Source organism: Guyanagaster necrorhizus (genome assembly GCF_019112545.1).
Source record: "Guyanagaster necrorhizus MCA 3950 unplaced genomic scaffold BT62scaffold_10, whole genome shotgun sequence".
Taxonomy (NCBI): Eukaryota; Fungi; Basidiomycota; class Agaricomycetes; order Agaricales; family Physalacriaceae; genus Guyanagaster; species Guyanagaster necrorhizus.
This window is the reverse complement of record NW_025064889.1, coordinates 1,270,944-1,406,792: the sequence shown is the minus strand read 5'-3', so window position 1 is coordinate 1,406,792 and position 135,849 is coordinate 1,270,944. Positions and strand designations below refer to the sequence as shown.

At 45.0% G+C, this 135,849-nt stretch overlaps 31 protein-coding genes and 1 non-coding gene across 32 annotated transcripts in view; 17 read left to right on the top strand and 15 right to left on the bottom strand.

The window, feature by feature from the left end:
• The window catches only part of BT62DRAFT_1005045 (uncharacterized protein), a gene marked incomplete at both ends in the record, with an annotated part of 802 nt that extends 194 nt beyond the window's left edge, over positions 1-608 (bottom strand). Inside the window, 2 exons of the mRNA XM_043177100.1 lie at positions 105-185; positions 227-608. Coding sequence (XP_043040929.1) covers positions 105-185; positions 227-608 — 463 coding nt within the window. The remainder of the gene's footprint in view (positions 1-104; positions 186-226) is intronic.
• Positions 609-779: 171 nt separating this feature from the next.
• On the bottom strand, positions 780-938 carry BT62DRAFT_892499 (uncharacterized protein; the record flags this gene model as incomplete). The annotated part of the gene is made up of 1 exon (XM_043183108.1): positions 780-938. The coding sequence occupies one exon, from the start codon at positions 936-938 to the stop codon at positions 780-782; it is 159 nt and encodes a 52-aa protein (XP_043040928.1).
• Positions 939-1,731: 793 nt separating this feature from the next.
• BT62DRAFT_81769 (uncharacterized protein) lies at positions 1,732-4,173 on the bottom strand. The gene is made up of 20 exons (XM_043182347.1): positions 4,031-4,173; positions 3,760-3,886; positions 3,643-3,702; positions 3,404-3,502; positions 3,335-3,344; positions 3,255-3,272; positions 3,182-3,207; positions 3,107-3,132; positions 3,020-3,057; positions 2,934-2,958; positions 2,869-2,880; positions 2,795-2,810; positions 2,702-2,741; positions 2,540-2,649; positions 2,433-2,492; positions 2,348-2,375; positions 2,235-2,292; positions 2,161-2,185; positions 1,997-2,111; positions 1,732-1,937 (listed from the first exon to the last, which is right to left on the bottom strand). The coding sequence occupies exons 2-20, from the start codon at positions 3,822-3,824 to the stop codon at positions 1,893-1,895; spliced, it is 876 nt and encodes a 291-aa protein (XP_043040927.1). The 5' UTR covers positions 3,825-3,886; positions 4,031-4,173; the 3' UTR covers positions 1,732-1,892.
• Positions 4,174-5,720: 1,547 nt separating this feature from the next.
• On the bottom strand, positions 5,721-6,384 carry BT62DRAFT_1075479 (uncharacterized protein; the record flags this gene model as incomplete). Its single annotated transcript, XM_043179117.1, has 4 exons — positions 5,721-6,023; positions 6,067-6,126; positions 6,192-6,321; positions 6,374-6,384. 4 exons carry the CDS (start codon positions 6,382-6,384, stop codon positions 5,721-5,723), a joined length of 504 nt encoding a protein of 167 aa, XP_043040926.1.
• A 221-nt stretch (positions 6,385-6,605) lies between these two features.
• BT62DRAFT_892277 (acyl-CoA oxidase) lies at positions 6,606-8,567 on the bottom strand (the record flags this gene model as incomplete). Its single annotated transcript, XM_043183102.1, has 6 exons — positions 6,606-7,030; positions 7,093-7,167; positions 7,216-7,270; positions 7,333-7,840; positions 7,895-8,164; positions 8,221-8,567. 6 exons carry the CDS (start codon positions 8,565-8,567, stop codon positions 6,606-6,608), a joined length of 1,680 nt encoding a protein of 559 aa, XP_043040925.1.
• A 4,624-nt stretch (positions 8,568-13,191) lies between these two features.
• Positions 13,192-15,141, top strand: BT62DRAFT_892271 (acyl-CoA oxidase; the record flags this gene model as incomplete). Its single annotated transcript, XM_043183101.1, has 6 exons — positions 13,192-13,538; positions 13,593-13,862; positions 13,917-14,424; positions 14,480-14,534; positions 14,583-14,657; positions 14,717-15,141. 6 exons carry the CDS (start codon positions 13,192-13,194, stop codon positions 15,139-15,141), a joined length of 1,680 nt encoding a protein of 559 aa, XP_043040924.1.
• Positions 15,142-19,150: 4,009 nt separating this feature from the next.
• Positions 19,151-20,941, top strand: BT62DRAFT_892854 (uncharacterized protein; the record flags this gene model as incomplete). Its single annotated transcript, XM_043183123.1, has 4 exons — positions 19,151-19,355; positions 19,411-19,769; positions 19,881-20,783; positions 20,846-20,941. The coding sequence occupies 4 exons, from the start codon at positions 19,151-19,153 to the stop codon at positions 20,939-20,941; spliced, it is 1,563 nt and encodes a 520-aa protein (XP_043040923.1).
• A 215-nt stretch (positions 20,942-21,156) lies between these two features.
• Positions 21,157-22,206, top strand: BT62DRAFT_81468 (uncharacterized protein). The gene is made up of 4 exons (XM_043182346.1): positions 21,157-21,252; positions 21,305-21,594; positions 21,645-21,687; positions 21,745-22,206. Exons 2-4 carry the CDS (start codon positions 21,352-21,354, stop codon positions 22,014-22,016), a joined length of 558 nt encoding a protein of 185 aa, XP_043040922.1. The 5' UTR covers positions 21,157-21,252; positions 21,305-21,351; the 3' UTR covers positions 22,017-22,206.
• Positions 22,207-23,867: 1,661 nt separating this feature from the next.
• On the bottom strand, positions 23,868-25,676 carry BT62DRAFT_892467 (MFS general substrate transporter; the record flags this gene model as incomplete). The annotated part of the gene is made up of 8 exons (XM_043183106.1): positions 23,868-24,099; positions 24,150-24,261; positions 24,314-24,456; positions 24,518-24,597; positions 24,648-24,692; positions 24,746-24,982; positions 25,036-25,431; positions 25,482-25,676. 8 exons carry the CDS (start codon positions 25,674-25,676, stop codon positions 23,868-23,870), a joined length of 1,440 nt encoding a protein of 479 aa, XP_043040921.1.
• A 379-nt stretch (positions 25,677-26,055) lies between these two features.
• On the top strand, positions 26,056-27,169 carry BT62DRAFT_967407 (adenosine deaminase; the record flags this gene model as incomplete). Its single annotated transcript, XM_043188862.1, has 1 exon — positions 26,056-27,169. The coding sequence occupies exon 1, from the start codon at positions 26,081-26,083 to the stop codon at positions 27,167-27,169; it is 1,089 nt and encodes a 362-aa protein (XP_043040920.1). The 5' UTR covers positions 26,056-26,080.
• A 285-nt stretch (positions 27,170-27,454) lies between these two features.
• On the top strand, positions 27,455-28,470 carry BT62DRAFT_931255 (NAD(P)-binding protein). The gene is made up of 3 exons (XM_043186091.1): positions 27,455-27,916; positions 27,971-28,161; positions 28,214-28,470. The coding sequence occupies exons 1-3, from the start codon at positions 27,514-27,516 to the stop codon at positions 28,451-28,453; spliced, it is 834 nt and encodes a 277-aa protein (XP_043040919.1). The 5' UTR covers positions 27,455-27,513; the 3' UTR covers positions 28,454-28,470.
• Positions 28,471-29,930: 1,460 nt separating this feature from the next.
• Positions 29,931-31,552, top strand: BT62DRAFT_81277 (uncharacterized protein). Its single transcript, XM_043182345.1, has 5 exons — positions 29,931-30,147; positions 30,204-30,419; positions 30,488-30,651; positions 30,717-30,916; positions 30,974-31,552. Coding segments are annotated over exons 2-5 (750 nt in total). The 5' UTR covers positions 29,931-30,147; positions 30,204-30,417; the 3' UTR covers positions 31,358-31,552.
• A 2,943-nt stretch (positions 31,553-34,495) lies between these two features.
• BT62DRAFT_892878 (putative transporter of the NRAMP family) lies at positions 34,496-36,031 on the bottom strand (the record flags this gene model as incomplete). The annotated part of the gene is made up of 3 exons (XM_043183126.1): positions 34,496-35,737; positions 35,790-35,886; positions 35,934-36,031. The coding sequence occupies 3 exons, from the start codon at positions 36,029-36,031 to the stop codon at positions 34,496-34,498; spliced, it is 1,437 nt and encodes a 478-aa protein (XP_043040917.1).
• Positions 36,032-38,528: 2,497 nt separating this feature from the next.
• Positions 38,529-39,717, top strand: BT62DRAFT_919302 (uncharacterized protein; the record flags this gene model as incomplete). The annotated part of the gene is made up of 4 exons (XM_043184149.1): positions 38,529-38,632; positions 38,675-38,994; positions 39,289-39,339; positions 39,638-39,717. 4 exons carry the CDS (start codon positions 38,529-38,531, stop codon positions 39,715-39,717), a joined length of 555 nt encoding a protein of 184 aa, XP_043040916.1.
• Positions 39,718-40,025: 308 nt separating this feature from the next.
• On the bottom strand, positions 40,026-40,996 carry BT62DRAFT_919301 (uncharacterized protein; the record flags this gene model as incomplete). The annotated part of the gene is made up of 5 exons (XM_043184148.1): positions 40,026-40,448; positions 40,498-40,694; positions 40,746-40,808; positions 40,863-40,941; positions 40,994-40,996. 5 exons carry the CDS (start codon positions 40,994-40,996, stop codon positions 40,026-40,028), a joined length of 765 nt encoding a protein of 254 aa, XP_043040915.1.
• Positions 40,997-80,367: 39,371 nt separating this feature from the next.
• On the bottom strand, positions 80,368-81,376 carry BT62DRAFT_81234 (uncharacterized protein). Its single transcript, XM_043182344.1, has 4 exons — positions 81,358-81,376; positions 81,210-81,307; positions 81,111-81,164; positions 80,368-81,056 (listed from the first exon to the last, which is right to left on the bottom strand). Exons 2-4 carry the CDS (start codon positions 81,210-81,212, stop codon positions 80,562-80,564), a joined length of 552 nt encoding a protein of 183 aa, XP_043040914.1. The 5' UTR covers positions 81,213-81,307; positions 81,358-81,376; the 3' UTR covers positions 80,368-80,561.
• Positions 81,377-82,470: 1,094 nt separating this feature from the next.
• Positions 82,471-84,288, bottom strand: BT62DRAFT_1019503 (PLP-dependent transferase; the record flags this gene model as incomplete). The annotated part of the gene is made up of 8 exons (XM_043178253.1): positions 82,471-82,711; positions 82,763-82,921; positions 82,972-83,159; positions 83,207-83,301; positions 83,360-83,418; positions 83,467-83,813; positions 83,868-84,116; positions 84,165-84,288. The coding sequence occupies 8 exons, from the start codon at positions 84,286-84,288 to the stop codon at positions 82,634-82,636; spliced, it is 1,299 nt and encodes a 432-aa protein (XP_043040913.1). The 3' UTR covers positions 82,471-82,633.
• A 4,332-nt stretch (positions 84,289-88,620) lies between these two features.
• On the top strand, positions 88,621-89,865 carry BT62DRAFT_80998 (uncharacterized protein). Its single transcript, XM_043182343.1, has 3 exons — positions 88,621-88,802; positions 88,854-89,720; positions 89,776-89,865. The coding sequence occupies exons 1-2, from the start codon at positions 88,705-88,707 to the stop codon at positions 89,707-89,709; spliced, it is 954 nt and encodes a 317-aa protein (XP_043040912.1). The 5' UTR covers positions 88,621-88,704; the 3' UTR covers positions 89,710-89,720; positions 89,776-89,865.
• A 397-nt stretch (positions 89,866-90,262) lies between these two features.
• Positions 90,263-91,014, top strand: BT62DRAFT_893212 (uncharacterized protein; the record flags this gene model as incomplete). Its single annotated transcript, XM_043183137.1, has 2 exons — positions 90,263-90,406; positions 90,454-91,014. 2 exons carry the CDS (start codon positions 90,263-90,265, stop codon positions 91,012-91,014), a joined length of 705 nt encoding a protein of 234 aa, XP_043040911.1.
• A 376-nt stretch (positions 91,015-91,390) lies between these two features.
• On the bottom strand, positions 91,391-92,339 carry BT62DRAFT_931250 (uncharacterized protein; the record flags this gene model as incomplete). The annotated part of the gene is made up of 4 exons (XM_043186090.1): positions 91,391-91,879; positions 92,033-92,047; positions 92,102-92,116; positions 92,168-92,339. Coding segments are annotated over 4 exons (633 nt in total), but the record flags the coding sequence as incomplete, so codon positions are not given.
• Positions 92,340-93,943: 1,604 nt separating this feature from the next.
• Positions 93,944-95,903, top strand: BT62DRAFT_967393 (uncharacterized protein). Its single transcript, XM_043188861.1, has 5 exons — positions 93,944-94,038; positions 94,090-94,368; positions 94,419-94,479; positions 94,526-95,354; positions 95,407-95,903. The coding sequence occupies exons 1-5, from the start codon at positions 93,960-93,962 to the stop codon at positions 95,542-95,544; spliced, it is 1,386 nt and encodes a 461-aa protein (XP_043040909.1). The 5' UTR covers positions 93,944-93,959; the 3' UTR covers positions 95,545-95,903.
• A 120-nt stretch (positions 95,904-96,023) lies between these two features.
• BT62DRAFT_t66 lies at positions 96,024-96,125 on the top strand. The gene has a single exon. It is a non-coding gene; the product is annotated as a tRNA-Met (tRNA).
• A 1,154-nt stretch (positions 96,126-97,279) lies between these two features.
• Positions 97,280-98,938, top strand: BT62DRAFT_980389 (glycoside hydrolase; the record flags this gene model as incomplete). The annotated part of the gene is made up of 12 exons (XM_043189507.1): positions 97,280-97,375; positions 97,403-97,414; positions 97,473-97,527; positions 97,585-97,696; positions 97,748-97,809; positions 97,831-98,048; positions 98,098-98,126; positions 98,190-98,341; positions 98,417-98,516; positions 98,571-98,679; positions 98,732-98,778; positions 98,836-98,938. The coding sequence occupies 12 exons, from the start codon at positions 97,280-97,282 to the stop codon at positions 98,936-98,938; spliced, it is 1,095 nt and encodes a 364-aa protein (XP_043040908.1).
• Positions 98,939-99,290: 352 nt separating this feature from the next.
• Positions 99,291-100,275, bottom strand: BT62DRAFT_1075461 (uncharacterized protein; the record flags this gene model as incomplete). The annotated part of the gene is made up of 6 exons (XM_043179116.1): positions 99,291-99,439; positions 99,495-99,603; positions 99,659-100,004; positions 100,063-100,110; positions 100,161-100,200; positions 100,260-100,275. The coding sequence occupies 6 exons, from the start codon at positions 100,273-100,275 to the stop codon at positions 99,387-99,389; spliced, it is 612 nt and encodes a 203-aa protein (XP_043040907.1). The 3' UTR covers positions 99,291-99,386.
• Positions 100,276-100,441: 166 nt separating this feature from the next.
• On the top strand, positions 100,442-100,941 carry BT62DRAFT_892794 (NADH dehydrogenase 1 alpha subcomplex subunit 6; the record flags this gene model as incomplete). Its single annotated transcript, XM_043183119.1, has 3 exons — positions 100,442-100,549; positions 100,599-100,845; positions 100,895-100,941. 3 exons carry the CDS (start codon positions 100,442-100,444, stop codon positions 100,939-100,941), a joined length of 402 nt encoding a protein of 133 aa, XP_043040906.1.
• Positions 100,942-101,868: 927 nt separating this feature from the next.
• On the top strand, positions 101,869-102,816 carry BT62DRAFT_1005016 (uncharacterized protein; the record flags this gene model as incomplete). Its single annotated transcript, XM_043177099.1, has 7 exons — positions 101,869-101,916; positions 101,963-102,001; positions 102,062-102,145; positions 102,208-102,357; positions 102,403-102,456; positions 102,501-102,668; positions 102,709-102,816. 7 exons carry the CDS (start codon positions 101,869-101,871, stop codon positions 102,814-102,816), a joined length of 651 nt encoding a protein of 216 aa, XP_043040905.1.
• Positions 102,817-103,773: 957 nt separating this feature from the next.
• Positions 103,774-104,909, bottom strand: BT62DRAFT_1075459 (uncharacterized protein; the record flags this gene model as incomplete). Its single annotated transcript, XM_043179115.1, has 4 exons — positions 104,788-104,909; positions 104,482-104,724; positions 104,364-104,430; positions 103,774-104,253 (listed from the first exon to the last, which is right to left on the bottom strand). Exons 1-4 carry the CDS (start codon positions 104,808-104,810, stop codon positions 103,774-103,776), a joined length of 813 nt encoding a protein of 270 aa, XP_043040904.1. The 5' UTR covers positions 104,811-104,909.
• Positions 104,910-106,831: 1,922 nt separating this feature from the next.
• Positions 106,832-107,867, bottom strand: BT62DRAFT_948479 (uncharacterized protein; the record flags this gene model as incomplete). The annotated part of the gene is made up of 5 exons (XM_043188073.1): positions 106,832-107,300; positions 107,350-107,389; positions 107,440-107,496; positions 107,679-107,741; positions 107,794-107,867. The coding sequence occupies 5 exons, from the start codon at positions 107,865-107,867 to the stop codon at positions 106,974-106,976; spliced, it is 561 nt and encodes a 186-aa protein (XP_043040903.1). The 3' UTR covers positions 106,832-106,973.
• A 139-nt stretch (positions 107,868-108,006) lies between these two features.
• Positions 108,007-110,790, top strand: BT62DRAFT_948476 (uncharacterized protein). The gene is made up of 3 exons (XM_043188072.1): positions 108,007-108,055; positions 108,108-108,282; positions 108,335-110,790. The coding sequence occupies exons 2-3, from the start codon at positions 108,119-108,121 to the stop codon at positions 110,472-110,474; spliced, it is 2,304 nt and encodes a 767-aa protein (XP_043040902.1). The 5' UTR covers positions 108,007-108,055; positions 108,108-108,118; the 3' UTR covers positions 110,475-110,790.
• Positions 110,791-112,402: 1,612 nt separating this feature from the next.
• Positions 112,403-114,530, top strand: BT62DRAFT_980386 (cytochrome P450; the record flags this gene model as incomplete). Its single annotated transcript, XM_043189506.1, has 10 exons — positions 112,403-112,516; positions 112,569-112,706; positions 112,761-112,818; positions 112,874-112,926; positions 113,147-113,229; positions 113,285-113,646; positions 113,768-113,931; positions 113,978-114,106; positions 114,155-114,344; positions 114,376-114,530. 10 exons carry the CDS (start codon positions 112,403-112,405, stop codon positions 114,528-114,530), a joined length of 1,446 nt encoding a protein of 481 aa, XP_043040901.1.
• A 460-nt stretch (positions 114,531-114,990) lies between these two features.
• Positions 114,991-115,879, top strand: BT62DRAFT_948474 (uncharacterized protein). Its single transcript, XM_043188071.1, has 4 exons — positions 114,991-115,146; positions 115,197-115,208; positions 115,258-115,645; positions 115,704-115,879. The coding sequence occupies exons 1-3, from the start codon at positions 115,022-115,024 to the stop codon at positions 115,643-115,645; spliced, it is 525 nt and encodes a 174-aa protein (XP_043040900.1). The 5' UTR covers positions 114,991-115,021; the 3' UTR covers positions 115,704-115,879.
• Positions 115,880-116,113: 234 nt separating this feature from the next.
• Positions 116,114-116,430, bottom strand: BT62DRAFT_1005010 (uncharacterized protein; the record flags this gene model as incomplete). Its single annotated transcript, XM_043177098.1, has 2 exons — positions 116,114-116,199; positions 116,256-116,430. The coding sequence occupies 2 exons, from the start codon at positions 116,428-116,430 to the stop codon at positions 116,114-116,116; spliced, it is 261 nt and encodes an 86-aa protein (XP_043040899.1).
• Positions 116,431-135,849: the final 19,419 nt, after the last annotated feature.

Genomic DNA, 135,849 nt, shown 5'->3' with positions numbered 1-135,849 from the left:
ACAAGTTCATCTGGTAAGAGCCTCGAGCTCATCAGAGAAAAGTTCTTGTAGAATTCAATATGAGTACCACTAGGACGTAGATCAATTTGGTAAAAGAGTCGCACCTATTGCCTCTTCGGTCTCAAATCCCAATCCGATATGCTTAAGTGTCGCACCGGAACTGTGGAGATACGGCGACAAGGCCACTATTCCATCCTTGAACTTATGCGAGAGGCATCCAAGCAACAGGGTTCGCAGATATGTGCGATCATTGACACGGGCCAATTGTACAGGGCACTCCTCTCCGCTGAGCGATAACTAGTCAGGCTAGAGCAGTCTTCAATCGAGATGGTCTGTGGTGTTTCTGGGGGTGAAGGTGGGGAGTCATCGATAACCAAAGTCTCTGCAAATACATCTGCCATGTATTGCATCCCGCAATGGAAACAGTTGTCGGTGGGCATGTCACAGAAATGGACATCATAATCAACACTTTTAAGTTTGGAAAAGTATGATAAGATATATGGGAAGTCGTCGAAGGTAGAGCAGATAATGTTATAGAGCATCAGGTTTGTGATACGAGAAGTGAAGCTGGGTGAGCCGATGATGTAGCGAATCGAAGTTGTGGACATGGATAGAAGATGAAGAACTGTTACATTCGTGAAGCGGTTGAGGTACTGAGCGAGTGACTGAAACCGTAGAATGGGTTCAAGATTCCTATCATCCGTACTCCACTGATAGTAATTTCGCGTACGTGTTTGAATAGTGTGCGAAAAGAGCTGTTGAGGAGTTCGACATGCCTTTCATATGACCGTGACATCACTGCGTTCGAAAAGATGGAATCTACTTGCTGGAATCCAGGCTCTGCAGACTAGACTGCATTCTTTGAGAGCCTTACGGTCATCGTGCAGAAAATCGATGAACCTATCGCACAACTCGGGAGGAAATCGTGGGCCTTTCATCTCAAAGTGAGTACTCTGAGAGATGCCAGTTTGCTCCGCATTGCGGCAACGACTTCACCTTGTTAATTTCATTCCACAGATCGCTATTCTAGGCACGCAAGTCTTCATTTTCCTTCTCCAGATTCTGAATCCTGATCTTGATGTCTTCGATTTCATTCGACTACATCTGTTGTTGTTGCCACGCCAAGCCATTCATTGTAACTTGAGGTGCCGGCGCTTGCAACTTCAAGTACGGGTTTCGCCTGTCACGAATCAGATTTATGGCAACAATGATAGAAGACACACTACCGTATGTTCTTCCTGACATCGTCCGCAGGTTGCGAGGTATACGCAGAGTACGTGTAAGAACTTGAGAAAGCGCTGGTAAATACAACCTCAACCAATCATCACGACACGGAGAATGCCGTTTTCGAGAAATCCCACGAATAATTTAAGAACGACACTGGATGTACACCGCGGCCTGTCGAAAGAGAAGGGGGAAGGAAGGGAAGTGTTGTTACTCAGATAAATTTCCCGGAGAAGGAAACAAACCAGAATATGTAATTCCCAGAGCACTAACGCCTGTACTAACTATGCGCAGCAAGAATACATTATGCTACGGGCTTTTCCTCAGGACCGAGAATTCTGCCTAGGGACCAGCAAAAACAATCTGATAAGGTACGAAGATCCGCAGAGATCATTGAGATCGAGGTAGAAATTACAGCGAGAGTTCGGACTTGTCTATTTGACGTCTCGAATTATTGCAAGGATCCCACCTTTACTTCAAACCGAGACGAGGATTATCTGATGCAAGCTGCAACGGTTTGAAGTCGAGTACGTTTGCTTTCGTAGGAGATCAAGCGGCTAAGCTCCAGGAAAACGCGAGTCCATCGTTCAAGTAGCACTTCATAACAAAAACGTCCTCTCGATATACCTTGATGTAAACTTACAGTCTATGAAATCTTCAGGACATAGTCACCGTGCCAAGCTCGCATCCTCCGACCCGGCCTGACGGCTGCTCTATTCCATCTGTTCAGTTACACCTTCATTAAAAGGGAAAAGGAAAGAGTAACCCGAACCTGGTCTCCCGTGCTATCACCGAAATTCTTATTGAACCTGAGAGCAGTCAAGAGAGTCTCGCCGTCCGACGAGTTCTCAGTAGGTAGTGCTCGGAGCTCCTTGCGCGCGTTGAGCCTATTCATGCACGTGGATAAGGTCTGGGTTGATTATGAACGTTACTTACATAGCCAGGAGGGAATTTATGTATACTTTTTCGGATTCAGTTACGGCTCATGTAGGGAAAAGACAAAGACTTACGTTTTGGCAGAATGAAGTTGAACCCAAGAAAGACAAGGGAATCCGGTATTGTAAGAAACTATGCGCAGGGGTTATACTTGAAGCCGATGGCAAGGAACGAGGAACGCTCATACCGTAATGAGTGTGATCAACGAGCATGTGCTAGTTATTCCGTTCGTCAGCTTGTGCATTCGGATACATAAGACCGAAATGAACTACCTTGTAGCAAGTCCCGAAATCAAAACGAGCCGCATCAAGACCAACAGCGTCGTGGTCATGCTGACGAGTTAGAGCAACGAGATCCCAAACAACCAAGCAAGACTCACCTGGAATAGTGAGGCACAGCAGCTTTGCTTACTTGAAGATAGTAACACATCACAGCGGATATGATAAAATCAACTGCGGTTGTTGCAGAAAAGGCCGCGACGATAGTTCTCTGTTCGCATTTTTTATAATCGGCCTACGATGCGTCCGACGAATATACATACCGAAATGGATGAGATATCCGAAAACCCTGTTATCACGAATCTGTCTAGTTGTGTCTAGATTGGAAGCCTGTAGGAGAGCGGGTTGATCCTTACACGTCGTAGCAGACAACTAGCAAGCCATATGAGCGACACGATCACCGGTAACGAGCAAAGGCGAACACACGCACATATTCCTGCGGCTTCAAATTCGGATGTTAACTGCAAGCGACAGGAGAACGGAGAAAGAAGTTACCATATCCCCCCAACACAACAAGCACCTAAGAAGGTGAGAACCCTGTCAAATGAGACAAGCATGAAGCTGACACCGGACAGACATACCACAAACAAAGGTACAACCGGATGGAAGTGACGTCCCACTAGGCTATGATGAGCCAACGAAGAAATTAGTGGAGGACGCTGACGCACATTTGCATAACCGTACGGCATATATACTACGCACAAAGTTAAGTTTCGGGTTTAGGATGTGGGGTGGATACGTACGTTTGCACACCTAGTACAGTCAAAGTCTGGGTTCCATCATCAGTGGCGGAAGATTAAATAAAAGTACACTTGCATCAAACAACAACTGCAGCTACAGTGGCTGGTTAGGAATCGAGTTACTGGTTTCAAGCTCGAAAAGTCGGGAAGATTCACCTTGAAGCTCCTGTAAAGATAGAGGAACTAGGCACGTGTTTTCATTCAAAAAGAGGGGGTCACGCGTACCAGACGACCTTGTTGAGAACCTCAAAATTGCCAAAATTTTCCACCAGGTAAAAATATAACGCGTGCGTACTGAGCGCGACGTGCAGCGCGTCGAGGATCCTGGGTTTAATTATAAGTCGTCAAAAAATTATCTGCATCCGAGTCCGGAACGCGGTACCAAAGTAACGCCACCTGTATACGTGAACATTTGCCTCAATGATGACTACGCAGAGCGACTTACGGAGTACCTGTACACCCACCAGTCCTTTCTGAATCTTTGGTAGTACAATGCGGTTTGCAGGATGGTGATCCCAAAAAGACTGGCGAGATCGTTGTTGTTAGATCTTTTCGGACTGCAGTTTAACAGAGAAACTCACATTGCAGCCACCATAGCTCCGATATACACCGCTCCGAGTGTTTTCCCTAGTGCAAGCGACGCCATGGCCGGCGCGGAAAGAGAGACCCGTAATCGTTCAAGGACGTGGAGTAACCCTTATATAAGGTCTATTTCCGGCGAGAAGCTTCCGTTTGATGATGCCTGTACCTATCTGAGAGATGATATGAAAAAAGAGAATAATAATTCAGCTCTCTATGGCAGGTTGTGCGCTGGGAATGGAACAACGGCTTACAAGTCAGAAGACAACGTACCGTCGATCTCTCGGAATATTCCAGGTGTCGGAGGGGGTTTTGAACGGCTATACCGATGCACACTTGAGGTTAAATGCAGCGAAAGGTTCCGATGCAAGTCTCCATGCTTTACCAACCCACGGCCATGAGTCACCCCAGCTGTATCACTTAATACTATACTGAAGCATTGATAAGCTTGGTGGGAATGAAGCCGATGATCTTACCTTTTTCGGTGCTTTAAATATGATCTTCGAGTCGGAAATAGAGCGAAGTCGAATACTGATTGTTCTTCCGCCTACTCGAGGAGGGGGGGGCCTACTGTAGACTGCCTGTTTTTTATGCATCAAAAGTTGCATTGGGGTTTTCATGCAAAAACGTATTCGTCTGCATCGGCGAACCAATTTCAACGAGGCGACCGCTCTTGTGTTACATAGGGGATAGCACCACGAAGCGGCACGACGAACCATTGTTAGAGGCGTCATATTTGTTTTCCGTCATCTCATAGAAACGGACACCAGGAACACAGAGCTGAGACGTTGGGATCATCACGGAAGATGACAGACTTGCATCGTCGTCTATTAGCGGAGTCGTAAAGCTCAGTTCTTGCAAATGAAGGATCAATTTCATGACGGTGTTTAAGACAGAATGATGATGATTGCATAGGCTTTTGGAGGGGCTTTTGACCGTTGTTCCTCCACCGCAGTGGATCGATATATGGTTTTAGGATCAAAAATACATAGCAACTGAGTTTGTACTGACCATACATTGCCGCCGTTCTATAGATACCTACGCGTCATCAAGAGGTGCTAACGCTATTGATCAGGCAGCGACGTTGGGTGGCGGCTGCCGCAGGAAAGATAGCGGCAAGCGGGTTCTTGCACACTACATGCTGAGCGAGGGCCCTCCTTACACAAGCAGAGAAAATGTGTAAAGAGCTTCCGGGTTATATGCGAGCTGCGGCAGGGTCAGGAGGCTGGACAGAAAGTCCTGCTCATTGCATTTTAGCAGGCAGGCACAGAATGTAGAAGGAGGCAGTAGTGATTCGGTCATGTCGCAGATGGTTCGCCGAGATGATGCTCTGCTACTAGTGGAATGCAAGCCTGTTACTTCAAGCAAACTGAGATGGAGGCGCAGTGAACCTTATATCAGCAATGCTCCAAAATTCTCGCTGTGTTCATCAATTCATCCGTGGTATCGTAGTCCAGATCCTCACAAAAGGATCCATTGAGAACCTCATGTCTGCCGCTGACATCCATCCTGTCGTCCGAAAAGACTGAGACGCTGTTTCCTGAGAGGACTTCAGCGTCTCAGAGGAAGGGAACAGCTGTACGGACCTCTAAAGCAACATCATTCTATCACTGTGTTTCTTTTACCACCTCTAAATGTCGATGCAACAGCATAGTATACACTTGCTGGGTCGTCGTCGTTATTATGTCACATTTTCTTGTGTCCTGGTTAAACGTAGGTGCCGACGGTGTCCAATAGCCAAGTTCGAGCACCTGGCGATGACCAAGCAAAAGTGTATATATAATTCAAACTCCGACTTCCCCCCCCCCTTCCGAATCCGATTTGGTGAAGTGCCTCTAATAACTATCGGCCCACCCCTTGTGCATAGCAGAGTCGATCAATAAACTCGTTATCCATTATCTTATTTTTTACTGTCATGAACAAGTTTGGTAGCCTGCCACTTCCAAAGCTAGAGCTCATTCTATTATTGGAATCGGAGGACCAGACGTATGCTTTTCTTCGTATTCCAATGTCCCCCCGGAATGGAACTCGACAAACGGGCCGACGAGTGCTTTCTACAGCTTAAAATCTCAATCGCCATCATTACCGCTTCCGCCCGCAGAGAGCGCAAGTGGTTGTTATATGTTGTGCGGGTGCCGGTGGGCACTTGCGTCAAGACGCGCGAGATCTCCAGTCGAGGACATGCAAAAGCCAGCCGATGATAACGAAATCTATGCCAGGACTGATTTTTTGCCATGGTTCTACTGATGTGATCCGCAGTTCCGATCTGTATTGCTGATGATCAGTGTGAGGATACAAGAACATCAGACAATGCTGGAGAGAGCCGGGAAACGATTCGTATCCGGGATGGTGGGAGATGTGTCGTCGTCCTAGGGCCTGGGCCAATGAAGAATGTGTCTGGTCACCGTGATTGGCTTTTGAGATGTGCCCGTACCGTTACGGATATCGATACGGCCGTAGACCGTACCAAAATTCTTTCCGACTGTACGGTATGGTTGATATCAAATCCATAGTGTCCGTACCGTTGTCGGTATACGGGTGGGTTTACAGCGACAACTAAATATCTAGAGTCAAAACATGAGTATTAATCACTTCATTAACATCATGTGTACTTACCTCGATGGCATTAGATGCTCCTCGGCCACTCCATCAACAACCGTATTTTAGCCGTATTTTGGGTTGTTGAAGATGGCCACTATACGGAGCCGTATCCGTATCCACCATATTACGGATACGGTGCATATCCCTAGGCCACTTACTCAAACAAAGGAGACTATAGCATTATGGAGGAAGCTGTAGTTTTAACTCTAACTTATTAATCTTACTCTAATATACCCTAATTCTACATTTACAAAAGTGCTATCTCCTCCGGAGCCTCCCTGAATGTATACATCGAATCCACGAAATTATCCCAGTCTTTCTCCGTGAGAATTGGCACCTTGACCCACTTGGCCACACCCATCCCATCAACCCACTCGTTCATGTTCCCAAAAGCATTCGTCATTGCCGAGTTCTGCATATCCGCAACCCTAGCCCGGGTGAGGAGCCCAGCCTCGACGTACCAACCCACGTCCTTCTGAATGGCAAAGACTTCGTAGATATCGGCGAGAACAGCGGGGATACCTTCGACCAAAGCGCTTTCGTGCGCCATCCGGTGGCCAATGGCTTCAACGAGGTCTTTAGACCGAGGAAGAATGTAGTCAGCATATTGTTTCGACCGAGGTCCGTGTTTCATGACAAGAGCGCGAGCTTCTTCGAACACGCCTTTTTCGTCTATTGGTAGATTAGGTTAGTCGACTCTTCGTAGTAGTTTTGCAAGCGTAGAATAGACTTACGCTGGGCGAGGAGACTGTTGGGGTAGAGAGGGGCCGGAATAGAGTATTTACCCTGGAGGAGTTCTGAGGCGAGACCTACCTAATGGTGAGAAAGCAGATAAAGTAAAGAGAAATAGCACGAACGAATAGCCAGAACAAGGACATCACCCTCAGCAATGACAACACCTCTCATCTCAGCCTAAGTGTGGATCAGATTTGGATCAGATAAATGTTCCAATGAAGTAAAGAAGTATAACTGACAAACTGAGAGACGATCTGGTTATAGTCAAACAAGCCCTGAGCACCCAGCCTCTCCGAAAGATGGAAGTGGGTGGTCTGTGCATGCTCCATAACCACGGCCTTGTAGATGGTCGCAATCGCATGCCTCGCTTGACGGTTCGCAGCGGGATCCATAAAGTGTTTAATCGCATGCTTCGTCCACGCCTCAATGACATACGTCTGCGCGACTGCAGTGAAGATGGGGATCTGCTGGGTGCGGAAGCTGATGATGGGTTGCGCAGGGACGCCGACTTTACGACGAAGAGAGTATTTGTACGCGATGTGAGCAGCAATTTGCATAGCTGGGAGAGCGAACGAAGCCAAAGAGAGTGTACCAACGGAGACACGCCAGATAGCGGCGAGGAAGTCAGCGTGAGTTGAGGGTTTGTCGCCGATGGGTCCAAGGAGAGACCACTGCGGAAGGTGGACCTGGGCGAAGCGGGTGACGGCATGGTTGACTGGAGCTGCGCCATGTCGAGTAGGAATCAATCTGCGATTAATCGGTCATTAGCTTTGTGTAACCTTATATTGGAGATCAGCGTACTTGGCGGTGATACCCTTGCTCATGTGAACGCCGTCGTTCAATTGGACGACAAAAGGCCTGATACCACGTTTCTCGCCATCGACGATCAACTGGGACCAGACGACACCATAGCAAGGTTTACCCAAAACCGGAACAGTCGGGGGCATATACTTTGAAGCAGCCCGGTTGGGGGAGTTAAGAATGAAAGTGCCATCAGACTGGAGAGTAGCGGTGGTCTCTAGGTTGGTCGCATCCAAACCGTGACCAGCTTCAGTGAGAAGGAATTGACCGCTGATAGAGGTTCCTTCTGCATTGATAAGAAAATCACGTAGAAGGACACGACGTACATAGCTTTCCAATCCATCATATCCTTGCATAGAGCCTGAAGCTCGGGACGATCGGCAGCGTATGTTCCAATGGTACCCACAGCAAGATTGAGATGGATGGTCATGATGGTTACGGAGGAAACATTGTGACAGGCGATGGGGTCGTTGTGCATCTTCCAGAACTTGGGACTGAGGTTGACGACATCTTCGAAGGTGAGGTCCCAAGCCTTCCAGATAAGCCCCGCCCGCTGATACGCGCTTTCTGAGAGCGCAAGGGCATCGGAACGGGTGTTGGCGCTCACACCGGTCGCTCTGAACACGTCGAGGTTGAGGAGGGACTGCGAGGGCCAGTTGTGTGCGGAAGACATTATCGTTTGGAAGGATCGTTGGATTCGGTCAATTAGGGCGGCTTGATTCCTTTCCGCTAATGAGGACAGGTTATATGTTGTCAATCCTAGGAGGAGACCGGCTGTCTGTCTCTTCAATGAAACACGGGATGCTGAACAGACAGGGAGTATGGTTTGCCCTTGCGGGTCCAGATTCCACCGGAGTGCCCTAATATTGAAATGATAGGCAAAATCGACACCTGGGAATCACATCAATCCCGAAGATTGATAAGAAAACTAAGCCAATCAGGGGTTTGTAAGTGATCCCTTCGCGTCGTGGTCCTGTATTTAGGAGGCGGGGGGTTCTTCACTGCCGTACATCCTAATCGACATAGCCCGTGCGCTAGCATATTCTCTTGACATAGCTACCGCTTATTGTCCTGGCTTCACATACAGCTACTGAGTATACCAAAACAGCATGCGCATAGATAAAGCTAGGTGATGGGCGCTGACCGTACAGCCATGATGCCGTTCGATAACGCCCTAAATTGATGACAGTGACTTGCGCTGTCTGAGCCTCAACTGTAATAAGCACGGCGATTTCAAGTGATTTGATTTTAGCAGTCTACGAGCCGACAGTCAGCTCATCCAATGGAGACTCGGGCTGAGGCTCTGAGGGTTTAACGGAAGAACCTTCGAAGCGGGGGTTAGTCAATTTTGGAACAAAGACAGGGCGAGAAGAGAACGCACTTCCGATCGTGTAAGAAGTATTAGTGCTAAAATATTACGCCAAAGTAGTCGAGGCCCATGCTGTCAGGAGCCATCCATAGAGAACGTTACCAAACACCATATGAGAAATAGAAGCGTCAATGAAATTCAAGGACCCAACTATTTCACATAGAATGTATTCTGCGGGCAGGGGAAGGTGAGTCACAGCATAGCAGGGCGTTGTAGCAAGGCACTGGCGCTGTGAGTCAAGTATAACAGCTGGCGATATTGAATGCCACAACGCCGGTCCTGGCACACAGAGCTGACATAACTGAGCGGAACCTGGAAGGATTGAAGGAATAGTAAGCTAAGAGCCGGTCGGACCAACGAAAAGCCGTAGTACCTCAGGAGTCGCTCTTCGACATCAATTCTCTCTCGGAGAGCCTTAGCCTATTTTGTGCTCGTTCTAGATGGATGTATGCGCCTTGGATCTGTCTATAACAATCAAAACACGCCAGCTTGATACGGAAAAGGATAAATACCTTCTGAAGGCAATCACCTCTTGGAGATATTGCTCCCCTTGTATGAATGAAGAGCTGCGCGTACAAGGTCCAGTAGGTGACGCGTCAACGGACGCAGTCAGCTTGAGCGCCGAGCAGAATGTCATCGATAGTAAGAGAGGGGTCGTTCATGTTGTCATCATCGCCGTTGGAACCAGGAAGAGATGAGAGTAAGGCAGAAGAGCAGGACAAGGTCATGCTGACCCAATTTTCAAACTCCGGTCCTTCCTCTTCACCGCGACGCCACAGTGTAAATGCCATTCCTTCACTAGAGGGCTATCTCGATGACGGTAGTTATTCGACGCTACTTTTAAGTATAACTGAGCACATGGATTATGGCGGCAAAGAGAGCACGGCAATCCATCTATCTTTTGGGCCCAAACGGAGCGTTCGATGACGACGATAGATTTATACACAGTAGGACAAAAACGAGCAGATATATCCAGAGGATGTGTAAACTTTGAAGATCCCGTGTTCGTGAGTAAACCCTATGTAATACGAGCGTCGGCGCTTGCTCATACATCCACAGCGTTCCTTTCTTTTGCCTGTTTTCGTGTAATTTCGAGCCTCAATTCGAGGGTTGAAGTTAAGGTGAACTTGGAAACCTTGACGGCCTTTGGTGTTACATTCTCACGTACGCAGCACGTCGTCACTGTATCTTATTTTACACCTCTGGACAGTGGAAATATCAGACTAACGAAGAGAAATAGCAAGATCCGCACCACAAATTTCGCACTCGCAATCAGACCCATCGTGCATCTCCTTTCCCATCCCTGGATGCTGTCAAACATATTTGCGACTTTTCTCAGCAATGTCTGCGAGGTTGTAACAGTCCATTTTGGCATACTCCTTGCGTCTTCCAAAGGCTCCCGCACACCGTTCGTTACTAAAAGAAATCATTCAAACCTACAACCAAGTTTTTCAATGATGTCGAGATACTGCATATTAAGACACCGACAATAATGGCGCAGCGCATATAGCAGTTGGGGCAAGCTGTCCAGAAGATCCACAAGCTTGGGCGACGGCGATGGCCAAGGAGGCCATTTCAAGAAGCGCGAATCTTGGTCTAAAAACCTCCGTATTTGAACGGTCAATCGAGTCTCAATCCTGGTGATGGGAAAACTTCCCTTACGATTTGAGTATTCCATCGCACAGACTGATATCGAGTATAAGGTTCTGGCGGAGGGTATAAACGTCATGCAAAATATTTCACAGCACTCGCTGCATCACTCCAAGCATCGACGACTGGAAAAATGAAATCACAGGCCGAGTCATGCAGACGCTTGAGAATCGCGAAAGTGGTTTCTCGCGGAACAGGAGCGGAGATGTTGACTTGAATCATCCGACCAGGAGCAACGACGGCCCTTACCTCAAAATCTCTCCCAGGGGCGTTACTTGGTTACAGTGTCAAAGTTAAGCTGACGTTTTGATGTATGCCAGAACTTCACCCACCTTCATTGAGATGATGGCAATGTTGGAACATTGAAGAACGATCGTATCGAACAGGAGGGGTGTTTTATTAGTCCACGGGGTTTCTCAACAGAAACAGGATATATGAAACCAAAAGCGAGCAAGCACGACGCCCTCATGTGGAAATTTGAAGCTTGTCTCTGTATGCAAAGAAACACTTGAAAATTTGCGCCCAAAGTTCCGACGTAATTAACTGGGCAATAAAATTGATGTGCTACAGCGCGGCCATTGACTTCGCTGAGAGTATAAGGTCACTGGAAGAATTCGACTCGGAGATAGCCTGGCAAGCCGTTTTATAGATACCCACGGAACTAGTCTGAAAGGACGACTCCGAAGTCACGGCCCGGTTCTGTGAGGGACCTGTTTCAAAGCCCGGCTTGATCTCGGCCAATGCCTTGCAGAGACGCGGGATACGAATTTAAAACTCCGTTCCGCGGCAGAAGAGCTTCCCCATACTTCCTACCTGCTTCTTACAAGCCCACGTCGAAATTTGCACCATTTGTCCTTGATGTTGGAGGAGATTCGCACGTTGTGTCGCTACCTTGATATATTTCATTTACCTATTTCATCTATGTCTCGATCACACCTCGATCACCTATAAAAGCCGTATCACATGTTTCTGTGCCTCAGTCATTTACACCTTCGCTGTGCTGACTGAGTACTTACCCGTTGTTCTTCATCATTACTTGATGCTTTTTCCGGAAAGCCCTGTGTGATTGAATGGCTATTTCTAGCATGATGGCGTTGTCAAGAGGGATTAGCTCTTGCCTATGAAGGAGCATGTAAATAACCGGTATGAGGTTGCTGTAGCATCCAACCAGCCCAGGGATTGACACTGTTTGCAGAATTTTTTCACCCGCAAGATGTCTGATTGATGGGTAGCATCGCATGGCACAACACCAATCCAGGGTGTCGATGAGTGCACAGCTGCCAGCGGGCCGCAACAGGTCACCATCATCACTCTCGAGCTTGGAGCTCCAGCGAATTCTACGCAACCGAACCGAACTCTAGGAGCTGGTGGCCCTGTGCCAGCCTTCGTCGCGAGAGACAAGACCATTCTATTGTCAAGCCGTTCTTGGGAAGCCTAGAGGAAATAAATTCAACCAGTCAGCAATAGGAAATCTCGCAGGCTCGACATTTATTAGGACAGAGTCTAATACTTGAGCGTATGACAGGTATGTTGGAAGCCCATCTTGCTAACTCTTTATTAGTATTTACTATTAGTAGTATGAATACTTCTATGAATCAGAACATCGGAAATCTAAGCGAGGGTGCCAACAAATGTTCTTGCACAGTCTTCTTTCCGTACCCCACACCCTCCGAGGCGCACTATGGAATCTGGCGTTCATACAGCGGAGATATTTCAAATTTCTGCGTCCCGGGGATTTATATTGATCCACTATAGACTCCCACCCTTGCATTGGATCAACGCTGTGGTCTGGATTCTTGTGCAGATCTCACTTGATATTCTGGCCGTGGTCTAGCTCGCACGCGTTGTAAAGAAGCATTATCATTTGTCAATGCTAAACACACCCTTCAAACCGCGGATACAACGATCAAGTCGCCGATTTTTTTGCAATACGTTTTTTGCTCTTCAGTCTTCGTCTTCCGCGAGAATTCGCCCCCTACACAACCATCGCTATGTCTGGAGCCCATGAACTTCTCCAAACCGCCGGCATATCGCCGTGACGACGGCTCCGCTGAGGGTAAAGGTCTGCGGTACGTGGGGTACTACCCTTGCATTCGGGACGCGGTCAAGAATACTCATTCCAAAAAAAAACTTCATCGTAAGATCTCCTGATTCTGATGTTGCAACTCTGCGCCTCAGGACTGACAATATATAAACTATCTATAATCGACGGTAAAGAATCAAGCTCCTTCAATCGACCGAGTTATTCCAAGTCTTTCAACGACCCTTCCAAACAACAATGCCTTTCGCACACAACTGGCCCTCGCAGTCCCTCCTCAGTGTCGACGTATTCAGAGCGGCTGGTACCAATGCCAACAGCCGGTCCAACGCCCTCGCGTTGTGCGACAATGCGTACCAGCGTGCGGAACATATCTGGAAGGCTTGGGGCCTCACCTACGAAGATGTCGTCAACCTCAGTCCCAAGTTCTGGAAGATTCACAATGACCCTATCGCTTGGCACGATGGTTCCTCCGTCACCATCATGGTTATCCATCTCAATCTTGCTGTGGGTACCATTGGAGCATACGCTGCCGATCGCCCCGAGCTTCAGGCTCTATGCAAGGATATGATGGATTGCAAAGCCATGTACGCTTGTCTTCAACGTGACTATGTTATAAATACTGACGGGACTTCTATCAGCGGTCAATTCCTTCTCACTGAAGCTGGTCACGGTTTGGATGCTACAAACCTAGAGACCACCGCTACTCTCCAGTCTGATGGTACTTTTATTCTCAACTCCCCCAACCGGGCTGCTTCCAAATATATGCCCCCGACTGTTCCCGTTCTCGGTAAACCCTGCTACGCCGTCGTCTGGTCCCAGTTGATCGTCGATGGCGAGAAACGTGGTATCAGGCCTTTTGTCGTCCAATTGAATGACGGCGTTCACATGAGCAAGGGTATCACCGCCAAGTACGCTGATCTCAAACATAAAGTTACCCAAAGCTGATGTCCATTTAATCGTAGACTGATTCCTACACGCCATGGAGCCACCCCGGTCAACCATGCCATCACCCACTTCACCCAGGTCCGCCTCCCGCAGTGGTCTCTCCTCGGACCCGTCGGTGACAAGCCCTCGACGCACAATGACTTCCTCATCGCTATCTGGCGTATCGCTGTCGGTACTCTCGCTTTGGCTTCAGTCGCTCTCCCAGCTATGCAAATTGCTGCTCACATCGCGTACAAGTACTCCCTCCGTCGTACAGTCGGCATCCCTGCCCAGCCTATCATCAGCTTCCGCACCCAGCAGATCCCCATCTTCACTGCAGTCGCGCAGACGTATGTCATTGAGGCGTGGACGAAGCATGCGATTAAACACTTTATGGATCCCGCTGCTGATCGTCAGGCAAGGCATGCGATTACTACCATCTACAAGTCCGTGGTTATGGAGAATGCACAGACCACGCATTTCAACCTTTCGGAGAGGTTGGGTGCACAAGGCCTGTTTGACTACAACCAGATCATCACTCAGTTTGTCAGTTATACCTTTTTGTTTACTTCATTGGAACATTTGTCTGATTCGCACTTAGGCTGAGATAAGAGGTATTGTTATTGCTGAGGGTGATGTCCTTGTTCTGGCTATTCGTTCGTGCTATTTATCTTTACTTCATCCCTCTTCTTACTATCCGGCAGGTCTCGCCTCGGAGCTCCTCCAGGGTAAATACTCTGTCCCAGCTCCTCTCTACCCCAACAGTCTCCTCGCCCAGCGTAAGTCTTTTCCAGTGTTGCAAAACTAACAATGGATGATTAACCCAATATACCAATAGACGAGAAAGGCGTATTCGACGAAGCCCGCGGTCTCGCGAAGAAATACGGACCACGGTCGAAGCAATATGCCGACTACATTCTTCCTCGTTCCAAAGATCTCGTTGAAGCCATTGGCCACCGGATGGCGTACGAAAGTGCTTTGGTCGAAGGTATCCCCGCTGTTCTCGCCGATATCTACGAAGTCTTTGCCATTCAGAAGGACATCGGTTGGTACATCGAGACAGGGCTCCTTACCCGAGTTAGGGTTGCGGATATGCAGAACTCGGCGATGACGAATGCTGTGGGAAACATGAACGAGTGGGTTGACGGAATGGGTGTGGCTAAGTGGGTCAAGGCGCCGATCCTCACTGAAGAGGGCTGGAATAATTTCGTGGATTCGATGTATACATTCAGGGAGGCTCCAGAGGAGAGGGCGGTTTTGTAAATGTGAAAGAGAAAGCCTTAGGGTATTTTAGAGTGTAATCTTCAGTAATCCTTTCTCGTTTAATTTTCTTTGCCTTAACTTCTGGTCTAATATTACTGGCATATCCTGCGAGAGCAATGTTTCACCATACAAGAGGCTTTGTTGGACGAGTAGGCATCAAACGCACCTAGGCGAGGATCCCTTTGAATGAACTTCGAGCATGTGCAATGATGCAGTCACAGAGTATTCGTCAAGAGGGCTCGTCAGTTGAATTATCCTCAGTGTGGCACAGATCAAGAAGTTCCAGTTCAAGACCCTTCTTCCTCCAACATGCAGAAAAGATTCTTTCACCGTCCAGATCACAGACCCACTGTTCACCAATAACAACTAAGTAAAGTTTTTTACAACCTGGCCCACCGTCCTCCTTGGGCATTCATGCCACTATCATCTCGACAAAATCCCAGTCGAGGAAAGAGAGTGTAGTGAAAGAGACTTGTCCTAAATGAATGTAAAGTCATCAGAGAGAAGGGACCAGGAGGTGCTGCTGTGACCCTTCCACTTACTTAGCTCCTGCATTTGAGCCATCACAGATAGCATTACAGGGTCATAATGCTCCGCCCACTCATCAAGCTGAATAGCAAAGTTTTATAGATGAGGTGTGAGCCGCAAGATGGGCAGAAGGTTCTCATCCAGGCCTGCATTTTTGAGAGTTAATCGTATCAACGAATATTACGGATGAACAAGCATCTCATGGAGCGGTGGAAGTGCATCTCTGCCCTTAGCCCGGCCCCTACTTAAGGTGAACTCTATCAGTGCCAGGAGTTCCATGCTGTGCATAAATTTCGATGAAGATGTGGAAAGCTCCTCGAGGGTTGAACTGGTAATGCACATAAGGCCAAGTGACGCTGATATTGGGAAGGGCCCACAGCCGTAATCAATGTACGAAAATGAACGCAGTTTTGCAGCCGATTTTACAACATCCAGGTATTCGGAGGTCAATCTGTCGCCATAGAATTTTCTGTTGTCAGCGAAGGAGATAGGATTGGTGGTTGGGAAACGGATGTTAGAATCTGGGTGCATGCCTTCCAGATGCAGAATTTCTAGTTTCGGGGCAAGCGTGAATGTCTCCAGACGGCGGGTCGCCAAAATGGCAGGTGAAGCAGAAGTGTATCTCCCTAGGCCAATCAATCTTTCCACGCATGAGTGAAAGTCGTAGAAGGAATGGAGGATTTATAATTTCTATCACTCTCCATCGTTTCTAGACAGCGACCATGATATTGAAACACTACTCCATCAGCGAATCTGAACATCTCCGAAAATGCACATCATTATGGAACGTAGAACTGAGAGAATGATTTCGACTGTGCTCAAGGACTCGACGGAGTCTTTCTAGCTCTTCGTCCTCAGGACGATTGGGCGGGGTGAGAGTTGGAATGCACACTGTAGACCATAGCTCTGGGTAGAGTGTTTCAATGACACTCCACCACAAGTTGCACACATGGCAAGTATCCAAGGTCCATGCTGTGAATTATAACATCTTCTCATGTCCAGGAGACTAGGAGTTGTCTACGAACGGCGTAAAATCTCTGCCAGGACCTCCGTAGGGATGCGACGGGCTGGAGATAATGCTGTCTCACAGTCATGTTTAAATGACTGCGACATCCGAGTCTCTAGCAATACAACAGCGTTACAGAGAAAATCAAGGTCGCTCTGCAGTTCAATGAGAGGTACCTTGAAGCCGTCTAGGGATGCCTTCAGCTGAGTGGACTGTAGAGATGATGGTGTTGTGAGCGGGTTATTAGCGCAGTGAGTATGTGCCACCGGAGATGAGAGTCAAAGGCTGAGGAGCGTTGACCTCGATCTCCAGTATTTGGTAGCTACGATTATGTAAGGTTCTAACGACGCTAGCTTGGAGGGCGCAATACTTCAACAGATGGCGCATCATTAGTGCGCAGAAGACATCAGGGGGATGAGTGAAGGTCAATATCCAATCATTTTTAGCCAGTATTTCTTCAAGAGGAACGCGAGAAAGTTGCATTATAGCCGGATATGAGCATGAAAAAAAAAACTTGGTCAATTCCTGGTAACTGATGCGCAACAGAGAAGACACAAGCAACTGTCTACCGAATTCGGTTACCGGCAGGTTTATAGCACGACGTTGAGCAATTTAGGCTCTCAAGAAGATTACCAGATGGTAGTGAGTCGGTACGGGGAGCAAAGGACAAGAAGTGGGAAGACAAAGAGAATTCCTTTCAGGTTTGAGTGGCTGCGCAGCAGGATCGGACCGGACCAGATAACATATCCGTCACCCAATTAAACATTTGGATGAGTCCCGAACAAAACCCCATTCAAGAGTGGGATTCTCCTTAGGCACAAAGCACGTACTATTCGTCTCAAAGTTTTAATTTGTAAGTGATTAAAAACAGTGGTATCATTTGAATTTACATAGCGGAAACAGTCAAACCTAGCCTTAGACTAGGTGATAACGGGGTACTCCTGTATAGACATAGACTGATGAGGAAAATCTACAACGTCAAAGAAAGGAAAGTATACCTAAGTAGCTGTCTAGCGTATTCGTTTACAGTCGATAGTTCTAAGCATCCTTGGCCTTCCCATGAGCAGCCGCCAAATGACTCTCATGCTTCGGCTCGGAGCAGCCCTCTGAAGACACACTAAGGACTTTAGACAAAGAGACATTTACAGGAGAAACCAGAGATTCTCCATCAGTTATCAGCGTCCTGCGAGTGATATATAGATCGTTGTCGACTGGTTGAAGTTGCATCTTGACGGGTGGGCTCTTTGATGTCGCCTAACAGAGGCAAATTGATGACTGTAGAGCCAGAAGATACAGAACGGGAGTGTTGGGATTTTGCTGGAAAGTTCTAGAAAGGGCAATCCGGCATCATGCCGAGAGTTGATGAGTAAGCCCGAGAGAAAGAGAAAGTTGTAATAAATTCTAGATACAAGCCTGGAGAGTATAAATACGAGCTCTGTAGGAGCTGCAGAATAATAAGTTCATACCATCTGGCCTTACCAGCCTGGAGTCTACCCTGCGCAACACCGAGGATTTCCAACAGGGAGCTATGGTGGTTCTGACCTGAGGGGGATACTGGCGTTACGAACGCTCTGATGGGAGGGAGAGTATGAGGACTTATGGCGGACACAGGAAGAAGTCGCCTTTCCGTTTCGACTAGTAACCAAGTTTGTGCGACCTGCAGGATCAGAAGGTTATGCGTGCAAAGGCAGTGACAATTCCAAGAGGCCTTGAGGCAGCCTGAGCCTCAAAAAATTTGATAGCTGGGTCTGTCTCGCTATTACTATTGCCGGTACTAGACATGTACTGACAGATATTGAGGAGTCGCATAGTTCGAGGACCATACGGATCTCCAACAGCTGTTAGGGTTCGACGAACTCGAAGAATATGCATCTGGGTCCCCGTTGTTCGGTGATTTGTCGCTGTGCGTCGTCAGCCAAAGTTCAAGTGCTAGATAGTCACCGCCGTCGAGATGGACCAGAATTTCTGTCGTAAGGAAGAACCGGAGTTACAAAGTCCGAGTCAGGCACTCACCATGGTGCTCTCCTCCTCTCCTACTGTCCTCCCACTTTCGCCTCGTTCAGCAACAGTAGTGACAAGTCAGGCGGATCCTTTTACAATAATGTCGCCGCATCGATGGCGTCATCTTTAGGTATCCCGAACCAGGTGACTCACTAAGCAGGCTGTCTCCTTCGACTCGTCGTTGCATCTGGGTCACTCGCCATACCATATAAACGACCGAAGCAATATCCAAAACGCGATTACCTTCTAGATATATGTATTGCAGTACTAAGTTGACCCATCTTTTGTCCCTGCAGGCTTTTTTTGACGTTGCGGGACTGATACAGCGCATATACCCGCTCAGTGCAGCCGCGAAGCACTCTACTGGCTGGCAAGTTCGAGAAGATTTGTACGGAAGGAGCGGTGCAGCTGCCGTGATTGGAACGCGAAATCCGCAGCACTTCCCGCAGCTTTGGCTGTTTGTCTGCTTCGTCCATGGCCTGGCGAATTGTTTACTTATTAAACCTTCTTGCTCTTACAGCTACAGGACAACCATCCCAAACTCGTTTCAACTATGCCAGTTCTCCGTCCGAGGAATGGGATTTTAACGCAAAGCCCAGCATCAACAACACCGGCCATTTGATATTCGATACTGTTAGTGCCTTGCTACAACATTGGCCTAACTCTCGCTATCGTAATGGTAAGTCTTCATGAATGTAGCATCTGTTTCAATTGAAACGTACCTATTTCTTTAGGACACAACATAGTTCCTGGCCTTGTTCCAGTTGGAACCCTCTTATACCATGGACGCGGCGACTCTAATCTTCCTGCCGAGCCTCAGTGGACGTCTACAGACCCAGAGCATGCGTATCGATTCTGCCGAGGAGGATCAGATGTTGGGTGCTGGCAACTCACTCTTGTTACGACACGGCCTTTGAATGTTCTGTACTTCGATGGAGCTAGCGCAGTGAAGATTAGGGATGGCCCGATGGATAGTCAAGACATTGTTGCCTGGGGAAGGATTGTACCGGAATGGACTGGCAGTGAACGCAAGCGGCTTCAAGATTTGTGTATGTGGGGACAGCAGTTCTCCCTGGACGGATTTGTTAGGTGTGTCTGTTTGAATACTTTTAGCTACGAGAAGACTGAGTGATTCTGTATCCAAGAATGGAAGAGGACTTGTAAGCGCTCGTTTTTGCTCTTCAGATCTTCCTCGCATTCAAAGCGCCTTTCAAGCGAAATCATGCTCTGCGATTTCACGGAAGGTGTACAAGTTGCCTCTTTCCTCAACCTTGTTTCCCATGGCCGAGGTCCTGGTGGTCCACCACGTCGTCCGCCTGGGAGAAATCCGTTTCCTCCTTCCAATGTATCCTCGATGGGCTGGGATACCGTCGTCCAATCGAGCTCATGGCACAATCGTTACCCAGGAGACACACGCATCCACCTTGATCTCTCCCGTCTGATATCATTCTACGATACGTCTCTTGTACCAAGTCTGATCCCCCATCGTTTTAATCAAGAACGCTGGGACTATCGTATTGCAGGCATCAGTGATAAGGACATCAAAGCCGTTCTGTCGAGCTTGGAGTCTGAGCTGAGGAAACCACAGGGAGGGAGTTCTGGGATTGATTGGATGACTCTGATACATGTTATCGTTGATCGGTACGCGGAGAGGCTGGATATGGTCAGGTATCTACTCAATTCGACCGAGCACGACACCCCAACAACGACGAAATTGGTGTATGCGCAGGTCGAGATCATGCTCCAGCCCTACATCTTGCACTCGCTTAGTCCCAGTGCGGGCCAGGATGACTACTCTTGGGCAGCACCGATCTTTAGGCTGTGTACAACAACACACACGTCGTATATCGAGGTGCCACTGTTGTCTGCACGATTAACGTACTCAGAACGGTTGATTTTCCAGGCATTGAGTGAAACTAACCGTGAGATCTGTCGTGTGGTCACACGGATGTGGGTTCAGGGTATTTCGGCGGGACTGGAAAAGTACAGCTCCCCCGTTAGTCCGTTTGGTTCGCTACTAGAATCATGGAAGCATGATATCAATGTCTTGATGGACTGGTTAGACTGGAATGTGTGGGTAATGTGTCGGCCTGCATGCGCCTTTGAGGTATATTATGGTCTTCTGTCTGATCGGGTTTCTATGGGCTGACGATATATTTCGTGCGCCAGGAACATTGCTATCTTCCGACATGGCCTTTCTTTGGGCCACGTAAAGATTGGGAGAGGCCGCAACCGAGGTGTATTCGAAAGGTTGAGCCTCTTTGATGCTTATTAGTGTCTCGTTTCTGTGTATTATCGCCACTATGGATATCTTTCGTCATCTATGTCTGTCCTGTGGGAGGCAATGGCTGTTTCCCAAATGTACGCGAATTGTGCTTTTGTATGTCTTCTTTGATTCAATGATTCAATGCCGCTGTGCTTCTGATTTTCTTGTATATTATGTCATATCCCAAAATGAAACTGCGTGGAAAGAAAATACTATTGGACAGGCCTTCATTTTTTTCTGTTGACTTCTGCAGAGCACCACAAGGTTCCCTTGCAACGGAGACTCGACGGAATACTGTTTATCGCTATAAGTAGGTCCCATTTTTTCTCTTTGGAATGCCGCCTCACACCACCATCTTCTAGACTTGTACACAAGCTCAGTCGCTGTCCCCGACAATAGGCCATCGGCGATGAACGTTCCTAATCCCCATTCTAATTCTTACAGCAGGCCTTTCGACTTCTACATGAAACCCAAAAATCAATTGACGATCAAAGACTTCCCCCGCCAGAGCCCTCAGACAGTAGACCGAAACCACGTTCGCAGAAAGTGCAAAAAAGCCACGATGGATGCCAAGAGATTTGCCGAGGAGCAACGCCCTCAGCAAAAGAGGTGTGGGCCACAGACCTATGGAGCCAATAAGCCCCAGGGCGAGGTGAGATTTCTACTGAAATTTACCGCTGTACTCTAAAGCGCAATTTCCAGGAAATACAATATAACGAAAACGATGAGGCCAACATCATGAACGGTATGGCTTTGACACCACATAATCTGGGAAAGCGCAAGCGTGCTGACCTTGATTCAGAGTCCGAGCCTCAGCGTGAGGAGCCCATCGCCAACGGACCGATGCAACGTGTCAAGTCTGTTTATGCAGCTTTCTATGGACAGCTGCAGTCCAAGATTAGTATCCTGGAGCAGGAGAGAAACTTGCAACTGTCCCGAATTGCTACGCTGGAGCAGGAGATTGCACATCTCGTGAAAACCATCGCTGACTTGCGTACCAACAATTCCGAGCTGGAGGTTCAGCTAGCGGAAATCGTGTCGCGGGAGACTACTGGTAGTATGGGACAGTGTTGAAGAAAAGCAAAGATGATGGTTGGTCGTCAAAAAAGAGGAGGGTATAAGATGATCGTATTTTGAACGTTGCGACTTGAGTGGAGGAGTGCGGTGGTTGAGGTGAAAACGATAAACGACAAGATTTAAACTAGAAATAAGGATAGATAAGCAAGCTAACTTCTTTCAATAATAGTACTAGACCAAGTCTGCACAACGAATGGAAAGGAATGGAAGCAATTTTAGTCCTGGACTTCGTTCGCATAAATTACTTAGCTTTGATGCCTGGCGCTTAACCGCCTTCTCGTCGCATCTGCGACTTCGATGTCAATCAAGAACATCTTAGTCTTACGCAGTTACGGACTGTAAGCTTAAGCCTCAAATAGATGCCAACTCGTTTTAGGCGCTGTGCCAAGATGCCTTCAGGATGCAAAGAAAAAAGCTGACTGAGATGGAAATACTATAGCATTTTCTTCAAGGCCCATCGCTTGAAGTTTCTGTGAGCTGTTCTCTGATAGCAGTTGGCTAGAATGAAGGTATAACATGTAGTGCCATTGCTTATCGAGCCAACGAGTGTACTGTGTAAACATCAGATGAGAGTGAGTGGTCATTAATTTCAGAGAAATCAAACGGCCGATTGACAAAACTCCATTTCACGCGGAATGTCACCGAGGTCAGCATAAATTGCCAAAGTCATTTAGTGAGAATGAAATCAGCAGGGAGTTATTTGAACGGGTGACGTGAATCTCTTGAAGAAGGTCGGAAAACTGCAACAAGGGTCCGACAAGAACTGTTAAGAGAGCACTCATATTCGAGGAAGTTACTGTAACTGAATAGTATTCCTATAAGATGTGGGTGGGTGGGCCTGTGCCACGGTAAGATGAAAGAAGATGAATCGAATCAGAAAGCATAGTCACCTTCAGATGAGGACGTTCTTGACCGGCGCCATCAAAGAGCTTTCGATACGCTGAAGCCAATTCCTTGCTGGCGAGATGCTCGAGGATGGTTTCCAATGAAGAGGTCGGTACAGGTAGTCAAAGTGTCTCGTGATTTCATTCAACAAGAGCACATGATAGAAGAAACTATCATTATGTAGGTCATCGAGGCTTTTTGAGTAGAAGCTGAGCTTGGTCGATGTCCAGTCTTCGAAGAGGACACGCGCATCGTCTACATGTCTAGACGCGACGGGGCGGGCGACTATAACGGCCGCTCCGAAGTGGGGATTTCTACAGTGTAACCCTACGTACAGAGATTTTATCAAATGTTGCTCGATGAGGGAAGAGAAGGAGGTCGAAGCATGGCAAGGCTCGCCCGAGTGGTCAAGAGGTGGCGAAGTAGTAGATATTCTTGCCAGGAGAAGATAGAATGGAGGTAGGTGCTCATAAATTAAGTGGGAATTTTCAAGACGCGCCGAAGCAACGAGGATATGATACAGACATCGTTTGATGTCCCTTAGCGCTGAACGGATGATAAGATTGAAGCAGATCAAGAAATGCTAGCAACGCGATTTCGTTGGGAGGATTTTGCAGAGACCGGCATTTCTTGCTATAATCCTGTTCTGGAAGGGCGCCTCGATATCTTCAGGCACGTTTCCATGGTGGACGGCGGGGTCCGACCGATCCTTGGATACTGCTCAGACGAACGGTACCATTCGGGACTGGTGCGAAAATGTTGCATCTTCGCTGCTTCCTGTGATCGGAAGCAAAGGGTCTTGACGAATGCTTCTTGAACTCGACATTACGGGGATCCTCTCTCGTGTACTAGTTTTCAGACCGTAAAAATTTCATTACTTTCCATTTTGACCAAGGAAAAGCCCTGCAAACCACAAGAACACGAGCGGAAGCTCCGAAAGTTACACCATAAAAAGAGTTAACCTTACAATCGGTATCTCATCCCCACAGTCTTCAAATCCGTCACATCCTCGTCAAGTTCTCCGTCATTCACGTCTTTATCTTTCTCCGAAATATCCCTCATCCTATTCACCCAACTCAGATAAAACCTTAGCCCCAGCGCTTCCACGACTACCAAGGCGTAACATATCATAATCGTCCGGAATGCTGTCGGGTAGTGAGGCGATTCCGAGGACTTGAAGAACTGAGGACCGGCACTGAGAACGATGAGAGGAATGTGCCATGAAAGTTTAGAAGAGGAACATACATGTTTCCAGTACAATACGCAATGAATAACAGAGCCGTCATTGTCATCTTCTTGGTCACACCTTTGTAGTTGGCAGACATCAAAGACATGGAGAGCGGAAGAGCACCAGGACCTGTACCGCGCAAAAGTTTAGTAGTGGAAGGGAAAAAAGCAAAAGGCATTACCCGTAGAGAGGAGGTAGTAGCCGAAGAGCTTGATGCCATTGCTGACATCGGAATATATGAGAGCGCTCCCAACGACGGGGCAAATAACGATGGGAATTATCAATAAGGTGGAGATGTTACGGACACGGCCTGCAATCCAGCCACTACATGTATAGACCCGATTCAGCAAAAGCAAAAGTTGCTAATGGAAGATGTACACTGTACCTTGTAAGAATAGTCAGAAAAGCTATTATAGACGAAGGTAACCCGACAAGAGTCGTCTGGAGGTTAGTGAACCCGAAGCCCTGAGAGACGATGTTAAGTATGCGTTAAGGATACGGGAAAAATTACGTACTTCCAGCACCAGATTACCAAAGTTTTGGGTGCCGGAGTTTGGTATCTGTTATCAAGTAGTCATCAGCAAATGTCGTCAGAGCAAAAGAACGAGCGTACCTGGGTGCATATAGATATTGCGAAGAAGAACCAAGTCTTTGGATCCAAAAAGCACTCAAAGACCTGCTCGCGCTTCCACTGGCTCGTCTCCTTTGAAGATTTGCCCGTGCCAGCCAGAATAACTCTATCCTGTGCGCATTTCTTCTCTTCCTCGTTCAAAAACCCACACGACTCTATCGAATCCGGGAGAATTAACAAGATAATGATTCCCCACAAGCCTGTAGCGACACCAAATATCTTACAACGGCCAATGAGCACCAGGAATGCAGTATTCGATATTAACAACTTACGATGAACAACCACTGCCACGGAGACAAGGGTTCCTTGATCCTTCCGATCCCATAGGCTGCCAACGAAGCCACCAAGCCCCCGAACGAGTTTCCTGCGAACCACGCCCCAGTTTTGATCGGAATCTCATCTCGCGTGTACCACATCGACGTGATGTACACAAACGCAGGTGTGATCGTCGCCTCTGCCACACCCAGGAGAAACCGAACAGTAATGAGACCACCAAAGTTCTTGCACGAAGCGGTGAGCGCGACTAGGGTGCCCCATATTATGGTGTTGATCGAGACGTATTTACCGACAGGGAGTCGTTGTATTAGATACGTCGTAGGATAGGCCCAGCCGAGATAGCCAAAATAGAAGACGCTGGATACCCAGCTGTATTGCTGGCCCACTAGATGCTACTCTTTTTTCAGTGATAGCCCTTCAGAAAAGACAACAAACAGCGTACCGTATCAGTCTTGAGCCCGAACACAGACGCACTGGAAAGAATAGTCTTGTCAATGAAGTTGAAATTGTACGTGATGAACATGATCGGCAAGAATCTCCAGTCGATTTTCCGTAGCACCTTTCGTGCCAGATCGGCGTCGATAGAGACATTGGACTCGACGTCAGATTTAGACTTGATTGAGGTGGCGTCGGCCATGGCAGGAGCTAAAAGGGCGAAGACCGATTGAACAGGCACTCTGAAGAGTTAAAAGTGGCGGCGTTAAGTATTGTATACAGTCGTTATCGTTATCATAAAAGCTTCTCCGACGGATTACCGAATTCAGAAGCATGGTCACGCGGCACATGTAGAAACCGATAGGGCCAGTTAAAGTCGTGAACGTTGAATAAAGTGGACTACCGTAGACAAGGTGGGTTTGAGGGTCGAAGCCCTAAGGATATGTAAGCTTCAAAACGAAAACAACGGTGAAGAAGGCGGAACATACCGCGGATCGGAGCTCTCGGTCCGCAGTTTTATTGCCGGGAGTCTGCCGTTTCAAGCGTTTGCACCACATGTACCTCACAAAACTTTCCCTAGACACCACTGCCGCGGCACACTGCGATATGGACACTTCCATCTCAACATTCGTGTCCCAGCTACCCAAAGTCGAGCTGCATGTCCATATCGAGGGGACGTTGTCGCCATCTCTGCGTTGGCATCTCGCGCAGAAGAACCAAATCCCTCTTCCTCAGTATCCGACGTACAAATCTCTCGTTGCATCGTACGCGACCATGTACAACCACAGACGAGAATTGCACGGTGACAACGGCCTCCCGACCTTTCTTGAAGCTTACTATGGCGGGATGGAGGTGCTGCGAACCGAAGAAGACTTCTACGACCTTGCGATGGAGTACTTGGCCAAGGCAGCAGACATGAATGTCCGGTACGCGGATCCGTTCTTCGACCCTCAGGCGCATACTCGACGGGGAGTCGCCCTCGCGGCTGTGATGAATGGGCTTGAGCGAGCGAAGCGGGATGCAAAGGAGATGTACGGTGTGGAAGTGGACTGGACAATGTGTTTTTTACGGGACGTGGACCCATCGTCCGCGATGGAGACGTACGAGCAGGCGCTCGAGGGAGGATTCGGTCATGTCTTTCATGCTGTTGGCCTGGATAGCAACGAGTATGACCGGCCGCCGAGTCTTTTCCAAGACATCTTCGCCCGGGCAAGGAAGGACGGATATTGGATCACAGCTCATTGCGATGTTGGGCAGAAAGACACACACGAGCACATTCGCGAGGTCGCTACCAGCTGTGTTGGCGGCCTCGAGGGCGCCGACCGCATTGACCATGGTTTGAATGCCATCGAGCGGCCAGAGCTGATTCAGATAATCAAGCAACGTAGTCTAGGGCTCACGCTGTGTCCCCACGCCTACCATCGGCGGCTCCCAACAGAATACGTATTTGGGAATATCAAGCGGCTATGGAACGAGGGCGTTAGGATCACGATTGCGAGCGACGATCCGACGTACATGCATCAGCGGTGGGTGCTAGAAAACTTGGAGCTAGTAATGTACCATTGCGGGTTCAGCGGCGGGGATATGGTTCGCTTACAGCGAACTGGCGTGGATATCTCTTGGGCAGCTGAGGATGTAAAGGAAAGGATCAGAAAGGAACTGGACATCATGGAAAGGACACTTACATCAGAGTGATCAATATCAAAGCTATTTTCGATTCCAAAGTTCATTTCCGATTAGTAGTAGCAGTAGTTACTGTTGCACCGGCAAGCGATTCCTATCAAAAGAACAGCCAGTCTTGGCGGTGGGTATGTCAGCGTCTGACAAATGGGGCGGTAAGATGTATGGGTTTTAAGTCACCATTTACATACCAATGATTACGCGGATGAATCAGATAGTCCCCTATGCCGCCGTCTCTTAGTGTCGGGTTGGTAACCCATTAGAAAGAAACTCTATAAATAGACCTGATATAAAGGACCATCATAAGCTGCCTACACATTGTTCACAAACCATAACAAGCACTCACCAATAGCCCCGTTATGACAATCCTTCTCACTGGCGGAACTGGAAAGACAGCGACGCGCATCGCCTGTCTTCTCAAAGACGCCCACCAACCTGTCCTCCTCACTTCTCGTAAGGGCGTCGTCCCCGAGCCCTTTAAGGGCATCAAATTCGACTGGTACGACCCATCCACGTTCGAAAATGTCTTCACCGCCGACCCGAACATCGACCGAATCTACCTCATCGCACCTGCAGGCACCTTGGACGTGTTTCCACCTATGAAGCCTTTCATTGATTTGGCGGTGCAGAAGGGTGTGAAGCGGTTTGTCCTCCTCAGCGCAACGTCATTCGAACCTGGTTCCCCCGCGATAGGGAAGGTACACGAGTATCTGCTATCCCTGAAGGTCGACTATGCAGTCATTCGTCCTTCGTGGTTCTTCGGTATGTTGCAGACCAGAGAAAGAAGGTCGATAACTGATTTGTTGGATTTTGCAGAGAATTTTTTGACGCTACACCTCCCAACAATTAGGGAACAGAACACAATTATGAGCGCGTCTGAGGATGGAAAGATTGGATTTATATCTGCAGACGACATTGCGGATTTGGCTGTCAGTACGTTGACGGACGAGAAGAGCCATAACAAAGACTATATTCTTACGGGCCCTGAGCTGCTCTCTTACGATGATGTGCGCCCCATCCTCTTTTTATATATCCCACTGTTACTGATTGTCGAAGTAGGTTGCTGCCATCTTCACACAGGTGCTTGGTCGGAAGATTACTCACACGCGTATCACCGTCGAGGAGTCGAAGAAGAGATATCTTGCTTTTGGTCTTCCGGAAGATTTTGCGGCGGCGCTCGCATCTATGGATGGCCTGAATGCTAAAGGTGTTGAGGAAAAGATATTCGTAGCACCGAAGAAGGTAACCGGAAAGAGGACATTGAGGAGCTTTGTGGAGGCAAACAAGGATATCTTTTAGGGCGTGAATAGATTATAGCTATCGTGACATTCAATATCTGTAATAGTAGAAAGATAAGAACATTATCAATACTCACTGAAAGCTGCATCCAAACGATGTCATTCTCTTGCTAAAAGGCTCCGGGTTCGTGCCATTGTCCGAGATTTCATAACATAATGCAGTATATGCTCCAAGTAACAGTTGTATGAAAACTGTGCGCCGTTGACGCGTCACTGTAGTAGCAAGAAGGTCGAACGAAAAGCGAGATGGTAATGAAGTGAAGGAAGGATCTTTGCTTTGTCATCGGGCCGCTTTAATCCGGTTTCATGGCCACGACACTGTCGAGTACGGCCTTGTACAGTTACTCTCCAAGAACGCGTCAATATGCACTGGTAGCGTTGCAACAGTCAAGCCGTGGCGATGGAAGCGAAATGGTCTCTCTGTCCTCCATGACCTTCCACTTCAAAGGAGAAGGAAGAAACCGCGCGAGGGGTACACATGGGAGATCCATCGTCCCCCAAATATGTTCAGCACCCGCAGTGTTGTAAAGAAGAGGATGGAACAAGTCCAGAAGAACGTAGGCCCCAGCGTACCCAGTAAAGGAGTCGTTGGCGAGGTGCGTCTGTCACCGTTCATGTTCCGCAGTGTATCTGGAATACGAAAATATCCCCAGCTTATATCCTTCCGTTCATGTCACGCAACCAGCGCTGCCGCCGTCTTGTTATTCCTTCCAGTGCTTTTACTGAAATCTCTCTCTGCGCACCAACGACGCGCCATCACCTTTACAATCTGCTCGGTTGCAGGTGTCTTTGACAGCTCTGCAGAAGCATCTCGCTGAATTACATAGTGGCCTTGATTCGCTCCACGATGCTGCTGCATCACTGCAGATTCAAAGGTCGCATCTCCAGTCAATCCAGAATGATTATAAGACAGCATTATCTCCAATTCATCGCCTTACCCCGGAGATCACGATGGAGATTTTACGCCGCTGGTGGAAAGGTAATTACTTCAGAGGCATGTCCTTGAGAACGTCTTTCCGGATTCGACGTCCTCAGAATTCGAGAGGGGCCGTGGCATCTTGGTCAGGGGTGTAGCTCGTGGCGCAATATTATTGAAACACATTGTTGCGGCGGTCTGGATTCTCATTGTCGTAGCGAATGTTTATGTTCTCGTTAGTCTGGAGATGGGAACTTCATAAGTATCTTGTTGTAATTATAGGTGTACTAATACGAACCGTTTCATTCGTCAGCCTCGTTAGCCCGGAGTAAGAATAGCTGCATCCAGGTCCTTGAGTCCAGGGCGTCCATTGGAGGTTTCTTCTTTGCTCTGGTGGCAGGGTAAGAGGCTTTATTATCGCGCATTTTCAATGTATATTCCGTCAAGGTCTGAAATGGAGCCTCGAGATGAGACATTTTTAACGGTGCTGACGCGTCTGTGGCGTGGGAATTTTAGCTAATGTCGACCATTCCTGATTGGGATCTTAGCAATTCTCGTACATCGACAACGTCGAGTGATACGCACAACCGTGAACCAATGGCCCATTGCACCATGGCTCGTATTCGATTGCGCTATCTTTGTTTCTTCTCGTATTTTTTGACAAGAACGGCTAGAGCAAGAAGGCGGAAAGGCACTCCACCAGCGACAAGAGGTTCGAATGACGCTTGATTTCCACGAGGCAGCATACGACGAGCACTGCTACGAAGACGTCGCATCGGGTGTGTGAAAACTTGCTTGTGTCTGACTCACATGCAGAAATTCAAAGAGCCAGCAGGATATTACTGGAGACGTTCTCGACACCTACTTATCTTAGCTTTACTATGGACCTGTCCCAGACCGAAACGGGCCTTATTATTGACTCGGCCAAGCCATTTCGAGTCCCAGGAACCCTGAGAATTCCCTACCATGGTCCGCTCAGCTATCGTTGAGTTTGACTCTTGGACAAACGGGGACACGACGGACACTGCTGGAACCGTGATGGTGCGGAAATGTGAGCGTCTGTCCTGCACTGGAGCATGTCGTATTAATTTCTGGGGCCTAACACGAATTTCTGATCAGGGTCTGTGGCCATATATTGCTGTCCAAGGAGCTCCCGACGTACCTTGCACACTTTTCCCCGAACACTGCCTTGCATATCCCCAGGGAGCTTCATGGCACTGATGACCCTTCTATGATGTGCCCTTCCAGAACAATATTTCAGCAGGAACGTGCCAGGACCATATGTATGCGAAATCCTTCCAATGGGAAAGCGTTACCAGTATTTCCTCATTGGACTTTCAATCTTCAGCGCTAAGAAGGCATCAAACGAGGCCCATATCATATCTCGTTACTTTCGCGCGCCTTGATAATACTGATCATAAGTCCCGCATGCTTCGACCCTGGACATCGACGAAGCCGAGCCTGATTTTCTCAGGTACTACCCGAAAACTCCTTGTCCGATTGTATATGGCAAGCTCTTTGATGTCTACAAGGAGTCTGCATCTAGTGGTGAGTAGACTTTTTTTCGATTGATCTTCCTTCATCTGATCATGGCAAAACCACAAGTCCTGTGGCTTGAAGAAATTTCAAAGCTGTGGTATCATGTCCACTCGATCCGTGATTGCCTCGTTGTCTCGACATGTCTATATGTACAGAAATCGGAAGGAAATTGCTATTGATTTGCCTCCGATTCTAGTCGAGCACTCCCGCGTCGTGCGGACATATTCTTATTGGATCCGGACACAGCTATCATGTCGTCTCGCCTCCCTCAATCAACGGGATAGTACTGGTGTCGGAGTTGGGATGCAAAGGTTAAACGGCTCGCGACAAGCATGGATGCAACGAGGACGCGTTGAGCTTGCATCATCAACGCAGAACAGAGACGACTCCTTCACAAATCCGTGCACTGTTGAAGTAGCACACCCTCCATGTCGCTCTTACCTTACATAATCGTAGCTACCAATACTGGAGGTCGAAAGTCAACGCTTACTAGCTTTTGACTTTCGACTCCAGACCTGGCTTTCCCTGCTGCGCTACGCAACCTGCTCTCAACATGCACATGGTGCTCTAAACAAAGTTTTAAACCTAAATCTTCGACTTGTGTGCATGCCATAGTTCTGATGCCCTATCTCACGAAATCTCCTTCCATTCGATTCTGGACCCTCGAGATTGGTACAAGGGAAAGGGTTCTGATGAATCTTCTCAGCTGTGTCCTCTACGCACGGCGTTCTTAATGTTGATGTTGATTCAATTATCGACCACACACGTAGCGAGCCTATGCATCAGGCGACTTGCCAAGTAGCCATCAGTTAATTCATGGAATGAAAAAACAAGGCTTCCATGTCGCGGAGACCGTACCTTATAGGAAGTAGCTGGTCAAGATATCCATTCAATCTAGTTGTAAAAGGTAATGACGGCTGTCCGAGTGCTGTGACCTCATGTACACAGCTCTACACGCTTTACACCTCATTCGCATTACGGTACCTGTCTGACTTCAAAAGTGCCTTTTTGGTGGAATACTATTGTTTCCATTGCTGTGCATGGGCTTCGAGGAATAAACATGTTAGACGCTCATACACGGTTGACGACATGGTGAAAATCTCCCAAAACATCTTTACCTTCAAAACCAGAGTAAGCGAGATAAGTAGAATACACGGGTGAAAGGCGCCAATGCTATCTGATAAACTCTACGTTGCTGACATGCATAGTAAAGATAAAGATCCAAAACAAACTCTAGAAAACTTCAACGAATCATTGACGAAAATATAGGATCGTTGCGCAAATACTCTCTGCCCACATAGTCCCACCTGACCATCATCTCTCCTCCTTTTTGTCCAAATTGACCTGAGTGAAGTGAGGAATGCCTCATACAGCGACGCGCATAGATACTGAGCTTGAGCAAGCCATCACCGATCTCCTGACGGCCCTCCAGAGGCCCGACACGAAAGTCATCTCCGACAAAATCATGAGGTCGGACGAGATATTTCTCGATGGTGTTCAAGCATTCCATAGCGCCTCGACAAAACCTGTGGAGCGTGTATATCAACTGAGGCACGTCATCCAGAAGGTCAACACGCATGGATGACGACCAAGGAAGCTATTTCAGGATGCGGAGGATAGGTTCAAGGCCGTATGGTCCTCGTAGCTCGGCAATGAGTGGCTCATCGATACTCGTGATAGTTGCATCGAGAAGCGGGAAAACGTCCCTCACGAGTCGAGCGTTCAATCGCATCAAGTCGTACTTCTCAGCATAATAAGTTGGATGTGGAAACGTATCATGATGTAAGATATACGCGAAGCAATCTAGGAGAGCAACAGCCTCTGTCCAAGCCGTGAGGACTGGGGAAATGAAATCGATAGTAACGTCACGGAGAGGTTTGAGGATCGGAAGTGTGGTTTCCTCCACCGAAGGAGCGCAGATGGCAGTTTGGGTTATCAGGTATTGTAGAGAATGAAAGAATGATGGCTCCATGTCGATGAGGGTCTTTAGTGCATTCTGCATAGAGGGTAAGCGGTCCTTAGAAGTCCCTTTGGTATACATAAGATTATCAAGATCGAGTAGGACACAAGAAGGAGATCCCCTCACCTCGGCATCGTCCCACGATGCTAGCAAAGATATGCCGTCGTTGGCAGTGTCCTATTAGAAGTGAATTTGAGAGACGACTATCAAACTGTCGCTTATCATGGGGCAGCAAATGTTCACGTCGAGCTCGTCCGCAGGAATAGTGCAACAGGTATGTGTGGCGTGGTTGCGACGTTCGATCGCGGGATTGGGACCGTCCTTCCTCATGTTTTATTGCAGAGAAGGATTTTGGACCGATACGACTCACCATATAACTTTCTCTTCCATGCTCCCTATTCCTTTGCAGCCTGGACATTCCTTCTGTTTATCCGTCGAAACCTCGGTATACTTCGGGTTTGGACATTCCGAGAATAATCGCGCCCTAAACTTTGTATTCTACGTGCTAATATCCAGCGGATGTTCGGCGTCAACGTGACCTAAAAATAGCTTCTTTTTTCTTACTTTCTTGTCCTCTGCTGCCGCCGCGAACGATTTATCGCTTTCTGTTCCTCTCATCGAATTATCTACATATCCCATCAGCGAAACAAATTGTCCTGACTCCCCAAGTACCATAACACACAAGAATTCTGGCTTGTATGTGCTTTTACTGTGGTGATACAATCTACTCTCATACTCTAGAGGAGACCCTGGCCAGACATGGCTGGATATCATCGTTCACTCATCCACCTGATGTCTCCCTATCTGTCGTGTCTCCGTTTGGCCAAGAGCCAAACTCAATGATAGCTGAGCAGACTCCAGAGCAGGAAATTTTCAAGGTTCCTGGGATTCGAAACGGCTTGGCCGAGTCAATGATAAAGGCCCGTTTCGGTCTGGGACAGGTCCATAGTAAAGCTAAGATAAGTAGGTGTCGAGAACGTCTCCAATAATATCCTGTTGGCTCTTGTTTGAATTTCTGCATGTGAGTCAGACACAAGCAAGTTTTCACACACCCGATGCGCCGTCTTCGTAACAGTGCTCGTCGTATGCTGCCTCGTGGAAATCAAGCGTCATTCGAACCTCTTGTCGCTGGTGGAGTGCCTTTCTGCTTTCTTGCTCTAGCCGTTCTTGTCAAAAAAATACGAGAGGAAACGAAGATAGCGCAATCGAGTACGAGCCATGGTGCAATGGGCCATTAGTTCACGGTTGTGCGCATCGCTTAGATGGTTGACGTTGTCGATGTACGAGAGTTGCTAAGATCCCAATCAGGAACGGTCGTTCTCACAGTCCTGACATTGGCGGTATCGTCGGTCGGAAGAAAATTCCCACGCCACAGACGCGTCGAGATGAGACATTTTTAACGGTGCTGAGGCTCCATTTCAGACCTTGACGGAATATACATTGAAAATGCGCGATACTTTAAGTAAAGCCTCTTATACTGCCACCAGTCCGAACTGATGAAAGAAGAAACCTCCAATAGATGACCTGGACCCAAGGACTTGGATGCAGCTATTCTTTCTTACTCCGGGCTAACGAGGCCGACGAATGAAACGGTTCATATTAGTACACCTATAATTACAACAAGATATTTATGAAGTTCCCATCCCCAGAGTAACAAGAACATAAACATTCGCTATGACAATGAGAAGCCAGACCGCTGCACCCAACAAAGTAGTGAAAATACTGTTACCAAAACATACAAAGCTCCCATCTTCACCCTGCACGGACATGACACGTTTATTACTGGTCAACCACAAAAGGGGAAAGACAATGAAGGGTAGAACGATGGACAGAACGACTTGGGATGCGACGAGAAGAGCGTTAATCCCGGGTTTGCCTATGGCTATGGCAACAGTGAGTGCCGGAATGAGAGACATTAGTCTCGTGAGGAGACGCCTGAACAACGGTGACAAGCGAATGCTAAGAAATCCCTCGGACACGGCCTGACCTGCGACGGTGGCGATGAGGGAAGAAGATTGGCCGCAGAACAAGAGTGCGACAGCAAAGAGGATGGCAGCTGAAGGGGAGACTGCAGAACGGATGAGGTCATACGCCTCAAATAGAGAAGCAGAGTTGGCGGAAGGGAGGGTGGCACCTGATAGGATGAGGATGAGGGAGTTGATGACAATCGCGAAACCAAGGAGGGAGAGGACAACATCGACAATGCCATGGTACAGATGTATCTTGACGAACGAAAGTGGATTGCCTGTCGGTGTTTGTGGTGGGGACATAGGTAGGATACGGAAGGCGGACCGGATCCGTTGTTTAAAATTCAAGCTCTCTGGCTTCTCCATCGGGTCGAGAGACTCGGTCGGATCTGATACACGGTCCTGAGTGGCTAGTGCCGAGCCTAAAAAGAGACTGTGCGGCATGACTGTCGCTCCTATGATGCCCACCGACGTATATAATGCACCATCCTTGAGTATGTATTTTGACGGGACATACCCAAGGAAAGCGAGAGGCCAGTCAACGTGGACGCGGGCAATGATGATGCACATGCAAATTAGGACAGCAATCACCAGAATGGCGATAATAATCTCAAAGATGCGGGCCGGCCTTCCTCCGAGCGGATCGCCAAGGGCGAGGATGAGAAGAACGTCGAACGCGGTGATGAGCACGCCATGCCATATTTCGAGGGCGGGGAAAAGCAGGCACAGCGCAATCGCGGACCCGAGCAGCTCCGCAAGGTCAGTGGCTATGATGGCCGATTCCGCCAGAATGTAGAGGGGGTAAAGGAGTGAGTACCGGGTTACTGCGCGGGGATACAACATAACCCGGCAGTGCGAAGCCAGGTCGAGGCCAGAAACACATCCAAGTCGGTGAGACAACACCTAATCAATAAAATCAGCACGAGTATATACAGCGTACAGGAAATTCACCCACCTGGAAGAACACAGCGATTAGGCCAGAAAGGAGGACCACAAAAAGCAGCCGATAGCCGAACAACGAGCCTGCTTGCAGGTCGACCCCCCAGTTTCCTCTGCAGAGCTATTGGTGCTGGGGAGAATCCCACAAAGAGGTACTCACGGATCAAAATACGCTACTGAACATACCAGCCCAACGCCAGTATGTTTCTTTCCGTGCGTCCAAATTGTTTTCAAGAGGGATCTAAGTGTGATAACCATTGATATTGGTGAAAATGAGACATCTGTGGTTTTATACATATCCAGAATGAGAACGAAACCAGATAGAGGGGACCCAGAAAAGCGGAATCCATGGCTCCTCCTTGAAAACGAGTTAGTGGTAAACCACCAAGGTTGCCACGTGCCGTAATTTTTCTCGGTCGCTTCCGACGTTTCAGGGGCTTCAAATTGTCCCAAAGCGTCGGGATTCCCTGTTTTGGCTGTCGGCTGTTAGGGTCTATCAGATAAGTATTCAGTGGTATTTTATATATCAGATAAGAATTCAGTATCTTATATGGCCTGCATGAATCTAACCTCCGCGAACTTATACATTGTTATTCATCGTGTGACTATCTTCTCGCTAGCTCAAAATAAGGACACGGGGAACTCGAGAGACTCGGACTATCCGACTCGGCGTCAGCCTCGCCCAAATATCAATACAAGAGTAACACTATAGCAGGGTGCCCATATGAAAACTCTAAGGACTTTTGAACGCCCATCGTCTTGTGTCAAAAGGGTGAAACCGTCAATTGATTGTCCAACTTGTCGAAGAAAGACAAGAAGTAGTATAGCGAGTAAATGAAAAGTAGCGCAATAGGTTCTATATATCTTACACTTCATAGGCGGCTACTGAGTTCGCGTGACAATGTTGCTAGGTCAACCTGTACAAAATGCCTACGGCTTATTAGCCAAAAAGCATTTACGGTTAGACCTGATTTGCTTCATCACATACAACGAAATAACTGACCGTTCGTAACGTTCTAAAATGTTTTCATATCCAGATGCTGTTCCCCTGGAGGGCGACTTTTGACTGTTCCTTACCAGGGGAAAAAAAACCTTGACCCTCCGTTAAGTTTCTGAGCCTTGAAACAATCTAGAAGAGGTCTCTCGCCCCTCATTCTAACCGTGGTTGTCCTAATTATATTGGCCCTTTGACTGATTCGACCACTGCTATTGGGCAACTACCATTCTTTCTTAACTTGGTCCAGAGTGGAATTTTATTGCGTTTTATTGCGGTTATCAAACGCGTAGATGGTCTGTGAATTCTTTTCTCTAGCCTAATATTTTCGTTGTGACTCAGGCTCGGTCTTCAAGGTTCGAGCTCCGAGTCCTAGTTGCATACTTTTTGAAAGCAAACAAGTACGTGAAGTCCTAAAAATATTCAAGGGGGGTTATTCATCGACGGTGCTCTTCAGCAGAAAGGTACCGACGTTCGTACGAGGAGGCTAGACTAAATTAGCTAAATCATTGCTGCGCGTAACGCGAGCCAAAGACTGAGGTAACGAGTCTGCTGTGGGACTCTTTCGCTTTGGCAAAGTCCCACCGAGCGTACTCCCTGAGTCAGGCCCTGAAAAATAACATACACCATGGCGATAGAAAATATACTGGAGGGAAAGGTTTTTAAGACGACCGACTCATAGAAAACCAGAGACTCTACTAGCGTGGGAGATCTCAGACCCATCAACTTAGTCAAGCGTCAGACGGCGGCAGATACGAGTCGCCAGTCAGGCTAATCACCCAAACAGGGAATCATTGCCTGTAGATAAAAATAACGAATAAATTGCAGATCTCCTGCAGTTTTTATAGCTAGCTCGACGATTGTCAGAGGGAAACTAGAGGAGGACTTAAAGTATAGAACTTAACATTCAATGTGGAGGTTACTGGCCCTTCTCCTTGACGAGCAATGAGGCGCCACGCGTGTACTGTGGATGGCAGCGTCAGAGCCAAGTTAAAGGCAAGTTTCACTTCTGCCGGGCGCTCCATCCAAGTTTCATATCGCCGTGGACGGCCGTTAAACTGGCGTTCCAAGGTCCTGGAACATATAATTAGAGAACCAAGACGTACTAGTAGCATTGCACCATGTACTTGGTTCCATGCCGAGTAGTACGCCGATAACCAAGCTCGAGGTAAGGCGGAGAGATCAGCATTTTGGGAGTAGGTAAACGGCCCAAGACACTGGCATACAGAAGAAACTCTGACGTGAAAAGTTTACTGATAAGAGCCCGAGCAGCTGGAAGGGATGTCCGCAGACATTCGACCCTTCAGCATAGCGTAGCTTGAGCGGTCGTCTTCGTCGGTGACGAATGAATGAGTTGACGTGGACAGCCCCTGAAAATCAAGACCTTAACCAGAAGAAGAGAGCACATGAGTACCATAGACATTTTAACGGGCCTTGGCCTTATTCTCGTAGTTGAACCATATCCAGACGGCTGGATGCTGCCTGTAGCTTGTATATAACATGTTGTGACTGGTCTGGGATGCAAATCATGAACAGGGTCACGTTCGGCTACTCTGCGATATACATCTGGTCTTCGGGAGTAAATTATAACGGCGACAGTAGAGACATGACAATATGAAACGCCGAAACTAAAAGCATGTAAGTTCCGGTGAGCCTAAGTATTGAACGAGCAAACTGAACATGTACGTGCCAATGGAACAGCTAGCATCCATTGCTAAAGTCGAGTTAGTATAAAAGGGAGATATATCAGTGACTTCGAGGATGGCAACGCTGAGCCTAGGAATTCGGTCGACGCCGATCGTCGAAGCACCTGAGTTGAGGCCTAAGGCCAAGGGTTGGTTAAGATTGGGAAAAAAGAAAGGAAGGTGAAGAAAGCATACTCTTGGCCTTATGAGAAGTATCTGTAGTGAAATTTTGAGAGACCTCACTCAACGTTACCGACAACGGTACCCAAGTGGAAGCAACAGTGCCATCTGGTTCTACATAAATGAGCGTAATCGGCAAGAAGATAGCTGGTTCCTGGTCAAATATCTCAATGTATTCGTAATGGCCAAGGATTCGAAACATACAAGAATTGAGGAGCCACAACAGGAGCTCCCACACCACAGACGCATCAGAAAAAACATCAAGTTGTATTGGGAGTCCGACATGCATATTGATAATTCGAGTGGGAGGAATACACGGATGCTCCAACATCAAGTTCAGGACCTATCAGTTCAACATTCATGTAAGTTCATATGTGTTCTTCTTTTTACCCCAACCTCTGCCTTTTCTTAGTTAACCCTTGACTTCACAGATTATATCCATTGCACATGGTGCATATCATCTTTCTTTCAAAAAGTTAGTGTGCAATATCTCTACTCTTTCTCATTGATTCCGATGGTTGCCATAGAGTCTCAGTCTTGTTTAATAGGTTTTCCACCTCTTTCCCCACACACTCTTTGGCCGGCTCCTTTATATCATAACAATGTAATGCAGTGCAGTGCTCTTCTCATTTCTTCTACTAATATGAACCTCACAGATGTGGTCATGGCATTCTCTTGGTACTCATGGTTGGTAAAAGCTGCATGCGGTAAGCAGTCCCACTTGGACATGGATCTTGTATGAGCCATATCTTAGGTCTCTGTATATACTTTGCTCTAGCATGTAAAAGGTGTTCATTCATAGGTTGAGGTTTCTTCAAGTTGTATATACAGATGTGTTGAGATTTAAACTGTATCCAGAACACATGCTTGTAAGACCTTTAGTCTTTGGGTTACAAACTCCTGAGGAGTTTCCCCATTTACTTCTCATATTTATACTAGACTACACCTTTTCCAGTAATTTCTATCTAATTCCTTCAATTTACCTCAGATTCTTTTCTTACTCAGCATGCTGGAATGCTGGAATGCTCAAATTCTCTCACAGATTCAAACAAGATGAATACTTGTCTGATCTACTTGTCACTTAGCTTTGTGCTTCATTTGCACATTGTTTGAACAGAGGACCAGCATTAGAAGATCTCTATCTAGAAGCTGGAAAGTTACTTCTCTCTCTTCTCAAGTATGCCTGCAGACAGATCTCTCTTGTGATAGTGAATGTTTATAAGGAAAGTGTAACATTATATGTAAAAGGATGAAGGTCAATCAATGCCCAATAAATATTAAAATAGGGGAATGGAATGTGATCTATTACTTGAAGTAGGTAATTGATGGTGTCTGCTAACCATCTAGGCCTGGGGAATGACACTCTTCATACTAATATCTTCTCTGGAGCCCTTCAACATACAATGGCCATATTCTTCATCTCTGTCTCTGTCTCTCTCTCCTGCTCTAATTCAGGACCATGCTTTTGGATGACATCTCCTGAGTTGATGCTAACATCTGTCTGAGATTCTGCCAGAGTGTGATGAGAGTATATGATATCTCTCTCTTGCTGAGCCACCTCCAAGTCATCCTCTTGGATGCCACTGTTATAGGCACTATCTTCCTCAGAAGATGCTGGATTCTGATAGCCATGGTCATTATCTATCTCCTGCTGGGATTCAAGATCAATGCTGATTATGGAATCTTGCTGAGAAGTCTGGCCTCCAGAATGTGTCCCAAAGTGAAGTGAGCCTGAAATCACACTTCTTTGCCAAAAGTCATCTGGGTGAGCATGACCTGCTGCAACATGTCCAACAAGGAGTGTTAGAGCAATTCCCTATATAATGTTTGTCAGATATAAAGACTAAAAAAGATTATAAGCATACTCTTGTTATTGTTCCTAAAAGATCAAAGTATCCCCATAAAACAGAATTATGAGAGGAAAAAGCTATGTTTAGAATCAAGCATATGGAATAAAGAGCTGATGATTCCACAAAGACTTCAATGATGTGATAGTAAGCTTTGATTCCATTTGCTTGACTTCCTGCTTGTACAACAGTGATGATACAATAGATGATAAGCACTGTGCATCACAAGGTTGTTGCAAGCATAAAGGATGAATAAAGTATATCACTAATGATATATTCCTCATAGTTGATCTTCATATAGTCTTGATAGAGAAAAATAATTTTGAATGCTGCATAAATTATTGTATAAATTAGCCAATTCTAAGAGATCTGAGAGATCTTACCAGTTGTAGAAAGAAGAAAAAGTACAAGAGGCAGAATGCTCAGCCAGTGCTGACCCCAGACTATCCAATAGCACCAAATCTACATTAGAATAATGGTAAGCTGTGTCAAAAATTCCTATTGTCATACACACCATAGTAGAATCTGCCAGGATGGTACAAATGGCACCTGGTATACCTGAACTGATTGTTATAGTTAAGCCAGAATTTTGAAGAAACATATATGCTGTTAAAAAGCTTTGTCCATGATCTATAAAGATAGAATGGATGAATGACCAAGTAAAGGCAAAGCTGATGATGGTAAAAATATAGAGGAGAGTTATAACAATAGTGATGCCAACTTGTCTGATGTGTTGGGACTTGTTCATAACTGTGTCATTCACTTCGGCTTTTAAAGCATAGTAGAGTTGGAATGTTTCTCTCACATATATTCCACAGTGTGATAGCAACAATTCCAGTATACAGGCCTATATAGAGCTCTGATTAAGCTCATGTATTTGAACAAATAAATATACATACCACTCAGTAGAGAGAAGAGTATCATTGAATTCAGTTGAACATCAAGATGTGAGTATAGAAAAGCTCTATTGATGTTGGTCTGATTGGACATTAAGAAAGTCTGAGTGACATGTGAAAGGTAAATGAGGAAGTAGTCTGTAAATGTAATACAACTATCATCCCTCATTATATAGCATGCAGTAACACAACAAAAAATCTGTTGCATTGCAACAATGATTATCATATTAAGATCATCTTAAATACTATGGTGAATAATGAGATGGATCTTATTTTTGATATCAAACAGCATTCAGCAATCTGATTATGAGATCATAGTGAATGTCTTAGACTGGCATTAATATATTCATAATGCCCAGATAGAGGCACAGTGTTAAATGTTCTTGTTATGATAAGGAACTGAGTTCAGCTAGCAGCAAGGGTGCACTTTCATGTGAAACACTAAAGATGACTTATAATAAATGATCTGTAAGAGCAGTAATATGATTGATCTAATTCTCCAAAAGAGATCTTATTCAACTTTTAGAACTCTGAGTTGTAATTCTATAGATCATCTCAAAGAGTCTTAAAACCAATAGATGGTAGAAGCAAGTAATTGCTGTAATAGGATGCTTAGTCTATTCATAGATTTAAATCAGTATCATAGATATAGATACATAGACTATTGCACTGCCTGATGAAGTCAGTAAAGATGTAGTCATGACAGTTTAGAAACAACAAGATCTCAACTCCCAATATCTTCCTCAGCTCCAGCCTTCTGTTTCTTTTATTTAGTATTTATAGCCTGTACATCAGAGTTGAGGACACTGGTGTGCTGTCATCAAACCAAAGATCATCAGCCTGTGATAAAAATTAGGAATGAGATATATAGAGAATGTAGAGATCTCAGTGGGATTCCAAAGGGGCAGATCACCAAGATTGGGTGATCATACTGGGTGGCCAAGACATGCAGCCATTTTTTTAATTCTCATACTGCCATAGTATCTCATGTTGTCTATTTTTTTATAGGCTTCTATTACCATTACTATTTCTATTCTTAAGCATTACATCTAAATCATCCATATCATAGCTTCTCATCTTAAACAGCAGCTCAATCTCATGGTTTCTGATAAAAATATCAATCCAGAATTACAAAAGCTGCAAGACTCTGCAGTTTCAGACATAGAAAGTGAACTGCTTTATACACTATGCAATATGGCATCTGATAAGCATACTTGTATAGTCAGAAATGCTGCTCAGAACTGCCTGCTGATCTCTAATAAGGCTTTAGTGTAGCAGGAGGATTATAAAGAGCAACTGTATGTGTCTAAAAGTTATTCTTTCAGTATTAGAGAATGTTCAATGCATGTTGCATTGTATATAGCAGAATGGATGACAAATACAATGATATATCACCTCTCACTGATGCTGGAGAGAGTGATGACAAAGCAAATGACATGAAGGAAGTCATCAGCAAGGAGGAGGAGATTATAAAGAAGACCTCACTCACTACAGATAAGATCACTGCTGCCACTGAAGACACAGAATGCATATATGAGGTCAGTATTATTGACTCAGATGCTACACAGCATATGATACTTTCTCAAGAGTGATTAATAAATTACATGACTATTGAGCCATGAGAAATCATGACTGCTGACAAGAAGAAGTTCCAGGCACTGAAATGTGGAGATACACATGTTATAATCTCTAATGGATGGAATCAGACAATGAAGATGCTGGTAAAAAATGTATTACATGCACTGAACCTTAGCATAACACTGCTCTCAGTCAGTTGGATCACCAAGACAGGCTATAAGCTGCATTTCCATAGTAGAGAATATCATGTATTCAATAAATATGACCATCATATTGGCACCATTCTACTCATGGATAGACTATACTGCATCTGGTCCCTCAAATAAAATTTACATGCATATCACATTGACAATGGGCTATGAATAGTGATATCAGATGAGTTACACTGCCTTATGAGACATATCTCCATTGAGACTGCAAAAAAGCTGATCAAAGATGTTAGACCCAAGCATCACATGAACCTAAACACATGATAGACAGATATCCTTTCGCACTTCGAGGGATCACCTGAATCCACTGTATGTGTCTTCGGATTGGTGTGTCACAAGGTCGTAGTATAAGCTCGAGAATAGAATGGTGTATTTGTAAACTTTAGCTCGAAGCTGGGGTATACCAGTGAGAGCTTGTGGGTCTTAAATACTATACTGTTTGTGCTAATAATAATCCTACTAATTGTATCTGTCTGTATTCATGGTGCTTTTTATCATTGAGCATCACAACCACACATAAAAGGCTGCTTGTCATTGTCGAGTATTTTGTCTTTTAATGGGTGATGGGTGGATTAGTTGTGATGACTAAGTCCCTCTTTTCCCATAGTCCTGTGAGCATAAATAGGGGTAAAAACAAGGAGAAAGGTGAAAATCATGACATTACCCCCTCCTTAAGACTATTATCCTGATGGCTTAATTTAAGGATAATTCATAATCATGGATTGCATTGTCTGCTGTCATGTACTTTTCATTTACCCATTGGTTTGATTCAGGCCTGTAACCTTTCCAACTGACTAAGTAGTCCACTGTTGTTATTGTTCCACCACTTTTTGCTTTGACCTTTTGGAGTTTGTGGTTGAGGACGTGGTCAATTTCATAGTGTTCTTTATCATCAATCAGATCCAGTGGTAGTGGTGATAGACATTCTTGGTTTGGAAATGCAGGGGTGATGTATAGGGATAGAAGGCCCTCGTTGAAGACATTGTGTATCTTCCAATGAGTGGAAAGTCTGAGTTTATAGGCACTGCTGCCTACTTTGGAGATGATGGTAAAAGGGCTAGTTCATTTATCAGACAGCTTCCATTTAGGATGAGAAAGGTGAAGGTTTGTCGTATCAAGCCAGACTTTATCATTTGTAGAGTATTGGTGTGACAGACGACAGTGCTTGTCATATTGTGTTTTCATTGTGGCTGTGGCTTTTTCAAGAGCAGTTTTTGTTTCAGTGTGAATTTTAGCCATATCGGCAGCAAAGTCTGTGGAGGCAGAGATTGTTGTTCAGCATGACATGGAAAGGGCAACATTGAGGTGACATCCATAGTTAACAAAGAATGGAGTTTGTCCCGTTGTGGAGTGAACATGGTTATTGTGTTGAAAGGCTGTGAGTGCCAGCCACTCCACCCAGTCATCTTGCCGGTAGTTAATGAATAATCGCAGGTACTTCTCAACTTCCTGGTTTACTCATTCTGTCTGCCCATCAGTTTGAGGGTGATATGCAGTGGAAGTGTTCCACTTGATGTTTAGTAGTTTATATAGATCGTCAAGGAATTTAGAAACAAATTGTGGTCCCCTGTCAGAGATGATGACCTGAGGCATTCCGTACTTGGCATAGACTTCATCCCTTAGGATTTTAGCCCACCCTTCCAAGGTTAATTCTGTTGAATACGCAATCAGAATGATGGCTTTGGAGAATCAGTCAATGATGATGAGGATTACATCATATTCATTGCAATCAGGGAGCCTGGTGATCATGTCAATGGAAATATGAGTCCAGAGCATTGATGGGATTTCATTTGAGTGGAGGGGGGTGGCTTGTTGTTGTGTCAAAGCCTTCCCTCTTTGGCAAGTCTCGCATGCCTTGACATATACAGCTATATTGATTCCTATTTTCGGCCACTAATATTCATATAGGACCAATTCTTTTGTTTTGGCAATACTGGGGTGTTCTGCGGTTGCATGATCATGACAAGTGGCGATAATTTCCTCTCATAAGCTTTGGTCCCTCAGAATATAGATTCTCCCATCATATCAGATCATCCCATCTTCCTTCATCATTCCTCGCTTGTGATTTAGAGATGGAGCTATCTGTTGATCCCACTTGTGACTGTCGTGGGTGATGCTTTTGATCTGTTCATGGATCTCTTCCTCTATTGGTATTATTATAGCTCAGAAATGTTCAGGCCAGAGAATTGTTACCCTCATGTTATCATTCCCCCCTTGATCATGATTGGCACATCGAGATAGGAGGTCAGCCTTTTTGTTTGCCACTCTGGCTTTGTGATGGAGTGTATACTGGTATTGGGTAAGTTCAGTGACCCATCAGGCTTGTTGTCAGTTTAGCTTCTGAGGTTGTTGGAAATACCTGAGATTTTGGTGGTCAGTCCAGATTTCGAAGGTTTGAGAGGCTCTGATCAGGTAATATCACTACTCCTTCAGGGCAAGCATTATTGCTAGTAACTCCTTGTCATAAATCTTGTAGTTTCTTTCAGTTGTGGTCAGGGCTTTTGAAAGGAACACAACTCATTGCCATCATCCCTCCTGCTCCTGGGATAGTACAGCTCCAATTGCTCCTTCACTAGAGTCGGCCTCTACCCGAAATTTTCCTTCTTGGGATGGAATGGCAAGTATGATGTCCTCCACCAAGCGTCTTTTTAGGTCAGCAAACACAAGCCGCTGATGGGCTCCCCACCCCTATGGAGCATTGCCAGTGAGCTGGGTCATTGGTCAAATGATCTTGCTATAATTCTGGATAAACTGCTGATAGAAATTAGTGAATCCGAGAAATGATTGTAACTCCTTTTTCTTTATTGGTTCCGGCCAGTCAACTACTCCAGCCACCTTGATAGGGTCCATTCGGATGCTCCCTTCACTAATGATCACTCCGAGGTATTCAGTTTCCAACACTTCAAACTCGCATTTTTCTGCTTTGAGGAACAGTTTGTGCTTCCTCATCAGGATGAGCACTTGTTGTACCAAGCTCCAATACTCTTCCTTCATCTGGAACATAATTAGGATGTCATCCAAATAAATGGTGACTTTTCCTGTAGTGATGAGATCTTTGAAGATATCATTCATCATCCACTGGAACGTGGCGGGAGAGTTGGTTAATCTGAAGAACATAACGGTGGATTCGAAGAGGCTTTGATTAGTCCTGAAGGCAGCCTTCCATTTGTCTCCCTCTTTAATTCACACATTGTTATATCCCCATCAGATGTCAAGCTTAGTGTAGTATTTGGCACCTTGTAGCTTGTCCATCAGTTCTGAAATCAGAAGCAGCGGGTATTGGTTTTTGATCATCATTTCATTCAGCTTCTGATAGTCTTGGACTGGTTGTAGTTTGCCATCCTTCTTTTTGACAAAGAAGAACAGAGAGGCCATCGAAGATTTTGATAGTCGAATATGCCTGCTGGACAAGTTTTCATTGAGGAACTTGTCGAGTTCCTGTTGTTCGTGATTTCTAAGGAGGTAGATTTTACAGTCCAGGTTGGCATTGACATTGGGGGTGAGTTCTATGGCATGGTCCCATGGTTTTGGTGATGGGAGTTCATTGAAACTTTCTTTCTTGAAGAGGTCCCAATAGTCTCGGGCCCATTCTGGTACTATTTTCTCAAACATCCTGTCTATCTTCCTCTCATTGGCCTTTGCTGCCAGTTTATTGGCATGGTGGACAGCCCAGATGTGAATCTCCTTCTGCAAATCCACTGCTAAGATGGTTTCGCCATCTTCCATTTCCTCATCCCATCTATCCTCTGGGTCTTCATCAGGTAGCTTGAATGGGATCTTTTGGCAGCAACATCAGGCAAATGTGACCCATCCAGTTTTCTAATTTATGAGTGGATTATGCTGTATTAGCTAATCATGTCTCAGGAACAGTTCTTTTGTTCTAAGGTCTATGACTGCTAAGTCGATCCATTCAGAGTGATCCCTGATGGTTAGGTGGAGTTCAATGAATTCTGTGATTGATCCTGTCTGATTTTTGATCCCATTGGCATTGTATATTGGTATAGGAGCAGCAGTAGATCGGGTCGGAAGTTTGTTTTGAAGGATGAATGCTCAGTTGATCAAGCTTCCAGTACACCTGCTATCAATTAGGGCAGTTACCGAATGGATAGATTGGATGGTTAGAGTTTCAATCTGGGCTTTAGTGGTCAAATCTCTTCCGAGAGTTTTTGCATGCCTAATGAATTTATGGGGTCCCCATAGTTCATCTAGCCATTCAAGGGCCCTGTCACATAGGGCAGTTTTTAATTCTTCCACTACTTCGTCAGTGACTTCCCCTGTTTGGGTCTAATGTATCCATCCCCTAAGTGCTGTCTTTGCTGCATCATCACTAGCTGCTTCTCTGATGGCCCTCCAGGTCCATTCTGTGTCAAATGGTTTTAGCCAATCTGAGGGGCTCTCTGCTCTATTTCGGCCCTCAGGCATTTGAGTTTTTCTTTGTGATTCCTTAGTGTGTGAGATAATACTGGATATATTCGAATGCTTGTTACATGTGGATATAAGAGTAACTACAGAAGTTTCATCAGTCTGACCAGTGGTCACAGATTGCACACCAAGAGTTTCATTGGCCAGCCCAGTGGAATCGCTCACTGGCTGACCTCATCTTTTACTTCCTCCACTTTTGTTTTCAGTGCAAGTTCTTCTTTCTCCTTTTGTAACTCGGTGATTTGTGCCTGTATGTCTTCACGCATTCTTTTCTTCTTTGGGCAATCCTTCATCATATGCCCCTTCTGACTGCAGTTGAAGCATTTTCCTTCTTTCTTCATGCGATCTATATCCATCAGCTTGCTGGTGCCTGTATATGTGATTCTGGTCCCAGTCTTCTGTGCACTATAAGATGGTGAAGCCATTGAGGATCCTGATGGTTTTCCAGCAGTTGTCTCTGAGTTTTTGTTTGGGGTTGGCAGTGTCGACTTCTTAGTGTAATCTTAGAGTGTCAATGATTCCACTTTCTGCCTTTGTCATTCCTTATACATCTTGACGATCTGTTCTTTCCATGCATCATATCCGGTGAGTATCAATTCTTTGACACCCATCGTAGAGATCATCATGAGGTACAAGGAGGGAACTTCTCTCTTGAGGGCTTTGACCATATGGCCAGTGTTGGTTGTGTCTTCTCATATTCCTGCTAGTTTAGCGAGCCTTTCCAACTCGTCAAAGTAGTCCATCGCAGCCTTGTCCCCCATCTTGTACTCTTTGATTTTTTGTTTGTGTACTTCTTGCACTGCTGGATCAATGAACTTGTCATTTAGCATTTGTTTGAACACTGGCCATGAGAGATATCGGTAGTGATTGCGCATGGTGGATCAGAAGTTTGGGGAAATTAAAATCCACCATGTTTTTGCCTTCTCTTCAAGATAAGAGGTGGCAAACACTATCTTGTTCATGTCAGTCCCCAGATAACCAATGTATACTTCGAAGTACTGTTCGCAATCAACAAGGAATCGGTCGATGTTGTCGAATGCCCCTTTGAAGGGTCACAGCTTTTGTAGGAGATCGGGATGACATTAAAGGACAGTGGCATCGTGGGGTAATGCCTCCATCAGGTTGGGCCATTCTTCAAAAGGGGGTTGGTGCCATTCTTGTAGGGCAGCGGAGAAGGAATGTAAGGAGCTGTCATCGGCTATGGGGCTCCCTTGAGAGAGTGCATTCTTTTGCACGATGACCCCTTCCCATACTGTAAACCTGAGTCGTACTGCTTCAGGATCATCCTGTACTGGCTCCTTTCCTGTCCTGCTTTCTCCTGCTTGATCTGGCAGTGGCTGTGCCCTCAGGAGTCAGCTTCTCTTGCCAGTCCAGGGGTTTTGGAATCCTTCTAGCCATCGCACCATTTGGTTTGGTCGGTCTTGGGTGCAGTTAAGCCAAGAAGCCGTACTTCGGACTGAGGGGTTAGTCTTGGCCTGACTTCAGATTAAGGGTGCTATGTATATTGCATGCTTTGATGGGACTGGTGGGGTTTGCGGCATTGGTGCTGGCATTTTCGGCTGATTGCTGGGTTGATATGGGGGTATCGGCATGAGTAGGTCTTCTGGATGCTGCCGGCCATATTCTTTCCATGCATATTCCATCGTGGCATACTGTAAAATCTTTCTTTTTTCAGTTTCTTCTACATACTGATATTCAAGTCCTAGAGACATCACTTGCCAGCATGCATCTTGCTATAAGAACTTCCTTCCCTGATCATACAGCTCCTGGTATTCTTCATTCTTTGTTCACTCTATTTCTTCTCTCAGAGCCTCTTCATCTATATCTTCGCCTTCCCCCTTATTGCCCTCATCCCCATTGTCTCCTTCCTCGAGAAGGGAACTGATGGACGGGTCATAAATAGATGGCACTGATGGTCGTAGGGTCATTGGAGACCCTTATGTCAACTTGGATGCTAGGTCTGGCACTGCTAGGGCCGGCCCTTGTATCTGTGCGATAGACAGGAGGGTTGCTGAGCCAGCTGTATCGCATTCCTCCATGTGCTCTCATCTCCTCTAGTTCTTGGCTATAGAGGCTGAAGTAATATCGGAACTCAGGATTAAGAAACTGGTGGGCGATTCTACTTCCCAGGAATTGCTGGAGAGCCCGGTCAGAGATGTGGGCATTGTCTGGTACTCAGAGCCTGTAGGCTCTGAGTATGGAGTTGGTGTCTGAGGAGATGGTGTCAGTTTGGGTAGGGTACTGAGGGGTGAGGGGTCGGTTGCTGTTGGCCTGGCCTCATCTGATAGCCTTGTCTCAGCTGACGATGCTGGTGGGCCCTGTCCAGAGGTCAGTGTCTGAGTCGGGCTCTCTGAATAGAGATCCCAAATCAGTGTGAAGCTTGTACCAGCCTGAGGAGGCTAATCCCATTCTTTTGCCTTCTTCCCTCCTTCTCTGCTCTCTCCCCTGCCAGTCATATTCTGCAGCTTCATATCATTCTTGGACTTTATTTCATATGTACTCGGCGAGCTCTTCTTGGGCTTATCAGATCTCGGCCTGTCTGGCCTGGTTCTGCTGCTGCTGCTGTACTGTGTCATTGTAGTTAAAGGGGACTATAAGATCTCAGTCTGGGAATACCCACTGTATGATCCTGTCCCAGGCAATCCTCTCTCTGGTGCTGGTGGTCCCGACTTCTGGCTCACTCCCAACATGGAGATGTTGATGGGGATTTCCAGCTGTGGAGATGGCAATTTCGACATTGGCGTAGTCGGGGTGTATTATTCTTCTGTGCGGGTCCTCAATCCCCAACCTGCTGATAGACTGGCTGGAGGCAGAGTTTGACTCAGTGGGAGCATATAGAGAGTTATGGAGAATGTCAGGGGTTTCATGGGATTTCAAAGCTATCCGAGTGGCATCAAGGGAGTCCCGAGCATAGTTTCCAATCCCTGAGGGGACCGAAGAGGAGGGAGGCTTGGAGGCTGAGACTGCTGGAGCAATGTTGTCGGGGACCTACTCAGGCTCCTGGTCGACATTTGTCATCCACAGGTTTTAGAATCCTGCGAGAGCAGGGTAGTGGTTTCTACTGTTTCGTCAAGGGGGGTTCTGAGGTCCTTCTTCCTTATGAAGGCTCCCTGTATGCAAGTCATTATTCCTGGTTTCTAATAAGAGTCGCCCTTGTGGCTGGAAGGATGTTCTGATGGAGGCAGGGATGTCATGAAATAGGAGATCAGGGGTTACGTTTCATAGTATGTGTTGAATCTGCTGAAATGCTTGATAGTGCCTGACTATCCAAGCTGTTACTGATTATCATCCATGGCAGAGGGTGATGATGGTGAGAAGGCTGAGCAATGTTCTGATGATGGAAGCAATAAGCTCAAAGAAGTCATGATTCAAGTCAGCAGTCGTTGCTGGGGGCATTCAGTTTCTCAGCATAATTGGGCTTGAGAAAAGGAAGGAGGAAGCTTCGAGCTAATTGTTAGACCCAAGCATCATGTGAACCTAAACATGTGATAGACAGATGTCCCTTTGCACTTCGAGAGATCACCTGAATCCACTGTATATGTCTTTGGATCAGTGTATCACAAGGCCATAGTATGAGCTCGAGAATAGAATGGTGTATTTGTAAACTTTAGCTTGAAGCTGGGGTATACCAGTGAGAGCTTGTGGGTCTTAAATACTATACTATTTGTGCTAATAATAATCCTACTAATTGTATCTGTCTGTATCCATAGTGCTCTTCATTGTTGAGCATCACAACCACATATAAAAGGCTGCTTGTTGTTGTCAAGCATTTTATCTTTTAATGGGTGATAGATGGATTAGTTGTGATGACTAAGTCCCCTTTTCCTATAGTCCTGTGAGCGTAAATAGGGGTAAAAATAAGGAGAAAGGTGAAAATCGTGATAAAAGACTAGTTAGTCAATGGATTGAAACTGGATAACACAGTATCTACCTCTGACAATGATTGTGAGGTATGCTTACATGGCAGAATGACTCATGCACATGTTGCCAAGTCCAGTGAGTGTGATGCAGAAGGGCAAGTGTTAGGCTCAAGCTGCATGTGATCAACAAGCATGTGATAAACTAACATAGCTTCATGTTTGAGTCTTCTATCAGAGTTCACTTTTATATATCAGTGTTGACTCTCAGTGCTTCAAGGCTTTGTGTGACTAGCTTGAGAGTAGAATGAGATAGAATAAACTTTAGCTTGAAGCTGGAGATTTTCAGCAAGAGCGAGCCTCTTTAAATACTATACAGGGTCTGCTAATAATACTGCATGCTTATTGTGGATTTCTCTGTCTGTTGTGCTCATTGTCCTTGAGCATTGTCAGGTAATATTATTGCATCAAAAGACAATGATGGACTTGGCTAGTTGTGATGACTAAACCTTGTTCCATGATCCTAAGTGCTTGTTTTAGCACTCTGACTAAGCATAAATAGGAGTTAAGTCAGGAAAGAAATGGAAAAAATCATAATATTGCCCTCTCCTTAAGACCATTGTCCTGATAGCTTAATTTAAGGATAATTTATAGTCATGTATAGCATTGTCAGCATTCATTAGCTTTTTGTTCACCCACTGGTTGGATTCTGGTCTATAGCCCTTCCAGCTGATGAGATAGTCCACTGTCATTGTCATTCCCTCCTCTCTTTGCTTTGACCTTTCAGAGTTTGTGGTTTAAAACTTGGTTGACTTCATAGTGTTTTTTATCATTGATAAGGTCAGACAGCGATGGTGGTAGCCATTCCTGATTGAGGAATGCTGGCACAATATAGGGATTTAGCAGTGTCTCATTAAAGACATCATGAATTTTCCAAGTCATGGGTAGACAGATTTTGTAGGTGCTGGCTCCAATTTTAGAAATAATTTGGAAGCGGCCAGTATACTTATCTGACAGTTTGTGCTTGGGATGTGGCAGATGAAGGTTGGTTGTATCCAGCCAAACCTTATCATTGATGAGATATTCATATGCTGGTCAGTGATGTTTGTTGTATTGTTTTTTCATTTTCATTGCAGCCTTTTCAAGAGCTGCTTTGGTTTCTGTGTGGATTTTTGCTATAGTATTGGCAAAGTCTGTAGATGCAGAGGTTGTTGTTCAATGTCATTTGGTCTGATTGATGTGAGGGTGGCATCTGTGATTAATGAAGAACAGCATCTTCCCTGTCACTGAGTGTACCTGGTTGTTGTATTGGAAGGTGGCAAGGGCTAACTATTTCACTCAATCATCTTGTCAGTAGTTAATGCAGAGATGGAGATATTTCTCCACTTCTTGATTTGTGCATTCCATTTGTCCATCAGTTTGAGAGTGGTACATGGTAGATGCATTCCTTTTGATGTTTAGAAGGCGATAGAGGTCATCCAAGAATTTGGAGACAAATTGTGATCCTCTGTCTGAGATAACTATCTGAGGCATGCTATATTTAGCATAGACCTCATTGCATAGGATTTTTTCCCACCCTTTAGAAGACAGTTTCATAGAGCAAGCAATTGGGATGATCGCTTTGGAGAATCAATTGACAATGATGATGATCGCATTATAGCTGTTATAGTCTGGTAGTCCTGTGATCATATCAACAGAAATGTGGGTCCACAGTGATGATGGAACCTCATTCAGATGAAGCAGCATAGCTTGGGCCTGTGTCGATGACTTGCCTCACTGACAGACCTTACATGCTTTGATATATTCAGTGATATCATTGCTCATTTTAAGCCATCAGTACTCTTGCAGTACTAACTCCTTGGTTTTGGTGATGTCAGAGTGACTGGCAGTAGTGTGATCATAACAAGTGGCAATGATTTTGCCATGTAGCTCCTTGTTTCAGAGAATATAAATCTGCTCATCATATCAAATTAGTCTGCCCTCTTTTATCATGCCTCACTCATGGTTGAGAGATGGAGCCACTTGTTGGTCTCATTGGCAGCTATCTTGAGTCATACTCTTGATGCACTCATAGATTTCTTTCTCCATTGGCATTATCATAGCTCTAAAGTGTTTGGGCTGTAATAACATCACTTCATAGTTGTCATCTCCTCTCTGATCATGATCCACTTGTTGGCTAAGAAGATCTGCCTTCTTGTTTGCTGTTCCTGCTTTATAGTGTAATATATATTAGTATTGGCTGAGCTCAGTGATCTGTCATGCTTGTTGGTGGTTTAATTTCTGTGGCTGTCAGAAATAGTATAGGTTTTGGTAATTGGTTCAGATTTTGAAAATCTAGCTGGCTCCGATCAGGTAGTGTCATCATTCTTCTAATATAAGTATAATAGCAAGGAGCTCCTTGTCATATATCTCATAATTCCATTCAGTGATTGTGAGTGCCTTAGACAAGAATGTGACTAGATGCCATTTCTCCCCTTGCTCTTGGAAAAGTACTGCTCCAATGGTGCCTTCACTAGAATCAGCTTTGACACAGAATTTCCCTTTCTGGATGAGGATGGCCAGTATAACATTCTCAGCCAGTCAGCATTTTAAGTCATTGAAGGTGGCTTGCTGAGAGTGGCTCCAAGCCTAAGGAGAATTGCCAGTTAGCTGTGTCATTGGTCAGATGATTTTGCTGTAATTTTGGATGAATTGTCAGTAGAAGTTTATGAAGCTGAGAAAAGATTGTAATTCCTTCTTTTTGATGGGTTTGAGCCACTCTGTTACTCCTGCTACCTTGACAGAGTCTATTTGAATACTTTCCTTGCTAATAATGACTCTGAGGTATTTGGTTTTGAGTACCTTGAATTCACATTTTTCTGTTTTGAGGAATAGCTTGTATTTCTTCATGAGAGCCAGTACCTGTCATACCAACTTTCTGTATTCCTCCTTTGTTCTTGACATAATGAGAATGTCATTGAGGTAAATGGTGACCTTCCCAGTGGTGATGACATCTTTGAAAATATTGTTCATCATCTATTGGAAAGTTGCAAGGGAGTTAGTGAGCCCAAAGAACATGACTGTGGGCTCGAACAGTCCTCAATTCATCCTGAAGATGGCCTCCCACTTGTCCTCTTTCTTAATTTGGACATTATTATATCCTCACCTAACATTGAGTTTGGTGTAATACTTGGCTCTCTGAAGTTTGTTCATCAGTTCTGAGATCAAAAGCAGAGGGTACTAGTTTTTGATGGTCATTTTATTCAGTTTTTGATAGTTCTGGACTGATCAAAGCTTCCCATCTTTCTTTTTGATGAAGAAAAATGGGAAAGCCATTAGAGATTTGGAGGGTCAAATTCATCCACTAGACAGATTTTTGTCCAGGAACTTGTCCAGCTTCTATTGTTCATTGTTTCTGAGAAGATACATTTTGCAGTCCAAATTAGCATTAGCATTAGGAATCAACTCAATTCTATGGTCTCAGAGCTTCAGTTCCAGCAATTCATCAAAGCTCTCCTTTTCAAATAGATCCCTGAAGTCACAGACCCATTTAGGCATCATTTCTTTGAAGGCTCTCTTCTTCTTGCCTTTATTGGCCTTGGCAGCCAAGTTATTGGTGTGGTAAATGGCTTGGATATGTAGTTCCCATTGAAGATCCACAGTGAGAATGGTCTCCTCATTCTCCATTTCATCACCCCATCAATCTTCTGAGTCTTGGTTGAGTAGCTCAAATGGCATCTTCTGACATCAGCATCTCACAAACATGATCCTCCTGGTTTTTCAGTTAATCAGTGGGTTATAGCATATCAACCAGTTGTGGCCAAGAAAAATTTCCTTGGTTCCTAGGTCTATAACTGTCAGGTCAATTTGTTTGGAGTGATCACTGATTGTGAGTCTGAGTTCCATGAACTCAGTAATTGAACTGGCCTGATTCTTGGTTTCATCTGCATTATAAACTGAGATTGGGGCTGCCATTGATATACAGGCTACATATCCAGCCCTATAATTTGCAAATTCTGCATAACACACTAGAATATGCTAGTAACTGAGAATCATTAGCCAGTAGAGGACTATGGCAGAGGCTCTGAGCTGATAGTCATGCTAGTCACCAATACTAAGTCTAAAAGGGACTTTGTAAAATAACATGGCCTAAGGATAAAAATCCTAAGTCAGGTTTGAACTTAGAAAAGTTCAGCACCACACCTTAAAAAATACTAAGTCCAAGTTGGACTTAGAAATGGTACCTCAAATGGGGCCAATTCTATATGCCACTAAGACAAGTATATTCTAAGACAGCTAGAGGTATAATACCATAGCCAGTTATGGAGTATTGAGTAGAGATAGTATTATCCAGAAGCAGTAAGAAGTGAGACCCAATGATCTGTGGCTAGCACTGTGAGTTTTGACTCAAATGCCTAAGTCCAAATTTCTTAGGTATCAGGTGATCTAAGGGACTTAGAATTGAGAGGAATAGAGTGGATAGGACCAGTTGACCAGGCCTGATCAGGCCTAATCGATCAAGCTACTAAGAATAACTCAGAGGATTAAAACTTTGAGTAGACAGAAAGGAGTTAGGTACCCACAGACACTGTAGGCTTAAAATAAAGCTGTGCAGTGGCCAGGCAGGTCTGGGCAAGCCTAGGGGAGTCCAGGAGTGCCACCATTCCAGAATAATGGCATGATTCTGCTTTAAACAGGAGAAATATTATTTTGAATGTGTTATTTATAGATTCTGTATCTGTTGTTAGTGTATAAAAGAAGGGAATGGGGGGGAAATAGAAAGCAAGCGACCCACCCCCATGTTCAAGCCTTCTAGCCCACTGTAGCTAGTCCCTGGGATAACAGATTTTGAGTTCTGCTTTGACTTAGTGATTTATTTAAGTTGCTTTGTCACTTAGAGAGAGAATTAGATTGGAATAATAACTATATTTTGGGTTTTGGATTAATTTGGGTTCCAAACTATAAGGGTTTCAGCATCAGAATACAAGTTCTTCAGTTTTGAGGACTGCTAGCCAGCCAAGAGTGCAGCTAGTCAAGCCTAAGTGCTTGATAGACTTAGTATTTGGGTTTTGGAGTTTATTGGGTTTTGGAATATTCTAAGTTGATTTGGAGCACAATTTGGCATTGATTCTAAGTCCTAATTATACTTAAACATTGCTATAAACTACTCTCATGAGTATTGCATCTTTGAAAGCAAGATAGAGTTAAATAACTGTCTTTATTGACTGTTTCTTTGATTTTACTTAAGACTGCAAGAGTGCTTCTATCAGACTTGAAACAACTGACCTCAACTGTATTTGGTAATTGTGTATTGAGTGGTTAGATGTTGGTGTTTGAGAGTTTATTTCTCATTCACTTCTCTTAGTCACTTAGCTGTTACCAAGCATATCACCATAGCCTGGGTTGAAAGTTTGTGCTTGTCAATAAAAGCATGATTAATGGAGCTTCTGGTACAACCACTGTTGATCAGAGTGGTCACCACATAAACAGATCAAGATGTGAGTGTCTCAATCTGGGCTTTGGAGATTAAATCTCATCTTGGAGTTTTGGATCAGCAGATGAACTTGCATAGTCCATGAAGCTTGTTGAGCCATTCCAGGGCTTGATGTCATTCAATCCTTCTCATCCCTTCTATTACCTCATCAACTACTTCCTCAGCCTGAGTCTGATGGACCCAGTTTTGAAGCACAGCTTTTGCCATGGCTTTGTTCTTAGTGTCCTTGATAGCCCTTCAGGTCTATTCTGTGTTGAATGGTTTGAGTCAGGTTTTGGGACTCTCTGTCCCTGTTCAGCCTAAAGGCATTTAAGTTTTTTCTTTTGGCAATTCTTGGGTGTGCAGAGTCAAAACTGGTGGTATATCCAAATGCATAGGTAAAACAGGCATAGAAGTATCTACAAAGGTCTTATCAGTCCAACTAGCAGCTGTTGATCGCACACTATGAGAGGTTTCAGCTGATCTAGTGGAATTGCTCACTGGTTGGCCCTGTCTTTTACCTCCTCCACTTTGATTTTCTTGCTGAGCTCTTCATCCTCTTTTTGTAGTTCAGCAATTTGCACTCAAATATCTTTGTGCATTCATTTTTTCTTCAGGCAGTCCTTCACCATGTGGTCCTTTTGCCCACAATTAAAGCACTTGCCTTTCTTCTTTATCTGATCAATGTCTATGGCCTTCCCCATCCCCATGTAGGTTGTGCCTGTTTCAGTTTTTTGAGTTCTGTAGCCAGCTATTAGAGAGTTCAATAATTTCCCAGCAGTTGTCTCCATTGCTTTAGATGGAGTTGATGGGGTTGATTTCTTGGGATAGTCTTGCAGGGTCAACTGCTCCACTTTCTGCCTTTGTCATTCCCTGTACATTTTGATGATGTGCTCTTTCCATCCATCATATCCTACTGGCATAAGTGTCTTTATGCCAATAGCTAAAATCATCATGATGTATAATAGGGGAACTCCTCTCTTGAGGGCTTTGACTATTTGTCTGTCATTTGCCATGTCCTTCCATATACTGGCTAGTTTGGTGAGTTGTTCTAGCTTATCAAAGTAGTTGGTTGCTGCCTTGTCTCTCATTTTATACTTCTTGATTTTCTGCTTGTGTACCTTCTGTATAGCCAGATCGATGAATTTATCATGTAGCATTTGTTTGAATATAGGCCAGGAAGAGTAGTGATAATGTTGTCTCATAGAGGAGAAGAAGGTTGGAGAGAGAAGTGTCTACTATGTTTTAGCCTTGTCCTTTAAATAAGAGGAGATGAAGGCTACTTTATTCATGTTGGTTCCAAGGTATACAATGTAGACCTCAAAGTACTGTTTGCAGTTGATAATGAATCAGTTAATGTCATTGGAGGTGTCTCTGAAGGGGTGGGATTTCTGTAAGAGGTCAGGTTGGCAGTTTATCACAGCAGCATTCTCTGATAATGACCTTATGGGGTTAGGCCATTGATTGAATGGTGGCCAACTCTATATGGTAGGTGGCCCTGAGAAAGAGTGAAGAGAGTAGTCGTTAGCCACCAAACTCTCTTTTAGAGCAGTGTCCTTTCTGACAATTATCTCATCTCAGATAGTAAACCTGAGGTGGATGGCTTCAGGATCATCTCATATTAGTTCCTTCCCTATCCTGCTGGTTTCTGTCTTGTCAGAGGATGGTTGCCCCTCAAGAAGTCAGCTCCCCCTATTTGTCTAAGAGTTTTGGATCTTCTCATATCATTATGCTAGAGTAGTCAGCTGGTATCAGGTTCTAGTTAGCTGAGTTGCCATGCTTCAGATTGATGGGTTCAATGTTGTAGCCTAGCTTCAGATAGATGGTGCTGTGTATACAGCCCATTTCAGCAGGATAGGTGGGGAGCTTGGCATTGGCTATAGCTGGGTTTTTGGTTGATAAGGGGGCATCAGCCTGAGGGGATCCTCTGGGTGCCATCAGCCATACTCCTTCCAGATGTATTCTGTCACAGCATACTGTAAAATGTCTCTGTTTTCAGTATCATCTGCATATTGGTACTTTATTCCTAGGGGTGTAGTCTGCTAGCAAATGTCCCTCCACAAAAAATGTACTTCCTGCTCATATAGCTCTTGATATTCCTTTCTCTTTGCCTGTCTTATTTCCTCTGCTAGTGCTTCTTCATCAGTTTCTTTGGTGGTATAGTCTATAAATCATTTGGGTCTGAAGGGACCCTCACTGTCCTCCTCATCACTCTCATCTCTGCTGTCCTCTTCTGCAAGGAGGGAACTGATAGGTGGATCATAGATAGATAGGATGGCTGGTCTGAGTGTTGCCAAGAAGCCTGTCATCGATTCTAATGCTGGGCCCAGTGGTAGAGCACTGGATGATGGGATCCTGGAGCTGACTGTATCATGTGCTGCCATAAGTTCTTTCTTCCTTCAGTTCTCAGCTATAGAGGCTGAAGTTTTGATAGAATCTGAGATTGAGGAACTAGTAGATGACTCTACTCCCCAGAAACCAGCAGAGAGCTTGGTCAGGGATGTGGGGATTGTCAGGTACTCAGAGCCTGTAGGCTCTGAGGATGGAGTCAGCATCTGAGAGAATGGTGTCAATTCTGTCAGAGTATTGGAGGGAGGGGAAGTAGTTGTTTCTTCTGACCACCTGATCTTGTCAGATAGCCTCTTCTCTGTTGATAATGCTTCTGGCTGATCCCACTCAGAGGTCTGTTTCTGAGTCAGGTTCTCTGAAAGGAGACTCTGAAGTATTGGTTTAGAGGCTATAGTAACTGGGGGAAGCTGACCTCAGTCTAGCAGCCTCTTTTTGTTATTTTTGTTGTTGTCTCTGATGATCGTATCCAGTCTCTTTGAACTCTCACTGGGCCTCCACTTGAGTATATTCTGTGAGCTCCTCCTGAGCTTGCTCAGCCTCTGCCTGTCAGGCTTGATTCTGCTGCTGCTGCTATACTGCATTATTATAATTAAAGGGAACCCTGAGGTCTCAGTCTGGGAAGACATCATATGATCCTGTCCCAGATGATTCTTCTCTTCATGCTGGCTGTCCCTGCCTCTGGCTGACTTCTGACATGAAGATGGCTCTGTAGGTTCTCTGCCTAAGCAATAGTAAGCTCCACATTCATGAAATCCTGGTGGATACTTCTCTTATGGGGGTCGTTGATCCCCAGTCTGCTGATGGATGAACTTGGCTCAGAGGTGGTGTAGAGAGAATTGTAAGGAGAGTCAGGGGTAGTTGGGGGTCTTGAAGCTATCTGAGTGGCATCAAGGGAGTCCCAAATGTGGTTTCCAATCCCTGTGATGTGCAAAATAGAGGAAAGGCTGGAAGGCCTTTCAAAAAAGTCCTGAGAGATGTCCTCAGAGTTCTGAGTGACAACTGTTATCTAAGGGTTTTGGAATCCAGTGAGGATAGGGTTGCAGTCTCTGCTGGATCATCGAGGGGGTTCCCAAGATCTTTCTTCTTCCTGAAGGCTCTTTGAATGTGAGTTGCTATGCCTGGCTTTGAATATGGGTTGCCCTTGCAGCTGAAAGGATGTTCTGATGAAATCTGAGATGTCATATAAAGGTAAGTCTGGGGTTATGTTTCAGAAAATGATGCAGATCTGCTGAAAGGCTTAATAGTGTCTGACTATCCAAGTGGTTACTGATTGTTGTCCATAGCAGAGAGTGATGATGGCTAGAAGGCCTAGTAGCATTCCAATGATGGAAGCTATCAATTCAAAGAAGTCATGGTTAAGGTCAGCAGTAGTGACTGGTGGCATTTAGTTTCTCAGCACAATTATGCTTGAGAAAGAAAAGATGAAGCTTTGAGCTAATTGTTAGGCTCAAGCTGCATGTGATCAACAAGCACATGATAAACTAATGTGGCTTTGTATTCAAGCCTTCTATCAGAGTTTACTTTTATATACTAGTGTTGACTCCCAGTGCTTCAAGGCTTTGTGTGACTAGCTCAAGAGTAGAATGAGATGGAATAAACTTTAGCTTGAAGCTGGGGATTTCCAGTGAGAGTGAGCCTCTTTAAATACTATACAGGGTCTGCTAATAATACTGCATACTTATTGTGGATTCCTCTGTCTGTTGTGCTCATTATCCTTGAGCATCATTATTATATATAAAAGATTGCTTGTGCATCATCAGGCAATGTTATTATGTCAAAAGACAATGATGGACTTGACTAGTTGTAATAACTAAATCTTATCCCTTAGTCTTAAGTGCTTGTTCTAGCACCCTGTTATGATTTTTCCTACTTCTCCTTGAATTAACCCCTATTTATACTTGGTCAAGATGCTAAAATGAGCACTTAAAACCATGGGATAAGGCTTAGTCATCACAACTAGCTAAGTCTATTATTGTCTTTTGATGCAATGATGTTGCTTGATGATGCACAATCAGTCTTTTATATATAGTAATGATACTCCAGTACAAAGAGCACAAAGGACAGAGAGACATACAATAAGTAAGTAGTATTATTAGCTAGACATGTACAGTATTTAAGGAGCTTGCTCTCACTGATAATTCCCAGCTTCAAGCTAAAGTTTATACATTCTCATTCTACTCTCAAGCAAATCACACAAAGCCTTAAAGTATAAAGAACCAATGAATAGTACATAAAAGTGAACTTTAATGGAAGGCTTGAATACAAAGTCACATTAGATTATCATATGCTAGTTGGTTATGTACAGCTTGAGCCTAACAATTAGTTTGAAGCTGGAACTTCCCTTTCTCAAGCCCAATTGTGCTAAGAAACTGAATGCCCCCTTTCAACAACAATGACCCTAACTTTGACCACAAGTTCTTTGAACTCCTTGCCTCTATCATCAGAATATTGATCAGTTTATTGGTGATCATCCAGCTGTGCTGAGGATGCCATTCCATTACCATCTGGGCTATCAGATATTATCAAGAATTCCAAAACATCTAATGTATACTATGAAATATAACACCTGACCTCTCACTCTATGATATCCCTGAATCCTGATAAATGACCTATCAGCTTCCAGAAGCTGAGCATAGTGGCTTGCATCAGAAGCATAGTCAGAAAGAAGAGGGAGGACAACACTCCCTTCAACCTGGAAACCAACACTCTGATGTCCCAAGGAGATATGGAATCTGTTACGATTTTCCTTATTTTTCCATTGACATTCGCCTTTCACCCCTATTTATGCTTAGTCAGAAGGGCACAAGACCGTGGGAAAGCTTAGTCAGCACAACTAGTGATCCCCAAGTCGTCACGACCACCAAGCCTAGCAACAACACAATTCCCCTTTTATGTACGGTCTCGGTGCTCAAGGACAATGAGTACCATGGACACAGACAGACATAATAAGTAGCGATATAATTAGGACCATCTGTATAGTATTTAAGACCGGTGCTCTTGCTGGTAAGACCCCAGCTTCGAGCTAAAGTTTATACATGCCATTCTACCTTGAGTCAATAACTGACCTTGTGTCACACCAAATGGATACATACAAAGTGGATTCAGGTGATTCCTCGAAGTGCGAAGGAACGCCTGTTTATCACGTGTATCTGTCCATGTGACGCTTGAGCCTAACAATTAGCTCGAAGCTTTCCCCTTCCCTTTCTCAAGCCCAATTGTGCTGAGAAACCGAATGCCTCCAGTAACTACCGCTGATCTAAATCACGACTTCTTCGAGCTTATCGCTTCCATTATCGGAACTTTACTCGGACTTCTAGCCATCATCACCCTCTGCCAAGGACGACAATCAGTAGCAGCTTGGATAGTCAGGCACTATCAAGCGTTCCAGCATATTCAACAAATTTTATGCAACATAACCCCTGATCTCCCCTTCCATGACATCCTCCTCTTCACCAGAACGTCCTTCTTCCTGCAAGGGGGACCCGTACCAGAAACCAGGAATAACGACTTGGATTCGAGGAGCCTTCACGAGGAAGAAGGACCTCAACATCCCCGACGAGACAGCCGAAACCGCCACCCTGCTCTCACAGGGTTCTGGAACCCATGGATGATGAACATCGCTCAGGAGCCTGCAGAGATCTCCAACTACATCACTCCAGCAGTCTCCCCCGAACATCCCACCTCCCCAATTCCCTCAGGGATTGGAAACCGTGCTCAGGACTCCCTTGATGCCGCTCGGATGGCTGCGAGACCCCACGAAAGTCCCGACTTCCCCCAGAACCCCCCCGAAACCCCCACCGAGCCCAACTCTGGCTCCAGCCCATCCATCAGCAGGCTGGGGATCGACGATCCACATGGAAGGACCATCTACCCCGACTATGCGAACACAGAGATTGCCATCTCTGCAGCAGGAGACCCCTTCCGATATCTCCACGTGGGGAGCGAACCTGAGGTTGGAACCGCCAGTGAAAGGGGAAGAGCTGCATGGGACAGAATCATACACCGAATATTCCCAGACTGGGATCTCACCATCCCCTTCAACTATGACAAGGCAGTACAGCAGCAGCAGCAGAACCAGAACCGAGATGCAGAAATTAGGCGAACTCAGGAAGAGCTCGCCGACTATGTATGAGAAGAAGCCTGAGAGCAGTACGAAGCTGCAGAGTACGACAGGCAAGGAAGGGCATGAAGAAGGAGGGAGGAGATCGAAAGGATGGAGTCAGCTTTCCCTAGGGAGTATGAGCTCCGCACCAATACGGGGTCTTCTTTCAGGGAGCCTGACTCCGATGACGACTTGTGGACAGGACCCGCCAGCATTGTCAGCTGGAATGAAGCCATCAGACGTGGAAGGACAGGAGAACCTCGACCTCCCACCCCTGAATACCCTGCCCACACCGATACCATTTCCTCAGACGCCGACTCCGTCCTTAGAGCCTACAGGCTCTGAGTACCCAACAATGCCCATGTCTCCGACAGAGCTCTCCAGCGATTCCTGGGCAGCAGAGTTGCTCGACAGTTCCTTAATCCCGAGTTCCAACGACACTTCGGCCTCTATAGCCGAGAACTGGAGGAGACAAGAGCATGCAGAGGGACGCGCTACAGCTGACTCAGGAGCCCTCCCATCGCCCAAACAAGCGATCATGAGGCCGCCGGACCCAGCACCCAAATCAATGGAAGGGTCTCCAACGACCCTTCGTCCAGCTGTACCATCCATTTACGACCGGCCCGTCTGTTTCCTCCTCAAGAAAGGGGACAGCGGAGACGAAGGGGATGAGGAGAGCAACGACAGTGACGACCCGTATCAACAACGATTGGAACGAGCAGGGGAGGATACGGATGAAGAAGCTTTAGGAGAAGAAATAGGGAGAGCAAGGGATAAGGAGTATCAGGAGCTGTATGAGCAGGGAAGGAACTTTTTATGGCAGGATGTGTGCTGGCAAGCAACAGTATTAGGACTGGAATATTGGTATGCAGGAGATACTGAAAAGAAAAGAATTTTACAGTATGCCGCGACGGAGTATGCATGGAAAGAGTATGGCCGACGGCATCCAGAAGACCCGCTCGTGCCGATACCTCCGTATCAATCCCTTGACAAGCCAAGAGCACCAGCACCAATGCCATGCACCCCCCCATACCACTGAAACGAGCCATTTACACTGCCCCCTCATTCCGAAGTCGGGCCGACATCAGCCCGTCTACCCGGAGCACAGCTTCACGACTCGTCCAGGCCAGAAACCGGCCGGCATGGCAGCCCGACAAAATTCAAAACCCCTGGACTGGCAGGGGAAGCTGACTCCTTGGTGGGCAGCCACCCTCAGATCAAGCAGAATCAAGCGGGAAGGACCCCATTCGGGATGACCCTGAGGCAGTCCGCCTCGGATTCATGGTCCGGAATGGGGTTATTGTCCGAATAGTTGACCCAAAGGGCAGCCCAGTCGCCGACGACAACTCGCTGCATTCCTTTCCCAGACCACCTGCGGAATGGAACCAACCACCATTTGCTGGCTGGCCCAATCCAATGGGCCCGCTCCCACATAATGCTAACGTCCTGCAATGTCATCCCGACCTCCTTCGAAAACCCCACCCCTTTAAAGGGGCCTCCGACGACATCGATCGATTTCTAGTAGACTGCGAACAATATTTCGAAGTCTACGTCGGATACATCGGAACCGACATGAACAAAGTCACATTCGCTACCTCATACCTAGAGGACAAGGCCAAAACGTGGTGGATCTTGATCTCCCTGAACTTCCGATCCACCACTAGGGAACATTATCGATATCCCTCATGGCCGGTATTCAAACGGATGCTAAACGACAAATTCATTGACCCCGCAGTACAGGAGGTACATAAACAGAAGATCAAGGAGTATAAGATGGGGGATAAAGCAGCAACGGATTACTTCGACGAGCTAGAACGGCTTGCCAAACTCGCAGGGATCAGGGAGGACACCGCGAATGATGGACGGATGGTTGAAGCACTCAAACGAGGGGTCCCCTCCTCGTACCTCATGATGATCTCAGCCATGGGTGTCAAACTATTGATGCCGGTGGGATATGACGAATGGAAGGAACGAATCGTCGAGATGTACAAGGAGTGACAAAGGCAGAAAGCGGAGGCAACGACGCTACAGGAATACTCCAAAAGGCCAGCCCCGCCAACTCCGAACAAGCCGGGGCAAACTGCCAGGAAATCATCGGGATCTCCTCAAACGCCCAACTATGGAAGTCAAAAAACAGGGACTGGAATGACGTATATCGGAGCGGGGAAACCCATGGACATAGACCAGCTGAAGAAGGAAGGAAAGTGCTTCACATGCAGACAGAAGGGGCATATGGCCAAGGACTGTCCCAAGAAGAAGAGAACCCGGGAAGACATATGGGCGCAGATAGCGGAGCTACAGAAAGAAGACGAGGAGCTCGGAAAGGAAATGAAGATCAAGGAAGTAAAAGACGGGGCCAATCAGTGAACGACTCCACTGGATTGGCCAAAGAATCTAATGGTGTGCCTGTCTCAGCCACTGGATGGACTTACGCTACTTCTGTAATAACATACGCATATTCGAATATACCAGTTGACCATGCACACCTGAAAGAGTCGAAGAGAAAAACTCAAATGCCTGCGGGCCGAACAGGGGCAGAGAGCTCCAAGCAATGGCTCAAACCATTCCAGACCGAATGGATGTGGAGAGCCATCAAAGAAGCGGTGAATGACAGTGCAGCAAAGGCCGTCCTACAAGGATGGATACATCGGACTAGAACAGGAGAAGCAACAGAGGATGCCGTAAACGGGTTACAGAATGCCGAACGAAGCCGAGCACTGGAATGGTTAGACGAGTTGAAAGGCCCACCAAAATTCATCAGGCGAACCAAAACCCCGGGAAGGGACCTGACAACCAAAGCCCAAATCGAGACCCTAACCAATCAAACAACCCACTCGGTCAGCACCCTGATCGACAGTGGCTGTACTGGAAGCTCCATCAATCGATCCTTCATCCAACAGCACAATCTCCCTACCAGGACCACCGCCGCCCCCATACCAGTATACAATGCCGACGGAACAAAAAATCAAGCCGGTTCAATCACAGAGTTCGTCGAGCTTAGGTTGACCATCGGAGATCACTCTGAAAGGATCGACCTAGCCATGACAGACCTCGGAACCAAGGAGCTATTCTTGGGACACGACTGGTTGATTCGGCATAACCCACTCATCAACTGGAAAACTGGGAGGCTCACATTTGCACGATGTCGGTGCTGAAAGATCCCATATGAGTTGCCAGATGAGGACCCGGAGGACCGGTGGGATGAGGAGATGGAGGATGGTGAAACCATCTTAGCCGTTGACCTACAGAAGGAGATCCACATCCAGGCAGTACATCACGCCAACAATCTAGCCGCCAAGGCTCATGAAGGGAAGGAGGAGAAAACCTTCGAAGAAATGGTACCAGAGTGGGCATGCGATTATCGGGACCTCTTCGAGAAAGAGAATTTCGACGAGCTCCCGCCTCCAAAGCCTTGGGATCATGCCATCGAACTGGTCCCCAATGCCAATGCGAATCTTGACTGCAAGACCTATCCTCTCGGTAGTCAGGAACAATTAGAGCTCGATAAGTTCTTAGACGAGAACTTATCCTCCGGGCGGATTCGACCGTCGAAGTCTCCCATGGCTTCCCCCTTCTTCTTCGTAAAGAAGAAGGACGGCAAACTCCAACCTGTACAGGACTATCGCAAATTAAACGAGATGACCATCAAGAACAGATACCCGCTACCGCTAATCTCAGAACTAATAGACAAACTCCGAGGAGCCAAGTACTACACTAAACTCGACGTCTGATGGGGGTATAATAACGTCAGGATCAAGGAAGGAGATGAGTGGAAGGCCGCGTTCAGGACCAACCGAGGGTTGTTCGAACCCACCGTCATGTTCTTCGGCTTGACCAACTCCCCAGCCACTTTCCAGTGGATGATGAACGACATATTCAAAGACCTCATCGCCACTGGGAAGGTAACCATCTATCTCGACGATATCCTTATAATGTCCAAGACTAGGGAAGAGCACCGCGACTTGGTGCGACAAGTACTCGCCCTCATGAGGAAGCATAAACTGTTCCTCAAGGCAGAGAAATGCGAGTTCGAGGTGTTAGAAACCAAATACCTCGGGGTGATCATTAGTGAAGGGAGCATTCGCATGGACCCAATAAAGGTTGCGGGGGTACTAGAATGGCCGATTCCCACCAAGAAAAAGGAGCTACAATCTTTTCTTGGTTTCACCAATTTCTATAGGCAATTCATACGAGACTACAGCAGAATCGTTCGCCCCATGACACAACTCACTGGTAATGCCCCATGGGATTGGGGAACTCCACAACAACTCGCCTTCGAAGACTTAAAGCGACGGTTAGTGGAGGACGTAATACTCGCCATTCCATCCCAGGAAGGGAAGTTCCGAGTAGAAGCCGACTCCAGCGAGGGAGCCATAGGCGCTGTATTATCCCAAGAACAGAATGGGAAATGGCGCCCTGTTGCATTCCTCTCAAAGGCACTCACCGTCACTGAAAGGAACTATGAGATCTATGACAAGGAGTTACTCGCAATAATGCTTGCCCTCGAAGAGTGGTGGCATTACCTAATTGGAGCAGCAGACATTTTTGAAATCTGGACGGATCACCAAAATCTTCGATATTTCCGTCAGCCTCAGAAGCTGAATCGTCGTCAGGCTCGATGGGTTACCAAACTCGCTCAATACCAGTACACACTCCATCATAAAGCCGGGGTCGCTAACAAGAAGGCTGACCTCCTCTCCCGTCGGGCAGATCACAATCAAGGGAGAAATGATAATGACAGAGTCACCATCCTCTGCCCTGAACATTTTCGAGCACTAATAATGCCAACAGAAGAAATGCACGAGCGCATCAAAAGCGCAACATGAGACGCACACCAATGGGATCAGAGAATCGCCGCCTCCCTCAATCATGAGCAAGGAATGACAAAAGAAGACGGAATGATCTACTACCACGGAAGGATTTATGTTCCACGGGTACAAAGCCTACGCAGGGAAATTATTGCGACGTGCTATGACCACACCACTGCAGGACATCCCGGGATTGCCAAAACAAAGGAACTTGTCCTCCAAAATTATTGGTGGCCTAAACTCAGCAATGACATCACATCGTATGTCAGAGCATGCGAAACGTGCCAAAGGGGAAAAACATCCACACAGCCATGATCAGCCCCCTTACACCCGAACGAAATACCATCACAACCTTGGACCCATATCTCCGTGGATATGATCACAGGACTACCGGACTGCAATGGCTATGATGTGATTATCGTCATAGTCGATCGGTTCTCCAAAACGATCATCCCAATTGCATGCTCGACGGAATTGACTTCAGAGGGGTGGGTGAAAATCCTTCGAGATGAGGTATATGCCAAATACGGGATGCCACAAGTCGTCATTTCTGACAGAGGGCCGCAATTTGTATCAAAGTTCCTCGACGACTTATACAAATTGCTACATATAAAACGAAACGCATCCACAGCCTATCATCTGCAGACTGACGGACAAACTGAATGGGCAAACCAAGAAGTTAAAAAATATCTTCAACTATTTATCAACTACCGACAGGATGATTGGATCGAATGGCTCGCACTCGTGGCCTTTCAACACAACAACAGGGTGCACTCCGCCACGGGCCTAACACCTTTCTTCATCAACCATGGGTGACACCCCTATATTGCCCAAACAACCCATCATAAAACAATGACACCTGCATCCACAGACTTCGCCATGACTCTTGAAAAAATCCATGCCGAAACAAAGGCCGCATTAGAAAAAACAGCAGCTTCCATGAAAAAACAGTATGACAAACACCGTCGCCCGGCACACACTTATCAGACACATGATAAAGTCTGGCTCGACACAATGAATCTCCACCTCCCTCGACCTAAGCGAAAACTCGCTGACAAACACACCGGTCCTTTCCCCATCCTGGCAAAAATCGGTGACTCTGCCTACAAGTTGAAGTTACCACCGGGATGGAAAATACACAATGTATTCAATGAATCCCTTCTAACACCATATATCGTGCTGGCCTTTCCAAATCAGGAACGACCTCCACCACCACCTCCAGACCTAATTGATAATGAGGAACACTACGAAATCGAACAAATCTTGAACCATAAACTGCGGAAGGTCAAAGCCCGCAGGGGCGGCATGACAACAATGGTCGATTACCTCGTCAGCTGGAAAGGATACGGGCCAGAATCAAACCAGTGGATAAATGAAAAATACATGAACGCCAACGACGCTATACATGACTATGAATTATCCCTTAATTAAGCCATCAGGATGATGGTCTTAAGCGGGGGGTAATGTTATGATTTTCCTTATTTTTCCATTGACATTCGCCTTTCACCCCTATTTATGCTTAGTCAGAAGGGCACAAGACCGTGGGAAAGCTTAGTCAGCACAACTAGTGATCCCCAAGTCGTCACGACCACCAAGCCTAGCAACAACACAATTCCCCTTTTATGTACGGTCTCGGTGCTCAAGGACAACGAGTACCATGGACACAGACAGACATAATAAGTAGCGATATAATTAGGACCATCTGTATAGTATTTAAGACCAGTGCTCTTGCTGGTAAGACCCCAGCTTCGAGCTAAAGTTTATACATGCCATTCTACCTCGAGTCAATAACTGATCTTGTGTCACACCAAATGGATACATACAAAGTGGACTCAGGTGATTCCTCGAAGTGCGAAGGAATGCCTGTTTATCACGTGTATCTGTCCATGTGATGCTTGAGCCTAACAGAATCCTTGTACCAGATATTGTCTCCAACAATGAAGATCAGAACCTCCCAGAAGATTTCTTCTGTCAGTCCCCCTCCTCCAGTCACTCTTCTACCTCCTGTATCCATGGGATTGCCAACCATACCTGAGACTCTCTTGATGCCCCTCAGATGGCTTCAAGATTCTGCACACTAACACCTAGTGGCCAGTCTCATAATGCTCATCCCCTCACTGAAACCAGCACCAGGGTAGGACAAAACCCCTCAAACTAGCCTGACAATGAGCAAAGATGACAAACATGATGAAAAGAAACCATATGCTAGTACTTTCCAATCTGAGACCTTACCATTCCCTTCAACTATGATGATGCCATCTGACAAGAGAAGTGTAGGCAGTGGAATGAGCTACAGCCAGTACATGATGAGTCTGAGAACTAACATGCAGAAGAGGAGTCACAGAGAAGGATGACCACCAAGTATAACAAGCAGAATAGAAACCACCAGCAAGAGATGGAGAGAGACCAACTGGCCAGAACCAATGTCTCCAACTGGTACAGACTTCAACCAGAGGTCACCAGTGTACTCACACCAGTATAAGCAGACCTCTCTCTCTCCTTCTCCATCTTTAGAGAACCCAGTATCTCAGGCAGTGGAATCTTTGAGTATTGAGCAGATGGCACTCGAATTAAAAGAAACCAACAACCCCTAACCTCGCAATATCCTCCTTCCCACCAAACCTCTAGTGCTGACTCAATGTTCAGGAGTGATAAGTCTGTCCTCAGACACTATGGACTTTGAGTCTCTGGTAATGCCCACATCTCTGCCTATGTACTCTGAGGATTTCTCAAAAGTAAGATTATTGGATGACTTGTCGATGATGACTACCAACAAAATGTCCACCTCTATCGTGAGCAAGTGGAGGTGGTGAGAACAACTGAGGAAAACCAGTATGACTCCAGCATCAGAAGTCAGCCTATTGCCACCTACAATAATACACCAGATCCTTCAACCACTGGGCTGAGTACCCAGCCAGGGCAGCAGAATGACAATACAACCAGAGAAGGTGGAGAGGCCCTATGATCCACCCATCATTTTTCTCTCTGAGAAAGAAGAGAATGACAAGAAAGAGGGAAAGGAAACTGAAAGCAGTGATCCACCCCATCCTAGGAGGGTTCTTGGATATGGACTATAAGAATCAACAGACAAAGAAGAACTGGAACAAGAAATAAGGAAGGTAAGGATGCAGGAATATCAAGAACATTACCTGCAGAGGATAAACCTTTTATGGCATGATGCTATCTGGATAGCATCAGAATTAGGACAATTATATCTCTATTCAATGACTGATGAAAGAACAGAAATTCTAAAGCATGCAGCAACAGACTATACTACAGTTCAATACAACCAAAGGCACCCTGAAGACCTAATTCAAAGATCACCAGCATATCCAATGCCATCATCTGTACATCTCATGCTATGATTGCTACCCAAAACTCAGAAACGAGCTGAGTACATGACCCTGTCTATCTGAAGTATATTTTCATACTCTGCTTCTTCTCTCTGCTTCATGGCAACCTGGTTTTCCTGATCCCAACCTCAATCCAGAGAGATGCTGACCTTTTACTGAGATCCATAGACTGGCAAGAGAAGCCAATTACTGAGAGCACAGCTGCCCTCCAATGAAGCAAGCGGGAGTGGGACTGAAAAAGATCTGGCATAAGATGATCTGGAAGCAGTACAGCTGGGATTTACCATTTGAGATAGTGTCATCATATGCAAGGATAAGCCACTACAGGAAAGTCTAGTAGTGGATGACAACTCACTACATTCCTTCTTTGAACCCCCATATGAGTGGCAGCACCCTCCCTTCTCAGACTGGCCTAACCTGATAGAGGTATTACCTCATGATGCAGCAGTCCTTCAATGTCACCCAGACCTCCTACAGAAACTCTGCTCCTTCAAAGGGGCCTCTGACAATATAGATTGCTTCCTTATCAATTGTGAGCAATACTTCAAAGTCTACATCAGATATTTAGGAACTGATATGAATAAGGTCATCTTTGCTGCCTCCTACCTGGAAGAGAAAGCAAAGACATGGTAGATCCTTATTTCTCCTTTCTTCCAATCAATGACATGAGGGCACTATCAATATCTCTCATAGCCCATGTTCAAACAGATGTTAAACAACAAATTTATTGATCTGATAGTACAGGAAGTACACAAACAGAAGATCAAGAAGTATAAAATAGGAGACAGAGTGGCCACAGACTACTTCGACAAGCTAGAATGGCTCACCAAACTAGCTGGAATCTGAGACAACACAGCCAATGACAGTCAGATGGTTGAGGCCCTCAAGCAGGGCATCCTCTTCTCTTACATCATGATGATTTCAGCTATTAGCATCAGAGTATTGATGCCAGTAGGATATGATGAATGAAAGGAAAGGATCATTGAAATGTACAAGAAGTGGCAAAGGCAGAAAGCAGAATTGTTGACCCTACAAGACTACACCAAAAAGTCAACCCCATCAACTCTGAACAAGTCAGAAACAACTGCCAGGAAACCACAGGAAACTCCTTTGACTCTGACCTCCTAAAAAATGGAAACTGGAACTACATATACAAGAGTAGAGAAGCCTATAGATATAGACCAGATGAAAAAAGAAGGCAAGTGCTTTAATTGTGGCTAAAAGGGCCACATAGTAAAAGACTACCTGAAGAAGAAACAAATATGCAAGGACATATGAGTGCAGATTGCCAAGCTACAGAAAGAGGATGAAGAACTCAGCAAGGAGACCAAAGTGGAGGAAGTAAAAGATGAGGCTGACCAGTGAGCAATTCCACTGTGCCAGCTAAAGACTCTTACAGTATGCAAATCCTAGCTGCTAGTTAGACTAATAGTACTTCTGTAGTTATCACTATACCTATCTATACTGTGCATTTGAATATAGCACCAATTGACCCTTTGCACACTGAAGAATCGCAAAGAAAACTCAAAAGCCTCTGAGGTGAACAGGGGCAGAGAGCCCTAATACCTGGCTCAAACTATTTGATACCAAATAGACCTGGTGAGCCATCAAAGATCCCAAAGATGAAGCAATGGCTAAAGTAGTGCTCAAGAATTGGGTTTATCAGACCAAGACCAAAGAAATAATTGACAATATGGTAGAAGGAATGAGAAAGGCTAAACAATGTCAGGCCTTGAAATGGCTTGACAAACTTCAGGGCCCACAAAAGTTTATTCAGTGATCTAAAACCACCAGATGAGATTTGCTCGATAAAGCCCAGATAGAAACCCTCACATCCTGCTCCACCTATGCAGTAACTATGTTGATTGATAGCAGATACACAGGAAGCTCTATTAACTGCACTTTTATCAATAAGCATAAACTCTCAATCTGAGCCACAGCAGCCCCAATCCCTGTTTATAATGCTGACAGAACCAAAAACCAAGCCAGGTAAATTACCAAATTCATGGAACTCAGACTCACAATCAGTGATCACTCTGAGCGAATCGATTTGGTAGTCACAGATCTTGGAACCAAGAAAGTTTTCCTTGGTCATGATTGGCTCATACATCATAATCCACTGATCAACTGGAAAACTGGATGAATCACATTTGCAAGATGCTGATGTCAGAAGATCCCATTTGAACTCTCTGATGAAGATCTAGAAGACCAATAGAATAAAGAGATGGAAGATGAGAAAACCATTCTCATAGTCGATCTACAAAACAAACTACATATTCATACAATCCATCATGCCAATAACCTCGCTGCCAAAGCCAATGAACAAAGAGAGGAAAGAACCTTTGAAGAAATAGTGCCTGAGTGGGCACATGACTTCAAGGACCTCTTCAAGAAGGAAAGCTTTGATGAGTTGCCAGAGCCAAAACCATGGGACTATGCAATTGAATTAATCTCAAATGCAAATGCTAATCTAGACTGCAAAACATATCCATTAGGACACAATGAGCAGCAGGAACTCAACAAGTTCCTGGACAAAAACTTGTTGAGTGGATGCATTAGACCCTCAAAATCCCCTATGGCATCCCCATTCTTTTTTATCAAAAAGAAGGACAGCAAGCTTCAACTGGTTCAGGACTACTGAAAGCTTAATGAGATGACAATCAAGAACAGATACTCACTCCTACTGATCTCAGAGTTAATAGACAAACTCTGGAGTGCTAAATACTACACAAAACTCAATGTTCAATGGGGATACAACAATGTTCAGATAAAAGAGGGGAATGAGTGGAAAGCAGCATTCCAGATAAACCGAGAATTATTTGAGCTAACAGTCATGTTCTTCAGACTCACCAATTCTCTGGCGACATTCCAGTGGATGATGAACAACATATTCAGAGACCTCATCACCACTGGAAAGATCACTATATATCTTGATGACATCCTGATCATGTCAAAAACCAAGGAGGAGCATAGGAAACTGATATGACAGATGTTGAATCTTATGAGGAAGCACAGATTATTCCTCAAAGCAGAGAAGTGTGAGTTCGAGATACTCAAAACTGAGTACTTCGGAGTCATCATAAGCAAAGAAAGTATCCAGATAGACCCCATCAAAGTAGCAGAAGTAACCGAATGGCCAGAACCAGTCAAGAAAAAGAAACTACAGTTGTTTCTCAGATTTACTAATTTCTACTGACAATTCATCTGAGACTATAGCAAGGTTGTCCAACCCATGACCCAACTAACCAGTAATGCCTCATGGGTATGGGGCTCTTCCCAACAAGCCATCTTTGACAAGCTAAAAAGGCAACTAGCCAGAGATGTGGTGCTAGCTATCCTCATGCAGGACAGAAAATTCAGAGTAGAGGCTGACTTGAGTGAAGGAGTGATCAGGGCCATTTTGTCTCAGAAACAAGATGCAAAATGGTGCCCTGTAGTGTTCTTATCTAAGGCTCTCACTGTTACCAAACAAAACTATAAAATCTATGACAAGAAACTCCTTGCTATCATGCTCACTCTAAAAAAGTGGCAACATTATCTCATTGGGGCCATCAAAGTTTTTGAGATCTGGACTGATCATTAAAACTTATGGTACTTTTGCCAGCTGCAGAAGCTAAACTGTTGACAAGCCAGATGGATTACTGAACTTAGCCAGTATCAGTACACCCTCCATCACAAAGCTGGAACAGCCAACAAGAAAGCAGACCTGCTTAGCCAAAGAGCAGACCATGATCAGGGGGAGGCTGATAACAAGAGCATAACCTTACTCTGACCTGAACATTTCCAAGCAATGATAATGCTCATAGAGGAGGAAATCCATAAGTATATCAAAAGCATGATCCATGACAGTCATAAATGGGATCAATGAGTGGCCCCATCCCTCAATCACAAATGAGAGATGACAAAGAAGGGAGGGTTAATTCACTATGATGGGAGAATTTATATCTCTCGAGATCATAGATTATATGGTGAAATTATCACCATCTATTATGACTATGCTACTGCTGGACATTCTGGCATTGCCAAAACAAAGAAGCTAGTCCTACAGGAATATTGGTGGCCTAAAATAGGACAGAACATTACTACATACATCAAAGCATGTGAGGTTTGCCAATGTGGCAAATTATTGACACAGGCTCAAGCTGCACCACTTCATCTGAATGAGGTCCTGTCATCACCATGAATCCATATTTCGATCAACATAGTCACTGGATTACCAGATTGTAATGGCTATAATGTCATCTTAGTCATAGTTGATTGATTCTCAAAGGCAATCATTCTGATCACCTGCTTGACAGAATTGACTTCTGAAGGATGGACCAAAATCCTGCAAGACAAAGTCTATACAAAGTATGACATGCCACAGGTGGTTATCTCAGACTGAGGACCCTAATTTGTCTCCAAATTCTTGGATGATCTCTATTGACTTCTAAACATTAAATGGAATGCATCCACCATATATCACTCTCAAACTGATGGGCAAATGGAGCATGCAAACCAAGAAGTGGAAAAATATCTCTGCTTTTTCATTAACTACTGACAAGACAATTGGGTAGAGTGGCTCACACTAGCTGCCTTTCAACACAATAACCAAGTACACTTGGCAACAGGAAAAACACTGTTTTTTGTTAATCATGGACACCATCCTCACATTGCCCAGACCGAACAGCTCAAAACCACCACTCCTGCATCAACAGACTTTGTCATGACAATGGCAAAAATCCATGCAGAAACCAAAGCTGCCCTGGAAAAAGCTGCCACAACCATGAAATGCAACTACAATAAACATCAACAGGAGGCTCACATCTATAACATAAATGACAAAGTATGGTTAGATACCACCAACCTTCATTTGCCATGTCCTAAACACAAACTGGCAGACAAATGGACTGGCCCATTCTCAATACTCTCAAAGATCAGTGTGAGTGCATACAAACTCTAATTGCTGCCCACTTGAAAAATCCACAATATCTTTAATAAGACACTATTGATGCTGTATATCACCCCAGCATTTCCAAATCAAGAATGCCTACCACCTCCACCCCCAGATCTAATCAATGATGAAGAACATTATGAAATCAACCAAGTCCTGAACTATAAACTGCAGAAGATCAGGGCAAAAGAGAGGGAGACAATGACTACCATCGACTACTTAGTCAGCTGGAAGGGTTATGGTCCAGAATCAAATCAATGGGTCAATGAGAAACAAATAGATGTGGACAACAGCATATGTGACTATGAATTATCCCTTAATTAAGCTATCAGAACAATGGTCTTAAGGAGGGGATAATGTTATGATTTTCCCTACTTCTCCTCAAATTAACCCCTATTTATGCTTAGTCAAGGTGCTAAAATAAGCACTTAAGACCATGGGATAAGGCTTAGTCATCACAACTAGCTAAGTCTGTCATTGTCTTTTGATGCAATGATGTTGCTTGATGATGCACAATCAGTCTTTTATGTACAGTAATGATACTCCAGTACAAAGAGCACAAAGGACAGAGAGACACACAATAAGTAAGTAGTATTATTAGCCAGACATGTACAGTATTTAAGAAGCTTGCTCTCACTGGTAATTCTCAGCTTTGAGCTAAAGTTTATACATCCTCATTCTACTCTCAAGCAAATCACATAAAGCCTTGAAGTACAAAGGACCAATGAATAGTATATAAAAGTGGACTTTAATGGAAGGCTTGAATGCAAAGCCATGTTAGATTATCATGTGCTAGTTGGTCATGTGTGGCTTGAATCTAACACACTCTGACTAAGCATAAATAGGGGTTAAGTCAGAAAAGAAATGAAAAAAATCATAACAGCAAGTCAGTGACCAAGTCTATAGTGACATCTGAAGATCTGCAACAGTAGAAACCAATCAGCACAAGAAATATTAAGTCTCATTCATCAACAATGCATCAAGATACTGAGTGATTATGTTGCTTCATGCAAAGGATGAGATATTGCAGTCCTTTAAAGATCTTAATGCAAGATAAGAGAAGAAGTATGGAATAAAGATAAAAATCTTGCATTTGGATGGCAGAAGAGAGTACAAGAGTCATAAATTTGATAATTACATCACAGAGAAGGGCAGACAGCATTGCTTCACAGTTCACAATACCTCTGAGCACAATGGAGTCACTGAGAGATTCAATTGCATGCTTCTTGAGAAGTCCATGCAATATTACATTCCACTGGATTGCTGATGAATCTATGGGGAGAAGCATTAAAGCATGCAGTATGGTTAAAGAACTATATCTCATGAAAGGCTGTAGGAGGTCACACACTATATAAGGTGTTCTATAGGAGAAAGTCAGACCTACACCAGATACACAAATGGGAATGTAAAGTTTGGATCCATGCAGAGAACAAGTTAAAGGTTGAGGAATGAGCATGCAAAGGAAGATGGGTCAGGTTTGATCAGAATAGCAATGGGCACTGAATATATTATCCAGATAATCAATCTATACACACTGAAAGGAGCATCAGGTTTCCAAAAGTCTGCAGGAGAGAAGATGGAATCTACAGAATGCTGAATAAGAGAAAGAGAGCAGAGATCAGACTTGAAAAACAGGCTGAAAACATTCAGCATATACTATCAAGTAAGCCAACATGTCTAAAGACATCATCTCTACTAAGCTCAACATTAACCACACCATTGTCAACACCTCCATCCAGCCCACTGCCTACTCCAGCACCAAATCAAGGGCAGAATGTTACACCCACTGCACTGCATAATATATCTAGCAAAATCAATGTGAAAAACATCATTGAAAGCAAGCAGATGAGGCACAAAGCTTGTCTTGCTGAAGCTGAGGACACTGACAAGTCATAAATCAGAGAGTACATATATGCCATCATAGCTGACATGCCAGATGAGCCAATGGTTGAAGAGGCAATAAAGAGAGAGGATTAGCTACTATATAAGTAGGCTATAGATGTTGAGATGGAAGCAATGAGAAGGATAGATACATTTAGCAATAAACCCATGCCAAAACCATATGGATGCAATATCATCAGATCAAAATGGACTCTACTGATAAAGCAAAAGGCTAACAGAGAGATTGACATGTACAAGGCACATCTTGTTGCATACAGATTTTCTCAAGTCCAAAGCATAGACTATTTCAAGACATTCTCTCCCACTACTAAACTGCTCTCACCTCATTCCATTCACTCTATTGCAGCATCCTGTGATTGGGATATCAAGGTTTTTGATTACTCTGAAGACTTGGTCAACTGAACCACCCAAGTCAAGGCCAAACATAGATCACATTTGAAATGAAGAAGAGAAAAAGAAGTGCATCCACAATTGTGCCAGAAGTAACAGCAATACTGAAAGCCTGAGACCTCACTGGAGATACTGATGATGATACTCTGGTGTGAATGAGTGTTATCTGAGGTGATTGTGGAAGTGATAGATGATAGCAGGTCTGTTGGAATCTGCAAGAGAATTCAAGCAATCCAGCATTCCAGCATGCTGAGTAAGAAAAGAATCTGAGGGAAATTGAAGGAATTAGGTAGAAATTACTAGAAAAGGAGTAGTCTGGTATAAATATGAGAAGTCAATGGGGAAACTCCTCAGGAGTTTGTAACCCAAAGACTAAAGGTCTTACAAGCATGTACTCTGGATACAGTCCAAATATCAACAAGGTCCCTAGGGAAAACATCTCATTCATTATGCACATGGCTGAGCATTGATGTAGAAAGAGTTCCCATGCCACAGACATGTCGGACTGGTGAAATCCTGGAGGAAATAATTTTATTGAGAGTTCAACAGTATGTTTAGAGTTTGAGAGAGGAATACAGGACGATGCCCTAAAATCAAGCATCCACTTCACTGGTCACCTCTCTGGTGAACTTGGAGCACAGCATAATTTAGAAGCTGCATAGACACCGGAGAACATGGTGTATGCATGAACGGGCGCTGCATAGGTTTCCCCATGGAACATTTCAGAGACGCTTGTGATGGCGAATGTTGGTTTGGGAGCATTGAAGTACCTGTTGTTTGGCACATCCAAAAGAGCAGTTGTTGGTGCCCAAGCACTCAGGACTGAAGAACAAGACAGGACAAGTATATGGAAATCGTACAGTCTTGATGCAGAAGTGAAACCGAGAGAGGCGGTAGCATCAGGCTGCGAGCAATGGAGTTAGTTGTTGATAACAAACGATGCAGCAAGGACGTACCCTACAGGCCGTAGTAACAGAACATTCTTTTGAATAGTCGGAGGCCGGGAGAGGCTGTCGTTGGGCTGCGGTGACAGGTCGGTTAACTTGTGTCAGCTATTGTGGCTATTGAAGCAGACAGAAAGCCGTAGGGAAAGCGCAGCAGTCGTTATAAGTTTCGGGTACCGACCCCATAGTATTGTATTTGACACGAAAAAGCTGGAAATGTCAAAGAGAAGGGAACTCCCGACGACTATAAGTGAGTCAGAGGAACACTGGTGAGGAAGCAAAAGAAAGTCCAACACATGCCGTCGTCCTCTTGCTTCAGCACCTTGAAAACAGCACCACCGCCTTCGTTCGCCTTTTACCATTCGATTGCACCTCTATATATACAAAAAAACTATTATTTCTATTGCTGCGCGTGGGCTTTCAGTAACAAACATCTTAGACACTGATACACACTTCATGTCAAGGTAAATTCAAGATATCCCTCTTGACATCACCGTAACCATCTTTCCTTTCAAACGAGAGTAAGCGAGATAAGTAGAATACACGGGTGAAAGGCGCCAATACTATTGGATAAACTCGACGTTGTTGACGTGCATGGTAAAGATAAAGATCCAAAACAAAATCTAGAAAACTTCAACGAATCATTGACGAAAATATAGGATCGTTGCGCAAATACTCTCTGCCCACATAGTCCCACCTGACCATCATCTCTCCTCCTTTTTGTCCAAATTGACGTGAGTGAAGTGAGGAATGCCTCATACAGCGACGCGCATAGATACTGAGCTTGAGCAAGCCATCACCGATTTCCTGACGGCCCTCCAGAGGCCCGACGCGAAAGTCATCTCCGACAAAATCATGAAGTCGGACGAGATATTTCTCGATGGTGTTCAAGCATTCCATGGCGCCTCGACAAAACCTGTGGAGCGCATGGATGACGACCAAGGAAGCCGTTTCAGGATACTGAGAATAGGTTCAAGGCCGTATGGTCCTCGTAGCTCGGCAACGAGTGGCTCATCGATACTCGTGATAATTGCATCGAGAAGCGGGAAAACGTCCCTCACGAGTCGAGCGTTCAATCGCATCAAGTCGTACTTCTCAGCATAATAAGTTGGATGTGGAAACGTATCATGATGTAAGATATACGCGAAGCAATCTAGGAGAGCAACAGCCTCTGTCCAAGCCGTGAGGACTGGGGAAAGGAAATCGATAGTAACGTCACGGAGAGGTTTGAGGATCGAAAGTGTGGTTTCCTCCACCGAAGGAGCGCAGATGGCAGTTTGGGTTATCAGGTATTGTAGAGAATGAAAGAATGATGGCTCCATGTCGATGAGGGTCTTTAGTGCATTCTGCATAGAGGGTAAGCGGTCCTTAGAAGAAGTTCCCTTGGTATACATAATATTATCAGGACCTAGTAGGACACAAGAAGATTACGCCACCTCTGCGTCCTCCCACGATGCTAGGAAAGACATGGCGTCGTCAGTAGCAGCATCCTACTGAAGGTGAGTTTGAGAGACGACCATCAGACCGTCGCTTACCATGGAGCAGTAAATGTTCACGTCGAATTCGTCGCAATGACACGATCCTGCGTGGAGAAGGGTTGATAACACGGCTGCGAAAACGTGCTGGAAACGTTCTTGATTCTGATTTTGATATTTTGATATTTTGACCACGCAAAAGACTGACCCTTCCGAGTCGGACACTGCCACCTTTGCTTGCTGATGTCCTCGTTACATTCGCAAGTTTTTAATGTATAACCTCTTCTGGAAGGCCATGGTTTGCTGTACTGGACCGTATCAGAGATGGGTTCGTGCATATATAACCTCCACACCTTGTTGATGTCCTTCATACCACCGCCCGCTTTCCAGGATGGATACTACTGTTACTCTGGCACGTCCTGGCCGCGCTTCTACCTTAGACTTTGACCAGGTAGAGTGTGGATCTTTTACGTCTCTTTCTCCTGCTATTTCCGCTATTCCTTCTCCCTCCAAGTCCACCCCTGATAAGGGTCGTCGCGTCGATCCTAGCGTTTTCTATGAGCCGCCCGGCATGAACGACATCACATCCGGAATGACCTGAGATGTCCTGTTGCATCAATATTTACATCAAGAGAATCCCATTCCATGTTCCGCTTATTAGGATCTATCGTCCTCATTCGAAGAGATAATCAATATCTTTAAGAACACTGGGGGCACCTTCACCGGCGTGTGAGTTAGCCCATGAGATAAGCAAGAGAAAGCCACGATTTAAGAGTTCCGAAGAGACAGTGAGGGAAGAGCGGCCAGGACTGTTAAGATGAAAAGCAAAAGGGATGACGCCACTAAGCACAGGACTCTCGTGATATACGAGCGGGTGAAACTGTATGGAGGTTAACTGGAGGTAAACGAAAGGTCCTAAGCCTCCTACTTACGGAGAGATGAAAATATTCCAACAAGATGGGGACGAGACAAGATCAATCAACTCGACAGCTGTGGATGCAAACTTCTCCGCAGCGTGATACGAACCAGACTTGTCTTTACGATGGAGGATTCCCCACAGATATCCAGTGAAGAAGACGTTGATGATGGCGTCATCCTCGAGATTGGTGGGTATCCAATAGAAGTCGGCCCAGTGGGAATAAACGTAGTCGTTCGACATGTCGATGGGTATTTGCAGTAATGGCAGTGGCGGTAAGAAACAGAGCTGGAGTCAGATTGCCGAGTTTGGAAGTGCTTGAACATGTGTAGATAACCTTGCAAAGGCGAGGTAACTCAAGCAGATAGCATCACATGGCAGGATCAGATACGTACATAAAAATTCAGAACGCCTGATAACGCATGCATTGGAAGAGGAAAAACGTCGAAATTCAAAGAAAATGGGATGACTTGCACGGACGCCCTCTTTGACACTCGCTCCTGTAGATGACACGTAACTTACAGAATTTGTCGGGGACCATGTACCAGTACGCCCTCAATATCGGTATTCAATTTCTTCTATATTCCTCCTTGATCTCACTGCATACTGTAAGGAGAACCTTTCCGAGCTTCTGGAAATCCTCGACCTTCCGGAACATCAGTAAGGGGCATGACACCGCTCGATAAACGAAAAATACCTCATTCCAAACCTGGGCGCTACATCTCGCCCACCACATCCCATTATGATAACAATGAGTGGCGTACGCCTTGTGTTCGACCAGCAGCTTCTGTTTGAACATCAGATCTAATTCCACCGTCGGCTTCAGGTGACCAGGAAGCGGCATGACTACGTTGACCTGTGCGCCTCGCAATCAGTAGCAGCTTTAGACGAGAGGACCAAACGCACCATATGCGCAGTAAACTGGCCGTCTTCATCCATGACTTTCGTGTTCAAAACTTTCGCCAGAGCTTTACCCCCCTCGATTGCTAGCTTATGACAATACTCGTTGATCGCGCCTTCGCTGCCAAGCCACTTGCGGAAATCAAGCGCCGCAGAAATGCTGAAGTACGGCACCAAGTCAATGGTTCCATTCCCTAAGGCGGAATGAGAAAGAAATTAAGGCTGAACAAATGGGCCTTACATTCGAACTGTTCCACAAAGTTTAGTCCTGTACGGTCCTCGGGCGATATGTAGGTAGCCGACGTCGGAAAGCTCGACTTGACGATATGCTGGTTCCTATGCGGATGGTCGATCAGTGGATACAAATCAACAAATGTAAGATACGATGGCCCACCTTTTAGGAACGTACAATACCGCAACGCCCCTCTTTGCGAACAACCACTTGTGACAATTCTAGCGTATTTTCAGTCAGAAAGCTCCTCACTGTATACCACTACTTACGCTTATCCAGAAATCTGGTTTGACTTCGTCGAGTTTAATTCCGGACTGTTGTCCAATGGCATGTGCTGCATCTACAACGCTCCATACCTCGAATTCACGGCAGATATCTGCCATGTCCTCCCAAGGAAGAAGAGCTCCTGGGGTAGATATAATCGCGTCGATAACAGCAACTATTTTCGCATTCTTTCCGACGCGCTCTCGAACCGACCTTAAATGCTCCCTCCATCGAGAGATAATATCCTCCTTGGTCGTAGGAAAGAGGAGAGTGAACTGCGCAATCTCCGGATGGGGTGGGACGTCGGAAATATACTGCGCCGTTCGGGATACCGAGCCATATGTTGTATTGCCTAAGCGTTGATCAGTACCTGAGATGATGCTTCAAGGTAAATAAGAGATCTTACAGCTAACTATAACATCACCCGCTTCCCAGATAAAGTTCCTCAGGACCGTGTTAACCCCATGCGATGCGTTCGGGACTAATACCACCTCACTGACATCACTGACTCCGATAAAGCTAGCAACTTTTTCGCGTACGGCGACCAACATGGGCTGGTAGGTCAATCGCATGAACAGATCCGGATTCGTTTCGATCTTGTCAGATAGAGCATTGCACCAAGCACTAACCAGTCGAGGAAGAGATCCATAGGAGCCTTCACATATTGAGCATATCATTTTATCACGACGATCCAAAGGCTCACCATGATTCAAGTTGATGTATTCAGGATCAAAATGAAAATACTCCTTCATCGCATGCCCAAAGGCTGGCAGCTCAGCGGGGAGGACCAAAGACTCCAAAGATTCAGAGGAAGAAGAGGGATCCATTGTGAATCCAAGCTGTAAGAGGAAGAACAGGCGAGAAGCTTTGCCTTACACTGTAATAGCGAGGGGTAATATAGCTCTCTGAATGAGTCATGGAATTTTGAAATTTCAAGACATATCTTACTTTTTCGGCAGAATCCTTATCCGGTTAGTATTTGACACGCCGCGGCCAACGAGTCACACGTTCAATATTCAACTTCACATTTTGAATGTTTGAATAGTGTTGAAGTTGAACGTCGAGCGATAGAAGAGAACAAAGAAAGCAGGTCACGTGTAACCTGACGCATCGCGGGCCGACTGTGGGAAGCGAGCGGTTATGTAATATTCATTTTCTGGTATAGCCAAAGTGAATGTGCTGGAAGAAATTTAAGATGAAAGCATCCACTGTATCTGATATCTATGGCTCTTTCTTGGACTTCCCTGCACTATTGCTTATAGCAACCTAAAAAAATGCTGGAGAATTGATAAAACACTGTAGGAGATTCATACTGGCATGGGTGCTAGCACTTGTTACTATTTCTCTTTCTCAACTGTGGTGATCCCAAATTTCTATTATCTGTTCACTTTCATACTTATTTCATCTGCTATAGTAACTAGACCCTAACTTCAAGTATATATAAGACCTATCATACTTTTGTCTATGTGTTAGGAATGTGCCAATAGAGAAGGACTGAATGCATGCAGCAGGGGCTGCAGAGTGCATGGGCCTTGTCAAAGCTATTAGCAGTGTCACCCCTGGGTCAAAGCCCTAAGATGGATACTGACAGAGGTCCATGGAGTGAGAGACAAAGTTGGTCCTATAGAGTGAGAGATCTATGGACTGGAGACAATAGTTGACTTGAAGGTCAACAGAAGAGAGAGAGTTGGTTTGAGAGTGAAGTTATTGGGCTGAACCAAGTTGATATTCAAACTGTGGTATGTACAAGTAATTCTACAGCTTATATACTAGTACAGAGTCTGAGAAATTGGATTCTAGAGATCAAGTCTATGTCTGGACTATTGTAGCTAGAGGAGTCAGGATTCCAAAGACTCTGATATATATCTATTCACTATTGTGACAGAATCTAGGTGTGATAAATTAAAGAGATGAAATTAGTAGATGAAATATAGAATGGAATATGAAATAGAAACTGGGAAAGTGGAGTCCAATGGAGTCTGATCAAATGTGGAGTTTGGACAATGGAGGTTGGATTGGAATCAAAGGTCCATGGCATGCTTATTACACATTTCTTCTTTTTAGCAATTAGCAATTATACATGATTCAATTGCATTCAGATTCTCCAACATGCAGGAAGCTTAACTTGGCTAACTATAAGTACTCTTACACTAAGCTTGAATGATTAGTTAAGTTTAAAGAGGTTTATACAAGGTTAATCATTGAGTGAGTGCTCTATACATTGATAGAGACATATTCCACAGCTCACATATCTCTGCCTCATAGACTATAGATAGAATACATATTCTTTCTATTAGTAAGGTTGCAAGCAAGAGAACAAATTCATGAGTCCCATCTCTACACCATATGTCAGTAGTCCTTATCTTCCAGCTATAACAGGTCACAAGTGAAGTCATACTCTCTTCTCTAGTCACAAGAAGATTGAGTATAAGTAAGTTAAACTTGTGCCAGTCTCCAACTGCATACTTATTTGCCTTAACCTCCTAGGTTATAAGCAAGGTGGATTGCAACTCAATCCTGCAGATTGGTCATTATCTGGCAGACTGTGAGTGACAGAGGGATCTTATCCTCTCTGCCACATATTCTCACAGTTTCACCAGATATGCCACTTATCATTCTTGATTGTCTCATTTACTTACAGCCTCATTAGATGTAGTTGCTTGCTATCCACTCTGATATATTTATATTTGTTCTCTCCCATGGATATGGTAGCTACATTATTTGTATACTCTTCTTAGTGATCATATGCAATGCAATCACATTTGGGCTTCTCACACATTGGAGAGTCCAACTTGGCTAACTATAGGTGTCCTCATACTAAGCTCAAGACAATTAGTTTATTAATAGAGGATCTGTGATCAAATATGCCTGGTGATAGCATGCCAATATGAAAAAGTGGAGAGAAAGTTAGTGGAATGATGTTGAAGTTAGATTGAAATGACAATGGTTAATTTCATGAAATCCCATCTAAGAGATGGAGATGAAAAATTGTATTTTAAATCTGTGAATTCTGAGCATACAGAGCTTAAAAGCTCATCACCATATGACTTTGCTTCACAAACCAAAATCCCTGACACCTTTTGCTTTCCTCTCATCTCTCTTAACTTATCTTGTTTTTACTCTTGCTTGATGCCATCTTTTGACAATAGCTGGACTGTTTGCTCATTCAAAGAAGCATGTTTCATCTGAACAGGAGCATCCTGATGCTTAGAGCAGAAAAAGAGTACCTGCAACTCCTGCTAAATATCTGACTATTTATTCTAAAAATAATGCTGACCTTTTAGGAGATCTCAGAAGCCTTCTTTCTAGCATTGCAAGCCTCTCACCCAAAGTGAGGACAAGAGGCTTGAGGCCTATCTCAATCAATGAGCAGGGATTATTGTTCTTGCTCATGAAGGAGAAGTCCATCATATCAGATGACTTCAACTTTCCTGACAAGAATGGTGGTCATAATATTGTGAATGAGATGGTATTTATAAGTTATAAAACTGCACTGAATTTTGATCTACTGGATCTCAATGATTATTCTGTAGTACTCCATCTGATGATGTGAAGGGCTGGAAGACTATGAGGAAGACAAAGGATAGATATACCTCTTTTCCAGACCCTAGTTTAAAAATTACTAGGTCTACTACTAGTACTAGCATAAAAAATAGATTTGATGTCTTATCAGGCTCTGAGGATGACAACAGAATGGCCATTGATGATGCCATGAGGTACATGCATGACATACAATAAAAGAACTCTGAGAGGCAATTTTTGGAAATTGCCAGGCAAGACTGAGCTACTCAGAGGTAGTCCAAAAGAGAGACAATGCAATGAAGACTCTGGAGAGGTCTATATCACTTGATGGTCACAATGCTGTCCTCAAACAAAGGTTTGAGTGCATATATGCTGTTAATTGTTAACAGCTGACCTGTATATTTCTGCACATTTTAGAACACTACAGTCAGAGTAATGGCCAAGACAGGCTCTGCACCATCCCGGAAGGTCCGGTCCGATCGGGCCAATATGATCACTTTGAACCGAACTAGTGGTTTGCTTCTGACCACAAGAAGCTTGACTTGCCCTCCGCCTTGCTCCTTTTCCTTTGTCTCATATCATAAAGTCTGCGAAATGTTGCTCAACAGAAATTCTGTAGCCCCCTCAGGCCTCGAGAACGGTGACGGACAGAAGGAGATGATGCAATAATGCCCCAATTGTCTGCGCAGGCTACTTTCCAGCCGCAGGACTACCTTTTCCTGTTCTGTCTTCTGAAGTGGCGTGTCATTTCCTCCGGGGGTAGATGGAATCGAGGCTCAACATATCAGCTCCATCGATGACTCGATAAACAATACTAATACTGATATGAGGCATTCTGGACGTCTGATGGCGTGCCCGCTTATATATATGGAATTTGCACGGTTCGAATGGTGCGTGAAATGAAACATGATTCCGTGAGTTCGCTCATCTTTACTCTGCAGCGTACAATATTTCTCTCCGCTGGCGCTACAGAATCTTTCTGTGTGTAGAATGTACGAACCACTGCGTAATCTCCCCATTATATGGCCCGTGAATCTGACAGCTGAAATGCATAGCACAGCCATCAGCGCCATGTGCATGCGTCCGTATGAAATGCCGGAAAGAAGTTATCGCGTTTTACGTTTCACTAATTTGACCGTGCGACACCCATAGATACCGTGGTTATTTCTGGCTCCAACCCTCTTCTTCCAACGATATACCATTAGCCACGTCGCACAGCCATGGTGGCGGCACCAGCGCTGTCCTTCCCGGAACTCCCTGTAGATATTCACTTCGAGATACTATGGCATATGGATCTGCGTGAGGCGTTGCCATTACTTCATGTAGGCCATCTTGTACTCTCATTATGGGATAGTAGCTTATGAGGTCTTTCCTAGTCTTCCTCCGAGTTCTTCAACTCCCGGGAGCTGTGGAGTCATGTCCTTCACGCGACGCGCAAGATATTCCCCATAGCGTGTCCTCCTCGAGAAGATCTATCCTTGCTCAGTTGCAACACCCTCAGGAAGATCGCGTATCACGTCATTTTTCTATGGAAGAACTGGTCATTGCCTAGCCCCAAAGCACAATACTGGAGGGGGACGGAAACGAAGCATTACAAACCAACGAGCACGGACGAGTGTTTTCTTGCTATTATCCCAGGAACTCACCTTGTGGTAACGGGTTCCGCTGCAAAAGAGGTTATCAGTTGCTGGGATACCAAGATTGGGAGCTGCGTTGGAGTCATGAAGGATGTGGGGACACTGCACTCCGTATCGTATCCTTCTTACATCACGCCAGGCCGGATGGTGTTGGCATATGTGTCTTCCTATGACAGCATGTTGTGAGTTTCTCCTTTGGTTTTCCTGTTCTGAAATAATGAATGAAGAAACAGAACTGCATGTGCCACAGGAATCTGCGTGGATTACGCCGACCGAAGCTCGGTCAAATTTGAACAGACTTTCCGTACAGAAATAACCCTCGGGGAATCGTTTTCCCATTCGTACATTACCCTTGCCATCAATGATCGATACCTGGTCGCGCTGACGTGGCATACACAAAAGCTTCGCGCAGGCTTTGGAGTCAAGAGTCTTCATTCTATTGCTGAGAGCGGAATCATCCTTAACGCCGTCCCCGAGGCGTCATTGCCAGAACCCGCCATCAAAACTCACCTTGACAGCTACATCTCCGGCAATACACTCAACGTCATCAAGTACGCTCGGAACACGTACACCGTCTATGAGTATACGTTGTCGCCCGGCCTATCAGCCAGCGAGATATTCTTACGGGCACCGGTAGTGCAACCTCCTCTGCCGCCATTTACATCGAACATACATAACTGTCCTTTGACTGGACGGTCCGTATCACATACCTCCGTCCTCCCCGGCTACCGCGTTCGATACTCCTTCCAGTCTCCGCAGAACGAGCGAACAGAGTTCGAGTTCGAGTTCCCGCGGTGTGAGATGATGGAAGCAATTCCTGCTGCGTCGGGCAGACATGTGTTGGTCCATTACATGGACGGAACAGCGGGGAACCGTGTTAAGCTTTTGAGGCTTGCAGAGGATAAGAGCTGCTCGATACACGATCTTCATCTTCCTCTGGAGATTAATCTTGTAGATCGGCTCAATGAAGGACAGGGAATGGGCAGTTGGCACGGGAATAGGAGGGGAAGTATCGAGATTGATGAGAGCCTGGGTGTGGTGTACTTACTGATGGAAGGTGGGATTATCTGGGCCGTTGGATATTCTTGACGGGCTTCACTGTGAGTTTCTTTTGCGGCAGACGACCTTTAAATTTGAAACTGATGCTACATGTAGATTGAATAACGACTACAATGTAATTTTATGTCATAGAACCTTTGTAAGAGCAATCCTTTATTCTTTTGAATCCTCGGCCTGACACCTCGGGTATTACAGCGCATATACATCGCGTCTCTTCGTGAACATCGTTAGGAGAAGGATACTTTGCACGTGTTGCGGTCTTTGATCTTTTGACGTCAATTGAATGGTTAGTTGACCTATAACTGTGACTTCCCTCACAAGGGGCAAGCGAACTTGGCTTCCTAGTACGAACATTTCCTGAATCCTGCATTCTCGACTGGCTTGCCGCGGACTTTCGACGACTAGAACCAGATGAGATCTCCGTTCTTTAGAGGCGTCGCGAATCTCAGAGACGATTCTTTTACTCGGCACAAAGCCTGCCTCACGCCTCGATGCTCCAAGGCGAGATGTGTATATATAGCATACAAGATGAGCATCACTATCTGGCTAATACAGTTGACATCCTGCTCTCGCTCTTCTAGCTATGTCTTTCATTCGAGCTTCATTTACCGTCATCCAAGCCGTCGTGCACCAAGCTGCTCTGACTTGCCCAAACCCTACCCCCAAAAAAGGTCGCTACCACACGGAAGCGCATTTCATTCTCCAGGTAGCGCCTCTTATATTCTGGGTACGAAAACCTTCGTTCTTGCTCGGCTTCTTTTAACTTTCTCATAGATCCACTCGGTGGTGCTATGGGCTTTGGCTGCGTTCGAGACACTTGCCTACCTCTGTTCCTTAGTTCCAGCGAGTCCGCCCTATGTATCAACGCTCGTCTGTCCCGCCTCTACGCTACATTCACTCGAACACCCCCCGACCCCGCTTTTCCTCATCGGCTTCACCTCCATCCTCTGCGGAGCCCTCATACGCATTGACTGCTTCTACGCACTCGGCGAACTTTTCACGTTCGACCTGACAATCCACCCCGAGCACAGGCTCATCATGTCACGCTCTTACGCGCACGTACGCCACCCAGCGTACGCGGGGTCAATGCTGCTCGTGATGGGGATCAGCATTGCGCATTTCACGCGCGGGAGCTGGGCGGTGGAATGTGCATTTGGAACGGGGTGGGGAAGGGTGGTGATGTATCCGCTGTGGGGTTTATGGTGGTTGTGGACATTATCTGTGGGTATAAGCCGTGCCAAGGCGGAGGATCGGCAGATGAATGTGCTGTTTGGGGAGCAGTGGGTGAAGTACGCGGAAGAGGTTCAGTGGTGGTTCTTTCCTTGTTTGCTTTAGGTGGTTACCCTGGACGTCCGATGGACTAGGCGTATTTTTATGCGTGGTGAAGGACTACATAATGAGACTATATTCGAGCCTAGAAGTTACGCAGCGCAGGGACACTTGTGTGTTAACTATCATTACTTATATCAAGTGATTTTCAAGACAATGTCGAATAAATGAGGTACCTCCATCGAGAGTCTGTCAGCGAGCCAACAGGAGTAAATACGGAGTTGGTAATTAATACGTCCCAAGGACAGTGCTACAGAAGGAACCGCTGTAGACCAAGTCAACGAACATTTAACAACCTGTGAAGCATTGGTGGCTTAGTCTCTTAAGCAATCTGAGGATTACTTTCGGACCTAAAAGAAATTCCCCAACAATTCTCGATGACCGATATCTAACGGACTGAACATTATGGGTTCCAAGGGTACATAGTAGTTCCAATTCAATCAGCCAGATATGCTTCTATAGATGCGCCTACCAAACTCCTTCATCCTTGCATTAGATGCGGCAGATTCGAGCTTGACCATCTGAGACCATCGAGGCGCGACCCTGGTATATCTCGTGATGTTGGTCACGAGAAGGGCGTGAAGAATGACCTGATCGCACGCATATGAAATATTTAATGCGATCTCTTCCCGCAGGTCATTCACAGCTATTCGTCGGCTGGGAAATCGCTTGATCTCCGCGATGAAGGGAACACTTTGGCTGGTAACTTTTGACCACGCACGGTGTTGATGTGTCTTGCCAATGGTGGCCTTTTTTGACATCGTGACGATGATGGCAAAGTCGACGATTTGGGCCTTACTTGTAGGAGTGGCGGGAATAGTGCATTGGCTTTCATCGGAATCTGAATCGTCACCTTCGTACAAGAAATCTTCTGACCATTTTCAAAACAGGTCGTTAGTGATAACGAACATGGAAATAACGACGATGGACACCTTCCACAACGGCGGCACCATCGCTGTCATCATTGGGGTCCGATATAGGTATTAGCCTCATCTAGTAGCGTTGTGATACATGACAAACGGACCTTCGTCGAAGTCATCTATCAAATAACAATTCAGTGACATGAAGAAACGATGAAAAGGATGTTGTGTACCTGAATCATCAACACCTATTTCGCCTAAAGCGTGAGCTTACAGCATATTTAAGAGAAGATACATACAACTTGTTTCGTCGTCGGCACCATTGCCTGACTCGTCACCGTCAACTCGAGCTCTGTCGCCATTGTCGACATCCATTCCCTCGTCGTTATCATCATCACTAATATCCATCGCTTCGTCGTCGTCGTCATCCGCATCCTCATGCTTGCTTTCTGAATCCAAGTCCATTTCTTGACCTATGTCATCGTCGCAGTAGACGATGAACTGTGGTGCCACGCTTAGGACGGCCGTATCTTTATCAGCGATGCCAATGAGGTTAGTGCAGGCGGTATTCCAGGGGGAATACCATTCATGCTCGAGGTTACGTGGGTTCGACTGGTATGAGAAAGCACGGGAAATCCCTAAACGTGTCCTCGCCTTTATGAACTTTGAATGGAAGAACGTTGATCGGACGGTAGCCATGATGCAAATGGAAGGGTTGAGAGAGTCCACAAATCCGATGGGCACCTGAAATTGTACATAGAGGCAATTTTTGTATCTCCTGGAGCAGGTTGAAGATAATCTCTTTACTCCGCTCATGTTGACTACGGATACGAGGAAGACCAGGAAGCAGTCATCGTTCAAAAGTGAAGGAAGTAAACGACAAAATTTCTGGCAATTGCTTGTAAATTCACGAGATATGCTTATCCCGTGCATGAAATTTGAAATATCTACTACACCGCTTTGAACATCCACCGTCACTACACTTTGCTCCTACCATCTCGTTAACCATTACTTCTCGTACGTCTTTCGTAAAAGTCACGTACACTTTCTCACTTTATGGATAGCTCATCATGTTTTCCATTGAAGATCATCGTGTCTGTGGCTACTCCTTGAATGGTCCAGCTATCCTCGCGTATGGCGTGAAGAAAGGTTGGGGCACTGATAAAACCGCATTCGACAGAGTCTTCACGATGAAAAAGACTGTCGAGAACCTTTTCCAGAAGCATACCAATCTTCGCACTAAGGTCTGCGGCGTTGTGAAGCCAGTACAACCTGGTGCTGGAATCAACCTCTTTCTCGCCGTTGCCTGTACGGATCCCGAGGACTATCTTTCTTTGCCTGCGGAAGACGATCCTGACTTCATCGAGCTGAAGAATTTGCTAAAGACGACGAAACCGCCGAAATGGAGGACGATGAAGATATAAGATGGATACCCCTTTTGCGACCTGAGATTGCTCATTGATTTTGTCAAAGGTCGATGCACGTAGCTCAAAGGCTGACACCGCTGACCTAGTAGACATTGGTCATTATGTGTATAAATTTGTATAGTTATCAATCTCGCAAGTTATCTACAAAGCCTTCATGTTTGACCTGACTGTTCACTATATGGTGTTCTTAGGCTACAATGTGTGGAAGAAGATCAATGGGTCCAATCTTCACAGGGCCAATACAACATATTTATTGAAGAGACGTTGACGGGTCCTCCTGATGGCGTCCGAACGGGTACAAGTTTATTTTTATACTTGTCGAAAACAAAACTTCGAGAAGCCTGAGCTTCATCCTCTTGCTCGGTCCGTATGAATGAAAACAGATATGTCGGGAGGGTGTCCGAGAAAGAGCCTCGACTCAAATCCTTAAGCGCTCAGGCCAAGATACAACAACTACGAATTACGGAGTCGGAGCTATACGAGGTCCAGTATTGAAATAGTCAGAGCTGACAAGGCATGTACGGCGTCGAAAATATAGCAAGTCAGTGGTCACAGTCAGTATAAGTTAGGAACTGGCTGGATATTACATGGCTGCCTTGAATTCGGAATTTCAAAATCAAAGATTGCCGAAAAAGGGCTTGCCCCACCCTGCACCAGCACCACGATGAGTGACTATGTTCCCTCCATACAGGACCTTCGTGTGAAGCTTTGCTATATTTGTAGAGAAGAGGAACTTTTTGACAGTGCGAATTTTCTATTTCTTTGACATTCCATTGTCTGAATTGCTGCAACAGAACCGGAAATTCCGCCACGGATCTGGATACATCCATGCAAATGCGCGCTCGTTGCTCATGAAGCGTGTCTGCTGAAATGGATACAGACGGCACAGGCCACGTCGGCGGAGGCTGGGGAGAGAGCCATGACATGCCCTCAGTGCAGAACGCCATACGAAATTGAGAGCCGGAATCCGAGACTCTTGAGGATCCTTTCGTGGTGCAGTCGACAGCTGCCGACGTTGGGAAGGGTATGTCTCTGGACAGGTTTCGCTGGATTTTTGGTGTCCATGCAGGCTGGTCAGTGGGATATGCCATCTTTCGCTGTATATCTGTACTGAGACCAACAGGGATATACGTTCTTCTCACTGGATACGGTGCTCATGCAATCCAGCAATTCTTTGGACAAGAGTATGTGAGCGACATTTGAATCCCTTTCGTGCCTAACCATTTGCAGGATGTACGACTTTGTGCTCACCGACGACCCGTCCAACTGGCCAATAATGGCATACATTCAGCTCCCTCTCATCCCCATTAGCCTTGTCGTCTCTCGATATGCCCACGTTTCCCCAATCATGCCCACCATCATCGCGTGCTTTTCTCTCATGCCCCGAGGCATCTTTGCTCTGATCCACCATAACAATTACGCGAACAACATACGCATCGAGTCATCCTTGTGGCCACCATCTCCATACGCATTCGCTTGCGTTATCCTCCCCACTACCAACGCTATATATCGCGCTTGCTTCGCGAGGCTCTCATACAAAATCCTTGGTACGAGGGATCCGACAGAATACGAGGATAACCTCCGGTTCGTATTCAATGCTGACGACGAGCAGCGGGATCAAGAAGGCGAACGACCGCCTGCACCAGCAGAAGAACAGGCGGTAGAGCCTAATCTTCCTGCTGTTGTTCCTGCTCCCCCGGCCAATGGCGATGCCGTCGGTCAGCAGCTGGCTGATATCACCATTGAGATCAAGTCTCCCAGCCGCATTGGTCGTAGAATCGGGGGTGCTCTTCTTCTACCGACGATTGCAAACAGGATGGGCTCCTTGCTTTTGATGCTCTCAAAGCATTCGTTGTACATGCGCAAGTTCCTTGGCGTGCGTCCGCCATGGCAGAGTCAGGTTCCCTTCCCTGTAGCGTGGCTCAAGACCAATGCTCAGGGCAAGCCTGTCGTCCCCTGGGGTCTGGTTTTGCGTGCTTTCTGGGGTGGCGTCAGTCCTTGGGCGGAGCTCGATCCCGTCTGGTGGCGTAACTCGATTGGGTTTGGAATCTTCATTGTGGTATGTGCTTGTTCTAGATGCGCATAGAGGTAAGGCGCTAATGGTGATGCAGGCCAAAGATTGTATGAAACTTCTTTATCGCTGGTTGGTGAAGAGAGAGAAGGAGACGCGAAGAGTGAAGGATCGACCGTTCTCGGAGGTGGATGTATCAAATCTGGATCTTATCAAGGCGGGGGATGGGCAGGCATAGTTCTTTTACTTTTGAATATCGGTGATGTTAACCCTGAATGTTACTACCCTTCTCTCTACTCTGAGATCAATGCTGTGACATGATGACGGGAGCACTGCCTACTTATTTAAACTCTTACCACATTCTTCCATGGATTTTCGCTTCGTTGACCTTGTCCTCGCCACAAAATTTACTGAGGACTGGATATGATTTTTCCGGGAACGACCAACACGAATGCTCACAGGAGCCTTCACACCACCAAGACATGATGACGGGGAATAGAGGGTTGTGCAAAGTTGGATGAGGCTTGTGGTTTAGTTGAACGCTTGCGTGCGCAAAGTCTGGGTGGCCTGTGGACAGATGAAGCTAGGATAGTCATCTTGGGTGACCTCAGAAACATTAGTTGCACCTGATTGATATCCATAGCCCATGCACTATTATGGCACACTCTTTTCATTGATCGACTCGTCAATTAATTCTGTGAGTCATCCATGGAACGAGCTTCAGTGGCTCAGTTGGTTAGAGCGCCAGTCTCATACGCCTGTATGATCCTTGACATAGGAGTCATCTGGAGGCCCCCAGTTCGATCCTGGGCTGGAGCATACTCCTCCTATCAAGCTGGAGGGTTAGTTACGTACCAAACATTTAGAGGTCTAAGAGTTCTGCACCGATCCTTCTCTGTGACAGTGTTTTTGATACGGTATTTCAGTTGTATTATCGCATGACTGACGCACAGCAGTTACAGTTTTTTTTTTCAGAATTTTTATCTTCGCCTTTTTACACATTTTGTAGGTATTATGAACTGTAATGTTACCTACAAACATTGCATATCTATTAGTGTACTTTGTAAATCAAAGATACACACAGTAATAATGTAGTATTGAATCATCGTGCTGAATTACAGTCATATGATAGGTAAGGTACTTCAAAAATCCCTCCAACGAGGGGAGGTTAGTCACCAGTAACTTTCCGGTCTGAAACCATGGTGTACCAAAACCTAGGGTGTCGTGCGCAACCCTAGAGCTTTCTACGACTACAACAATGCAACAATTTTTCACCAGATGGCAGCGGGGCTTGGGCGAAACTTGCAAGTAAGGTTGCGCTATGCCTTCTTTGGCCCTCTTCACTACTCCTGCAGCTTTTGGCGGTTGTCAGGACTTGGGTTACTCTTTCTTCCTTCAGTTTCATGAGGTCTCCAGATGCCCATGAGCTTGCGTTATTACACCTCTCAATACAAATGAGAGCTCCACTCACGTACCGCTCAATTATTCTCCGAGTCATTCATATTCCCTCCGTTCTTCGAGCATAGGTTTCTCGGTGACCGCCTGCTCGATGAGGCAAAACCATTGCTAGTTATGCACAACCCGTGGTAACTCTCACTCTGACATGTCTCGTGGTCTGTAATTGAGATTCTGCCTTGTTTTCGGTGGCAAGTTCTAAGGCTGAAAAAATGGGCATTTGCCGACACATTTCTTGTAGATGAGTTATCCTTCTTTTCATTGCCACCATGCCTTCTATTTTTCTCTCCGGCTTCCGCCTCGGGATTATTATCATGTGGAAAGATGCGCAGTTTCATCGCGGCCCTTGAGACGTGGTCGTTCGCTTACATGGCAAGTGGATAACGTGTTGCAAGTTACTTAAACCTATGCGTTATTAATACCTTCTGGCCGGCTCGATCGATCATTTATAGCTCGACGTTAAGAGACGGCTGACTTGAGGTATCGGCACTTTCCTCCAACCTTCCCCCTTCTCCACCATGGCTATCTCCCTTCGACGCGCGGTGACCGTCGCCGCCTTTCTAGAATCCGTTTCTGCTAATATCTTGCCGTCATTCAATTATGGTACGGATAAAGTACGAGGCGTCAACCTCGATGGATAGCTCGTTCTCGAAGTACGCCTCTTGTTTTTTCTCTCCTTCCAAGATGTTTTAGTAACGGCGATGTCTCTAGTCCTGGATTACTCCATCTCTATTCGAAAATACAGGTGACTCAGGCAATATTCGCTGTTGTGATGAAATCGCTCTGGATCTTCGCTCTGGATAATCCTGACGTCGTTGACGAGTGGAGTGGACCTTTTGCGAGTATCAAGATACCGACACTGCGAAAGAAATGTTGCAGGAACATTGGAGTACCTGGATTACTGAATTTGATTTTGCCGACATTGCTGCTGAGGGGTTCGTGCTCTCTACCTTGTGTCTTTACGCTGATATTCATTTTGCCGGTAGTTTGAATCATGTTCGTCTTCTCATCGGCTATTGGGCATTACCCGTCAGTCTCCTTCTTCCATGTTTGGACCGCCTTCATTGAGGGCGGCTGTCGGATAGTGGATGGCATTCAAATCGCACAAATATCGGACGGAGCAACGACATTTTCTACAAGATGTCTTCAATGTTTGCAGACAAGGTTGACATGATAGAAGCGTTGAACGAGTTGAGTTCAATATATCCTTCGCATTGTTACCATGAGTTCATTGGATTAAAGCCAGCTGGGTTTTATGGCGATGTGGCGCTGCTCGCCATAAAGGAGGTAAGTATCACTTCTTCACTGATACAAAGCATTCACAATACCTTCCCAGTACTATTATGATGGATATCCTGCCGTTCGGTATGGTGACGTGCCACCTTGTCGACAACACTGAGTCTCATCATTTCTTCCCCAATTCGATAGATCGAACCAACAAAGGAACGCCCTTGTTTTAATCCACGACGCATTCCAAGACCTGAGCTATTGGAAAGACTTCATGTGCCCTGAAGACAAATATGACGGTGTGGCCATGGACATACATAGACACCAGATGTTCTCCAACGCAGTCTGCCCGAGTCTCCCCAGCCGCACAGTTTGTACTCATGTGTTTAGGAAGTCTCACGGACCGACGACGAGCGTATTTTCCTTAGTGTGCCAGGAGGGACTGTCGTTGTGTTCCTTCCATCTCTGGACAATCGTCGGCGAGTGCACGGCCGCTCCTATTGATTGCGCAAAGTATCTCAATGGAAAGTCACGCATACTCCTCTGATTCTTAGATGATCAGCCGAACTGTTACTATGGTAGTTATTTTGATGACAGTCCCAAGTTTGGTGACTGCCGTTGCAAGACAGGCTCTGCGAATGGTTTTAGCAAAGAATACAAAGCCTTTCTGAGGAAGTACTGGGAGGCCCAGGTATGCTTGAGTCTGGTATTTGACGGTGAGAGCAAGGCTGTCATCGACATAGCTTGTGACATATGAGAAGTCCACGGCCGGTTATATATACTGGACCTGGTCAGTTGATATTTTTCCGATTAGCGACTCGCCTATCGAAGTTGAATACCGATACAGGAAGGCAGAGTTTGCGGACGATTGGAGCTACCAAGCTGGTCTTGCGTATGGTTGGATTCCCCGAAACCTTATAAATCGGCTATACCCTAATATCTGTGGATAAATTACGCTCTTTGGAAATCTTGTCGTTTATTAGATTTCACAATGTTTCACATGAGAGAAATCTGTTGTAGTGTCAATGAAGTGACGCCAACAATTCTGACGTTCAAATCCTCACTAGCCCGACAGGGTACGCCCTTGAACATCAGCTGAAGCGTCTAGCTTCGCAAACCAGACTATGGAATCTCCTAATAATCGACTGTAAAGAGATGTCATGGTGTACCAGCAGGAAGATATGATACAGGTTCAATCCTGAGGACGACTTACTGTTGCAGGGAATTGTAATAATTTTTGTCCTCAAACAATAAAAATTTAGAAATGTTTGAAGCGGACGTTCACTGTTCAGCGCACATGTTGCTTTTCGTAAACTTGACAAATGTAGAGTCTCAGTCTCACGTTAGAGCAGCGTATTGGCAATATCAAAAAACAACAAAAGATGATATAGAACTCGCTTATCGTCTTCCAGCAGCAGCCTTCTGCTTCGCAGCCAACTCTTGTGCTTTCGCTGTAGATTGTAAAGTAAACAACATGAGAGAAAAGTATATAAGGAGGGTAAATACCTTCAGCCTCAGCCTTCCTCTTGGCCTGGGCAGCCTCGCGATCCGCTTTAATCTTTGCAAGACGAGACAGATCAGCCTTTGCTTGATCTGTCTTCCCCTGGAGGTGTAACTGCAAAAAAATCATTCATAAAAGGATACTTGAAGATAAAGCAAGGGAATAGCACCTTCCAATACCGATCCTGTGCATCCTTCTTCTCTTTGGCCTCCCTTTCACGACGGCTGAGCTCTCTCGGGGCACCAAGGTCGGATATGTAGAGCTTCTTGGTAACATGGTTGGGGTTGATAAAGTCCTCTTCTTCTTCTTCCTCCTGTTCGGCTATCTGTTTCTGTTTCTGTTTCTCGGCAGCTTGCTTCTTCTTTAGTTCTTTGCGCTCAGCGCGACTCAGCTCGGGTTTGTCTTCTTCCTCTTCTCCTTCTCCCTCTTCCTCCTCCTCTTCCTCCTCCTCCTCTTCTTCCTCTTCTTCTTCTTCTTCCTCTTCTGAGGATTCCTCCTCCTCGTCTTTACGAGCGCTAAAATAATCGATCGTTCAGATATTGAAAATGAGTGACGCCGGTTGGGAATGCGTACCGTGCAGCAGATACAGCAGTACCATTCTCATCTAAAACCATGTCCTTGCTGTAGATCATCAGCGACGTGAATACAGCAGGATAAATGGACTGGCGCACCTGAAGTTCCTGCCACCACCTCGCTTCTGCTTGAATTTGCCTGGAAATGAAGGAAGTAATATCCGGGACCGTAGAAAAGCGGTAAATAGATTTGCTTACCAGTTCCACGAACCATGGTTGTCGATGTACGATAAGGATAAGATGAGGGTCGATTGGATTGCGCAAACTGTCGGACTTTGATTCGTCCCCTAATCCGGACGAAATGGTACTGTGGGAATATATACCCCAATCCGTCTCCAAGAACCAGTGCTGACCGGCGTCATTGAACTCTGTCTGCAACCATGTCATTCACGATTCCAGCACGTCTTGCGCGGCCATCTATTCGTTCACAGAGCCCGATAGAGGCCCGACAACGTGTTATCCAGCTCTACCGCGACTGGTGCCACGGTGTACGTCCACTTGTTATCCGTTTTCACCCTGGTAATGACCTCTACTTAGGCCCCGGAAATCATTTCTCTCTACGCCCTCAACGTTTCCCCTGCCTACATACGTTACTGCATCCGCCAGCGCTTTGAGCGCCATCGGCATGTCACTGATCCCCGCGCCATCGAATTGCTGCTCTTGAGGGGTAGGCAGGAATACCAAGAGACGATGAACTGCTGGAAACTCCCGGACCAGGTGATGGGTATCCTTTTGAAGCCGCAGGAGAACACGAAGAAGACATTTTTGCAGAAGTTCTATGAAGGTGCGTGGTTTGTCGATTGTCTGATGCTGCTTTACTTAGTGGGCTGTAGGTGGAGACGAAGAGGCGCTTATACCGGCTGCGTCTGGTGTTGTGTAAAATCCCGGTTGCAGTTGATGATGTTTTTGAATAAACACTCGAAATCGTTAGACAACGAATACATGCACGCATGAGAACCATCAAATCTTGTCTTACACTAGAAGGGTCGCTTCTTCGATTTGGGCGTTGCTCCAATTTCTTAGGAGACCTCCTCAGCATGAAAGCGGGGAAGCTTCGAATCGGTAGCTATCAAGGCCGGCATGGTGGGCTGTCACGCCACTAAACTGAAGGAACGACCTGTACAGATCATAAAAATGAGCTTAAGCACTGTCGCCTTTCGCCGAGGGTAAATGACCCTGTTGTATGGTATTCTCTAGCCAAGACTTTCCTTTATCCTTTCCTGCGATTATCTTCATCTAGTCTGCCCACCTTTCATATTTTGTGCGATTAACTGCAATCTCTAAGGTAACCCTCTGTTTGCAGCAGTCGCATTCTCACGTGGATTTCTTTGACCAGGACTACCGCGTCTATGATAGCAGGCGCCTTCGCATTGTGCTTATCCTTCCCGATGTGTGAAAGGGAAACACCAATGTCATGTCCACGACTCGGATTGCCTCGCCCTGGCCAATGCGCAACGATGCAAGCGTACGCCCTGACACATTCTATCCATGAAGCACACCTCTCACCGACCACTGAAATAAGGAACTGTGACAGGTACGTTTCCTAGTTCTTCCAACATTTCCAATTTGATTCAATCGCTCTGGTTAGATACATTCACTTCTCGGGTTTTCCTCAACAAACGTACAGATTTGCGTCCTATCGACGCTGAACAGCAATACGAAGCCTCAGCTCGTTTTGGTAGTCGGAATACATAAGTACATGGCAGCATCTGATCACTACTGAGCACCAATTTATGAACTTCACTTCGGTGGCCGCGAAAAAAGCATTTAATATTTTATGCGACGTGGATGTTACTGAAGCACTTTGATGCCGGATGGTACTGATATTGACTTATATCTTCTAATCGACGGTCGGGTTCGTTTGTCAAGGCCAAGATTGGTATTTGCGGATCCCGGACTAGGAACGACTTCTGACTTCTACTACCATCATCGATACTCCGGTTGCGGCGTTTTGCCTCTCCTCCTTCGAATGACCTCAGAATGTATCGTACGGTGCTCAGGAAGCACTTACTTCTACGGGTGAGGCGCGAAACTTTTGGACGTCCGTCTGCACCCTCCCCCCACCAATGATCGTCGTGTCCATTGTCCCTATATGCACACAGTGGCGGTACCTTCCAGCTGATCTTGGTGGCGGCCCCCATTCCAGCATGATATACAGTATTCCCAAGTTTGGGTCTCGGACGTCTATGCCTTTGGCGAACATCAAAAATTCCTCGGCAAGGTTATCATGAAGATCATCCAGCCCTCTCTCATATGTCTTCCCCATCCTAACTGGTATTTGGAGGCGCAAGACTACGTCAGACCATGGACTCTTTGGCGCACTGAAGATAAGGCATATTAGGAGCTCAAGCCGTTGGAAGGAAGTACGGTGCCATGTTATTTTGGCAAGCAAAAGGTCAGTTGCCATCTATCAACGGTTGCGTGTGTGGGTCTGTGTAGGTCACGATGCCGGCGGAAGAAGATGCGGACGTTCTGTTTATGGAATACGTCGAAGGCAATACGCTCGAGCAGTGGAAGGAGGACCGGCCAGCGCATGAGAAACGCGAAGACTTGGGGAACGCTAACGAAGCATATATGGAAGAGACGAAGGAGATGATGAGCATTATAGTAGTGGCTTTGTTCTCTTGACTCAAACATCATACACCAGCTCAAGAAGGTCCTACTCGGCGTTGATGCCTTCAACAAGCTTGGCATCGGACACAGAGATATACGCTCATCGAACATCATCATTACTCCCTCCGGAGAGCCCGTGTGAATCGACTTTACTAGGGCGCGCTGTAAAGTCGGCCCATGCAAGGTTCGAAAAATATTCAGAAATCCTCTGAAGGCGGCTACTCTCGTTCGAGATTGCTGCGAACGTCATGAGGAATAAATCATCGAATGGTCTAAGGCCGAGTTGGCGAAGCGTGTATCCGCTATTGAATGGGATTAGTGGGTACGTTTCTTCGCTAGTATAACGCCGGAGGTTTGGTCACTCAGATCTTTTTGATAAGTGCCTCCTCCTAAAGCGGCCTTTCTCTTCTATGTAATATCTATATTCTACGCTCTTTTCTCTAATATTTTTTTGAACACCGTCTCACTCTGGCTCAACGAGTTTGACTCTAGGGATAATGGAAAACCCTAACGAAGTTTTGAAAAGCGCTGCACAGTTGGCACGGAAACAGCTACATTACGAGGGCAAAGTTCACATATCGGGTCTTTCAAGAAGTCTATAGTTGTCCTATATACCGTAGGAAAGGGCCGCTGAGTCTTACTGAATAGTTGCAAACCTTCGTATTTGCCTGCGTCGGACCGGCGTTCATTGTGTGGACCGGCCATATCGTGCTGGTGACCTACCGACCTACTTTCCTCAGGATTTCAAGCAGTCTTGGTCTCTGTTTGGCACTAGCTCTCTGACTAAGTAACTGGTACTTCTAGTGGTTTAGCATCATGCCCAAAGTCGGCACGAAGGACGTGAAAATGATTTTAAACCACATAAATGATTATGTTTCATAGCGAGATGCTATTACAAAATATCGGCGATTCCAACGGCGAGTATGTCTAGTAAAAGCTATTGTACATGAGGCGATCGAATATAGCTCAAGGTACACTATAGTACATCTCAGAAGAAGCCAAAACCCATGTCATCCGAGTCCGAGTCGAGTCCCAGTTGTACATTTCCACACAAACCCAAAGACCAGCCTCGGACAACAAGTTCAGCCTATCCTCATCTCTACCGGTCAAAGACCACCCCAGCCGTTCTTCGAGTACAATGGAGACACGACTCGGCCATTCTCACTCTAGAGGAGATCATCTCAACGAAATCCAGGTCAAAAAATGTCGCCGTGTCAGACATGAAGCCCCATGCTTCAATAGATAGGGAGCGGAGGTGAGGAACAACACAGTATCGTCCATGATCATCGACCTCTGCCAAGGAGGATACAACAGCATGGAGCACATCACCGTCCATCACCGTCCATGCCTTGATCATGATCTCCAACTCGCAGAGCGTCCGCAACCATCTCAGAATGTCTACGAGGCCGTCATTCAGATGGGCGCGGGCAAGGGTGAGCTTCGTGAGGGTGCAGCCGGAGTTAGAAATCAGAATATTGAGCGACTGGAGCGCGCCAGGAGGACAGGATTCGGTCCTTCCAGTATCATTTGAATCTGTTCCCAGTGCCGTTGCCAATAACAGAGAGGTCAGCTCGAGACTCTGAAGGAAGTGACGGGTCAGTTCGTGACCCTCATACAGGCGTGTATCAGAGAAGGAAATTATTGGAGAAAGGGGGGGATTGATTTTTGTGCCTCTGGTGAGGTCAGTACATTTGACAGTTTTGAGCGAGGGTGCTTGAGAAAAGGCCACTCCAGCCCAGGGAAGGGGTTCTTGGCGCTGAGGGAAAGATGGATGGAATGCTCGGTTATTTGCTGCACATATACCTACTGGCGCTCCAGATAATCAAGTGCACGGCGGGCTATATTGATATCAGCCTCTATTTTCATAGCTGCCTCGTCTAGGTTTCGCACAGAATGACTGAGAGGAGGCCTGGTGAAAATATCGTCCTGGTGAGTAGAAGCCGTAGAGAGTTCCGACGAAAATTCCTTCAGCCAGGAGTATTTGGAGTACAATGAAGCCAGAAAATCTCTGAGAAGTGTTTGAGACTCGAATGAAGCCTCAGAAGAGCGACTTTGGACAGAACCAAATGTTAGAGGAGTCAGAAATCTTGGAATGTTTGCATGTAACACTCACGGTGCATCGTGTGCTTCTGCCATATTTCGATAAAGGCGTTTTCAGCACAAAGTAATGGGGTTAGATATCATCCTTCGGTGCTGGGGTTCGCTACTGATGGCTGTGTGTCGGTCTGGTGCTGGTGGTAAAGAAGAGAACGTAATGATATCTATTTGGCCTCCGTATTAGATTATGTCGGACCGGAAGTTCCGGAACTAGCTTAAGCGTCAACGGACGCGCTGAATGAGCATCACGACCTGCTCGTCGTGCGCGGTAGAGAGGCATGCATCAATCCCTTGCACAGAGGCTACACTTTTTCTGTTAAATTAGATCTATATACTGCCCCATCGAGCTTCGACAAACGTCCCTTTCCATTGTTCGCAAGAGATAGCGGTATCTTCGACCTTATCTTGGTCGACGCCCCACATCTATTCATCCACAAAGATCAGTATTCACAAGTATGGCTCGCTGACGTCAATTTTGACAAGAACATTCTCTGTAAAGTAATCATGATCATCCAGCCCTCCCTCATCCGCCCACCCGACATCGACTGGTATCTGGACGTGTACAACTACGTCAGACCATGGACCCTCTGGCGTACCAAAGACCTATCGGGAGCTCGAGTCATTGCAGGAGAGCCTGTACCATATCACTTTAGGAAACACAAGGTCAGCTCCCGTCACTTGTATCGGGCTACTGATGACTGTTCCATAGCTCACGATGCCGTCAGGCGAAGACGCTCAGGTCCTGCTCATGGAATACATCCAAGGCAAGATGCTTGAACAGTGGCTCGAGGACCGGCCAGTACATAATAATATTAAGCCTGAAGATCTTAGATTTGGGGGATGCCAACGAGAGATATGTAGAAGAGATGAAGCAGATGGTGAGTACTCTTTTGTTTTCCTCTTTTCCTCTAACCATGGCATGAAAGAAAGTCCTACTCGGTGTGCATGCCTTTAACGAGCTGGGCACAATGACATGCGTCCAGGGAATATCATCGTCACTCCCTCTGGAGAACCCGTGGTCTTCGACTTTGTTATGGCGTGCTGCAACGGCGACCCAGCTGACGTACGGGATCGCTTCGAAAACCCTGCCATGGCGACTGGCTCTCTTCGACATTGTTGTGACCAACACGAAGAGGAAATTGCCAAGTAGATCGGGAACGTGGGCGAAACCTAGCTTGTGGGCCCGATGCTGATCAGACGCTGTTTCTTTGCTCATTTTTTTTTGGCTGGTATCAAACTAAGGTTACCAAATCTTTCCTTCAGTTGACTGCCGCCTCTCAGACGTTAAATTTTCTACGTTATTTCCTTGTATACGCATTACCGCGCTCCAAGCTCCTCCTCCCGGGTCTGCGCTCTCTGTCTTTGTCTATCCTTTCAGCTATTTCATCCCTATCATCCCGTCGGCGCTGGCTCTAGGATACGTAGATGCATGGCAACATCTGATGGCCTTAGCAAGCACCAAGCTATGAATTTCATTTCGAACGAAATAATCGATGTTTCAGAATGGCAAGGATGTTAGTGAATCGCCAAGATGTCGAACGGTACTGATGTTAACTTCCCTTCTAGTCGATGTTTGTCTTCGTAATTGAATTCTTGTCAGTGCCGAAGCCCGTATTGGGGTTCAAACGAAGGATCCGCAATGCGATAACAATAATGTCGAAGACCGCTTTTGACCATCGAGCGCATCTGGGTTTTCGCATTTCGTCCTTCTCTCCTTCTTTCGCCCGCAGCATCCAAGTGATACCGTCTCTCGGATAGTCGACGACGGTACCAGTAGCAGCATTGCATGCATCAGGCAGTATTGTATCAGTATATCAGTCGAAGATAGTTGTCAAGCTTTTTTGTCCCTAGGTACGGATTCAGAGGTCCAAACCGTTTGTTTTCGAAAGGAGAAAAATTTCTCTGTTCGACGTCCAGGATTTGTTATCGGCGCGCAAGGAGAGTACATTATTTCAATAATAATCCACTTGGAAACCGCCTTGCTTCGAATAGGTATCAAGTAAGACCGGTTGCACATATGATTGCAACTTGCAAGAACAATTCATAAGCATGATTAAGTTGGAACTATGATAAGGACGCCACTGAAACAAGGGCAATCTTTTTCATTGCAAAAAAGAAATAGGTCAGTTACGTAAATCTGGGGCTACAAAAACAGTTCAAACCAGTACATAAGAGTAAGCGACAAGCGAGTACTGGTTATTTTTAGTGATCGTATGGTGGGGTCTGCGCACGGTCACGGTCACGATCATCGAGCTTGGGGTCGACATATTTTGATTCGAGCGGGGGTGGAGTCCTCGCCCTGTCATCACGCCTGCGTTCGGGGCTTGGACTACGTGGCCTCCGGTCCGGGCTCCTGCTCCTCCTGCGGCGTTCTCTGTCTCTATCTCTGTCTCCTCTGTCTCTGTCCATCCTTTCAGCTCTTTCATCCCTATCGTCACGTCGGCGTGGGCTCCGGGAGCGGTCACGTCGATGAGGAGGAGAGGTCCGTCTCTCGTAGCGCCACACGGAGGACGGAGGGTTCTTGGCCCACTGGTGAGATGGTCAACGGATGAACATGATGGAGGAGACAGACACATACCTGAATGCTCAGACGGGAACCCTCAAAGTATCTCCCATGCCTGAAACAGATGTCAGACTGCGGAAACAAAACGGTGCGCTAAACACGAACATATCGTAATACGCATCCTCAGCATCACGTTGCTGACGGAACTCGACAAAGGCGTAACTGCGAGGTGTTCGAGGGTACGTTGAGCGACTTTTGGTTCGGGAAATCATTGCGGCAAGCAGAGTATCGACGCCAAAAAAATTCGCGAGCAAAATTCGACGACTCGTATCGACGCGTATTGACACTCGGCGGCACCAATCGACTGCGAAGAATGGGTGGCAAAAACTCAGATGTATACTCACGGGTTGGAGCTTGCGTGGGGATTGCGGGGGGCAGGGACGTCACATCGAACCAAGGGACCAAATCTGCGACAAAGGGAAAATGAGTACTTCTTCCAGTCCAAAGCATCCACCATACCGTTCGAATTCGTAGGCCAAGTCTCGAGCACGAGTAGAGGGATGGAAACCGCTGACGAACAAGATGCGAGGCATTTCGTTGTCGTGGATGATGAGGGAGTTACTGAGAAAATATTTTCAGGTCCGCTGGTGGCTCTTTATGTGGTACTATTTGTATTTTGTGGCGAGCACAAATTTTGCGGGACGAAAAAAATGTATATGAAATAAAATATAACACAAAGGCACAACAAGTTCAACTTGACCTCACAGTTTTACGTCGCGAGGTAGGATATGCTGCTGTTGTCGTGATTTTCCAGTATTAACCCTTTCTTTTAGATGAATATCGTATGCGAAATTCTTTGTTAGTACGGAGAGCATGGCAACAAACACGCTCTCTGTCGGCCACGATTTCACAGCGTGCTGAGGGCCAGCTCCCTTCGCCTTCGTCGCCAGCTCTTTCATCAAGCAAGCTTGAGCTCTCTTTACGGAGCCCTTTCTTTTCGGATTGCATGTATGGGTAAAGTTTTTACCCTCAATTTCTTATTGCTCACAAGTCACTGCAGATCTGCACATCGCCCGCGATATTCTTCGTTTCGATGCCAACAAATACGTTGTGTAGTGACCAAAGCTTTGCCTCTGCGTCCTACTGTTGATACTACCTCGTCGCGCCCAGCTATCGGCCAGTACTACGTCCGCTACCTCTTCAACGCGACACACTACCCTGTATGGCGCATCCTGTTCGCTGCTAGCACACATAAGCGTCTCGATTTACACGTCGGGCTCCTCAAGCAGGATCTTACGTTTGAAGAGTATTCTAGGTTTAAGCACATTATGGCCAAGTCCGACATCGAACAAGCTGTATCGGTTCTCCGAGATGAGGGGTACACGACGCGAGAGCAGGATGATCAGAGGAAGCACTTACCAGAGTGGTTATTGCTTGCCCTGGTCGCATTCAAAGTACGCACACCTCATCATGCCGCGGGCGTTTTGCTCGAGCTCGCCTGGTCGCATTTGGACTCCATCTCGTACAAGTACAAGCCGGGGCTTCTGATTCTCTTCACCCTCCATCTCGCAAGGTTCAATCTCAGCCAGCCTATCCAGCGTGTTGTCGACCAATTTCTCCTCATACGGTTGACTCCCCCGTCTGCTCATTTTAATCTCCTTTTGCATGCGATGTCGACCAGTCGCGTTCGTTCTCCAGAGCATGCCAGGTTGGTTCTCCGGATCCTACAAGCGATGGAATCACGGCATATCAAGCTATGGCGGTCAACATACCTTATCTTGCTCAATGACCGTTGGATCACCCTGGAGTTGACCAAATACCTCCGGGAGCGCATGTTGCGAGAAGGGAGGATTCCTGATACTGACCATCTCGAGGCGTACATCCGGATATTTGCCAAGCATGGTGCCATCGAAGACCCAGCACAATATCGGGCAGAGGTCAAAAAGTTCTATTTGTCTTCTAACATTCAACGACGCGACGACTTCTCTGCGTTCGAATTCCTCCGTGGTATGACGCCCCAAAGTGCACCGTATACACGTGCCGTGAACCATAAACCACTCGGGTTCAAACCACAGATGACGGATCGACAATGGAATGCCACCTTTGCGTCTCTGGCACGACGGGAGCGTCGGCACATCCCAGCCAAAGGTATTCTTTCACTGTACTACAAGGGCACAGGGAAACGCCGCATCCGCCCGTCTATTCTTACCTACACTTCTCTCTTGCGCGCGCTCTTCCTGCGAGCGCTCTTCAAGCGAGGAGAGCTACGGAGCGCCAAGCAACATTGGTTTAAGCTCGTCCACTCCGGTTTAATGCAAGACACCAGGCTTCTCTCAGTCGGCCTTCAAGTGCTCACTCACATCGGGCATCCCCACAAGGCATTTGCATTCCTCGAGCAAAGCAGCGCGAGGGTGGACGTCCCTCTCCGGGCTTCATACCGCATTCGGCAGCCCATTAACGTGTCCGTCGTCGCGATGAACAAATTCATCCTATCTCTATACCACATCAAGCGGCCGGATGTCGTCTTTCTTCTATGGGACCATATGGCAGGGATGTACGGCGTGTACCCGGATGGAAGGACTTTTTCGCTCCTGCTGCAGTGCATACGGCTCTCATTGAAGATGGATGATAACTTACGCGGGGCACTGGCGCAGTTGCTCTGGAGACCAAGGGAGCCGCAGACGAGAGAAGATGTCGTGAGGTCGTTTGTTAATCTCCTTGGGGATCAGAAACCTAAGCCGTACCGCCCTGGGGTATGGAAGCGTCCTGTCGACAAGGTCGGGTGTATGTTTCGCTGGGCAGTGTTTAACATGAAGCCATCGCTGGCCGGCCTTGATCCCCCTGTGAGGCTGGGGAAGCGGAAGGTTGACCTCGAAGCTGGACCTGGGACGGGAATGATAAACGTGAGTGTGACTACGCAGAACTGCTATGATTATTTGCTGCTGCTGGGCCTAACGGGTAAGGAGGAGGAGATCCCGTACGTGTTTGGATGGATGAAGGAACTGGAAATCAAGCCCACTACAGATATGGTGGCGATGGCGTTGGTGTTTTGGGCGGAGGCGTGTGGATTGGAGCCGGGGAGTCCGTGGAAGAAATTGGTGAAATGGCTCAGCGAGTGGCAGGGAGATGAGTTTATGCCGGATACAAGGAAGCTGGTCAAGTGGCGGGAGATTGTTGTTCGTATGAAAGGGTTGGAATAACGTTTTCTTGGACGGGGGCCTTGAGAGCCCCTCATCGCTTGGACCACATATTTGGACCGTCGCGACTGGATGCTTTCGGGCCTCTTCTGGCATACCTAAAATTATTTATTCTTGGCTACAAGGATTTCATTATACAAAAGAGAGCATAGTATACATACACAAAATTAAACTAGAGAACTGGGTGGCTGGGAGGCGCCTGTGAAAGCTTGTGGCTTCTTCATTCTTGTATCATTTAGACAGAATTCGTCGCAGTATGTAGAGAAAACTCTGGCCGTGGGATAGTCAGTATCGGATCCATGAGCCGGCTTCGCCAACTCTTCGTCAACCCACTTGAAAATTTCCTCTTCGTGCTGGTCGCAACAATGTCGGAGAGGGCCGGTCACCATGGCAGGGTTTCTGAAGCGCCCTCGTACTTCAGCTGGGTCAACTTTGTGCGCCATAGTAAAGTCGAAGACCACGGGTTCTCTAGAGGGAGTGACGATGATGTTTCCTGGGCGCATGTCGTTGTGTCCGAGGCCCAGCTTGTTGAAAGTGCACACCGAGTAGAGTTTTCTTGAACTGATGCACGATTATTAGAAGAAAAGAACAAAAATTAAAGATTACTTACCATCTACTTCGTCTCTTCTACATATCCCTCGTTAGCATCTCTCAAATCTTCAGGCTTATTACGTGCGGGCCGGTCCTCGATCCACTTGTTCGAGTGTCTTGCCTTGGATGATCAGAACCTGAGCGTCTTCTCCTGACGGCATTGTGAGCTACGAAATAGTCGTCGTGGAATACCCGCTATTCCTCAGGCTACGATTCGTACTTGAAGACTTTTATTTTCATCAGTGGAACGTTTGTTGTTGGTATTCGTATGTCGGTTTTTGTAATTACCTGTATGTGTTGCGAGGTATTACACGACCATCAGAGCATATGAATGATTTCAGAATCCGGACGTCTCTGTCGTGTTCAACTTGAAGACACTTTGTTAGATAGAGAATACACGTAGTTGTCACGTCGAGGTCACTCCTTTCCCTGAGGCAGAGGACAGGACGAATAAAAACAAAGAACGGCAGCAGTGATGTTCATATCTCAAACGCGTGAGATATTTCTGGCCTCCGATTGGACTGACGTCCGGTAGCGATAGAGACGTCTGGAAATTTTAATGAGTTCAATATCAAATCTAAATGAACAGATTATAAGATCAGAAACGCAGAAAAACGGGTATCGTATTTCTCCGTTTTCAGCGCAGAAAGCTCGACATATGTTGAAAGGACTCGATTCAAGAAAGGGTGGGGGAGGCGACCCTGATGAGATCAGCATGGTGGTTGGAATCTAAGGTCGAAACGAATCCGACGACTCGGTAACAGCCTGGCAAGGACACATAACTCGCTGCGGTAACATTGCCGATTTTACTTCTAATTTCCATTCACTGATGAGCCTTGCTTTTCTTTTACGCTATTCTTATTGCGATGCCTGCAATATTTCTTTCGTCCTCCTCTCTCGAATCTTGTTCCTGAAATCAGATTTGCATTGAGAGTTCTGATACGTCTGTGTCAACTTGAAAGAGGGCTCCGATCTCGTGCGTCAGGGTGGCCTCGACAGAACTGGAGAAGACTTGAATCTCCAACGTCTGTATATTTGTTACGATAAAAACTGATCCGGCAGCTAGGAGATTAGCCCTCATGCAAGCTCAAGAACTGGAAATCTCGTTCTTTTCTAGGCCTCATACTCCGTAGAAACTCAAGGGTACGGTTCAATTAGTAAGGGAAAATCAATTGCCTCTTTTTCTACCTAGGGCGCTCGGGCAGTCCGGCAGAGCCGAAGACGCCCAAAAGCCTGTCGACCATCTTGACGGACTGATGTAAGTGGATCTGAATTGCCAGTGAATAATCATTGGTTCTAACCTCCTGATTCTATTTGTTATCCCTATCTACTGTTCTGCTATGTCGTTTCTGAGGCTCGGAACTCTTTTCCCCATCTCTTTGGCTTTACTCTCATTTCTGATTCTTCGCTACGTCCAACGTAAAAAAGACCCTGCAAGCAAGATTCGCTGTGCTGTATGTATCTTATTTAACACCGATAAACGACTGACACTGAACGCTCTTATAGCCAACACCTGAAGCTCATTGGCTCTGGGGCCACGAATACGTTGTGTGGCAGCATGAAGCTTGCAAAGTGTACTTGAAATGGGCCACAGATCTAGGATCTTTGTATAGAATCAAGGCTTCTTTCTTTCAACGCGACGTGGTGTGTCTTCATTGCGACTATTAGCTCTAGAAATATTCTCAAGATCCGAATCAGATTGTCGCCGCAGATAATCTTGCGTCTCACCACATCCTTGCAAACGCGTATCGATACCGTTCGTGTTTTCTTTCCTATTCTCTATTTTGTTTTGCTGATAAATCCCTTACCAGCAAAAGCGCCTGCGTTCCTACCATTGACGGATAAGCTGATTGGAAAGGGTGTCGTATGTGCTCAGGGCGACTAACATAGGCACCAACGCAGGCTCATTGCGCCAGCATTTACGTGAATCTGAAATGCCGTATTTTACTGTTCGAGTTTATCCGTTGTTTTTACAGGTTCGCTGCCGTGAGAGGGATGTCTGATGATGTCGTCGAATGCACCCAGAAGGCATATCATACATAACTTAATGAAACTCCGTCTATGCTGACTGCTTCTTACAACAGTTTGTAAGGCGAGTTACAAATTACGTCAGATCGCAGGGATACGAGACCACAGTGGATATCTCTCCATTTGTATCGGCTTGCACGTCAGTTCTCGGCTCGCCCGTCATCATTTGTACCTCACTTCTGATGGTTGAACAGACTCGATATCATTGGTCGTATCGCGTTCGGTCATGATTTTGGCTGTGGCGAGTCCCAGGAAGCAAGGGTCATTGCCGAGTCTTGGCACCAGGATGTCTTGCTTGGAAGAACCATGGCGGGGTTCCTCGCGCCTATCATGATGTGTGCTTTCCCATGGATCACTAAGCTCCCTATCCCAGCTTTGCAGACAGATGGTGTTGCCAAGAGAGTGGCTATCAGGCTTGTGGGAGAACTTCTCCGGCAGAACAAGGCTCAATTGGAGAGCGGAGATGGAAGGGATATTCTTTCGATTTTGGTCAAGGACCAGAAGAAGTCGAAGCACGACGAGCGTCTCTCACATACCACATTGCTGGAGAATGTAAGTCTCAGATTTCGTCCCAAACTTTCTCGTACTGAAAGTGACATTAGATCTCAACATTCATGTATGCTATCCCTCCGCATTTTCACAATTAGCTTTCCTCATTCCATATGCCAGACTGGTAGGCCGTGAAATGACGTCCTGTACTGTAAGCTTCACTCTTTTGGAGCTCACTCGCCACCCCGCTGTTCAACAAAAACTGCGTCAAGAAACACGCGAATTGAGCGACTTTAGCTACGACCACATTCAAAGCCTACCATACCTCGATGCTGTTTGTCGTGAGGGGTACGTGCAGCTACCTATCGGAGATTTCAGTGCTCACTAATCGCATTCAGGTGCGCGTTCATCCGGCTGCGCCGCGAACCGATCGCATTGCTTTGGAAGACGATGTGATCCCTTTGAGCCAGCCGTTGACCACTGTCGACGGGAAGACCGTGTCTTCGATTGCCATCAAGGCCGGACAGGTCGATATGTTCCTTATCTACTAAATGTCATACTTGAACAATCGCTAGGTGTTCCATATACCAAGCGCAGTTCAAAATACCGATCCCCTCGTGTGGGGAAAGGACGCCGAGGAGTTCAAACCCGAGCGCTGGCTTCTTCCTGGTGGAGTGCCTTCCAAAGACCAGCTACCATATGGTCCATACGGGAATATCGCGTCCTTCCTGGACGGTCCCCGTAGCTGCATTGGTTGGCGCCTTGGTAAACCTCCTGAGTTTTTTTAAATACTGAGAGTTCCTGATCATGATCTCTCTTTTGATTCGGGACTTTGAGCTGACGAGTACCCCTGACGACGTGAAGGGCTATATTGCCGGGACACTTCAACCTTTCGTGGGTGACGAAGTCAAAATGCCAATTCACTTGAAAATATTGCGTTCAAGTGAATGAGACAATTCTTTCATTGTTCTTTCAATGTCGCGACAGAATAGCACACATTCAGGAAACACGGACTCTTTCTGTTCATATTCATGATATAGCTTTTCTTCCCTTACTACGTATATAAATTTCCCGCCTATTACTGTTGGAAATCCTCGGTGATGTGCAGGGTAGACTCCAGGCTGGTAAGGCCAGAAGGTATGAACTCCTTATTCTACAGCTCCTACAGAGCTTGTATTTATACTCTCCAGACTTATATCTAGAATTTACTACAACTTTCTCTTTCTCTCGAGCTTACTCATCAACTCTCGGCATGATGCCGGATTGCCCTTTCTAGAACTTTCCAGCAAAATCCCAACAATTACGCCCTCCAAAGTTGTCCGATGTGCAGAGGTGAGACGAGAGAAAAACGCACGTGAGCGCACTTCGGAGTTTGGTCCCGAATCCCGACCACGAAGTTCTTGCCCAAGTACTACCACCAGTACGGCCAGCTACTTCATCTGATGGCTTATCAACTGCCGCCTAGCTCCTCAGATGGCGTATTTGCAGTGTCGGGTTCTGCTATCATCGACGCATCAATAGAAACGGTTTGGAATAATTTGCTGGATTTCAAAGGGTATAAAGAGTGGTACGACGAGCTCTTGTCGCACAACATAACTTCTGGTTGACTTGCTCTAGGAATCCTTTTGTGTATGCAGTTCCTGTTCATAAGAAGGGCCGAAGCCTTATTTCAATTCAGCCGCGATCAAAACATCACTGATAGCTCTGGTAACATCCTCCCTGACCAAACCATCGCTGAGGGCAAATTCGTGCACATATATCCCGTCCACCTTACCCCAAGTCTTGAAGACGTTCCATTCTACAACAGGTTTTCTGCGTTCGTCGTCTGTACGGCTTTAGATCACGAAAATCACCGCGTGGCATGGAAAACCACTTTACCTCGGTGGCTGCTCGACGCAGAACGCTGGCAATCGTGCACCGTGGTGCCAGGGGGGAAGGTCAAGTATGAAAGCATCGAGGTCTTCAATGGAATCTTGGCCTATCTCGTACGTTTCTTTGTGGGGCAGAAGTTGATCAACGGTGTAGGAGCAATGGCGAGGGGCTTGCAGGCCAAGTCGGAGAACTAGGTGGGAAATAACAGCCCTCTTGTAGCTCCGCCACTCATTGACTCCTACTTTTTCACAGATGCATGGTTCTTTACTATGTTTGCCTATGCATATGGGACTAGGGTAAATATCCGCTTCCAATGGCGACACGCGTCGAGAAGCATTACGGACTTATCATTTTTGAGACTTCGTTGTTATCTATCTGTAGGGGCCATCCAGTAGCGAATGAGATTATTCTATTTTGGATGTTGCCTGAGCGTTGAAGCCTGATATTGCAAGCATAAAAGCAGAGCATCTGCGTAGCCTAGACCTCATCACCAATGGCGCCTTTCTTTTCGTTGATTATTACGTCTTGCTGCTAGGAATTTTTCCACCTACCATTTCTGGGCGATGCACTGGCGTCTAGGTGCGTATCTCTTTTAAACAAAGTGCTTGTCCTCTCATGCTTTTCAGAGCGCTACAACTGACTACGTCCCCGTTGGTAATGCCTTAGTTGATGTTGTCACGGAAACTTGTTCTCTGGGAAAGCCAGTCGCACTGGACGTAGTGTCGCCTGTCGATGTCAGAGGCGAGCCCTGTAAGCTGTCTAGTTATCAGCAACTGAAATACAGAAATGGTCAGGTATCATTACATGTGGCCGAAACGGGACCTCCCTCCCTCCCATTGGCGGAGACTGTGATGTAATAGAGGGATGTAATAAATGCTGCTATGCAGGTCAGTCGCATTTTGCGAAGGTGATCTGCCCGAGGGGAGTTTAATGAACCCCGCACAGATCCTCTCGGGAGAGGGTAGCGTTTCATCTTCATTTACTCTTGATCCTGGTGCAAGTAAGGTACATATGTGGTGTCACCACTAAATCTTTTTTCTGCTGAAGCTTTCCTGTTGACCTATAGATTTTATTGTACGTGACATGCATATACTTTTTCAGCAATACAGCGGAATATTTCCTGAGACCGGAAAGACATTGTAAGTATTAAATCGAAGGACCGTATTGGGTCTGACAATGATGACTGAGTATCGATGCTTCATTGGCTCGCTTGCTACCCTCCAACTATGCCTATGAATTGGATGGTTGAGTAAGCATTCAGCATCATGACATAGAACATTCTTGACGAAAGCTTTCCAGTACCTATTGTTGGGATTTGGACTGTATCTAGAGTACATGCTTGTAAGACCTTTAGTCTTTGGGTTTCAAACTCCTGAGGAGTTTCCCATTGACTTCTCATATTTATACTAGACTACTCCTTTTCTAGTAGTTTCTACCTAATTCCTTCAATTTCCCTCAGATTCTTTCCTTACTCAGCATGCTGGAGTGCTGGATTGCTTGAACTCTCACAGATTCCAACACCTATCATGGTTAGTGCATTGTAAGCCTGAGCCAGACTAAATGTTCTTGTATGGAATATGAGACTGGTACACTCCCATTATACACTGGTTATATCAATACCTGGCATTTACACATATTTATTCTTATTATATAAGATGCTATGACCCCAGAGACAATGTCTGCAACAGATAAAGCAAATTCAATTTTCATTATTGCTATTTCTATCTTAATTGGAATTATCAAAAGTGTGCTCTACCATAGGCAATTGCATCTTTGTTGACTCAGTGGAAGCCTTTCTAAGATGCTGATACAAATATATATTGTTATATGCATGCCACCAGCCTCCATGTCACTTCAACCAACCACAGATTTAATCACCAGTTCCACTGGACTCCATCTATTTCCCATTAACTACCAATTTCATTTTACCATTATCATTTCACATCCATATTTCATATTGTAGTATCTAGACTTCAAAAATGGTAGCAAACAATTGACTCCAGAACCCAACAGACTCTGACTTAGAATTAACTACCAATAGTATATAAACCATGTACAATCATTGTAACTACTCAGTTTGAATATCAACTTGGATAGCCATCTACACTTTATGCTCACTTTAGCTCCTCTCTATCTTGTCTGTTGGATTCTGCTCCAAAGAACATTCCTCTTCACTTCTCTGATGGAACTCTATTCTGTCAATCTAAATCCTTAGGCCTCAACTCAAGGGTGACATTGCCAATAGCTTCATTGATGCCCATGCACTCCACCAGTCTCTGCATATGCACTCAAGCCCACTCAATTGGCATGTTCCTAACAGTATATTTGAACTCAAACTCTTGAGTTGAAAAAGAAATTTTTTATTATGTCTATCACATTCATCCAACCCACAGAAGCTGACTCTGAACAAACTTGACCCAGCCATTCTAACATGTTCTCCATGGAAGACATTCTGGCCTCTGCCTCAAAAAAACAACCAGAACTCTTCAGATTGGCCTCTGGCAGAGGACAACCCTTCTGTAGGGAAACCTACACCCACTTTAGCTTCACTGCCTATCAACCAAATTATGACAATTTCCCTAACCCTTCTGATGCCATCAGCATCCCAACCAACAGAGCCCAACAGGCCAGCATGATGTATGGTGCCTGAAGTGATCCTCTGATAGATCTCTTATCCTTAAGCAATATACATGAGAATTCAGACAGCCCAGACTCAGAGAGCAGAGGTGAAGACACCTTTACTCATACTCTCATCCAATGGAAACCAGACAGTAATCCATCAAACCTCTTTCCAGAAGGGCCAGATAGACTAGGAGGACCAGATGGTCCCAATGGCCTCAGCAGCTCCAATGGCTCTGCAGAAAGCAATAACTCAAACCAGCAGAACATGTTCCTAGAATTCATAAACCTGCTATGAGGAGTCTCCACTTCTCACAATAACCTGAAGCCAGCCACTATCCACACCAAAGTCAAGAAGCCAGAACCCTTTGATGGCTCTGACTCTTACAAACTGAAGGCCTTCATTATCTCCCTTCAGTTGAACTTCAATGACAGATCTACTGTGTTCACAATGGACATTAACAAGATCAACTATGCAATCTCCTTTCTGGCTGGCACCACACTCAACTGGTTCAAACCAGACATTCTGAACTCCAATCCATAGAATCTGCCAGCCTGGCAATTCTTCTACATAGCCTTTTTGGATGAGCTTCATAGTGACTTCAGCCTCTTTGATGCTATTAGAGATGCTGAAGATGCATTAAAACACCTTCAGATATGTGATAGAGACCAGATCATAAAGTATATAGTCCAATTCAATCAGTATGTCTCACAAATTAGATACAGAGATAACTTTCTCTGCTCTGCTTTTTACTGTGATCTCTGCACTCACATCAAGGACAACATGGCCCACCATGGAAAGACATTTGTTTTGCATCTGAAAAATACTTGCATGGCAAGAAAGATGACTGTGCATAATATACCACAGCATAATAGAACGACTGAAAGGTATAATTGCATAGTCATTGAAAAGGTCAGAGCTATGCTGCATTTGAGCAACTTATCTTGCTTCTTATAGGCTGAGACTGTTCACTATGCTGTCTGAGTTCTCAACAGAACATCAATAGAGGCTCTAAATGGAATGACTCCTTATGAGGCTGTCACAGAGAAGAAGCCAGATCTAAAAGAGTTGTGGGAATGAGAAGAGAAGTGCTGAGTACATCTTGAGACTAAGGCTATAAAGCTGGATAGCCATGTATGTGAGGGTCAGTGGATTGAGTTCAATGAAATAAGCATTGGATCTTATGTCTACTGAACAGAGAGTAAAGTGGTGTTCACTGAGTAAAATGTCTACTTTGATGCAACTTGTATTGCTACTGATAATCTCAAAAGGGAGAAAGACATTGAGCTATATAAGATTCTATTAATGCCAGAAACTCAGTCTAATCTGCCTACTGTAAAGTCATCACAGGTGTCACTTACTCCTGAAGCTCAGCCTACAGTCCAACTCATAGTTGAAGAAACCTGTTCTGAATGTACTCAAAAGTCTAGCCAGTGGATGTTAGACCTCATCTCTGGCAAAGACAGTGTATTGGCACATCCAAGTAACCCTGTGGTATCTATCAGTGTTCAGTTATCAGCTATTAATGAAAACAATATATCTCTCAAGTTTAAGAGAGAGAGACAGATTGGTTAATAATATACTTGAGGATGCTAACTTCCTTGAGGAGTATGCTATGGCCATTTCAACATCCAATGCAGAAGCCTTAGAGCCATGCAGTTTAACTGAAGTGAAGCAACAGCCTGATTGGCCTTTGTGAGAAGATGCAATACAGAAAGAGCTTATAATGTTGAAGACTGCAGAGACTTGGGAGATTGTTAACAAACCAGTTGGAGCAAACATTGTGGGCTTGAAGTGGATCTTTTGAATCAAGAAGGATGCTGAGAGAAGCATAGTCAAGTTCAAAGCTCATTTAGTAGTGCAAGGATTCTTACAAGTACTTGGCATCAACTACTTTGACACTTATGCCTCTGCTGCAAGGCTTGCATCAATCTATTCTATCTTTGCTATAGCTGCAGCACTTGACCTAGAGCTCTATCAAGTTAATATCAATCAAAGGTGCATACTTGAATAAAAAGCTCCTCAATAAAGAAATCATCTATATGCATCAACCTTCTGGCTATTCTGAGTCTGGCTCTCATCCTGATCAAGTCTGTCATCTTATAAAGAATGTATGATTTAAAGCAGAGTAGTCATCACTGGCATCAATGTCTCATTGAGATTTTGGTGGTAAAGCTGAGATTTAAGCAGTGTGATATTGATCAAATCATGTGTTATACATATGCTATCAGTCTCCATACTACCTCAACCAATGATGAATTCAATCACAAGTCTCACTGGATTCTGCTGCTTCTCATTACCTATCAATTTCATTTTACCATTATCATTTCACATCTGTATTTCATATTCTAGTATCTAGACTCCAAACACAGTAGTGAACAGCTGACATCAGAATCCAACAGATCTCAACTCAGAATTAACTACTAATAGGATGTTAGGCTTTTACTAACACTCACAAATCTCTAGCACTGCTTCCACCAGAGTCTGATTCTAGATGCTGAGTCTGAGTCTGGTTTTGATATAGAAGTATAATGAGATAAGCTATAAGGATTTCATGGAGAGGGATGGAGAGTTGTAGCTGATAGATATAGTCTGTCATTGTGGCAAGAGTATTCACACCAGGTAGTCAGAGAGTGTAGTGGGTGTATTAAACCTTAGCTCAAGACTGGGGTACATCAGTGTGTACTACTGCCTTATATACTGTCTAAAGAACCCTATATCCTACAGATGACTATTGTCTGCTTTTCATGCCCTCTGCTCATTGTCTGGAATAACAATGACTGTGCCCCTGCTTTTGTTTGTTATTGTTACTCTGCTGTACCATCACTATAGTGAGTTTCCCATATGCCACAGTTTTCATTGTATTCAAGATGTAGAATGATGATGGTTACCATATTGTTTCTTATCACCTTATTATGCATTAATAAATAAGATGTAACTATAGTGTCATCATGTCTTCATCATCAAGCATTGGAAGGTCATGATTTAGAGGCAAAAATTATGATATTACCCTCTCTTCAAGGCAATCATCCTTGATTGCTCAGAGCAGCCCAGGAAAGAAAGATCATGCTTCATTCTTGCCATCAATTTCAGTGGAAATATCATTGGTGTGGTCAAAGAAATAAGGTTGATCAACAAAGGTTCCAGCAGCTAGATCATCTTCCTCTTGCTATATAAATAGCTTTTTGCATTCAAAGAGGGTTCAGTCTTTTCTGAAGAGCAATCATTACATATGGATATAGTCTGACTTGTCAAACATTGGTCAACCCAATGGGGCAAAGTTGACAGCTGCCAGAGAATTTTTACATGTCTGATATTTGGTGATAAGGGTCTTTGCATGTGGAAGGTCTTTTTCTGCATACCATCAGTTTTTCTCATTACTATACCTCTTGAAATGAACTAAAAACCACTGTTTTCTGTACTGAATCTTATTATTGAGAATAGCATCAATTTCATATTTGTCTTCATCATCAACCACTATAGGTTTAGGTGGTAGTAGTTTCTGCTGATTAGAGAATTCAGCCTGTTGGAATGATTTGAGCAAGACTTTGTTGAAGACTGGATGGATTTTCCAGGTTTTTAGAATAGATAATTCATATGCCCCATCACCTACTTTCTTTGTGATCTTAAAGGGCCCTCTATATTTGTCATCCAGCTTTTTCATGATCCTGTCTGTCTTTAGGTTTTTTATGTCTAGCATGACTTGATCTCTTAGTTGATACTCTTTTTCTGATGCTCTTTTCTTGTCATATTGTTTCTTTATCAAGTCTGCTGCTTTTAGGAGTGCTTGTTCTGTCTCATCATGGATCTTCTTCATTTCAATAGCAAAATCTTTTGCTTGGGATACTTGACTGTCCCTTTATGAGAGGTTCATTCCAGTGTTCACAAAGAATGAGCTAAATCCTGTGGCAGAGTTTTCTTGGTTGTTGTGAATGAATCCTGCTAAGAGAAGCTATTCTGTCCAGTCATCCTGCTGGTGATTGATGAGTATTCATAAATATTTTTCAATCTCTTGATTGACTCTCTCTGTTTGTCCATCTGTTTGAAGATAATATGCTGTTGATGGATTTCCAGTGATTCCAAGTAGCTTATACAGCTCTTTTATAAACTGCAAGATAAACTGTGGGTCTCAGTCTGAGATAATTTTGTCTGGAAGGCCATGGTGGGCATATACATGATCTCAAAAAAAGTCATGCTCACCCTTCTATATTCAAACTCATGTTGGTGGCAATAGAAATAAGTTCTTTAAAAAATCAATCCACAACAGCTAAAATGGCATCATGTCCTTTGGACTCAGGAAGAGGACCTATCATATCTACCAAAATCATCTTCTATTTGTCTGAAGAAATCTCATTGGAGTGTAATGGTGCTGCCCACTTCTGAGTGCTAGCTTTAGTTCTTTCACATGTTTTACACTCTTTGACATAAGCTTCTATTGATTTTTGAAGGTTAGATCACCAATAGTTCTGAGTGATCAGCTCCTGTGTTTTTGCAATCCCTGGGTGTCCTGCTGTCAGGTTGTCATGGCAGATGGCTATGATTTTCCCTCATAGCTTCTTACTTACTGGGATATACAATCAGTTGTGAAAATAGAGTACCTCCTCCTCAAGGGTCCACTCTTCTTTTTCATTGTTAATGGCCAACTGTATTGAGTCCTCTGTGAATTTCTTTTCTCTCTGCATCTTCTTCAAGATTTCAGAGGCAGTTGAAAAGATTATGGCATTCATGTAGAACATTTCTGGCTTGAGTATTACCATTTCTTTATTATTCTTTCCTTCTTGGTCATGGTCTGCCCTTTGGCTGAGTAGGTCTGCCTTTCTGTTAGCAGCATCCAGTTTATGATGAAGACTAAAATGGTATTTGGCCAATTCAATTACCTATCATATTTGTTGTCAATTCAGTTTTTGTGGTTTTTTTGAAATACTGGAGGTTTTGGTGATCAGTCTATATTTTGAAATCATACTTGGCTCTCATCAAATAATAATGCCATTCATTCAAAGCTGTTATTATTGCAAGTAACTTCTTGTCATAGATTTCATAATTTCATTCTGTGACAGAGAGTGCTTTTGACAGATATGCAATCAGTTTCCACTGTCCCTTCTGTTCTTGGCTAAGAATGGCTCCTAGAGCTTCTTTAGATGCATCTGCTTTGACCTTAAACCTTCCATCATCAATGAGAATGGCCAGGATGGGATCTGAACAAATCTGGTGCTTGATTTCTTGAAACACCTGTTCCTAGGCTTCTTTCCACTTCCACTCAGCTATATCCTTCTATGAATCATCAACAGAAGTTGGCAAATCCCAGAAAGGATTGCAGTTTCTTCTTCTTGGCTAGTGTGGGCCACTCTTATACTTCTGCTGTCTTTATGGGATCTATTCATAGTCTTTCTTCAGCAATAATGAGTCCTAGATATTCTATTTTCAGGGTTTCAAACTCATATTTTTCTGGCTTTAGATATAATTTGTTTTCTGGAAGAATTTGTAGCACCTGCTGTATCACAGCTTGATGCTCTTCAAGAGTCTTTGAGAAAATCATTATATTATCCAGATAAATGGTGACCTTTCCTTGCATGATAAGATCTTGAAAAATATCATTCATCATAGTCTGAAAAGTTGCTGGAGAGTTGGTGAATCTGAAGAACATCACCAGTGGCTCAAACAGTCCTCAGTTAGTTCAGAATGCAGCTTTCCATTCATCTCCTTCTTTGATTTGGATATTATTATATCCTCACCAGACATCCAGTTTGATGAAGTATCTGGCTCCTGATAGTTTGTCTATAAGCTCAGAAATTAATGGAAGTGGGTACTGATTTTTAATGATAAGGTCATTAAGTTTTTGGTAATTCTGAACTGGTCACAACTTTCCATCCTTCTTTTTTATGAAAAAGAAGGGGGAGACTATAGGAGACTTGGATACTTGGATTATTCTGCTAGTTAGGTTTTCATCCAGGAATTTGTCTAACTCTTCCTGTTCAGCCCTTTCTAGTGGGTACACCTTGCAGTCCAGATTAGTGTTTGCTTCTAGTATCAGTTCAATGGCATGATTCCATGGTTTCCTTGGTGGTAGTTCATCAAAGTCTTTCTTGCTGAATATATTGATGAAGTCTCTGTACTGTCTGGAAACCATCTCTTTGAAGGACTTCTTGGGCTTTTCTGCATATACTTTGGCAGCTAACTCATTTGAAGTAGTGCCAGCTGCCCAGACCTCTATAGCTAGTTGAGAGTCTACCATTAAGAGTTGATCTCTCTTCTCTATTTTCTGCTATATCATTTCTTCTGGTTCATCTTAGTCTGAGTGGACTCTCTGTCTTCTGACATAAGTGCATTCATCAAAAACAACTTCTCCTTCCTTCTAATCTATCCATGGATTATGCTTCTAAAGCTAGTCATGTCCTAGGAACACTTCTCAATTATAGAGATGGGTTACAGCAAAGTCTATTTGCTTGACATGCTTATTTCCAGTGGTCATTCATAGTTCACAGTACTCTGATATGGATCCTCTATTATTGAGAGTTCCATCTGCATTATACACTGGAATGGATCTAGGAATTTTTTGGATATTGAATCTGTTCCATCAGATGAAGTCTTCATCTATAGAACTTCCCATGCACCCACTGTCTAAAAAGGCCTCAGTGCTCACCACTTGATAGATGTCCAGTGTCTCTAGTTGGATTTAGAGGACAGTTTCATCCCCACTCTTTTCTCCCTGTATATACTTTTTCTCTTATTGTACTTCTTTTAGCACTCACAGTGCTTCATCTTCTCCTATACTTTGGAGTATATTGATCAGATTCTGATTGGCTTCAGCCTGCTATTTCAGGTGTATCCATCCTTTCAGCATGGCTAAGGCTACTGGGTTTGGAGATTCTTTTACAGCTCATAATACCCAGGCAGCTGTGTCTGGCTTCCTCCATCCTGTTACTGTCTTTGGTTTAGAGTGCTCTTCCCTTAAGTACTCCACTGCCTGCTCAGGCTGGGACTTCTCTGTAGAGGCTCCACACTGAATGGCTGGTTTCATCCTTGGTTCTGGTGGCAATATATGTGGTTTAGATTCTGCTTTCTCCTGTGCTTTTTCTTCAGTTCTTAGTGGAATAATAAAATGCATCTTATGAGGCATCACTCATCTGGTTTGGCTCTTGAGAGCATTTGAGTCTTTTTGCATACTTTTTTCTTTTTGAGCAGCAAATGTTTATTACTGATTTCTACAGAGAATATCTTAGTACTGGTAGATATAATGTCTGGTTTGGAATGCACTATTTTAGTATTGTCTGCTTTAGTCAAGAAAATGTTGGAAACTCATCCATATATGCATTAAAAGGTTACTTACTAAAATCCTCCTAGGATTTGGTTTCTTTCTCCTTCCACTTTTTCTCCTCAATGGTCTGGTCCAGTTCCTTCTGGGCTTTTCATCCAGCTATTTCTTCTTGGTACATCTGACTTAGCTGCTTCTATTCTTCATCTGAGAATTTTATTTTCTGAATATTGTGTGAGGCAGAAGATTGACCACTCAATGCAGCATTTGAAGCAGATCTTTGAGGCTGAGGCTTGTGGGGTTTTGGGCAGACATGAGATAAGTGCCCCTTCTCTTCACAATTGAAGCACTTTCCTTCTCTTCAGAGTGTATCAATATCCATCAGCTGCTCCTGACTGCTGTACACAGTTCCAGTCTCTGTCCTTTTGTCACTCATAGTCATTTCTTTTGGAGCTGATCCACTGGCAGCAGTCTTTTCTCCACTTGTAGTGGCTTTCACTTCTCTATGACCAAGAGTGTTAACTCAATAATTATAGTCCATCTGCAAAATCCTTCTTTTCCACTTGTTATAAGTGGAGAGAAAATCATTGTCTCTATGGGCAATAGTGTTGTGAAGATTGGGTCAGACTGCATTCTCAATCTGTTCCAATATGGCTTCATGATTGCACATCTTCTCAGCCTGATATGCTAACTCTTTGAATTCTTGAAAGAATTTCTTGGCATTGGTGAAGTTGGCCTGTTGTAAGCTCCACCACTTGGCTGCATGAATCTTTTATTCTGCATTTAGCTTGAATCATCATTGTACAGCTTCTTTAAATCATAAGTAGGAGGAATACCCTCACTATCCTGTAGTTGGGTCATAAAAGTTGTTATGATTTTTCTACTTTTTTTTATTTTAACCCCTATTTATGCTTAGTCAGAGCACTTGAGCCAGCACTTAAGATTATAGGATCAGCTTAGTCATCACAACAAGCCAAGTCTGTCATTATCTTCTGATGTGATGATGATCCTCAACAATGCATAACAACTCTTTTGTGGGCAGTAGTGATGCTCAAGGACAAAAAGCATAATGATTTGAACAGATACAATTAGTAGTAGTATTTATATCTTAATGAATGACTAGTATATAAATAGGCTAGCTCTCACTGTATATTCCCAGCTTTGAGCTAAAGTTTATTTCTTACCATTCTACCTCAAGCCAATTACAAAGGTCTTAGAACACAAAGCCATATGAATGCATATAGTGAACTCAGACATGACTGTATGAAGACAATACAGCATCTGTTTATTATATATTCAGGTCACATGTCACTTGGACTTAACAATTAGCTCAAAGCTCAGCTTCTCTTTTCTTATGCATAATAAGTGTGAAGGAAACCAAATGCCACCATTAAACACTTCTTTCTCAGAACTCACAGACAACTTCTTCAAACTACTAGTGACCATCATTGGGATGCTTCTAGGGCTACTGGCAATCATACAACTTTGCCATAGACATCAATCAGTAACAGCTTGGATAGTCAGGCACTATTAAGTATTCCAACAGATCCAACAAATTCTCTGAAATATCACTTCTGATCTCCTCTTCTATGATATCTCTCCCTCTGCCTGAGTCTCCTTCCAGCTCTAAGCCAGAACCATACCAGAAGCCCAGCCTAGCAGCTCAGATACAAGAAATGATCAAGAAGAAAGACACACATATCCTTCTTAAAGAACAGATAGCAAAAATACAAGCAGAAACAGCAATCATCAGCACACAGGGTTCAAGAATCCATGGGTCCCACCACACCTCTCTCCAATCCCAGACTATGAGGACAAAGACATCCTCAATGGCTTCTTTGATGATGAGCCATCCTCTGACTCTTCTACTATCCTGCCAGAACACAGGATTGAAAACCATGCTTGGAACTCCCTTGATGCCACTCAGGTGGCTTTAAGATCCCAATCTGTATTGACCATAAACTCCAGACACAACTTGTTATATGCAACTCCAGAGTCAAGCTCAGCTCTCTCTTAGCATAGAGATCTCTACTTTCAGAACCTTGAGCCAGAAAGGGCAGAAGAATTCAAAGGACTGACAGTTGAAGACAAGCTTAGAAGGTATGAGGGAGACTTTACAGAAGCAGAAATACAAGCAGCAGATGATGCAGCTGACCTTGAGTGGGCTGAGGCAGAGCAGGCCTGAAGACAGACCAAACACAAAGAAGAGCAGTACAATTGCTAGTATCAGCAATGACAACACAAGCTTAAAGCAGCCACCTGGAGATCAGAGAGCCCCAGTTGATATGGACTATGAACAGAATCCACCAGCTCTCTATTTCAGGAGCCTAATACTCCTGCCAGCACTGACCCATGAGCAGGATCAACTGAGGCTATCACTCCCAATGAGGCTACCTGAAGGCACACTTATCCCTCTACCCTCAGAACCATCAGCATTGCTGACACCAGTATTATTCTCTCATACACTGAGTCTGTACTTAATACCTATAGACTTTGAGTCTCTCTTAATGCTCACATCTCTGACTATGGCCTCTGGAGATTTCTGAGAGAAAGAATTGCAGCACTCTTTCTTAACCTCTGGTTCTATTGAAACTTTCACTGCTATCACCAAGAACTGGAGGAATGCAGAATACAGAGCAACCACAGAGAAGATATCAAAATCAGTGCTGGACCCATCAAGCAGCCTTCTGCTTGGCTCAGCTCCAGCACAACTGACTCATGAAACAACAGTCAGCTTCTCAGCAACCATCCAACCTCAGATATTGTCCACCTATAATCTGTGTGACAGTTACCTCATAGAGAACAGCAGAGAAGAGGAGAATGATAAAGATGAGGATAGGCTCTGGGATGTCTCTCTTAAGTGGAAGGATTAGAAACATGCTAAAGAAGATACAGATGAAGAAGTACTAGTAGAAGAAATTCAGCAGAGCAGAGAGAAGGAATATCTAGAACTATACTGAGAAGAGGTAATATTTTTATGGCAAGATGCTAAATAGTTAGCATCAAGCCTGAGACAGAAGTGTATATATGCAGATGACATAGAACAGTGGGATATCTTATAGTATTCTACCATCAAACATGCTATTCTCATCTATAACAGAAGACATCCAGAAGATCAGCTCAGTCAACTTCCAGCATATAAATCAAAGAATGACATACAGCCAATGCTATGGACCCTCTTAATCACACTAAGACATGCTGTCTACATGGCACCCTCTATCTGAACCATCAATAACTGAAACTTATACTCCACACTTTTGATTCAGACTATGGCAACTCAGCTTACCCATAGCTGACTACAGCTAACAACTCAGACCACTAGATTTCAAAATCTCTGGATCAGCTAGAGTAATCAGCTTTTCAGTGGACAACTGCTATTCAATGAAGCCAAAGGAAGTGGCAAGGACTCTGTGAAGGATGACCCCAAGGCTATAAGACTAGGATTCACTGTATAGAATGAGGTGATCATACACAAAGAAGCAGAACCAATGGATAGTCCTGTAGCTGATAATAGCTCCCTTTATCCCTTTCCTGCTCTGTCAGCCAAATAGCAATGACCACTCTTTGACCAATGGCTGAATCTAATGGGAGCACTATCAGAAAATGCTGCTGCTCTCTAATGCAAGCCCAATCTACTCTGAAAGCCCTGCCCTTTTAAGGGTGTCTCTAATGACATTGATTGGTTCTTAATAGACTGCAAACAGTATTTTAAAGTCTATACTGCTTACTTTGAGACTGACATGAACAAGGTCACCTTCACCTCATCATATCTCAAGGACAAGATCAAGACATGGTGGATCTTGATTTCTCTCAACTTTTATTCTACAACCAGACAGCACTATCAACTGCCATCCTGGTTGATCTTCAAACAGATGCTCAATGACAAGTTCATTGACCTCATAGTACAAGAAGTACACAAATTGAAGATCAAAGAGTACAAGATGGGTGACAAGCCAGCTATTAAATATTTCAATGAGCTAGAACAACTTGCAAAACTTGCTGGAATCCAGGACAATATTACTGATGATGGATGGATGGTCAAAGCACTCAAACAGAGCACCCCACCCTCTTGCATCAAGATAGTGTCAGATACTAAAATAAATATTCCAAAGAGATATGATGTATGAAAAGAGTGAGTCATTGAGATGTATAAGGAGCAGCAGTGCCAGAAAGTAAAACAAATGAACCTACAGGACTACTGCAAGCCAAATCAGCTATCAAACTTGAAGCTCAGTAATCAAACCAGTATCAACAAACTAAGCATCTCATTGACTAGCTCTCTCTCCTATGAGATCTAGAAGACTGAGACAAAGATAACATACATAGATAGTGGGAAGCTGATGGATATAGATCAGCTGAAGAAAGAAGGCAAATGTTTTAACTGCAAACAGAAGGGGCACATATCATAAGACTGCCTAAAAAAGAAGTAGACTTGCAAAGACATCAGAGCTTAGATTGCTGAATTACAGAAGGAAGAGAAAGAACTCAGCAAGGACATAAAGCTAGAGGAGGTAAAATATGAGGCTGACCAGTGAGTGATTCCACTGGGTCAGCTGAAGGACTTTTTGATATGCCAACAATAGCTGTGAGACAGACTAATAGTACTTTTGTAGATATCACTATGTCTAAATTGTGCATGCATTCAAATATACCCTGATCTCCATCTATTAAATGCACACCAAAAGAATTGCCAACAACAAAGCCTCAACCACTTATAGGTTGAACAGAGAGAGAGACCCCCAATGGATGGCTGAAATCATTTGATACCAAATAGACTTGGAGGGCCATCAAAGATATGAGGATAGAAGAAGAAGCAAAGGCCATACTCAAGAACTGAGTATACAAGACATGAGCAGAAGAAGTAATTGATAAAATAGTTAAAGGAATGAGAAAAGCTAAGAGGAATCAAGCCCTTAAATGGCTTGATGAGTTGTGGGGGCCTTGAAGATTCATTCATCAACAAAGGACCCTGGGCTAAGATCTAACCACCAAAGCCCAGATTGAGACACTCATGTCCTATTCCTCCCATGTGATCATGGCTTTAATTGACAGTAGCTGCACAGGAAGTTCAATCAACTGTGCTTTCATTAACAAGCACAAACTCTCTACTAGAGCAACAGCTGCCCCAATACTGGTCTACAATATGGATAGAACCAAGAATCAGGCTGGCTTGATAACCAAATTTGTTGAGCTATGCCTAACTATTAGAGATCATTTGAAATGAATTGACTTGGCTGTCACTGATCTAGAAACCAAAGATGTATTCCTGGATCATGACTGCCTCACTCAGCACAATTCTCTAGTCAACTGAAAGACTGGATGAATCACATTCACATAATGCCAGTGCCAGAAGATTCTCTTTGAGTTGCCCAATGAAGACCTAGAGGACAGATGAGATAAGAAAATGAAGGATGGAGAAACCATCCTTGGTGTTGACATGCAGTAGGCATTGCATATTCAAGCAATGCATCATGCCAATGATTTAGCAGCCAAAGCCAACACAGAAAGAGAAGAAAGGATATTTGAAGAAATAGTTCCAGAATGGGCTTGAGATTATCATGACCTATTTGACAAGGAGAGTTTTGATGAGCTACCAGAACTAAAGCCCTAGGATCATGCCATTGAACTCATTCTGAATGCAAATACCAATCTTGACTGTAAAACATACTCTCTTGGCAATCATGAGCAACAGGAACTAGATAAGTTCCTTGATGAAAACCTATCCAGTGGGAGAATCTATCTCTCCAAATCTCCAATGGCCTTCCCCTTTTTCTTTGTCAAAAAGAAAGACAGGAAGCTCTGACTGGTCTAAGACTACCAGAAGCTAAACAAAATAATAATAATAAATTATTATCTGCTTCTATTGATCTTGGAACTTATAGACAAGCTTCACAGAGCCTGATACTATATCAAACTGGACATTAGATGGGGCTATAATAATGTACAGATCAAAAAGAGAGATAAATAAAAGGCAGCATTCTGGATAAACTGAAGACTATTCAAATTCACAGTAATATTCTTCAGATTAACAAACTCACTGGTGATCTTCTAGTGGATGATGAATGATATCTTCAAAGATCTCATCTCTATGGAAAAGATCACAATCTATTTGAATGATATTCTTATTATGTCTAAAGACCAAGATGAACATTGAAAATTAGTCTGACAGATACTTGAGCTAATGAGAAAACACAAACTTTTCCTCAAAGTGGAGAAGTGCAAGTTTGAAGTTCTGGAGATGGAATATTTGAGAGTGATCATCAGTGAAGGAAGTATATGGATGGACCTGATCAAGGTATCCAGAGTAATAGACTAGCCAATACCAATAAAGAAAAAGGAATTACAGTTCTTTTTAGAGTTTATAAACTTTTACTGATGCTTTATACAGAACTATAGCCAGATAATCTGTCTAATGATGCAGCTCACTGGCAATGCCCCTTGGAACTGGAGATAATCACAGCAGGTGGCATTTGATGATCTCAAGCAATAACTCACTGAGGACATCATCCTTGCTATACCAACACAGGAGAGAAGATTCCAGATGGAGGCTGACTCTAGTGAAGGAGCAATTGGGGCTGTACTTTCTCAAGAACAAGATAAGAAATAGTGTTCTGTGGCCTTCCTTTCTAAGGTGCTCATGGTTATTGAGTGCAATTATGAAATCTATGACAAGAAACTCCTTGCTATAATGCTTGCTCTTAAAGAATGGAGGCAAGATAACAATAAAAGAGTGATACTATTAAAGTCTGAACACTTTTGAGTGATGATAATACCTATAGAGGAAGAGATCCATGAACAAATCAAGAGCACCATAAGGGATAACAGTAAGTGGAACCAATGAGTGGCTCTGTCTCTTAATCATGAACACAGGATGATAAAAGAAGACAGGATAATCTGATATGATGGATGAATCTGTATCTCTAGGGACCAGAGACTATATGGTGAAATCATCACCATGTGTCACAATCATACTATAGCAGGCCACTCAAGAATTCTCAGAACCAAGAAACTCATACTCTGTAAATACTGGTGGCCAAAGATGGGCCAAGATATCAAATGCTATATAAAAGGATGTGAGATATGTCAAAGGAGAAAAGCAATGACTCAACTATGGGCTGCATCTTTTCATCCAAATGAGATACCATAATCACCATGGACATATTTCCATTGATATGATCATTGAGTTACCAGATTGCAATGGCTATGATATAATCATAGTCATTGTTAACTGGTTTTCAAAAGCAATCATCTTGGTTGCATACTTGACAGAGCTCACCTCAGAAAGATGGGCCAAAATCCTCTGCAATGAGGTCTGGACCAAATACAGCATGCCTCAGATTGCTATTTCAGATTGAGGACCACAATTCATCTCAAAATTTCTTGATGATTTATACTGACTCCTAAACATTTAGCATAATGCATTCACTGCATATCACTCCAAAACAGATGGACAAATAGAATATATCAATTAGAGGATCAAAAAATTACCTCCAGTTATTCATAAACTATTAGCAAGATGACTGGATGGAATGGCTTACACTAGCCACTTTCCAACATAATAATCATATCCACTCAGAAACTAGGAAAACTCCATTCTTCATTAACTTTAGTTATTATTCAAACACCTCTCATATTAAATATGCTCATACAATCACCTCTGCATCTTCTGATTTCACATGTACAATATCCAAAGTTCACAAAGAGATCCAGATTGCCCTTGAAAAGGTGACATCCTCCATGAAAAAATAATATGACAAATATTGCAAGCCTATATATGCATACAATGTCAATAACAAGATCTGACTAGACATGACCAACCTTCACCTCCCACATTCCAAGCAAAAACTCACTGACAAATGCATCAGCCTATTTCTTATACTGGCTAAAGTTGGTGCCTCTGCTTACAAACTCAAACTCTCTAATGCTTGAAAGATTCATGATGTTATTAATAAATTCCTTCTTATGCCATATATTATGCCTGCATTTTCAAATCAAGAATGACCATCACCCCTGCCTCCAAACCTTATAAACAATAAAGAACAATATGAAATTGATCAAATCCTTAATTATCAACTTTGCAAGATCTGAGCATGTAGTGAGAGAACAATAACAATGATCAACTATTTGATTAGCTGGATGGGCTATAGCTCAGAATCTAACCAATGGGTGAATGAGAAATAAATGAATGCTAACAATGCTATACATGACTATAAATTATCTCTAAATTAAGCCATCAGGACAATGATCTTAAGGAGGGAGTAATGTTATAATTTTTCTATCTTTTCTTTATTTTAACCTTTATTTATGCTTAGTCAGAGCACTTGAGCCAATGCTTAAGATTGTGGAATCAGCTTAGTCATCACAACAAGCCAAGTCTGTCATTGTCTTCTGATGTGATAATGACTCTTAACAACACACAACAACTCTTTTGTGGACAGTAGTAACACTCAAGGATAAGGAGCATAATAATTTGAACAGATATAATTAGTAGTAGTATTTATATCTTAATGGATGACTAGTATATAAATAGGCTAGCTCTCACTGTATATCTTCAGCTTTGAGCTAAAGTTTATTTTTTACTATTCTACTTTGAGCTAACTGCAAAGGCCTTGAAACACAAAGCCATATGAATGCATATAGTGAACTTAGGTATGACTGTATGAAGACAATATAGCATCTGTTTATCATGTGTTCAGATCACATGTTGCTTAGACTTAACAAAAGTACTGTTCTTGTAGGCTCTACTATTCTTGTGCAGCACCTTTGAATCAGATTGTATAGAATATTACTCAGTGAGAGCTGAATCCAGTGGAGCTCATAGAGAAGTAGATGCTATACATCTTAAAATAAGCCTCATATTGTTGGAAAAAATGTTTTAAGTCCAGGCTTTCTCTTTTGAATGGTACTGGCTCCTAGATTATAATCAGCTTTAAATTTCCTCAGGGCTCTGTGGTTTTGAGCTTTTATGGGGACAGAGTATCAGGTGGTAGTGGCAGTGACATTGGTGATAGGGCTGGCTTTTTAGGCCTAGGTAAGAACTGTAGCCTCTGGTGACATGCTCTCTCTATGTTCAGGTGTGTAAAATTGCAAAAATTGAGAATACATGAACTGCATTCTAGTCCAGTAAGCATGTAACTGAGAATAGAATAAGAGCACACAGAAACCTAGCCATTATAAGGCTAAACTGAAGTAACAATGAGTAGAGTGCATAGTCTAGTAACAGACTAATACTAGAGGGGTTAGACTGTATGTGAGGTCTCAGTATTTGGCCCTAAACATGCCAATACCATTACAAGAGAACATGCTAAAAATAAGAAGAATACAATCAAAATATGATCAGCAATCCTGATCACATTGATCAAGGATACACAGCCATTGATGCACTGATGAGACATGCTTTAGAACAGAGAACTAGGACCCAAAGAAAGGTATCTGAATAACTGGGTGTTGAATAGAGAAATAAAATGATGGCAGCAAAAAAATAGATAGAGAAATACTACCCTCAAGAATGAATAGCACATGTACTTATGGTGCCTTAGCATGCATAACACAGTGAGAGACTCCACATCATACCAAGGTATGACATATATCTATTGGGTGGGTTAATTAATGCATGTCAGATCAGAAGCAGTGTATTTTGTGAGCTAGATAGAATGTTGAGACACTGAAGAAGAGAACATAACCATTGTGGCTGACTCCAGACATGGGAGATAACCCTGAGGGTCTGGAACAGTTTACTGCTGTCAGAGATGTGTCACTGAGAAAATAAAAAAGCAAGCAGACCTGGCTAAGCCAGCTAGCTAATGTCAGCTAGTGAGAAAACAGTAGGCAGCCTTGGCTCAGAAGAGAATAAGCATAGCAACTGTGATATGTGTGTGAATAATATCTGTGAGATCTAGCATAGAGTCCCATGCTTTGAAGATACCATAGTAGGATTGTATTAGTAAATATCACAGTAGAGTATTTAAATACCATATTGTATGAGTAGAAAAGCAAGTTTTCTGACCTCTCACAGTTGCAGTGTATTGGGCACAGAAAGTCTTGCACTCTAGCTCTGAGTTTGTGTTTGTAACTTCAGATGAGAGAATAAACTCATTATTGAATATCATTGAGAGAGCTTTGAGAACTGAGCAATGTTAGACTCAAGTGGCATGTGGCTATAAACACATGATAAACTGATGTCACTTTACACTTCAAGTGGAATGTCAGAGTTCACTTTATGTGAATATTGATCACTGTGCTTCAAGACTTTATGATTGGCTTAAGAGAGGAGATTGGTGTGAATAAACTTTAGCTTAAAGCTGGAGTTTTATCAGTGAGAGCAAGCTGTCTTAAATACTATACAGGTCATGTTTAATTATACTACTTTCTATTGTATATTGTTGAGTCCTTTGTGCCTATTATCCTTAGGCATTGCTATCATACATAAAAGATTTATTGTGCATCATCAGGCAATGCTGTTGCATTGAAAGACAATGACTGACTAGGCTTGTTGTGGTGACTAAGCCCATCTCATGGTCTCAAGT

What these genes read in the sequence shown, in the direction of transcription:
- BT62DRAFT_81769 (XM_043182347.1), bottom strand. Translation starts at nt 3,824, where the DNA reads ATGGCGTCGCTTGCACTAGGGAAAACACTCGGAGCGGTGTATATCGGA. An exon ending in CAAAGATTCAGAAAGGACTG is followed by an intron (nt 3,503 to 3,642) that starts GTGGGTGTACAG and finishes AATTAAACCCAG; the next exon opens with GATCCTCGACGCGCTGCACG. An exon ending in ACTGTACTAGGTGTGCAAAC is followed by an intron (nt 3,133 to 3,181) that starts GTACGTATCCAC and finishes CTTTGTGCGTAG; the next exon opens with TATATATGCCGTACGGTTAT.
- BT62DRAFT_81468 (XM_043182346.1), top strand. Translation starts at nt 21,352, where the DNA reads ATGAACGTTCCTAATCCCCATTCTAATTCTTACAGCAGGCCTTTCGAC. An exon ending in CCAATAAGCCCCAGGGCGAG is followed by an intron (nt 21,595 to 21,644) that starts GTGAGATTTCTA and finishes CGCAATTTCCAG; the next exon opens with GAAATACAATATAACGAAAA. An exon ending in TGAGGCCAACATCATGAACG is followed by an intron (nt 21,688 to 21,744) that starts GTATGGCTTTGA and finishes ACCTTGATTCAG; the next exon opens with AGTCCGAGCCTCAGCGTGAG.
- BT62DRAFT_931255 (XM_043186091.1), top strand. Translation starts at nt 27,514, where the DNA reads ATGACAATCCTTCTCACTGGCGGAACTGGAAAGACAGCGACGCGCATC. An exon ending in TCGTCCTTCGTGGTTCTTCG is followed by an intron (nt 27,917 to 27,970) that starts GTATGTTGCAGA and finishes TGGATTTTGCAG; the next exon opens with AGAATTTTTTGACGCTACAC. An exon ending in AGCTGCTCTCTTACGATGAT is followed by an intron (nt 28,162 to 28,213) that starts GTGCGCCCCATC and finishes TTGTCGAAGTAG; the next exon opens with GTTGCTGCCATCTTCACACA.
- BT62DRAFT_81277 (XM_043182345.1), top strand. An exon ending in GGAACGTGCCAGGACCATAT is followed by an intron (nt 30,652 to 30,716) that starts GTATGCGAAATC and finishes TTCAATCTTCAG; the next exon opens with CGCTAAGAAGGCATCAAACG. An exon ending in CAAGGAGTCTGCATCTAGTG is followed by an intron (nt 30,917 to 30,973) that starts GTGAGTAGACTT and finishes CAAAACCACAAG; the next exon opens with TCCTGTGGCTTGAAGAAATT.
- BT62DRAFT_81234 (XM_043182344.1), bottom strand. An exon ending in CATCGTGGGAGGACGCAGAG is followed by an intron (nt 81,057 to 81,110) that starts GTGGCGTAATCT and finishes ATGTATACCAAG; the next exon opens with GGAACTTCTTCTAAGGACCG.
- BT62DRAFT_80998 (XM_043182343.1), top strand. Translation starts at nt 88,705, where the DNA reads ATGAAGGATGTGGGGACACTGCACTCCGTATCGTATCCTTCTTACATC. An exon ending in TCTTCCTATGACAGCATGTT is followed by an intron (nt 88,803 to 88,853) that starts GTGAGTTTCTCC and finishes ATGAAGAAACAG; the next exon opens with AACTGCATGTGCCACAGGAA.
- BT62DRAFT_967393 (XM_043188861.1), top strand. Translation starts at nt 93,960, where the DNA reads ATGAGTGACTATGTTCCCTCCATACAGGACCTTCGTGTGAAGCTTTGC. An exon ending in AGAAGAGGAACTTTTTGACA is followed by an intron (nt 94,039 to 94,089) that starts GTGCGAATTTTC and finishes TTGCTGCAACAG; the next exon opens with AACCGGAAATTCCGCCACGG. An exon ending in TTTGGTGTCCATGCAGGCTG is followed by an intron (nt 94,369 to 94,418) that starts GTCAGTGGGATA and finishes TGAGACCAACAG; the next exon opens with GGATATACGTTCTTCTCACT.
- BT62DRAFT_948476 (XM_043188072.1), top strand. Translation starts at nt 108,119, where the DNA reads ATGCGAAATTCTTTGTTAGTACGGAGAGCATGGCAACAAACACGCTCT. An exon ending in CCTTTCTTTTCGGATTGCAT is followed by an intron (nt 108,283 to 108,334) that starts GTATGGGTAAAG and finishes AAGTCACTGCAG; the next exon opens with ATCTGCACATCGCCCGCGAT.
- BT62DRAFT_948474 (XM_043188071.1), top strand. Translation starts at nt 115,022, where the DNA reads ATGGCTTATCAACTGCCGCCTAGCTCCTCAGATGGCGTATTTGCAGTG.